Source organism: Podarcis gaigeae (genome assembly GCF_964106915.1).
Source record: "Podarcis gaigeae genome assembly, chromosome: 4".
Classification (NCBI taxonomy): Eukaryota; Metazoa; Chordata; class Lepidosauria; order Squamata; family Lacertidae; genus Podarcis; species Podarcis gaigeae.
The window spans coordinates 90982075-91123921 of NC_139677.1; the positions used below are offsets into that span (position 1 = coordinate 90982075).

Genomic DNA, 141847 nt, shown 5'->3' on the forward strand with positions numbered 1-141847 from the left:
GTACAGGGTCAGATTTAAGGTGCTGCTTTTGACCTTTAAAGCCCTTCACGGCCTAGGACCCTCGTACCTCCGGGACCGCCTCTCCTGGTATGCCCCACGGAGAGCCTCAAGGTCCATAAATAACAACACCCTAGTGGTCCCGGGCCCTAGGGAAGTTAGATTGGCTTCGACCAGAGCCAGGGCCTTTTCAACTCTGGCTCCGGCCTGGTGGAACGCTCTGCCTCATGAGACCAGGGCCCTGCAGGATCTGATTTCTTTCCGCAGGGCCTGTAAGACAGAGTTGTTCCGCCTGGCCTTTGGCTTGGAGCCAGTTTGATTCCCTCCCTCCCCCCCCTCTCTCTCTTTCCCCCCCTTCTTTTCCTTCTCCTCCTGCGATGAGGCTACATTTTAATATTTTAATGTTCCATTATTTTAATTGTTGTGTTTTATTTTTGTTTTTAAGTTTGTAATCATCTTGTTTTTTATTATTGCTTGTAAGCCGCTCTGAGCCCGGCCTTGGCTGGGGAGGGCGGGGTATAAATAAATTATTATTATTATTATTATTATTATTATTACTTGCAAGGAGAAAATTGTCTAAAGAAACCGAGTGCAGCAGATGACTCAGAACTGCCACTTTCCAACCAGCTTTTTAGTTTATGTGCATGGGGGTGGGGGGAGAAGTTTGCCTATCTTGCCTGGAAGACAAAACGGATAAAATAATAATAGATTCAAGTGCAATTTTAAGATGTTTCATCTGGGACAAGATGTGCTAAGAAAAAGAGTCACACCCAAATGAAGCACCCATGGGTGAAATGGGCAGTTGAGTAAATAAGAGACGTGTGGTTTTTGTTGCAACCCAAAGTCAGGAGGAAAACACAGAATAAATTCAGTGCTACAGTCCAACTTTTGGCTCTCTTGATAACGCAGCAACACAAGTCTCATGTACAAGGAAGTAAACCCCACTGAATTCAATAGGGCTTAAGTAGACGGTTAGGATTATGCTGTAAACTGGAGACTTGCCCAAATAATAATAAAAAGTATGTTTTTCAGATCTCTGTGTGAATCATTGAAATTCGCCGTGCTCTTCTACGTGGCTGGGGAAACTCAGCCAGATGGGCGGGGTATAAATAGTAAATTATTATAATTATATATATATAGAGAGAGAGTGTACACCAGTCCATCCCATGTATTCTCTCTGCTGCATCCAAATCCTGTTTGGGGATGGTCACATCATTTCTAAGCAGCAAATTTGTAGGTGTGGGATGAGTTACTCAGGGATACGGCTGCAAGGGTGTGTGACTATCATGAGGGAACCTTGCATTTTTGAATTTGTTGGTGTTAAAGCAAGGGAGGTTTGGCAACTGGCAGCCTCGGGCCCAGACTGCTCCATTTGAAGGTGCTGCTTGCTCCAAGAGAAGATATTACCCTCTCTTTCCTGAAGCGGCTTAGGGCAGGAGGCAGGCAGGCTCCCAAACAGGAGAAAAGGGCTTACAGAAATCAACCCTTCCCCCGATCTCTCTCCCCTCCACCCTCTCGGGTGTTTCAGGCATGGACAAAATGGAAATATATATGTTATATGTGTATGTGGCAGCTGGATTTACTAAACAACAAAAAAGCAACAGGGACGAACTCCTCACCTTTCACTCAGTGGCCTGTTTGTAAAAATGGTTATTAATGAAAGAAAGGAAGTTGAGAAAACAACTGGTAGACAACCCTTCCGGCAATTAAATAATTGACTCCAGGTGTTCCTTGTCATCAGATTAAATTCAGCTGTATTTCCAATCACCCATTAATTACATGCCATCCCCCCTTGAGAACAAGCAAAATAAGTGCTATCTTCCTGTGGTTATTGGAGTCCATCTTGTGACCGACGTTTCATTCCGGTTAAAGGCAAATTTCTACCAATTCGCCAGGCTTCCTGTTCCTTGGCCGAGGTGGCTTCCCGCTGCAACCTGACCCCGTCTCACTTCAATCCCGGCCAACCATGTGCGTCTCTTTGGGCTTGTCAATTCGGAAGAGAAATTCGGCGGGTTCAAAATACCCCAGGTACTCGACGGTCTCTGGGGTCGTGTCTTCATGGTAGTGGCCTCCCTCGCCATGGTGGCTGAAGCAGTGCGTGTGCTCGAGGCGCAAATCAAAGCCCTGGGGAACACAGGGAGAAGTAAAATCAAGCTCAGGGACAAGGCCATGTCGCAGGCCCAGCCCTCCGTTATATGCTTCCTTAGAATGAATTGATGAAAAGAGAATCAGAAAACAAGGCGAAGAACTACCCGGTTGCTGTGCTGTAACAATTCAGATTGCAGACAGAAAGCAATATGCTGGAATGCTCCCCACTGGGGTTGGTTGTGACTCCCAGTAATGTCTGCGTGGTTAGACAAGCCAACATTTCTTGCCCCCCCCCCCCCCCCGCAGAGCACACCCAAGAGAACCCACGCCGTATGCCAACAAAGTGACTTACTGGATCATGGGAAACCAAAACGGGTTGGCAAATTAGTGGAGCCTTCATTTCATAAAACTTGAGCCAGTTGTTCACGTCCTCGTCCGTTTTCAAAGGACAGGCAGAAAATTCTGAGGGCTGTAGGAAAAACACAACTACAGTGGTACCTCGGGTTACATACACTTCAGGTTACAGACTCTGCTAACCCAGAAATAGTACCTCAGGTTAAGAACTTTGCTTCAGGATGAGAACAGAAATTGCGTGGCAGCGGCAGCAGGAGGCCCCATATATATATATATATATATATAATAATATATTATAATAAGGGTAAGAACAGTTTCAGGTTAAGAACGGACCTCCAGAACGAATTAAGTTCTTAATCCAAGGTACCACTGTATATTTGAGGAAAGGAAAAGTGGGGAATGTTGGAGCAAAGGTCAGCCTGGTAATGTCCATCAGAAAAATATCCTACATCTCACCATAGTGGGCAAGACTGGGCCCACCCAGCCTACCTCTCTTTCTAGATGCAAAGTGTTGATGAGGCACTTCAAGACCCCTGGTCTTTCAATAATACTGCTACTAATAATAATTTATTATACCCCACCCATCTGTCTGGGTTTCCCCAGCCACTCCTTGCAGGGTTTTTTTAAAACTTTAAACCAGACTTAAACTGGCCAGTCCTTCAAACAGAGGACAATTTTAAAAAGAAGACTATCTTCTTACAGCTCTTTGAAAATAGGGGGCTATAAAGTAGGACACAGGGCCATCCTGAATAGTAACTATGGTTTGTTTATTGCCAACAAACCACATTCTGAAGCCATTGTTTGTTGTTGGCTTTCAAACCTTGATTCAACAAGCAATTCCAGCACCCTTCCTTAACTGCGGTTGGTTTGGGTGCCTGGGACACTTACCAAGCGGCTGTAAGTTCAAATTGCATACAGCAAACACAAGTTTGCAATTCAGAATATTTTCTACATGCATTTTTTCCTCCTATGCAGAAACCTAGACCTTGTTTATCACGGCAGTTGTACCGCTGTTGTATACTCTCAAAGAACAAGGGAAGAGAACCATTACTTACTTATTACTTACCATAATATGAATTTTTGCTTTTCCTTTCTGGATAACGAACGTACCTCCCATGCCAACTGGCTTGTCACCGTAATATTTTTCTAAGGCTTTCCTCATGCAGGAGATGAAATTCTGCTCCCCAGTTCTTCGATTTGCTTTCACTTCAATGACCTTAATAAAAAGGAGAGAAGCTGTGTTTATATTATGGGCACTAATTGGCACGAAAATGTTTGATTATGCAACTTTCAATTCCTGTTTTGAAAAAAAGCAACACAGCATATTTTAATATACAGCATAGCTCTCAGTAATATTGTAAGAAGGCTTTGTAGCTACATAAAGCTTCTTTCCTAAACAGCAAATGCTGTCACTGCCTTCCCCACAGAAATTCGGTCAGAGCAGTGCTATCATTCGCCTGAAACCTTAGAGAGAACAGTTTCCCTTAACACAACTCCAATGAATTTATGATGGAGGCTATTCACCACAAACCAGGCTTCCAGGTAGGGTCTTTCCTAGAGATGTTGAGGACTGGATCTGGGACAACTAGCAAGTCCTCTCCACCTTCAGCTACATGCAAAGACTGTATGCGTTAAAGTCAATGAGACCATATACCTTGCCAGGAAGGCCTTCACTGGCGTACAAATTGGCCAGCAGCCCAAATTCACAATCCTTATATTTGGAGCTGTACTGTTCCAGCAAGCACCCACCATCCTCCGGATTAATCTTGGCCAAGTAACTCCGATTGACAGCTGGCTTTTTCTCGTTTTTAGCTTGAACGATAGGGATAAGCTAGAGAGAGAGAGAGAAAATTAACTTTCCTGAATGGATGTGCTCTGTTTACCGGGCATTGCGATCAATAAAAAGAACCACCACTGACACTCCAGGTTAAGGTGTCTTTAAATATAGAATGTACTATCCAGAGGAAGGTGGAGGTCCTGAACCGTGCAGTCCTATATGTGTCTAATCAGAAATAATTCATGTAAAGTTCAGGATGGGTGGGGCTGACCTGCTGATAAGCAGGTATAGGGATTTCAGCCTAGGTTCCGCTGAAATTAAGTAGGGTGCAACCAGGATTTGAGTCCGCTTAACGAAGGGAACCTTTCTTCTGAAAGAAGCTCTATGTACCGAGATTATTTAGTGTTTAAACACTGGATTTTGAGCATTCTAAGTTGAAATACTGTACCAACTTACATGGCTCAAGTCCCAAAGGGATAAGACCCTTGGGAGCTTACCTTGTGCCCTCTATTTTAGGGTTGCCATATGCCTGGAATTTCCTGGACATACATGGAATACTGCAGTTGGAAGTAGTGTCTGGGCGGAAATCGGCAAAATTATTCAGGGAAAATCCAGACTCATGGCAGCCCATGTCAGCAGTGTTGTTTTAGCTGATTTCCCTTAAAAATAGCTCAAAAACGTCAACTTTGCGCAAATCTGAAAAATATGACAACCCTACTCTATTTTGATCTTTAATTGTGCCTATTTGCTTTTAAAGCTTGTTGGTTTTATTTATTTAAACAATTTATGTACCGCTTTGCCGCAGGAGTCTCTCAACAGTTTAAAAGGCATTTTAAACAGGTATTTTATACAATTTCACATAGGTTGCTTAGAGATGTGTTTATCCTTTATTAAGCAGCCAACATACGGCTCGTTTAAAGGAATAAAGGAAGGCACGTTTTTAACGTCACATGCAGCCTGGCCTTGACCCAAGGTCACCTGAGCAGGAGCTTGAACCCAGACCTCTCCAGATGAGCCCTCTCAATCATTACACTGGCTCTCTTGAACGAGTCTGGCATACATGTGAAGAGCTAATATTTACCTACCTCAGCGTTGCCTCCGACAACTCGGGACGAAGCCGCTCCGGCTCCGATAAAGAAAGCTCCCGGTAGCTGCATTTCCTTTGCAATTGTGTTCAGGTCATAAACCTAAACAAGAAAGGCGTGTTGGGTTTTTCACTAGAATTGCTGTTCTCCGTTGGATAATCTATGCCTGGGACATGGTTTGAAGGCGCATAACAGAAGGGCCATAAGCTCAGTGGGAGAGCTAAGTCCCACTCAAGAGTAAGCCCACTTGGACATATCTAACAAAGTAATATCTAACAAAGTAAATCCACCAGCACAAGCATCTCTCCTTCCCAATGGAACTTGCCCTCCCCGCCTCCTCTCTCCATGTTCCCTCCCACTCCCCAAATATGCTCTGGAGCAGGGGTCGGCAACAAGGGGCCCATGGGGGTCATGTAAACGGCCCCTGAGTTGCCCCCAAACCAAGCCGTCTGCTCCATGAGTCCCTGCACGCTGTGCTAAACCGGCACAGCGCAGAGCAGGAACTCGCTTCCGTGGCGCCGAAAATTGCATCTGCACAGACACCGACGCCAGAAATTGCATCTGCGCAGACGCGATCCAGCCCATGGAGCGATCTCCATGCGAGTGAACCGGCCCAGACAAGGTAAACCTTGCCAACCCCTGCTTTGGAGAGTTCAGGGAACCCCCAGAACAGATCTGGGGTCATGGGGAGCAGACAGCGAGAGGGGAAGTTCCATTACACAGCTGAAGTCTGCTTTGTTGGGATGCCATGCCCTGAAATTAATGGACCTAAGTTAGTCATTATCCATCAATTTCAATGGATCTTGAGTACAACTCGCATTAGATACAATCCCATGTTTGCAGGCAGATCTGTTATGTGGCCACAACTAGTAACAACTCACCTTCTCTTTTTGGACAAGAGGCAAAAGGTATGGAACGCCGCCCACGTCGGCGATTCTAGGCTTGCCGCAAATACCTGTAAGGCGACCAAAAGAGTTTAGTTTCTTCAGAAAGCGAGGGCCAATGGTGGGGAGTCCAAGAACATCTTGGGGACAATATGCTCCCTATCAGCAATTTAGCGCCATTATGGATCTGCGCTAGCCAGCGGGGGGCAAATAAGAGGGGAGGCTGCTGCCTCTATGTTCTGCTTTTCAGGGAGAGACTCCATCAGGCAAGGCCTCTTTCCATCTGCCTTGTCCCACTCTCCAGTCTCTGCTTCTCAGTTTGTACTGTATTAAGTTGTCACTGTGGTTTGCTGTGTTTTATTGACTGGAGTTTAGAAATTACTTATTGTAACTGTTAAGAGTGGATTTCTGTTTAATTTTGAAATGCTGATATTTAATACTGGTCCCGGGCCCTAAGGAAGTTAGATTAGCTTCAGCCAGAGCCAGGGCCTTTTCAACACTGGCTCCAGCCTGGTGGAACGCTCTGCTCATGAGACCAGGGCCCTGAAGGATCTGATTTCTTTCTGCAGGGCCTGTAAGACAGAGTTGTTCTGCCTGGCCTTTGGCTCGGAGCCAATTTGATTCCCTCCCCCTCTTTCTTTTTCCTTTCTCCTCCTGTGATGAGGCTGCATTTTAATATTTTAATTTTTCAATATTTTAATTGTTGTATTTTAATCTTGTTTTTAAGTTGTATTCATTCAACTTGTTTTTATTATTGCTTGTTAGCCGCCCTGAGCCCGGCCTTGGCTGGGGAGGGCAGGGTAATAATAATAATAATAATAATAATAATAATAATAATAATAATAATAATAATATTCTATATTATTTTAATGAATGTTGAATGTTATTTTATTTGCGTATTGTATACTGTATTACACAGATTGACTTATTTATATGATGATAGCTGCTCTGAGCCCGGCTTTGGCCGGGGAGGGCGGGATACAAATAAAATTTACTTTTATTATTATTTGGCCGGCAACTGCTGGACGTAGTTTAGTAGAGAAAACAGATCACTAGTATAAAATGCAGAGGCTTTCTTCCTCAAGCACAGCCATTAAGGGCTCCATCTTCTCCCAACTTTGAGACAATGATAACCAAAGGAATCTCAAACTTATGACATGTTTGCAGCATTGGACCTGCCTATGTTATATCAACATCCCCACCGCCCCCATTTCAGGCTGTGAGTGTCATTAAGTAGATCAGTGGGGAGCTGGTGGTCTTCAAGGTGTTGTTACACTACAACTCCTATCAGGCCTAGCATGAACACCCAATGTCAGGAATTAAGGGAGTTGTAGACCAGTAATTTTTTAATTTTTTGGGGTGGGGTTGAGGTTCCCTATCCCTGGAAGTATCAGCAGACTCAGAGGAATCCTGGAGGGTTTTGGAAGTGATTTCTTTTTAAAAAAGAAACACCCCCCAAGAAAAGTGGGGACACTCAAAAACATCCCAGTGGGGACCATGGACATAGCTGGGGGGGGGCAGCTGCCCTCCCTAGATCACGTAAAACAATAAAAATACTTAACCGAGGTTCCATCCCCACAACATAAATCCTGTCCACACCCAAGATGGGGACTAGGTATGCTCAACACAATGAGGATTAACTTTTTGAGGAGGGTAAGGAGACAAACGGACGCTGGTGGCGCTGTGGGTAAAACTTCAGTGCCTAGGACTTGCCGATCGTATGGTCGGTGGTTCAAATCCCCGCGGCGGGGTGAGCTCCCGTCTTTCGGTCCCAGCTCCTGCCCACCTAGCAGTTCGAAAGCACACTTAAGTGCAAGTAGATAAATAGGTACCGCATTATAGCGGGAAGGTAAACGGCGTTTCTGTGTGCTGCGCTGGTGCTGGCTTGCCAGAGCAGCTTCGTCACGCTGGCCACGTGACCCGGAAGTGTCTTCGGACAGCGCTGGCCCCCGGCCTCTTAAGTGAGATGGGCGCACAACCCTAGAGTCAGACACGACTGGCCCATAAGGGCAGGGGTACCTTTACCTTACCTTTACCTTTCAGGAGACAAAAGTGGGAGCAGGGGAAGAGGAGGAACGCAATGGAGTATCCTGGAAAAGAACGTGGCTGGCTGTCACCTTGAACAGAAGTCCTCTGTGAAATAGGTATTTCATATATTTCACTAATTACCTTTAACAGGAAATGTGAAGGGTTCTTTAGTCAGATCAGGGCAGTCCACTACAGAAACCTGAACATCTGCAAAGTTTTCTTTAAGTCCATTTTGCAAAACTAGAAGAAGGTAAAGAGTGCATTATTACTGCTGTCTTTAGAAATACTTAGGACAAGCTTTCTGCAATGAAACGAAACAAAAAGCACCAACTTAGTAAGGCAAGGATATCGCATTAAAATGTGCGCCCAACATTCAAACACCTTCTGGGTGGTGCAATAGTAGTGCAAGAAAGAGCTTAGTTATTTGTTGCCTCTTCTCATTAGGCATAGATATGGGACTAGTGGAGAGAGAAAGGTTTTTCTCCCTCCCTAGAACTCTTGGACATCCCAAGAAACTGCATGTTGGAAGAGGCAGAACAGAGAAAAGAAACTACTACTTCATGCAGCTCATTGTTAAACTATGGAACTCGCTTCCACTGGAGACTCCAAAGGTTTCCCCTCCCATTTCGTACGTCACAACATTTCTGTAACATCAAAGAGTCATATCTACTCACCTCCAACAAGTTCTTCCAGACTAGGAACATGAAAAGCAAACATCTCAACATTGGCCATCTTTTTATTTCACGAAGCAAAATCAACAGCTAAGCTGCGGAGAGATCAGAGTACACCCCAGAACAGCTTACAAGGTCTGTTAATGAACACATAAGTTTAGTGATTAAATACAAGCTGTGCGTGTTTGCACAGGCTTTTTACAATATACTTTTTCAGTTACTATTTGGGATACAGGCATCGCTCATGTTATGTGAGGCTGCATCCTGAGTAACTAGAAACCTAGCTGTGCAAATAGTCCATTTTCAAGGCTGCACATTTCCCAAGCTTTCAACATGTCTATTTTTCCCAGCTGCTCTCTGAAATCTTGTTCCCTTTCCATTGTCTCTGACTAAGAGGGTTACGAAACTCAGCAGCCTGACACCACTCCATTAATCATACACCAAATAAAAGAACAACCCATTGCTGGGTTTGCATTTGGCTCCTAAATTAACATTTTCTTCCAACCACTAATTTATACAAACCGCTATCATGTTCTCCCATTTGCAGCTTTGCTCAGGCGCATATCCTATTAAATTCAATGGGATTTACTTCCAGTTAAATGGGATTAGGATTGCAGCCTTAGCCTCACACTGAAAGGATAGGGGCAGTAGGCTAATTTCTGACACACAAAAATGAGAATAGCACCTAGACATTTTGTCTTGTCTCAGATTCTACAAATTAGCATAATTAATGTAATCTAGGGGTTGTGGTTCATGGGATGGAGGGGACAACACCCTCACCTGGATGCCCCAGTCACTCACCCAACGACTGCCTTATGTGGTTTCCCCAGTGTGTTTCTGGGACGAAGGTTGCAGTTATCCATTAACAAGGAAACAGGCAGTGCAACCTTAAGGCTTGCTCAGAACTCCTGGTCCCTCTGAGTTCAGTGCAAACCTGCATAGGTCTACACAGAGATAAGCCTCATTTTCAACAGTTTGCTCAAAGGTCCGTATAGTTAAAGCTATGGTTTTCCCAGTAGTGATGTATGGAAGTGAGAGCTGGACCACAAAGAAGGCTGATCGCCAAAGAATTGATACTTTTGAATTCTGGTGCTGGAGGAGACTCTTGAGAGTCCCATGGACTGCAAGAAGATCAAATCTATCCATTCTGAAGGAAATCAGCCCTGAGTGCTCACTGGAAGGACAGATCCTGAAGCTGAGGCTCCAATACTTTGGCCACCTCATTAGAAGAGAAGACTCCCTGGAAAAGGCCCTGATGTTGGGAAAGATGGAGGGCACAAGGAGAAGGGGACGACAGAGGAGGAGATGGTTGGACAGTGTTCTCGAAGCTACCAGCATGAGTTTGACCAAACTGCGGTCAAACAGGAGTGCCTGGCGTGCTCTGGTCCATGGGATCACGAAGAGTCGGACACGACTAAACGACTAAACAACAACAACAAAGGGAGAATGGGATTTCAACGCCAACCACAACGTTGTAGAGTTGGAAGGGATCCTAAGGGACATCTAGTCCACATTAACAATTAACAAGTTGCTTAAGCCCAGCTCCATGTTGCATGGCTGCAACTCGCTCTAGGCACCTCGGGTGGGCAAGAAGTTTAAAAAATAGCAATGCTAACAATAGTTAGGAAAAAAGCCTGGGTTTGCAGCCTCGCCTTACAAACCCACGCCCAATTGCTCAGGCAGTCTCAATGAGCTTACTTCTGAGCAAAACATGCATTGCATTTCAGCATGCATCCCCCCAACCCGTGCAAACAATTCTTGGCATACACACACACACCCCGCCCCATGGCTGCTTCAACTTACAGGAATGCAAACTTCAACTCCCTGCTCCCGTCTCAAGTTCCTTTTTCTGACTGCCTCTTTCCTAGGGCAGCGTCACCTGCCCCTCGTCCAATCACCTCGCAGCTGGAGCGCCGCACTCAGCCACGCCCATTTCTGCCCGTCGACACTCTCAAGATGGCGGCGCGAGGCTGTTCCTTCCAGCGCATCCTGTCCCTTCCTCCCATCGGCGCCGAAACCTAACTCTCGCGAGATCTGGGGGAAAAAACAGAGTACTTAAGCGGCCCGGCGGCGCTTGCGCGGCCTTGTTGAACCAGCAAAATGGAGGAGGTGGGTTCCTGCAATCGTTCGGCATCGGCTTAGTTGGCGGCCTGTGGGGAGATAGGCCTATTGGGAAAACGTTTAGGGGCGCCTAATGTAGGATGTGGGTAGGATATTGTGGGGTGAGGGGGAACTATAAAAGGTGAAAGGCCTGGGTCCCCCCCCCCGGCCGCTTTTCCGTTGCCTTCAACGGTTGAGATGGGCCTGGGCTAGTCCTGGTTGGTAGACCGGGGAGCCGAGGGCGGGTTAATGCTCGCGAATAGCTTTAGTACATAAATAAAAAGGGTTTGGGAGGCGATCCGTGTTTACTGTTAAATCCTGACTTTTCTCCTAAAGGGCGCAAAGTGGTGATCGTACAGTAGCTTGACGGGGTATAAATGATAAATTATTATTATTTTATATTCACAACAATCCTGCGAGGTGGGCTAGGTGGAGAAATCAGTAACAGGCCCAAAATCATGGGGGTAAACCATTTTGAATGCAAAGGGCTGACCTAGCTGCGGCACCAGGCTGATTTAATCAAACTCATTGGATTGAGCTGGCCTACCTCTTAACATGCCTTGGTAAATATGTGGAGGATTAAAAAGTACTATATTGTTGTGTATAAGTGCCTGACGTGCACTTGAGGCAGCTTAAAAATGATCTATTGATCTATTCCAAACATGCAGATAATGAACATGTTTTACTATCATTTTATGGAGGATGCTATGCAGATTTGTGAAAATCCCACTGGATTTTAGGGTGGATTTATTTTGTCCTCATCAGAGCATGCTGATAAGAGCCTTTGTGATTATACTAGTAAAATGTATGTGCGATGAGATAGTTTATTTTCTAAATGTGTATCATTACGGACACCTTTTCAGTAACATGCTTGGGCTTTTTCACATCTTTGGTAACTCGATCAATTGGAAGCAAAAGATAAATAAGTCTAGATTTTAAAATGTCTTTAAGGGTCTGAAGTCGCCTTAATAATTTAGCAAATAGTTGATGTGCGTACCTGACAGAATTTTTTGCTGAATATTGCTGAAGGCAAAAACTCAATTGTTGAGCAATGCTGAAGACCACCAGCGGCCATGCTTCCCCAGACTTGATACAGATGCCAGCATGCTCAATTGGAGTTTGTTCTGATGAGCACCCAAATTTCTGAATCATGGTTCTTTTATCCTTTTTATATCAAAAAGGGGCCTACACTGAAGATTGTAATTAAGGTTAGCGTCTGATTAAATGGTTTCTGTATTTCAGACACAGCCTGACAAAGATAAAACCTGTTCACTGTCCTTCAGCTTTAATCAATTCTCCCCCCATCTGTGTAATGGCTTTGCTACTTATATCAATGCCTACATTCTTCTTTTAGTGAGACCCCATGATAAATTTTCCTAGCTGGAAAGGCTTTCTCCATAACACCCATATCCCCAATCTTGCCTTTTTGCCCAGTGGGTCTGCAATATGACTGATAGTGACAAGATCTGCAACAGTCAGTAAAACGATAAAATAATTAAAAGATCAGTAGAATGTAAAGTTGACAAAAATGGGAGTAGACTAAAACACTACAAGAAACAGTTTAGGAAGAATCTACCTTGTCCCTGTAGGTTTATTGAATATGAAGGCTGCAACCTTTCCTAAGCACTTGTAGGAAACACAACCTCATGGGCTCTGGAGGTGAGGGGTCACTGCTGTAAATGCACTCTGCTAAAGATTTTCTGTATTAGACTGGTATGCTCTGGTCTAAATAGATTGATTAAAATACCATCAAAGAGTAATCATTTTCTTTCATTGTTTCAACAGGATTAACTGGTTTGCATTCACTGAAGCCCTCAAACAAAATGAAAGGTATGCTGCCAGCAAGTCTTGTTGGTCAATCTCCTGAGAGTCCATCTGGCAATAAAACACAGAATGGCTCTCTAAAGCCCAAGTTGCCCAAACCTAAACTTGACCTCAGAGCCCTCTTTGACTACTTCAGAAGGAAGCAGCATCTGAAGAGGAGAAAGTGGAGGCCAAGCGCCAGGAAGAAGAAAGTAGCAAAGAATAAAACTGCAAAATGCAAGGAGCGAGAAACATGTGAGAGGAGACAGCAGCCAAGAGTCCCAGGAAAGAAACGGAAAAAGAAACTTACTGAGAAAGTGGTTAATTTTCCTTTTGTGGAGAGACTGTACGGAGTGAAACGCATTCCCTTTAGAATGGTGTGTCTGTATGAGGTAAGTAGCAGTTAAATTAGAGCAGAGGTTCCCAAACTTATTTGGCCTACCGTGCCCTTTTCTGGGGGGGGGGGAAATATTTCACGCACCCCTGGAAATTTACCTTTAAGTGAACACACAGAAAGATTCAGTGACAAATTTGCATTCTTTTATGTATGTATATTTACCTCTTGTAACATAGTAAAGAAACATGTTATAAAATAAGACACCTTGAAGCTTGACATTATAAAATTATTAAATTCAACCAGAATAACATTCACATTATACACAGAAATGAAATAAAAATTATGAACAACCTTTAAAATAATCCTAATGAGAAGGATGAACCTAGTACGCTGCTGTCAGTATATTGATGTTTGGATCTACTTTTGTCAGCAGCATTTTTCAATCACTGCAATTAGCTTTTTGCAGTAGATTTCTTTTTTTAGGTAACCTGCGTTTGCGTTTATTTGGAAAATGAAGTTTGGGAACTTGGGGAAATACTGATTTAGAGAAAGCAACTGTATACAATAATGCTTTGGTCTTTTGTACTGCATAGTGTCAATAATTTGCTTCCTGACTAACAAACTTGATTGGGAAAAACTGCTTTGCGGTTGAAAGACAGCCTCATTGGTACACTGCATAATCAAATTTGTGGGCTTTCAGAGTCTTTTGTCCTGGTTTATGTTCATAGAGCAAATTTCTTCTCCCCCAGCAAGCAGCTTTAAATGGATACTTCAGATACATTGAAACGCTGAAATTGGAGAAGCTCATGGAAAAATCTTTGACGCAGTTGAATGCTGTGGACGATCTAGAAAACGAAAGTCTGGAGTCAAGAAAGTACAAATACGTGGATGAGGATGGACCTCTTTCTCCCATTGTGGAGACAAAGTATGTATAATTACGCTTTCTAAAGCTCTGTCACATCTTTGCACTCAGTAGAAACTTCAATGCAAGGGAAGAGTTGAAAATGGGAATCTGCTGATCTATGTCATGCTAAGCCATCTTCCTCAACCCTTGCTTGTATCAGTAGCTGATTGTTCACAGCACTTATATTATACCATAGAAAGTATACTCCTATAGACACACCCAGAAATTAAACTTTGAGAGAAACAGATAAAAACCTATAAATCTCTTGGGAATGTGTCTGACATGTGGCACACTTTCAGAAACATCAGGATTGCTATATTGTAATGTGCTTCCTATTTAACGAATGCATTCCTGCAGATTTGAGAGGAACACACCTTAATTCTTGAGTTTCTCAGTGGACGGGAATAAAATCCTTCCAAGTTCAGACTTACCACAAGATGCAGTCCTGAAATGAAAAGGTTTCAGTAACAGTCTGTAGGGGGGATAATACTGACACCTTGCACTCTGTATAGGGGAGTTGTAAGAATTATAACTAGGAAATGCACAGGAAGCACTTTGAAAGCTAGAAAGCGCTATATGAATTATTCAATGTTTCTCCTATTCTCATATACAAATAACTGGGCAATTGCTGTATTTCAGTGGAGATGACCAAACTGAGAGTTCTGCAGATAAAGAAGAAATGGCTGCCAAGATAGTGGTAAGTCTTTGCTGACTTAAGTCAATCGCTTTAACTCGGTGGTTTTCAACCAGTGGACTGTTGCTCCCTGGGATGCCTTGAATTGTCAGGGGTTCCACAGGCAACTAGCCTCCTTCCCTCTTTCCTCCTCTCCCTGTCTCTGTCTCCCAAAGGCTTTCATAGCTGTTGCAGCAGCCCTGTCTACAGGCTCCCCAGGTGAATGCTGCCTTTGGGGCTGGTTGGGGTGCTGGATGCCAGGAGCTGAAGGAGCATTGGAGTAAGCAATCAAGCAGGCTATGAAGCTCAGCCAGCCCTTGCTGTTGGGTATGGACAGACAAATCCTAGGCCCCTGTGGGGCAGTGTGAGGAGGCACCTCTCTTTGGGGCAGGTGGGACAGTGGCTGACCAGAGGACTCCCAAGGAGAGGGGAGAGGAGGCTGAGGGAACACTCTACAAGGAAGGGAGCTCTGCAGGCAAGGGGTGACAGAACTGGGCTCCTGGACCCCACAGGGGTGCCGCAGAAACAAAAGTAGTTGGTCAAGAGAGCCGTGGACTCAAAAAGGTTGGAAACCTCTGCCTTAACTTGTTGCGATGATCTGCAAAACGCAAAAGCTGCATTTTTCATTCCACTTAATTTGAGAACAATTCAGTGAGATTTCAGACCAATCATTTTGAAGGCTGTACTTGACTCTTGCATGCAGCAACAATACCGCTCATCAGGACGTCCTGATCGTTGACTTTGGTGGTGCTGTGTGATTAAACCCTTTCCCCAACCTGCCTTATTTCTGTAGCTTAGCTGACAACAGCATCTGCGGGAGCTGGAACCCATACTTTGTATAGTGTTTCAAAAGTCTCCCCTTTAAAAATGTTTTGGGACTTTTTCCCCCCTTGGCCTTTCCTGTGATGGGCACATGCTCTTTAAGCATGCCCGCATTTAATAGGGTACAAGGACTGGACATTCCCTCCTGTCTTCTGAACAGAGAGGTACAGAGAGCAGCTTTTTGTAAGCCAGTTGTGGTGAGTGATGTAGGTGCCTCCCCCATTTTATGGTTGTCTTCAGCTCTTGCATGTGGCAGCCGTTTTGTTATGCCATGCTCCAATGGTAGCCATTTTTTAATAATAATTAAAAAACCATGGATGGGTACTCCACACTAGTCCTACTCAGTGTAGACCCATTGAAGTTAATGGACACAACTAACTCAAATTTATTTCAGGAGGCCTGCTCTGAACAGGACTCAATTGAATAAAACCCCATGCACCTAGGATGTATGGTTCTATAATTATGTGTGTCGGGAATTAGCTTTGTAACGAAAAACCTCTGTATATTTGGTTGGTTTGATCTCTATATTCACATGTTTGTGTGTTACATTTACCTTGTCTGTTTCTTTGCCATAGGAAAACAGCTGTTTCATACTAAGTAGTGAAATTCCAAAGAAGACACGCAAGAGGAAGTCAAAGTAAGTGGGCCTATTTACAGAATATAGCAAAGAAAGTAAGGAAGGAAATGAGCAAATAAGCTTCAGTAGTGGATACCTTTAAATTAAAATGTTAAAATAATATGGATTCAGACTTGGGCTTGTTCTCACTAACCATAGCTCAATTAAATTACAATTGGAAGTTGGAGGTTCTGCTCTTGCTGCTGCAATAAGGTGGAGAGTGCATGCACCCAAGTTGTTAGATTTTCCTGCTTTACACTAGAGTAGGAGGGTAGTGGTGGAGTTCTTCTAGACAGGCTATTAGCTGTGGTCATACGTTCCTTTAGCTAAGGGACCCTTTAACAAATGGCTTTTGAGGCAGGTATTTCAGCAGCACTACTGTTCATCCCCTTGTTGACTTGATTCCAACAGGGTTTTTCTTGCAGATCAAAAAAAATTCCTTCCAGTAGCACCTTAAAGACCAACTAAGTCAGTTCTTGGTATGAGCTTTCGTGTGCATGCACACTTCTTCAGATAGTATCTGAAGAAGTGTGCATGCACACGAAAGCTCATACCAAGAACTGACTTAGTTGGTCTTTAAGGTGCTACTGGAAGGAATTTTTTTTGTTTTGACTATGGCAGACCAACACGGCTACCTATCTGTTTCTTGCAGATGTTATGGATAGCTTTTACAGTTGCTAGCTGCCTTGCTGAAAAGGTGGGCAAGGAATCTGTCATGGGGAGCTGGCAAATTGCAGTTCTAGGGGCTTCCATCAGTGTATTGTTAAATATGTTGCCCCATTAACTAGGTGCAAAATCCAGCTTTATTGGACTCTGTAGTGTTAGCAAACATTCTTTTTTAAAGGGAACTTTTGTGAGCTGGGGTATTTTTTATTATGAACCCAGTAGGACTTCAGGAGAGTGCATGGGATTGTGGCCTGAGCCATTTAACAGCTAAATAGCTTCTGTGTAAATCTCCTTACTTGAAAATGGCAATGAAACTATTGTATTACCTTAGTGTGCGTTGCTTCCTTGGGGCTTTCTAAGTGAACCCGTGGCAGTTTTTCTGCACGTTCAGCTCATAACTCTGCAGCCTTCCTAAAAGCAGGAGTTGGGCATCTAATCTAGCAAGATGTGATAACTGGGTACTGATCTTCATAAGCTCTTCCCATCCCCAAAGTGCTTACCTGATCAGCCCCTTTTGATATGCAAAGCATGCACAGCTTATATGCTGCACATGCTCATATCTGAACATTGCTTGACTTGATGAGTTACTAGATCTCAGCACAGTGTAGCAGCGTTTATCATATTCCATATACCTCCAGTCGCTTGTTCTGGAGTAGTACCAACAGTGCCAGCAATCTTTTTATCACCTGAAATGAGCGCTCATGAGGTAGTAGGATCTAAATTTTTGGTGTGATTGTACTATTACTGGTATTTTATTAGTAGTATTATTTTATTAATATATTGCCATGTACATGTAGGTGGCACTTCACAAAGAACAGGTATGACAGAGCCCTGCCCCCGGGAACATACAATCTTAAACAGACAAGGGAATGGAGGGAGGAGGAAAATTAGGCAGGGGGAGAACATGTGAATATTTCATTTCCCTGTACTTTGACTTTGCTGCAATAAGGTGTAGATGTTAAGGAGATGGGACAGCAGCAATTCAAGATAGAACAGAAGAACCAGATTTTTTTTGGGGGGGGGGGTGTCTAAATGGAGAAAGAGGGCAGTTGGATGTTGGTGTTCAAACCATGTGTATATTAACCAAGGACTTGACTCAGTAATCAATAAAGTGGCATTCATAAGTGAGTCTAGATTCTGCACAATAGTTCATGTGATGACTGTTTTTAAGTTCAACTGCTGAGTGATTCAGAAATGAACTAAAACCTAACACACTGACCAGAACTGAGTGCAGAATGAGAGTTGCCTTAAGCACACAACTGGAGTGCATGTACATCTGGCAGTGTCGGGGGGTGGGGGAGATGCTTTTAGTAAAAACTTCAGGGGAAAAAGCTGCCTGAACAAAATTTGATAAAATCAGCACACAGCATCCGAAAGGCATTTGAAGATTCCTGTAACGCTAAGGCCAAAGATCTTAAATTCAGTCTGAAAGCCTGAAGAACCACTGCTAGTCAATGCAGATGGCACTAGATAAAACAACGAACTATTTATGAGGCAGTTGAAGAGAATGCAGCCAAAGCTAAGTGTTTGTGTATGTTTGACATGTGTTCCTCCAGCACTACCAGCCACTGAAGCTACTAATAGCCATGATAAGCAATGGCTCTGAGAACATATGGAAGCAGCATTTGTCCATGTCAGCAAGGAAGATGACTTCACCCACACTGGTTCCTATAGTTTGCAGCTAGCCTTGGATTTGTTCTGCTTCACCAGGTATTCTTTTTCCTTCACCGGTCTTTTCCTTAAAAGAGTGGCAAGAGCTATAGGAAAGCACAACACTAAACTCCTTAACTGGCACAAATACACCAGCCATGGTTGGTACATCTAAAGAACCATCCAAAAATTATGCCTTGGCACAAAATTTTAAATGTGAGCCCTGTATTTGCTGAAGGAGACACCTGTGGCATTGGTGTGTTCTTTGGTAACATCTTTACTATGTTCCATTTCAGTGTTAAATGTCCACATTTTTAAGATTTATGTGGGTCTGTGTTTTTTAAAAGCTTCGTTCACATGCTTTCTTGACACTGGGAATGGGACCTTGCTGCTGACATGAACTGTAAACTTGTGAAATGGCTACTGGAAGCAACATCTAGTGTGGCACAATACGTTCCAGAAGCAGTTTCACCATAAAATACCTACCTTGCTTTTCACTTGGCCTTCATCCCAACTGGAAAAGGGGGTGGGGTGGGATGCTGGTTTGGCTGATCGTAGGTTTGTGCTTGGAGAAATGTGTGTTTGAAAAGGAATTGGGATGTTTGTCTGAATTGGTGATGACCTAGAGCAACCTGAAAATTTTGAGTAGGTAACAATAAGTTTAGACATTTATGCAATGTTTTTTCTACCTTGAGCACTTTGCTTATCAGCACAGCTTCAGGTTTTGCCTACTCTCATAGACAAAAAACCATGGAGTCAAGTGCTAAGAATAAATCCTTTTTTGCAACCCACAGCTGATCTGTATTGGCTGTGTTACTAATAGGAAGGAACATGACTTGTTAGTCCCAGGAATACTGTACTTTTTGCATAGGATAGTTTTTCTGATATCCCATAAAAGCTCTTTATCTCAAAGAGGCCACAGGTAATTAGAGGATACAGTGGGGTGGTAATTCTTGTCAAATAGTGCTTGGTCACTATTTTGAATATTCATAAGAATGTTTGTGAAATAAATCAATTTCTAAGACTATTCCCAATTACTATTTTCAGTGTTCTAGACAGTGATGGTTAGAAAAAAACCCGGCTTGCAAAAGAGGTATGTTAAGATCCATTTATGTTCTGCATTGTGCTGTGTACCAGTTTGGAATATATCAGAGGGTAGAGGAATAAATTGATAAGTGCACTGTATGGTATCTGCATCCAGCAGTCTGTTCCTGATGGCATGTTCAAAAAGCAGTGCAATAATAATTCAGCATATGGCATCGTTGGTTCTCAAGCTACTGTGCTTGCTAAACCTGGTATTTTTGTTGAAACAAATTACATCTGTTATTTGAAGGATTTATAAAGTACACAGTTATTTGATTCTAGTTTATTCTTTGTTCCCTGGGTGGTTCTTCAAAGTTCTCCCATAAGCACATACAAAAGGAATTTTTTGCTTTTGGAATACATTGTCAAAATACTTTTGGACTGATGGCTGAAAGCAGGAATCTGCATGCCTTTGGAGCTATTTTGGGTGGCATTATGGATTTGGTTTTCCTAAATCTGCCCATAGAAATGTGATTACAATCACATAATAATTTCATGTACAAGCTAGGTTCTGATTCTGTATAATTTTGTACCGTTTAGTGCATGGGAAAACACTGGAAAATGTTTTGTATCCTGAACCATCATGAAATGGTCCAATTGAGATGTGATGTCTTATCCATCAAAGCAACAGCTTTGTGCTAAAGGTAATGTGTTTTTCATTAATGTGATGCTAAGAAGTGGTCTGGGGGTTGGTATTTGCCAATTTAATGTGCTCTGCCTTGTTGGGTATACAAAATGTAGGCGCACTTCATTGTGCCTGAAGTAAGCAACAAGGCTATAGAAAACACAGGTTATGCTTCCATCCTTGTAAGACAAATTTCATTGGTGACAATGAGACCTGTAATAAGCTTACTCTGACATCTCTGCTAAATTGTGGGTGGACAATCTTGGCGCTTGGCCTGTTTTCATGTGGCCCTCTTCAAGCAATCAGTTAAGCCAGGAAATAGCCTTCCTCCTCCCCAGCAGGTTGCTGGATGTGGAGGAAGTGAGAGAGAAGGGTTGTCAGAAAGAGAAACCTGGGGTGGTTTTGTCCGTTTGGCTCTGGCTTTAGGCTCTGCCCACTAACAGCAGATGAGTGACAATTCCTGAAGAAACACAGCCATTCACAGAAAGATTGTCCACTTCTGCTGAATGGAGATAGAAGGTAAATAGGCTTGCTTTAGTGACAAAATCCATTCCAGTATTAGCAGGCCACGTTCACAGAATTCAGAGGGGGAAAGTCATTTTGTCCCAAGCAGGACAGTATACTCACCAGCTCCTTACAGGTGAAACTTTACCTTGTGGTTCATATTTTGACTAGAAGAGTTAATTGGTGGTGATCTACCTTGTTTACAGCCACCTTGTTTACATGCTTGAAGGGTTAAAACTTTCATGGCAATATATTGGCCCATAAATGAAGTTCTATACTGATTTATTTTTTAAAAAACCCTCTCTTTTTTAAAGGAATCCAGATAATGAACACCTGTCACCTAAATTGGTAAGAAACTATTATGCCTGAAACATAAACATGGCTAGTGAAGATATATTTCAGATGGATAATGTTCTAATTATTAGTTGCTGCTTGCCTAACCTGCTTCACTGTATAAAGGGAATTATGCAGATATGTTCCATTCCATCTCTTTGGAAGAGACTGAACTTTAAAGGCACTATCTGTGTCAAAGTGATCATACTTTTCATAGCAGAAGCTATGGTAAAGTATTGTTAATGATGATTGGCAATATGTTCAACTGCTCTGAAAAGAGTGAATGATAAACAGCCATTCTGAACAAACAATAGGAACAGCCAGTCCAAATTAAGTACGTAGGTTGCTGGCTGTTGCATTCTTTGCAAAGGAGACTTCCTGGAACTTTGAAAGCCAGGTGACAAGTGGGACCAATGAATGTACTGCTGTGTAGCTGGGTCTCAGTTCTTGCCTGGAAGCAAGGCAAAGCCCTCATTTGCAAACCGTATGGTGAATAGCATGAGGAATCTCCAGGAAGCAGATTCTGCTGAAGCGTCATTGGGATACCCAAACAGCTTTTGCTTGACATGTGCTCTCTTGTGGCTGCAAACTGGCAGCTGGCTCTTTCAGGTAGAAAATTCAAATGGCATGAAGCTCCTCTAGTTTGGAACAGAAGGACGTTGAGGTATGTGACCTTATTTTAGCTTAACATAAGGCCTAGGGCAGGAAGAAGTGCAGGCCTTTGTCTGGCCCTTAAGACTTCCTAGACTGTACACCTCACTAGCCCTTTCTTTGTGCACCCCTGAGTGTTTCTGGCTGGCTGGAGTGTCCTTGAACTCTTGATGTGCTTGCTTGCCTGCCTGCCTGGATGGAGGATAGGGAGGGAATATGTAGAAAGGAGGCTACAGTACAAAGGTAAAATTCACATTGGTTCTGGCATGTGGCCCCCTGACCCTGGGGGAGGAGGGAATATAAATAACAAGTACCATATTTTTTGCTCTATATGATGCACCTAGTTTTTGGAGGAGGAAAATAAGAAAAAAAAATTCTGAATCTCAGAAGCCAGGACAGCAAGAGGAATCGCTGCGCAGTGAAAGCAGCAATGCCTCTTGCTGTTCTGGCTTCTGTGATAGCTGCGCAGCCTGCATTCGCTCCATAAGACGCACACACATTTCCCCTTTTTAGGAGGGAAAAAGTGAGTCTTACAGAGCAAAAAATACGGTACTTTATGGTTTTCCAGTATAGCTCAAGTTGGCATTGCAGCATTGGAATCAAGGTAACAGAATGCACATGCTATTTGATTAAAGCTGTTTATCTCAACAATGCATTAACTAAAACGCAAAGTCCTGGCAAGAAAATAATTTGCTTTGTGTGTGTAAAAAAATAAATGGACAGAAACATTTGACACCTTATCAGCCTAATAGTAATGTATTATTTGTACCCTGTCCATCTGAATGGGTCACCCCAACTACTCTGGGCAGCTTCCAACAGATATTTAAAAATATAAAACACTAAACGTTAATGTTGAGGTCTATCCCGATGCCACCTTGCCGTAGGTTCCTATCGTTGGAAATACCTCACAGAGAAAACTTGTGGTTTCGCTTTACCCACTAAACTGTATGTTAGGTTAGTGGGATAAAACTGCAAGACAGCAAATTCTTGGGTACCTGCAGCTCTCACTGTGTGAAATTGAGCATTAAGAAATGTCTGTCTGTCTGCAGGCATGGACTTGGATGAAAGCATGTGGAAAAACAATCTGCTTGAAAAGGTAATGTTGCTCTTAAGTATTTGATATATTGTATTTGTAACCAACCTCCTGTTCCTTCATATTATATGAAGGATATAATATCCAGGTAGTGCTAACATGCACAATGACCCAAAATGCAGTTCCTGTGTAAATGGGGAGTTGCCTGTATACAAGGCTATAGGGAACTGTAGGTAATGCTTATTTTTAGTCTTCAACATCTTCCATCACTTGTGAAACCATACGTTTCACAATACCACACTTTTAACACAATTTTTAAAAACTCTTTGGGTGCATTACCTGGTCTCTACCAAGGCTGCTAGGAAATATCATTTCTGGTATGCTGTGGACGTGACCATAAAGTAAAGTCCTCCAGATTTTTATTGTTGCTATGGTAGCATCAAATCTGTTGGAAACATCTGGAAAAAGCTAGGAGCATGTGGCCAATAGTTTGAACCACTGCTGCAATTCAAAGTTGGGTTTCCTAGAGCTACTTAATCCTAATCTTGTGCCAACGTTTGTTTTCCAGTGCTTCTAGAAAATCTACAAGCCTGAAACGGAATCTGCAATTTAGGCAAATAAGCTCTGTCTGGTGCTAAAGGTAAATATTATAGGTGCTGTTTGAACTGCTTGTTGCAAGGTCACTTCAAAGAGGGCTGTATGCTGTTGAACAAATGGCTCTTAACGCAATGACCTAATATGGAAATCCTTTGCAGGATGTCAAGGGTACTTTATATGTACTCTGTGGTCTATCCCAGAGGAGATATGTGCTTGAATCCACTTTAGGCTTTGCAGGGCAATTTGGAGGTGGCATTGGTTGAATTTTGGCCTCAAATGGGCCTTTGCATAAAATGTTCGTTTGGGATGAACTCTTTAATCACTGTTACAGATAGGTAGCCGTGTTGGTCTGCCATAGTCAAAACAAAAAAAATTCCTTCCAGTAGCACCTTAAAGACCAACTAAGTTAGTTCTTGGTATGAGCTTTCGTGTGCACACTTCTTCAGATACACACTTCTTTAATCACTGCAATTGGAGGAAGTACACCTCCAATATTAACTATGGGGTGGTTAGAAGGGAATGAAACCACGCTGGTTTTATAATGTATTCACTATTTTTCTACACATTTAGGTACCTTAACAGCTGGATAGAAAATGGAAGAACACGCCGGGGTGCTCTTTTGTCAGACAGCTTTTAAATTACACGAATTGGTGTATTTCTTAAAGCTTCAAAAGTGAAACTTATGGAATTCTAAAATGTCTGCTCAATAAACAAGTCCTTGCTGGAATGGTGTGTTGGTATTCTGTATTAATGAAGCTTGTGCTTATTCGAGTTCGCTCCTGCTCCCTTTTCTTTACAAATGCTGAACTTTTCTCACACTATACAACCCATTTGACCACTCCATGAGATTCTGGGATCACAGTGAGAAGCTGTCTCAGATGATTGGTCTACATGTACAATGCAGGACTGATAAAACTATCTGAACGTGGCCTGCTGTTGGACACAGCAACATAACCACTGAGCTTGGAACTGGCTATCTACCTGGAGTTGCTGGAAGGATCATTTAGTCCAACCTCCCTGCAATGCTGGAATCTCAGCTCAAAGCATCCATGGCAAATGGATGGCCAAGGAAGGAGAATCCACAACCTCAGCTATACCAAGAAGGTGGAGACTGATAGGCTAGCACAACTAAGGCCCGGGGGTTGGATCCGGCCCAATCGCCTTCTAAATCCGGCTCGTGGGCAGTCCAGGAATCTGTTTTTACATGAGTAGAATGTGTCCTTTTATTTGAAATGCATCTCTGGGTTATTTGTGGGGCACAGAAATTTGTTCATATTTCCCCCCCCCCTCCAAAATAGAGTTTGGCCCCCCACAAGGTCTGAGGGACAGTGGACCAGCCCCTTGCTGAAAACGTTTGCTGATCCCTGGGCTAGCATATAAAGCACCCTGCCAAACAAGCCATGTCTGTAGTTAGCCCAGCTGGCCCCCCAAAAGAGCAGAAGCTGCTGAGAGTAATGACATACTCTCTTGAGTCCATACATGTTAAGCCCCACTAAGAACACTTACATGCTGTGGCTCTTAAGACATGCACTTCCAAGTGAACAGTGAATACTTTGCTTAAAGCCCAAAGCAAGTTCAGTAGTGGACCTTCTTAACTCACCTGTTTAGCTCTAGTTACAGATAGGTAGCTGTGTTGGTCTGCCATAGTCAAAACAAAAAAAATTCCTTCCAGTAGCACAGAAGTGGTGTGCATGCACACGAAAGCTCATACCAAGAACTGACTTAGTTGGTCTTTAAGGTGCTACTGGAAGGAATTTTTTTTGTTCTGCTTAGCTCTGGTAAGCTTGTTTCCATTTTGTCTCTAGCCCTTGCTCCAGTACAGCGCTTGACAAGAAACTCCCCTCATGTCATGAAAGGGCAGGTGGTTATTTCTACTGATGGGGCTGGTCCAAAGCACACAAATCTGATTTCCATTTTCAGTACCGTATTTTTCGCTCTATAACACGCACCTGACCATAACACGCACATTGTTTTTAGAGGAGGAAAACAAGGGAAAAAACATTCTGAATGAAACAGTGGATGTATCATTTTTGGGCTTCATGCTGTGGCCACAGACATGTGATCTGATGGTGAATTTGGGGTGACCCAATGCAAAGATCCTGAGAATTCCCGTGGATCCATGCTTTGTAACCACGTTTTTGCACCATTGCAGCCCCAGGCAACAGTGGGTGCGTGATTTTTTTGGTGCAGGCTGTAGCCGTGGACATGCTATGTGATCTGATGGTGAATTTGGGGTGACCCAATGCAAAGATCCTGAGGATCCATGTGGATCTATGTTTTGTAACCACATTTTAAGTGGGGAGCGAAGGAAAAACAAAGAAGGGACATTAGAGGGGTGTGCAGAGAAGCAGCTGGCTAAGAATGCAGGAGAGGGATTTAACGGGTTGGAGAAAAGAAAGGCAAAAGTTTTCCCCCACCCAAGCCAGCCAGCCATCGCGCGCGCTCTCTCTCTCTCCCTCCCTCCCCCCCTCTCTCTCCCTCCCCCTCTCTCTCTCCTCCTCTCTCTCCCTTCCCCCCTCTCTCTCCCTCTCCCCCAGCAGCACCGGAGCTTGCCTGGAGGGGAGGGGCTTTCCCTGCTCTTTGTTCCGTTTCAGCAAACACAGCAACGAAACAGAGGAGGGTGGGCAGTAAGACCCTGAGGCAGAATGCAGGAAAGCAGACGCTTCCTCTTTTCAGTTTTCCCTTCTCCGTGAAGCGCCGCGATTTGATTTTTGCCTGGCGATTTGATTTTTGCCTGATTTTTCGGCTCCAGGGACCACACATTCGCTCTATAACACGCACAGACATTTCCCCTTCCTTTTTAGGAGAAAAAATCTGCGTGTTATAGAGGGAAAAATACGGTAATTCTGGGTTTAGGTGCTGCTTGGGGCTACCCCGTCCCAAGATGCCAGAAGCAGGTCTCTACTTTGTCTTACAGCCTGTCATCAGTGACTGACTGGTGGCAGTTCCAGTGTTAGACGCTTCAGGTTACAGACTCCGCTAACCCAGAAATAGTACCTCGGATTAAGAACTTTGCTTCAGGATGAGAACAGAAATCATGCAGCAGCAGCAGGAGGCCCCCGTTAGCTAAAGTGGTGCTTTAGGTTAACAGACCTCCAGAATGAATTAACTCAAGGTACCACTGTATCCAAAAGGTAGGATGGGAGCTGTTCTTAAAAAGTAGTTGGTGCTTGCATATACCGGTAGTTGCTTTTGGGTTAAAGCCCCATTTCATGTGCTGGTCATTACACACTGAAAGCCCAAAGTGAATTAGAAGATAGTTTAAAGGAACTACCACCTCCCCTTTAGTTACAACTGTGACTCTCATTGTTCTGCTGCCAATGACTTGTAACTTTCTGGTGGTGGTTTAACAAAACCAAATGCACTAAATTAGTGCAATATGTTTTAAGTTTTATAGTCCTCTTTTAAAAGTAAGATAAAGTATTTCCTTTGAACATAGTTTTCCCTTGCTAAAACAAACTCAATACCTAGATGTTAAAATTTTATTATAAATAACAAAGTGATACAAAAGCGGGGGGGGGGGGGATGTGAAGTTTTTTTTAAAAATTCCTTGATTTAAAAAGTCATAATTGTAGAAAATATGGCAATTTACCCTATAGAGCTTTGGCCATATTGGCAAATTATCCGAATTGAATGTAATATATATAAGGCTGGCACATCATATATTTACAAAGGTGACCTTGAGTCGTTTTTTTACTTTGCAGCGAAAAATTAGTCCACCTGAAAGTTCCTTCTGAAGCACATTATTTTTTCGCTGTTTTTCTGGCTCTTAGGTTTTCCAATGTTTTCTGTATTGAGATGGGAGGAAAAGTCAACTGTCAGCTAGGGAGAGTCAGCAAATAAGATGCACATAACCCACTCAATGGGTTTCAAGGATAATCAATGGGCTCTTTTCCCTAATAAATAGCTCTAGAATATTTCTCAACTTTAACTTAAAAGTCATACATATGCTTGCAAAAATCTTAAGATTTCACAGAATAATAATGTAGCAGCAGCTGCTTTTTCATTTTGGTGCATACAGCTTAGGCCCTAAATATCTTCTCCCCTATAGTCCTGCCCATCTGTTAAATTCCATGGGACTCTCTTGACTGCCACATTTTGTACATGTCAACATGGGAATGAGCATTCTTGAGGCAGGTGCCCTGATTGTGGAACTCCCTCTCCCTTTGAATACAGTTGAGTTTTCAGCGTCAACTGAAGACCCTCCCAATTGTTCAGGCCATTGTGAGATCTGCTGACTTTGCTGTTACGATTACAGTGGTGCCCCGCAAGACGAATGCCTCGCAAGACGGAAAACCCGCTAGACGAAAGGGTTTTCCGTTTTGGAGGTGCTTCGCAAAACAAATTTCCTATGGGCTTGCTTCGCAAGACGAAAATGTCTTGCGAGTTCCTGCGGGGTTTTTTTCCTTTCCCCCCGCTTTTCCCCAAGCCGCTAAGCCGCTTATCAGCTGATCCGCTAAGCTGCTTAACAGCTGATCCACTAAGCCGCTAATGGGCTTGCTTCGCAAGACAAAAAAACCGCAAGACGAAGAGACTCGCGGAACGGATTCTTTTCGTCTTGCGAGTTACCACTGTATTTTAAATGCTGTTTGCATTTTCTGCTGTCATGCACTCTGGGATCACTCCTGCAATAAGCAGGTAAGAAATACCTGGAGGCTGAATGGTTTCTCTATTCAGCCTTCAGGACTCCCCAGGCCACACCCAAATGTCCTTTTGCCATGATGGAGGGGAGTGCAGGGTACAATCCTTGTTTGGCAATAATGTTGGCTACTGCACAAAGGCAACCTATTGCTCCACCCACTTCTTGCCCTGCTTACCACCGATATTTCCCTCCTTCCTCCCCAAAGGTTGTCTATGAGAGAATGCATGCCTCAGGTTGAAAAAACCCTGCTTCCAAACCACATGGAGTTTGCAAGCATTTTACCTTTTGAAATGCCTTTGCTCTTTCCCGGTTTTTGGCATAGTTTTCTCGTCGCTCTCTCTCCTGCTTTCTGGTTTTCACTTCAGCTAGATTATTATACAACCTGCCCAAAGGTTTAAAAAAGTGCACATTAGCAGTGGACTGCCCGAAACACTCTCCAGAGGGGAGATTAGACAATAAAATAGTAAGATTCAGTGTTTATTAATAATGAGGCACTTTAATGAATAATGAAGGGCTTTAAGGCAGCTCTTGTTTCAATCTGAAATGGGAGCATGAGGCTTTTCAAGTCTCCAGACCCTCCCATTTTAAATTTCCAAGGCACAGCTTAAAAGGGGAGGTGGTTGGAGATTTGCAAAGCCATGTCTTTGACAGATGGGCAACCTCTCCCACCTGTGACTGACAGCTGAGGATTGTTGCTACGTTGGGAAGTGCAAGAGTCTTCCAACCAACTTGGATGTTTTTCGAATGCACCCCATGTTTTTGTTTTAAGGAGGGGAGGGGGAAATCAATCTATTTCTCAAAGTAAAAGGCAGGTCTTCTTCAAGCAAAAATCAAGTAGCCTGATCAGCTAAACTAGTTCGGTTTCTGCCCAATGTGGCTCCCACAATACCTTGAAGTGCGTTGGTACATCTGTGCTTCTGCTGCCTTCCTGTCCTCTGCGGAACACACTTTAAAGTCTTCTACTTTCTTCAAATGAGCAGCTGCTGCACCTTGGAGTTAATCAGAACACACTAAGTTTAACAAAGTTCATGAGACCACATTCAATAGGCAGTGTTTTTCCCAGAGCAACTATATGTTTTTTATTCACAATGGAATAGGAAATGGACTGCAGCAATGTTTGAATTTTAACCCACACTGAACAAAGTGTGGAAGGCATAACAACAGCATGCCGGATCTGACCAATGGCCCATCTAAATCCAACATCATGTTCTCCTAGCAGCTGATCAAATGCCCATGGGAAGCAGTAACACTCTCCCCAGCAACTGATGAACTGTTCTATAAGGACCCAGGGTGAGCGGTATACTTTGTAAAGCATCTCTGAAGTGGTTGAGTATTTCAAGGGGAAAAGGCCCCTTAATAACAATAACTAAGAGAAGAAAACATATGGGCCTATTCCATTCCTTGCTTGGTATCTCTGTCCCCCTTTCTAAAGCTCTGAATGGCTTGCTAATAAAATTACCAGGAGGCGACAAGTTCTCTCTTGATTTATGAAGATGTACTTCTTTCTCTTGAGATCCCTGAGCTGGAGGCTTTTCAGAACTTCGCTTTCTACTTTTGATCTTCTCTACTCTTTTACAGGATCTCTCAATGAAATCTTTCTTCCGCCTGAAAAACGCTTCCTGCAAGCTCTCGGTGACAGACGTGAACTCTGGCAACAGTGCTGTAGGGGAGGGAAGGTGAAACCTCTACTCATGAAGTTATTTGAGAGACCCTATTTCATTTACCATATATCATGTGGGAGTATGGTTTTTAGTACATATCCACGACAGCTTTTAAACTTTCACAGATCTAATTATTGTATCTCGGCTTATTAAAGAAGAAAATAATTAAACTAAAACATTAAGAGGCCCATTGGTGAGGATAAGCCATGCCTTTCAGACACACACAACAACGAAGGGAAAAACACATGTTTTCTCACCAACCAGTTTCTACAGATGGGAAGAAAATGCAACCAAAGGAGCCAAAAGCATGTAGATTTCTAGACTGGGATATAATCAGTTAATTCAGAATGCACTAAAAACAATGTTTTATTGCCCACAAGAAGGCGAGAACATGTCTAATAAAGGCTTTGCAGAGGACAGCTCTGTGCCTTTCTGGTCTTGGCATGGCCTAGAAGGATGCTCTCCTGAAAAGATGGATAAATCATTAGCTAAGCATCCATCATTCTTTTCCTGACGTAAGCTGATACGCTGCCTCAGCTCTTGTCCTTTTGCTGAAACTACTGCACACCTACCTTCTTGTTTGGAGCTTTGACAAGAATCCTCTTGGGTGCTGCAAGCTGCTAATGGATAGTCAGGCTGAGAGCAAATGGAGTTGTCCACTTCTGAATTTAAAGGTAAAAATTCTCTGCTCTGCTAAGAGAGTAAAATTGGCTGTAATAAGTAACGTGATGATCGTAAACTTTAATGTCACTTCATTACGAGGAATAAAGTACTGCTACAAAAGGAATTGCAAAAATTTAAAAACCAAATCGAAGCATAAATTGTCTTTTAAATTGGAATTCACGGGATTTGAGATACGAATTTGATCTCAAGCAGTGCGATGATTCTTAACACAAAGGACTTCAAGCATGTACAGAACAGCATAAGAAGCCACAAGAAGCCCCAGTTGATGTCGCTTTCCGGTGGCTTGGCTGTAGGAAAAAACTTACTGGGGGAACCTATAAACAACATAAACATTGTGTGTGTACTGGACACTGTATAGCAAAGGCTCAAAGGGTGGAATAGACACACAAGCACAGGAAGGTGCAAAGAGATGGAATTTGTCAAAGCAGCTTAACTCCCACAAACAGCAAAAGTATGGAAGGCTTGAATGCCCCTTCAAAGGATTCTCAAAGAGCCATACTGAATTGGTGGGAATGACTACTCCTCCCCTCGCTCTGTCATTCCAATCTGTTGTTTAATTTTAATGAAGTCCCCCTAAGGAATAGCAGTGCCAGAATCTGTGGCCCAACTTCTCACACTCCCACAGCTGGCCACATACACACAACTGTGCAAAAGTAGTGCATGCTCTAGTTATCTCCCACTTGGACTACTACAATGCGCTCTATGTGGGGCTACCTTTGAAGGTGGCCCAGAAACTACAACTAATCCAGAATGCAGCAGCTAGACTGGTGACTGGGAGCGGCCACCGAGACCATATAACACAGGTCCTGAAAGACCTACATTGGCTCCCAGTATGTTTCGTGTTGGTGCTGAACTTTAAAGCCCTAAATGGCCTCGATCCTATATACCTGAAGAAGCATCTCCATCTCCATTGTTCAGCCCAGACACTGAGATCCAGTGCTGAGGACCTTCTGGCAGTTCCCTCACTGTGAGATGTGAGATCCCAGTAGTGGCGCCTGCCCTGTGGAACGCCCTCCCATCAGATGTCAAGGAAGTAAACAACTACCTGACTTTTAGAAGATATCTGAAGGCAACCCTGTTTAGGGAAGTTTTTAATGTTTAATGCTGTATTGTGTTTTTAATATTTGGTTGGGAGCCAACCAGAGTGGCTGGGGAAACCCAGCCAGATGGGCGGGGTATAAATAAAAATTATTATATTATTACTACTACTACTACTACTACTACTAATAATAATAATAATAAATAAATTTTATTTATATCCCGCCCTCCCCAGCCGAAGCTGGGCTCAGGGCGGCTAACAACAATCAAAATAGTTCAACATTCTAAAAACATTCATTATAAGATTAATTAAAATCAAATTAATGGCAACCATCAAGCAAAATTCTGTGCAGGTTGCCAGAGGAGGGGGTCAGGCTGCGCCCTGACCAAAGGCCTGGTGGAACAGCTCTGTCTTGCAGGCCCTGCGGAAAGATGTCAGGTCCCGCAGAGCCCTAGTCTCTTGTGACAGAGCATTCCACCAGATTGGAGCCGCGGCCGAGAAAGCCCTGGCTCTAGTTGAGGCCAGCCTAACCTCTCTGTGGCCTGGGATCTTTAGGATGTTTTTATTTGCAGACCGTAAATTTCTCTGTGGGACATACCAGGAGAGGCAGTCCCGTAAGTACGAGGGTCCTAGGCCGTATAGGGCTTTAAGGGTTAAAACCAGCACCTTGAACCTGATCCTGTACTCCACCGGAAGCCAGTGCAGCTTGTATAGTACTGGATGAATGTGATCTTGCAGCGAAGACCCCATAAGGAGTCTCGCCGCGGCATTTTGCACCCGCTGGAGTTTCTGGGTCAGTCTCAAGGGCAGCCCCACGTAGAGCAAGTTACAATAATCCAGTCTGGAGGTGACCGTCGCATGGATCACAGTGGCTAGGTCAGGGCAAGAGAGATAAGGAGCCAACTGCTTAGCTTGGCGGAGATGAAAAAATGCCACCTTTGTTATAGCTGTAATCTGCGCCTCCATAGAGAGGGAGGTATCGAAGATTACACCCAAACTCTTAACGGACGGTGCTGGCACTAATTGCACCCCCGCAAGAGATGGGAGTTGCCCCCTCAATCCCATATCGCTCCGTCCCAGCCAGAGGACCTCTGTCTTCGAAGGATTTAACTTCAACCGGCTCCCACGTAACCATCCAGCCACAGCTTCCAGACATCTGGTCAGTGTATCTGGGGCCGAGTCAGGATTGCATCCATCAACAGATAGAGCTGGGTGTCATCGGCATACTGATGGCAACCCAGCCCAAAAATCCGGACAAGCTGGGCGAGGGGGCGCATAAAGATGTTAAAAAGCATCGGGGAGAGAATCGCACCCTGAGGCACTCCACACACCAAGGGGTGGCGCGATGACAATTCCCCCCCAAGCGCCACCCTCTGTCCCCAACCAGAGAGAAACGAGCGCAGCCATTGAAGGACTGTGCCCTGGATCCCCACATCGGCAAGGCGGCGGTCTAGGAGTTCGTGATCGACCATGTCGAAGGCTGCTGACAGATCTAGAAGAATCAGCAGCCCCGACCCGCCTCGATCCAGCTGCCTGCGGAGATCATCTGTTTGGGCGACCAGAGCCGTCTCGGTCCCATGACCAGCGCGGAAGCCGGACTGGAATGGATCGAGAGCCGATGTTTCATCCAGAAACCTACCAAGCTGTTCAGCAACCGCTCTCTCAATCACCTTACCCAGGAATGGAAGATTCGAAACCGGGCGGTAATTGGATAGATCTAAAGGATCTAATGATGTTTTCTTTAAGAGCGGACGCACCACTGCCTCCTTCAGTTCCCCTGGGAATATCCCGGTGCCAAGGGACAAATTGATGATATCACCCAGGGGGGCCCGCACCTCGTCTGGACACGCTCTAATCAGCCAAGACGGGCACGGGTCAAGAGGACAGGTGGTGGGCTTTCCAGCTTGGAGGAGTCTGTCCACATCGGCTGGGGATATCCAGTCAAAGTGGTCCATACTACTACAAAGTGGTTATACTACTATAAAAGGATCTCTGTGCACTCGTCCACGGGTTGTTGCTGGGCTGGTGAGAAACATCCAAAGAAGGAGAGAGGTTAAACTCAAAGAATTTGCTAAACAGGACAAGAACACACCTATGCAATCATGCACACACTTAAAACCCAATAGGCTAAAGACTTCTCTAGCACACTCCCTCTCTCTTCCATCATACATCTTTATTATAAAGCACATTTCTTCCTAAGTTATGCTAGGTGTGTGCTCAGACTGCACATATTTCCACGCCCTTCTTAAAGTTCAGTTTAATAGCTAGGATCTTGTTAAACCTAAATATCTGAAAGACTGTCTCCTTCCCTACAGACCCTCCAGGTTGTTAAGGTCAGCAGAGGTGGCTCTTGGTAGTTCCACCTGGTTCAGAAGTTTGGATGCGGTGGCCAAAAAGAGGAGAGGACTGTCTCTGTGGCAGCTGTGGAATTCCACCCCCACCGAGGTGCTTCTGGCTTCTTTATTATACAGCTTTTGGCAAAGGCAGAAGACACACCTCTTGACCCCGGCTTTCAACATCTGAGACAGGTGGTTCAGGACACATCTCTGAATGTAATATGTTTTAACTGTTTTTAATTCTGAACTTTAAAATGTTGTAACCCACCCTGGAACCTGTTGAGGAAGGGCAGGCAATCGGTTTGTTTATTAATAAAATAAATAAATAAATGCTGCAAATTCAAACCATGCTGTGATTTAAATTTCACGGATTATCCCTTTTTGCAAACTAGTAAAGACAACAATACCCTCACCCACAGAAAATGGGTCTATTGGGGAGGGGGAAGAACCAAAATGTTTACCATGGGACAGCTTATTGCTTCAGAATGATCAACGTAAGACAAGTTTTCGGTTTCCTCCTTTCTGCTCTCTGCTTGTCCAAAGAATTCCAAATCTGATTCTGCAATGCTGATGTCATTGGAGCTTATTAGAGTCAACTCGGGTTCTTCCATAATCCCTTGCCCTGTATGTGATTCCTAGAAATTAAAATGACAGAATGCTATGTTTTGGATGTGCATGATTTAATATAATTTGCACAGACATCACACATACCAGTATTGTTGCACACATACTTGAGATGCCAAGCTACCTTGACATTTAGCTCAATATTCCTTTACACCTGTTGAAAATTCAAAAACCCCAATGGAAGCTTAGGTGCCGCAGATGACATTTCAGAAGGCTCACAGGTAAACCGCAGACCTTGTGCTGGCTCTCTGTGATTTAGGTCAATGCTCTACTTTCATCAATATGCTAAGAAAGGCATGATTTGGACAGTTTCAGACTAAGCCCCAACTTGATACCACATGCTACTTAATAGTTTTAGTTCACTCACCCAGACTGGTACGTTTCTTGACAAAGAGGAACGTGAACTTTCAGCCTGCATGGCAGTCAAATTTGGTTGCTGAAATGCATCTGGCACTCTGCCAGTTTGCTGCACAGAATTTTGCACAGGGCTCACTGAGATCTTAGAGTTCATTTCTGGAGTCAAACTCGGCATCGTCTCTGTTATTAGAGGACTCTGATCTCCCACAGTTTGCAAAGTACACTGAGAGAGATCAATTTCTAAATCCTCATTTATAGCTGCCTTTTCTGTAACTGTATTACACTTGCTGTCGGTTGATGCAGTGGGTAATTCGGCAAAATACAGGATCTCTTCTTTCGTTGACGTGTCTTCTTTCTCCGACTCTGTGATCCCAAGAGCACTATTTCTTTTTCCATTATCCGGAACTAGCTGATAAAATGAGCCTCCATCTTCTGCTAGGCTTGGACTACGGAAATTTTCAATGGAAGAATAAAGGGTGGTGATCTCCTCATTTCCCTGCTCCTCATACTGTGTGCTCTCAGGTGCGATATAGATACTGCTCCCATTAGTTTTACTCATTTCAAGGTTTTGTTCTGACTCCGCGCTGAAGGATCCATACTTATCACCACTCTGTGGAAACTCTCTTAAGGAAGATTGCAGAGGTAGGTGTTCAAACGATTCTTCAACACCTGGAATGGAGAAACAAAAACAAAAATTCTAACCAGGCTCAAAGCAGAACTGAATTTCAAGAAGAGGTGGGGTGATTTTTGTTTCTTTTCTTCGTTAGAAACACAGGATACTAATTGTAGCTTAGTACAATACTGTACATGATTTGCATGCAACAGATTGCAGGTTAAATCCTGGTGTTTCCAAGTAGGGCTGGGAAAGATTCCCGGAACCCCTGAAGAGCAGCTGCCTGTTAGTGTCAACAGTACTGAGCTAGATGGGCATATGGTCTGACTTTGCATAAGCTCAGACTACTTGACTATACAGCCAAATACTGTCTACTCTGGCAGGTAGCGGGTTTCTAGGTTCTCAGGCAGAGGCGTCTTTCACATCACCTATATCTTAACCTTTGACTAGAGATGCCATAGACCAACTTTCTGACTAATTGCTGAATTATAAGATAAATAGGTAAAAGGTAAAGCACCCCTGGACAGTTAAGTTCAGTCAAAGGCGATTGTGGGGTTGCGGTGCTCATCTCACTTTCAGGCAGAGGGAGCCGGGGTTAGTCCACAGACAGCTTTCCGGGTCATGTGGCCAGCATGACTAAACTGCTTCCAGTGCAACGGAACAGCCGTTTACCTTCCTGCCACAGTGGTACCTATTTATCTACTTACACTGGCGTGCTTTCAAACTGCTAGGTTGGCTGGGACAGAGCAACGGGAGCTCACCCCGTTGCGAGATTCGAACTGCCGACCTTCCGATCAGCAAACCCAAGAGGCTCAGTGGTTTAGACCACAGCACCACCCACTGAGTTATAGCACTTCCCTTATAAAGCTCTCTCTAATAATGAGAGAAGACTGTGCAGAAGCTGATTAACCAGACAGAGAGACTGTCTCTAAATGCCAGATGCCATTGTCCTGGAAGCTACAGAACATCAACGGAGTTAACAACTAATCTTATCAAATGCTCATACCAGCATGCTAAGAATGTTTACCATTATTGTGTCTTTGGCACCGGATTTACTGAGAAAATCAATTAAGAGTTTCAGCCAAGTCAAAAGATTTCAAACCCAACTGAACCACTTATCCAAACTTAAAGGATTAATAGAAATAGACCACACTCTACTGAAAGAACCCCAACTTGATGATGGATTCTATTAACCAAGTATGCACACCGTGGGAGTGGTGAGTTGTTTTCTCACAACCGCACATACATATATCGCTTAGCGCTTCCAGCAAATGACTATTTGAAGAATGCTTTGGTTGCTCCAGCCATGTAAAGTAATACCTACTGTATACACAACCGGTATAGTAAAGAGAGAGACATTAGTTCAGTCTATGTTTATGAGTAGGGACGCGGGTGGCACTGTGGGTTAAACCACAGAGCCTAGGACTTGCTGATCATAAGGTTGGCGGTTCGAATCCCCGCAACGGGGTGAGCTCCTGTTGCTCGGTCCCAGCTCCTGCCAACCTAGCAGTTCGAAAGCACGTCAAAGTGCAAATAGATAAATAGGTACCGCTCCGGCAGGAAGGTAAACGGCGTTTCCGTGCGCTGCTCTGCTTTGCCAGAAGTGGTTTAGTCATGCTGGCCACATGACCCAGAAGCTGTCTGCGGACAAACGCCAGCTCCCTCGGCCCATAGAGCGAGATGAGCGCCGCAACCCCAGAGTCGGTCACGACTGGACCTAATGGTAAGGGGTACCTTTACCTTTATGTTTATGAGTATCTCCAGGCTTGGTTATGCACATTGCACTTTAATTTATTGCTTTGTAGGTTTATGAGTTTATATACCCATTCTAGTAAAATTGTCCTTTATATTCATAAGCCAGTTTTTGGTGTTGCTGGTTTGTTGGATTCCATTAACCGGCAACCAGAACAGTTTCTGTCCTGTGAATTACCTTGACTCTGCTCCTTTGCCTCCTTGCCACTCTGTTGCGTTGGTGGAATATCACTGAGTTTTCCTGTACTGAGAAGAGAAAGGTTGTTGCTTCCTTCTTCCAAGCTGGAAACTGTTAATTCGTGGCTCTTCAATAAAGTGGAATTCTGCGGACAGAGAGAGACCAAGTACGTTATGAGAAATTTAAGAATTGAGAGATTCAAATTTTACTTTCAAGTAATATATCTGTTAAATGACAAGCTAACTGATAACATCCACTGTGGAATCTTACATGGCTATGTAGGAATCTGAAGATAATTCACATCCCCACAGAAGAAGCCTATTTGAAGACCTAACCTCTAGGGGTAAGGTGCGCTAAAGCTTGTCACCCACCAGGTAAGGGGGAAAGAAATCTCCTGGACTTGCCCCTACTTCCCCTGAATTTTGTAAGATTACAAACTGCTTCAACACTATAAATACCAGAAATGGTTTTATGTGAGAATAACAGTAATCAGTTCTAAACTGTAATAACCCGCGATGTGTAGGAATAAACACTTTTTTAAATACCTTGCTTAGGTTCTTGCTGTTCTGAGAAAAGGTTGAGAGCGTATCAAAGTCAGGTCTTGGTTCCAAAGGCTTAAAAAGCTCACGGTGGAAATTTGGAAAACTTCTCTCAAGGTCAGTAGTATCGACTGCTAGATCTTAAAAAAACAAAAACGAAAGGTTAAAAGGAAAATTGACTGTTGCCAAAACAGTATGCTTCACATCACACATCAAACACACTGGCGAAGAGGCAGCATGTGCATTTAAAAATAAACGGCTAAGCACTCTTTAATGCTTTCACATCTTCAAAGATGGTCTTCTGGGATAATCTCAACTCAATCCAGCAGTCTCAACATTTAAAAGGTTGTACCAAATGGTCACAATCATTTAAAAATACAGTGGTACCTCTGGTTAAGTACTCAATTCGTTCTGGAGGTCTGTTCTTAACCTGAAGCACTACTTTAGCTAATGGGGCCTCCTGCTGCTGCTGCTGTGCCGCTGGAGCATGATTTCTGTTCTCACCCTGAAGCAAAGTTCTTAACCAGAAGTACTATTTCTGGGTTAGCAGAGTCTGTAACCTGAAGCGCATGTAACCTGAAGCGTATGTAACCTGAGGTACCACGGTATGTATTAATTTATCATACTTTTAAAACGCCCTTAATCCTGTAGGACCCCAAGGCATGGTTATTCTTTTTTCTTTTTTCTTTTTAATAGATATTTATTAAAGTTTTAACAAAATACAACAAAGAAGAAAAAAACACAAAACAGAAAAATACAAAAAACACAAAAAACAGATAAAAATAAAAAGGAGGGGGAAAAATCCATTATTCTTTTGCTAACTTTAAAGCTCATATCCTTATTTTCCTGACCTCCTCACACCTTCCCTTTTTGTATTCCCATTTACATAATCAGATCAGCAAATCCTTACCCTCTTTTATCTATCTTAACTCTATATCTTAACTCTATTTACCTTAACTCTATATCTTAACATGTTACAACTCTATGTTTTCACCCATTATCAATTCACTTATTGTATACTCTTTTTAACTTTGTTGCTAATACCACTTATTTCCAATCCAACATCATTTTAACATTCATTAATTTTATAATGTTTCTGCAGATAGTCTTTAAATTTCTTCCAGTCTTCTTCCCCAAGGCATGGTTATTAAAACTCTTAACACCCCAAACTATACAGCAGGAATGGGGAACCTGTGACCCTTCAGATGATGTTGGGAGTACAAACACTCATCACACCACTGGCTGTCAATCATGCTGGGCGGAGCTGCTGGGAGTTCTAGTCCAACTTTATCTGCAGGACCACAGGTTCCACATTCTGCTATACAGCAAAAACATTTCCATCAGTACACAGCAGCAACAGCCGCAATACTCAACCCTATGCAATCTCTCAAAGGCCTGAATTTAAAAAATGTGTCTTAAGTTGTCAACAAGGAAGACAGCCATACTTCCAGGAGACAGAGTGCCATAACCAACCAGTAAGCCCCTATATCCCATATAGAGGTTATAGTCATTGGCAAGACTTGAAACAGGGCTTTCCCCACAACTCTCAAGGCTCCAAGTCACAAGGTGTAAAGACTAAGGAGAATCAACCAGCACCTCATCCCACCCATTTCTCCCAATAAGGGTGACCAAGGTGGTTTTCTGCGCCAAACCCAGAACTGAAGCCAGGTTGAAATGGGTATAGAGAGATGCATTTTTAGTATAGCTACAAAACTGTTTACCAACAATACAAACTGCAACAAGAATGGGAAATCCAAAAAGGAAGTAGGTGAGGAGGTTATATCAAAAAAGAGGTTCATTGAATCAACATGTTGCAGACTCTACTGGTCTTTGTTCTGTGAAATTCAGATATATCTCCTATTTCTCATGCTATCAAGCTATGGTATAGTATTATGACCTTAGCCGTGCACCTTTGTCCAGCCCTATAAAGAAGAATATGTTGCTTGGACAACACACAAAATTAAGTTTAAAAAAAAATACAAATTCATTCCCCCTGAATACTTCTGAATTTGCTATTTTTCACCTTCTACTAACATTACCATGGGAAGAGATGTTGCTTAAAGATGACCAGCTGAAATCTCTTGTATATTTGTCTATGATCTGTTGAATTTTACGTCGATCCGAGTGCAACATTTCTCCAAACAGATGGGAGCCAGGAGCTTCTGAAGGATCATCCTGTTTACACAGCAGAGAAACTGAAGGACCCAAAGCAGTATTTGCTTTCTCTTTCAAAGGAGAACTGAAATGACCCGGTTGTTTCCTGCCTGAATGCGACTCTGCAAGACATAGCACAACCATGCTCAACTTCATTAAAAATTCTGTGCAAATCAAGAAAATAAATGGTTCGATCCATAATTAAAAGAGCTGTGCAACTTATTCAGACTACTCCACAGCACACTTTCATGTCGGACACAGCCATGTAAAATAAACAGAAAAACCCAGTCTATTGTATTACAGTTTGTAAGAAAATGTACCTGTATTGGCAAGACTTCTATCAGGATTGGAACTGGCAATGCAGCTGGTAGCAGAAAGCGAAGATGAAGCGAAATAGCCACATGCTACCTGTTGTGTAGATGTCTGTGGACTTAATGAAGAAGGGCACCATTCTGTAGAAAGTGTTACCTAAGGCAATAATACATATGAAATATAACGATTATGAGTTCCAGAACCCCAAGTGCTCGGAATTGCAACACATTTTGTTCTGAGCTCAGGTCAAGTGTATAAACCTCCATGTATTCAATTGTCAGTACACATCAGGCTCATCATTGCTCAGTAAAGTCTCTCTGTCTCTCATTCATTCATTCATTCATTCACTCACTCACTCACTCAAATTCCACTCACTCATTCACTCGTTCCATTCACGCATTCATCCAACAGTAACCATACATCACAAATCACCATGCTCTCAATTCAGACTTGTATTGCTTCCCAGAACAGTTTACAAATCATGCACCGCACAGACCAGTTGATCTTTTGGGCGCTCAGATTTGGCTAATTCTCATCACAGAGTCACCGAGTAAGAGGCTCTCAGAGGAAAAGTGAAGCAATGCAAGACACAGTCGTGCTTATTTACTAATGGAAAGTGGTTTGTGTCTTTTTCTAATGTTATACGGTATGAGAGATGTAAACGTCAGGTTTTTAAAATAAGTAATACTATTCAAAATATTATGCCTTGTTTCCCAGATTATTATTTTTTAATAGTCAAAGACAATTAAATGAGAATTTTAACTCCACAAATGAGGGAAGCAGACTGCACAGCTGGTGCTATATTCAGCAGTGCTGCGTTCCATTTAGTATTTTGCCGCCAGAAAACTTTTGCAAAACAAAACTAGATATGAAAGTTAAAGAAAAAGAGCGGAGCTTTTCAGAGCTCCCTAAAGCAAAACCAAGAATGAACAGCTCTCATATCTGAATGCAAGTTTGTAATTAACAGTTCCAATTAATTTTTTTTTTTTGGAAAAAACACAAAGATTAGAGAAAAGGAAGCAAGCTCATTTAAAATAAATGCTGTGTATTACACGTTAAAACCCAGTAGTGACTAACCATACAATCAGGTCTAAATGAAGGATCAGGATACGTAGCTATTATCTTTCCAGTATCATCAGAGCTTGGTAAGCCTCGATCTCTAAGACGGAGTTCGCAGGAGTGGGCTGAACACACAAAAATAAAATAAATCAGAATGAGAAAGAGTAGGAAAACAGCAAGCATTTTTGAATCTGAACAGGTTTTATTCCATAAGCCATTCCCACTTCTTCATTTCTGCCCAGGTTTGCTACCATTTATCAGAGAGTACATGCTCTGCTCCCATTTCATATGTTGCAATCTCACCTGCACACAGAATAGCACGTCCTTCATAGACTTTGTTTGGAAATACCAGCTACTGCTCTGCAGAACAGGAGTGCTCTCAGGGACTTAGAATGATTCATACCAGGACAGAAAGAAAACCTAACTTATTCAGAGCTGAAAATGTTCTAACAACCATTTAATACATTATGGCGTTGTCAGTTTGATTTTAGGGGTGAAAATCAAGGTGCTGCTTTTGATAACAGGCCAATTAATGGCTTCGGCTCAACAAACTGCCATGTTGTTGATCAGAAGTCCCCAAACTTTGGGGGCCTGGGGGCACATTTGGAAAACTAAGAAACGGCTGCCACTGTTGCAACATGGTCTCCTTTATGAGGAAGGGCACGATATAAATTGGTTAAATAAATCAACAGAAACAAAATCAAACCCATTTCACAGACGAACCCCTCTCCTAAAACTGGACTAAACACTTACACATACCAAAACAAATAAAACACAGATAACAAAACAGGCAACTCCATTTCCCCAAAAGAATGCACTCCCCACCCCCCAAAAAATCTAAAAGGTGTTTTTTTAAAAAAAAAAACACACAAACCAAACTTGATTATTTTTTTGACGGGGCAAGCGGACTTAAGAGGCACCAAGAGGGGTGATTGAAGGGCACTGTGTTGCCATCAGGTGTTCTGCTGGAGACCAAAGGAAGCTCTCAGCTATATTACCCATGCACCAAATGGAATCAACTTGTTATGGGAGCTATTGTGCAATGATGTAATGGCCTCCCCTTGGAGCTTAGGTGTTCTTTAGAAGCAGTGCCATGACACATTAGCTTTCCATGGATCTAATATAAAGCAGACACAATATTTGGCTTAAGCTAACATTATCATCATTAGGTTTGATGAGGCAGATTGCAAACCAAAAGGGCCCCCAAGACACCCATGCTTCAAAAAGCAACACTTCTCACCTGAGTCACACAAGCCACCGGTTTCCATCGCTGACTTCTCACGCCATAATTCACTGAACTGGATCTCACTTTCATCAGAACTTGGTTCTTGGCCATCCACCGTAATTCTTAATAAATCTGTTTCTTCATGGAGATCTTCATCTAGACTGATGCTGGACTGCCACTTATGGGCCCTTGAAGCCTGGCAAGTATCTCCAGTAAGAGGTTCTCTGTAACCTGCAAGTGTCAGTTGCCAATTGTTAGAAGTAAAACCAATACTTGGCTGAACTTTTAAAATACCTTATTTCAATTGGAAGATTAAAAAAGGATCCCTTTTGAAAGCAGCTTGATTCAGCTGCTGCGCAGCCCTAACAGATTTTGTAGCGGCAATACCGTATTTTTGTAGGTTCCTTCTGCTCTAAGCACTACTTAATGAGAGGATATTGGATTTGTTCACCAATCATTACCTTGGAATTATGCTCCGCAATTTCTGATAAGTCTAGGAAAGGTCAGAAGCTTTGGGATTTTACAGCAAGAGAGGATGAGCCATAGCATGTAAGAACTTCTGATCAACACCACACTTTTACAATTTACCTGTAGAGGAAAGTCTGCCACTCCGTGGTGTGTCAAGTTCTGGTATAGCGCTAAGTTCATGCTGTTCCAAATCGAGCCCTAGCTTTATTTTTGACAAAGGCGGCTTTGAAAGTCTCCATGTCTGTTCTCTTCCCCAGGTGTCTTGAAATCGCTCTGTAAAGTAAAGGTAAGTTCAGGTGACCTGCAACTGATATAGCAGCTGGAACACTGAGCTACAAACTAAGAGATCCCCAGTTAACATTTCACTTCTACTCAGCCTGAGGCATGTCATTCTCTCAGCAATCCAAGGAAAACAATACTTACCTTTGTTCCATGGCTGGGAAATAAATACTACTACCCTACTAGGTAGGTGCCTGCAGGCATCAGGTTACACCTGGGATTCTGATCCCCATTTTTGAAAACCTGTGTTTCACTTAAGGCATGAAATAGGTCTGAGTAGCAGTCAGGCTTTCCTCTTTTAAAAAATGGGATCAGCCAGTTCATGCTAGAATCCCTGATGAAGAGTTCTGGAGAGCTGTGCAGTATATTTTGTTCCAACAGATCAATTTGAAGGAAGAAGGGAACTCAAAACAGACACAAAAGCAGGTTAACTTGACATAACAAAAGGTGCTTACCGATCTGTTCATTTGGACGAACACTATGAAACAAAATGTCCTTTTCAGCATGACTGCTCATATCAGCGACGTGAACCATTTCTTGGTTGCTGTCTTTTGCTCCTAGTGTTGGCAGCAGATGGAAGTCATCAGTCTCTCGCTGCTCTGTCATATCTCTGCATGTGCTGGACGGTCCTGCCTATAAGTAGAAATTAAGAGTACCTAAACACAAGCATTTTTTCCCCACTGTAAGGCATCACACACATCCAAGAGATGATTAGATATTTAGAGCAATTCTATGGTTGCTTACTTATAAGTTCTACTGTGTTTAATGGGGTTTACTCCCAAGTAAATGCACACCAAATTGCAACCTATACATAGAACTGGAGCAGCCTTATTACTAATCCATCTACCCAGGAGTATGTCTGCCAGAAAGAGGCTAGATCCTTTAACTAAATATTAAAAGTTTTGAATCTGGGATCTCCAAATTGCAAAGGATGCACTCCACCACTGAACTGTGCATGTCGCCTCTTTTCCAGGGACTTTCAGTTATGTTCACAGAGCTGATTCAGAATAAAAAAACTAAGATTAAAAAATGATTGCAAAAATGCTCTTCCATTAATACACTGAAGAAGGGAGGAACATTTTCCTTTAGAACTGTGGAAAGAATAGAGCTAATGGGAAGTGTGTGGGTGAGAGAGAGAAGCAGAAATGTTTTCTGAGGCCTGAAATAGAAGTATTCATAACTTTGAAGGGAAATTGGTATTTTCTCCCAAAGTTATGAGTGAAATACTTTCAAAAGCTGTGCTTTGAAAATATTGCTACAGCCAACTCACATTGCTGCCACAGTAGTTGTTTGAACAAAGGCACTTAAAATTTAATATACCAAAATTATATGGTAAATTATGCTCTTCACATACTTAAAAACAGAAATATTTAGGATACATTTCAGTGCTTCCCAAAATATCACCCCCCTAAAAAACAGAATTCATAATTTCCAGAAATTGTACATCTCTAGACAAGAGTTGACTGAAACGATGGCAACGAAAGTGCAGCTGCTCAAACTTTAGGAAAACAAATCAGAGAAAAGTTCTCATTCTGAATTAAACTGAAGAACAGTCAAAATGTTTTCACGCCATGTATTTAAAGCATACCTTTTTAATAAACTCCTTTAAAGCTTCCTGCTGCTGTTCCATTTGTTGTTTCAGCTGAGTATGTTTTTTCAGGAGCAAGTCCTCTTGTACCTTCTGCCGAGAAAGAAGAGCTTCCCTTTGCTTATCTAGCTGCTCTTGTAGTTCTTTCAAGTGTTCTTGCTGAGCTTGAATGCTCTCAGAGGAAGACATCATTCTGTCCCTTAATTCCACTATATCAGAATAACCGGGAATGGATCCACTTCCATTTTTTAACGCGTAGGATTCCTGGGTCTTTTGACTCTCGCTAGAAACAAAGGAAAGCACAGACGAGAGGGGCTGCAAAGGAGAGAGGTTAGCTTGCTCCAAGGTTGTTCTTGTCCAACTTTCGGGAGGTTTGTGCTGGTACTTTAAGGTTGCTGGCAGGAGAATCTTCTCCGCTAAACGTGCATGAGACGTCAGTTTATCAGACCAGAGTGTTTCTGCAGACACAGAAGAGCTGCCCACAGGGAAATTGAATGGGGAATGCTGTGTTTGAGCCACCGGCTGAGTTGTAACAGAAGTGTCCTGTGACTTAAGCGTTAATGATTCTGGAATGCTGTGAAATTCCAATGACTGTGCTGAAGGTGTCTCCACTGCGCCCGGTTCTTCTGTCTGTTGGTGTGAACTGTAAGCCTGTGTCAACTGAAAAAGCCTTTGGTCATGCCCACTGCCCACATCAAACCGTTGTTCTGTTCCCCCCTGCTCTGATGATGGCACTGCCAACATCCAAGGCGGTTTTGAATGCTCAGCTGACTCTTGTACAGGAGCAGTCCCAAATGGCTGGTCTGCTGCTAGATGAACTCTCTGCAAACCACGATATCCTTGTAATTGTGAAGGCGCGTCAGGGACAGAATCTTGCTGTGTACGTCTGTTAGCAGGACCTAACAAGGACGCAGAAACTGAGCGGTATCTCTGTTTCAGCTTGTTCTGATACTCATGCAGACGCTTCCTGGCTTCTTCGACCGACACTCTGTGCATCCTAAAAGAGACATATATTTATATATTTGAGCAGGTAACACTTTTCAGGAGCAGTACTGCCAAGATAGCATCAAACAGGTAGTCAGGAATCTCGTGTTGACAGAAAAATACCTGTTTTGGATTAGAAGGCGTTGCTGATAGTCGCGAATCATCTGTATATGATCGTCCTCTGTATGATCACCCTCTACAGAACTGCCGGCTGCCTGTAGCTCTATGGCTCTTTCAAGCTAAAGAGAAATTAAATGAAGAAAATATCAAGCACTGTGCAAAAGGCAATCACTTGAATCAGTTCTGTGGGGAACAGTTAGTTTCTGTTTCAAAGCCAACAGCGGTCACAATATGACAGTATTTACTGAGGTGGATCTTCTTTGAGGGTAGCCATATGCTTTACATGTATGGTGTGGATCCACCCTTATAAATACATCCAAACTGGGGGTCATGATTTGTTTTACTCCAAACAAACCACGATCTTAAGCAAAGGCTTATGATTGGCTTACAAATCATAGTCTCTTTGAGCAGAATCAACCATTTCAAGGGAAAACCTGTGGTTTGTTGCTCCTGCTCATGAGGTGGCAGGAGTGATCTTCATTTTCACATGGAAGCATCATCTATGGCTTAGTATGATGCGAACAGCCACAGAATTAGCAAATCCAGCATTATGTCAGGCAAAACAACTTTTCTCCTTCACCTTATGTTGTACTTCCTGCTGCTGGTGTACAAAGGGGACCCTAATATCCACTTGTTCCGTTTGGGATTCTTGATCTTTCATTTCTTGCTCTTTTTTAAATTCCTGTTCCTGGCGCTGCAACTGAGCCTTCAGAAAATCAGCCTCCAGACGTTTCTTCTGCTGTTCAATTTGCTGTAGCAATGCCAACTGCTGTTGCTTTTGGTGCTCTATCTAGTCAAAGGAATAGCAATTCCATATGTCAGTTACAGAAGGAATCCATGGTACACAATGACCCTCCCATTAAATAAATTCTTTGACAGAACAACATTTATCACAAGTATTAATTTGGATAAAATACAGAATCACAAAATAGTTACTCATCAAGAGATTCTTGCAATTAGTAAAAACTACACTGCTTCCCTGTAATTAAACTTTCTATGGAAACAACACTGAGAATAAATAATAACACCCATAATTTTACAATACAGCTTTGAATTGTATGATACTACAGTCATATCATAGTGATCACAGATGTCTAAGAAAAAGAAGAGTGAAACCTAGAAACTAAATTGAAGTTAACTGGATATTTAAGACTGACTTCTATGCATTCCTGGCATTGTGACTGTCACAGGTTTGAAGCCATGCAAGTACAAGCTTACATTAGCAATTACTCTTGGCTGTCAGAAGGAACGAAACGAGAGAACTCTATCAATTGTGTAGGTTTCCATTCCTCTCACCCCACAGAGTAGAGCAGGGATAGGAATCTCAGGAAGGGCGGGGGGGGCAGGCCACACACCCCTCCCCAACCATCCACTTGTGTGTTGTTGCCTTGCTGCAATGTGCCCTTGAACTCTGACAACTGCTTGCCTGGAGGATGGAGGTGTCTGTGTAGAAACTAGGGTACTTTACACAGGTATATTTGCATTCATGGCTCCACCCACTTTTGCCTCTGACCCTGGAAGGCTGCCCAGAAGGGAATGTGGAAACTCAGGCCAAAAAGGTTTCCCATCCCAGGTGTAGAGAATAGTTAAAGCTATTGTGCAGGTCACTGTGGGAAACAGCCGGGTGTTTTTGTGTTTCATACTTTTTCATTATCCTGACGTTTAGCCTTAATTGTTCTTGAAATGAGTTTTCTGACATTCAGTTTCCTGTAATTTGAAATCGAAACACTAGTGACTTAAGTGCCCCATCTTATTGGTGTTAATTTATACTCTGCTCTTCATTATTCACACAACCCCAGAGGGAGGGACAACACTGGCATATCATAATGGAACTGCTGTAGAATGAAAAACAGTTATACCTGGTTTTGTCTTTCTGCTTCCTTTCTGAGTTTAGTTGCTTGTTCTTGTGGGTGATCTAGAACTACATTTCCAGCAACAATACTTTGGTCCAGTATCTGTGGCAGTTCTAGGTAGACACACATAAAACATGAATATGTAGATTAAGGATAGTTACTTATGTTAGACCCTGCATCATTTTATATAATTTATTATTTTAATTTCTATGCCACCCTTCATCTGAGATGAAGGGCAGTTTACAATATAAACACACAAAAACCACAGTATAGCCATAGTTCTTTTGATAACAAATTAAAGTCATCTTATAATTTATGACAGTCATACTGATGCCACCACTGCTGGTCAGCTTCCAAAGAGGTGTTTCAGCTCACAGAAGGGGTTTGTGTCCTCACCCTGTTCCCTATCTAGCTTTTTTTTTTCTGCTGGCAGGAAAAAGTTATTTGAAGGGGTGTAGGAATAATTCTGTGTCCAGGGCAGTTTGTACGCAGGCTGAGATCCTACCTGCCCATGGACTGTCTTGTGCATGCTCTGGTTATCTCCCGCTTGGACTACTGCAATGTGCTCTACGTGGGGCTACCTTTGAAGGTGACTCGGAAACTACAACTAATCCAGAATGCGGCAGCTACACTGGTGACTGGGTGTGGCCGCCGGGACCATATAACACCGGTCCTGAGAGATCTGCATTGGCTCTCAGTACGTTTCCGAGCACAATTCAAAGTGTTGGTGCTGACCTTTAAAGCCCTAAACAGCCTCAGTCCTGTATACCTGAAGGAGCATCTCCACCTCCATTGTTCAGCCCGGACACAGAGATCCAGCACCGAGGGCCTTCAGGTGGTTCCCTCATTGCGAGAAGTGAGAACAAAACAAAATTCCTTCCAGTAGCACCTTAAAGACCAACTAAGTCAGTTCTTGGTATGAGCTTTTGTGTGCATGCACACTTCTTCAGATACACAGTGTATCTGAAGAAGTGTGCATGCACACGAAAGCTCATACCAAGAACTGACTTAGTTGGTCTTTAAGGTGCTACTGGAAGGAATTTTGTTTTGTTTTGACTATGGCAGACCAACATGGCTACCTATCTGTAACTGTTGCGAGAAGTGAGGTTACGGGGAACCAAACAGAGGGCCTTCTCAGTAGTGGCGCCCGCCCTGTGGAACATCCTCCATCAGATGTCAAGGAAATAAGCAGCTATCCTATTTTTAAAAGACATCTGAAGGAAGCCCTGTTTGGGGAAGTTTTTAATATTTAATTTAATGCTGTAGTGTTTTTAACACTCGATTGGGAGCCGCCCAGTGTGGCTGGGGAAACTCAGCCACATGGGGGGGCAGCATTATTATTATTATTATTATTATTATTATTTGCTCCTTTGGCTCACAAATTAGTTTCAAAGTTCTTTGAATCCTGATCATCATCATGGTCAGTTTTAATTCCTAAGTGCAACCCCCCCCCCCAAACATACCCCTGGCTTCAGAGACAGGCTCATTCTTTGGTTCAGGCTCAGATTCGGAGTCGTATAATCTTCTCTCTCTACTAGAAATTGTTCCAGATTCAATTGACTCAATTTCACTTGTAATTTCTGGTTCACTTCCCGTTGTCCAATGGTCTTTTTGGTTCCTGATCTTGTTTAGCAATTTTTTAAGAGCCAATTTTGACTGAGGCTTGGGTGGCTTTTCAACTTCACTACCTAAAACAAACCAACAGTACACACATGAGCAAGAAAACCAAGGAAGCTGTTCTTACCAGAGAGTAACCCATGTAACTCATGGTTTGGTGCGACGTTCAAATGCGGTCAATATGTTAAGGCCTGGCATCCCTGGACAGGACCTGCATAGGCCAGAGTCACTTTCAAGTGACGAATATACAGAGGAGGGCAACCAAGATAATAAAGGGTGTGGAAGCTAAGCCTTTGGAAGGACAGTTGAGGGAAAAGGAGACTGAGAGGGTGATATGATAGCCATCTTTAAATATCTCTGGGCTGTTACATGGAAGATGGAGCAAGCTTGTTTTCTGCTGCTCCAGAGGGTAGGACCCAAACCAATGGATTCAAATGGTAAGAAAAGATGTTCCGACTAGGCATAGGGAAGAACTTTCTGATAGTAATAGCTGTTTGGCAGTGAAAACAGACTGCTTTGCAAGGAGATGTACTCTGCATGATGGGAGGCTTTTAAGCAGAGACTGGATGGGCATCTGTTAGGGATTATTTAGCTGGGATTCCTGCATCGCATGGCGTTGGACTAGATGAGCCTTTGGAGTCCCAGTTCCAAGGTTCTGAATTCTGAACAGATTACAAACTCATGAAACGGGCTGAAGTTTGCCAACCCAGGTCAATCGTTATTTCTTGTTACAAATATGAAATGTTTCAGTACTCTACCCTGCCACATACACTCTTAATCTCTGGCACGTATACCCTTAGACTTTGCAGTGCCACCAAACTGCACATTCCTCCCCAAGGTCACACGGTTAACAGACTATTCTGAAACCACTGAGCAGGATCCAGCTCAACCCACTGAAATTTCTCAAGTTTACTGATTCAAATAGGGCTACTCCAAGTATGACTAGCATTTTGTATCATGCAAACATCATATGCCAGTGTTTGGCAAGATATGCATCAATGTTTATTTCTATCCTTATCATTTGACAACTGCTTTATACCATCTTATATCCAGTAGTGACTATAACTGATAGGCCATACTTGTTTTCTAAGTGAATATTAATTAATAAGAATCAAGTTTTCAAGTTTTCTCTTACTACTTGGCTCACTGTCCTTCACCTCATCCGACAAACTTGGTGGCACCTCAAACACAGAACCTGGCTCCTGGGAAAGTTCCAGCTCATCATCTTGAGATCTACTTGGCAAGGGCTGTGGGTCAAGGTGCAAAATAAGGTCTCCTTTCATTTCTGTGTAAAGAAATTAGACCATATGAAACCAACACACAACATTCTCTACTGAAAATTCCAACTACAGAGGAGGTGAGCAGCAGACATTTAATATATTTTTTTAATCACACAATGCCAAGGAAAGTGAAGCTATGAAGGTATTCAATTACACTAAAGACCAATTCAGAAGAACAACTATTTCTCTTGCCACTAATGACTATCACTTAACATAAATTTATATTGTAGTGAAGCAACATGTAATGAAACTTCAGTCAATAACTAGTTGCAACATGGGCAAAATGGATGCCAGAATTCATTGTAAATATCACATTTGTAACAAAAATGCAAAAGTGTCAACCATCTAAGAATTGAAATGGTTTTTGAGTTTAAACCAGTACTTTACAAACAAAGTACACTACCTATGGTAGGGAAAAATAAATAAGTTACCTGGGATGCTCTGTCCAAAAAAGTCCTGTATTATATATGTGAAAATTAGTTCACTGGGGGCGCAAGCTGCAATATGGCAATTCCAGAGAAGCCCTAAAATAATCCTAGTAACTGAGAATATTCAACTGTAGGCCAAAGATGGAGAATCTGTGACCCTGCAGGTGTTGATGGACTGTCAGCCCTCACCATCAGTTATACAGTAATACCTCTGGTTGCGAACCATCCTCCTTGCGAACGCTTCGGGTTATGAGCTCCATTAACCCAGAAGTAGCTGCTCCTGGTAGCGAACCTTGCCCCGGGATGCGAGCAGAAGTTGTATACGAGGCGTGCACGCAGTGGGAGGCCCCATTCACAAAAGTGCGCCTCAGGATAAGAACGGTTTCCGGTTACGAACAGGCCTCCAGAACGAATTAAGTTCGTAACCAGAGGTACCACTGTACTGGTTGGGACTGAAGGAACTTTGGAATCCAACCTAAACTGGAGGGTCACAGGTTCCCCATTCCTGCTGTAGGCCTAAAGTAGTATTCCCCCAATCTGTGCTGGTGTGGAGTTTTCAATGGAAGATGAGCTTCTGTGCAAGAGCAATGGAACTGGCTAGGGACTACACAGAAGGTTATATCATTGATCTTTCCAAAGCAGTGGTTTTCTAATGTCCTGTTTCTCCTAATCAATTTGTCTAGTGAAGTCCCCCCTGAAATCTACCACGGAAAAACCAATGAACAGCATCGTGTGTATGCCAAAATATGCATTCAGATTATGGGATGCACTGGCCAGGCCTGCTGGGCTTCACCACTGCCCTTTGGAAAATGACTGTGCAATACTAAATATGCTCAACCAATGTAAAACATAACGGTGGGCAAGCTTGTGTCTTTCAGAGAAGACTGCCTGGCATTACTCCAATCTCCAATAAGCTGCAAAGGAATCTCTGGGTTCCCCATAACAGTCCAAAAGTCACTTATAAATACTTACTCCTGTCTCCAGTATACATGTCTTCGAAGGCACACTCCAGCTCTCTCTGCCATTCTTCCCTGATTTCCACACGCTTGTAGGGTGGCTGAAACAACTGAGGTGGCATCTGGGCAACAATCTGTCTTCTGCGTGCAAGGTCCATATTCTGCATATGTTCAAGCTCTTTCATTAGCTTTTCCCTGTCCTTTAACAGCAGAAAAAAATGTCCTATTAATAAGCTGTCACGCAAGCCAAGCCAGTTTATTTGACACAGCAAATATACTTTTAAAGCTATGATGATGATTGCTTAATGTTGGGTACTTTCTGAAGACTCTCAGTTAGCAGGTCATAAAATTAACTTTAGAGGAGCGGCATTTATTCATGTAAATTACACTCTGCTGGACAGACAAGTTTGAATATATGCATGCGCACGCACACAAACAGTAGGCAGGGAAATGGAAGCTATCCATTTCAATAAGTACAAATGATGTTGTTGAGTTTTCTGCTAAATATACCGCTTTAAAAGCAACCTGCAATTCCTTTAAAAAGGGGAACAGTAATCTACTTCACATGATTTATAGATTAAATGCAGACATTTATTAGTCATACTTCATTATCAAACGTCAGCTTCATTTGAAGATATTAAGTGTATAATTTCAGAAGGCATATTTTGTTAATTACCACTTAAAATGAAATATTGTTTCCTTTCTCCACAACATCAGGTGCATTAAAATTCCATTAAATATTATGTGAAGACAAGCCCACATTATTCCCCCTTAGTATCCTAGCTTTCTAGTGCATCTGCTGAATTAATATAGCCACAAGAAATAAATCTCAAATGCCGGAAGCTGAAGTTACAGAGCAGAGAGAACAAGGGTTGGGCTTTTTAATATATCACCTCTTAGTACCCACTAGAAGTCAGGCCTACAGGACAACCCCCAAGTAAGTGAAACACTGGAAACAAGTGCATTGATTTTACCTGCTTTTTACATTAGATTTAAAGCCTTCATTTCTTTAATAGACTTAATTCTATTGTGATTTTCAACATGGTACACTTTTTTATTATTCCACATTGGCTTGGGTGCTGAGTTGGCAGAGAGGGGAACTGCTGAAAACTGAGTAGAGGCACCTTTCAGGAAGGCTTTTATGGAAGAAGCAAGAATGAACTCCTTCTGCAAGCTTCCTTCTACACACTGAACTCAGGATCCGCTCCTTTATATCTTTGTGTAACTACACCAGAATAGGTAGCTACATTCTGTGAAAGTAGGTCATGCTGAAAAGAATTCTAGCTGTATTGAAGTTCAACTCTGAAGTACCTGCACAATGCAGTTAAAAAACAACAGCCCTCTTCTCCCATATATTAGAATGCTTTGCGTTTCATCAATCTTACGCCCACAAATGCCAAACCTTACCTACCCTGAGGCCTGAATTACTTCAGCGTGGCTTTCTAAATGTTCAACTATATTTCATCTTTGACAGTGGAAAGAACATTGCACACTGTGAACTCAGAAAGTGAGGATAAGCACTACGAACGCTTTAAGGGCTTGAACTTTAAACAATCCATTATTTCAACATCTTTCTGGAGAAAGGTTAGGTGATTGTACTTTGAATTCATTAAATATACAGTGCCCAATTTGCTATTATTACTCATCTGATGTTGAGAGAATGTTTCTGCTTTGCTTACTCGTGCAAGACGAACCATCTTCAAGGCATGCTTCCCTCTTAGGCGAGCTTTTTCTTGCTGTTCTCTCCTCTCTCTCTCTTCATTGCTTTGCAATCCTTCCTTCCGTTTGGCTTCCACCTTGGCAAGTAACCGAGCATCTGTCTGGGAGTCAATGAGCAACAAGTTAGGAATAACAAGTTCTATGGTGCCTCAAAAGACTATACCCAGAAGTATAGTTTTGTAGGTAAAAGGTAAAGGTAAAGGGACCCCTGACTATTAGGGTTGTGACTGTGGGGATGTGGCGCTCATCTCGCTTTATTGCCCGAGGGAGCCGGCGTACAGCTTCCGGGTCATGTGGCCAGCATGACTAAGCCGCTTCTGGCAAACCAGAGCAGTGCACAGAAATGCCGTTTACCTTCCTGCCGGAGCGGTACCTATTTATCTACTTGCACTTTGATGTGCTTTCGAACTGCTAGGTTAGCAGGAGCAGGGACCGAGCAATAGGAGCTCACCCCGTCACAGGGATTCGAACCACCGACCTCCTGATCGGCAAGTCCTAGGCTCTGTGGTTTAACTCACAGAGCCACCCGCGTCCCCAGGTAAAAGGTACTGAACCCAAATATATTTGGGACTAACTTCCCCACCCAACTACCCAAGAGTGGCCCTCAAACAATATGTCAAGTCTCTGTGATTTCAACCTCAATTAGACAGTAAACTATAAGGAAATAATGTACTGTTCAGTCTGGCAAGTGATTCAGTGGCATGGCCTAGCAGAGCAGCAACTGTGTGCCCTACTAAGGGCAACAGCTTTGAAGAATGGAAAATAATTCAGTAAATTGTGTGAAGTGTGGCAGGACTGCAGCAGAATATACTGGGGACCTCCAAAGGACCCCGTAAGAGCCTGCTATAAGAGCATGCCGTCCCTGCTTCTGGTTTAATCAAATGAGAATCTGCTGCTAGAGTTAAACACAAAATAGTGGGAAGACGGAAACAATGAGAGGCAGAGAACATGTGAACTTAAGAAGAGCCTGCTGAATCAGGCCAAAGACCCATCTAGTCCAAGACCCTGTTTGTTCAATGGCCAACCAAATGGAAGCAGCACTCCCCCCCCCCAGTTGCATACCATGTTGAAGTGGTGCTTCCTTTTGTGTTCCTGAATTTTCAAATATTCCACTTCATTTAATGAGGGAAGGGGTTGCAGTTCAGCAGTAGAGCATCTGCTTTCATGCAGAAGGTAAGTTCCATTTCCCACAGACATGCATAGTAACAAGGAAAATGGGTGAAACAAGCTTATTTAAGGACTTGCTATTTAGGTTCTATGATACAGCCCAGGCATAGGCAAACTCTGGCCCTCCAGATGTTTGGGACTACAATTCCCATCATCCCTGACCACTGGTCCTGTTAGCTAGGGATGATGGGAAGTGTAGTCCCAAACATCTGGAGGGCCAGAGTTTGCCTATGCCTGATATAGCAGAACATAAACAGCGTGCACAAAAAATGTATTCATTTTCTTTCGTAGATAAGGCAATGCTGCATCAACAGTCTCAAACTTTTACAGGTTTTCAGTAAGAAAAGCTCCAGTTTTAATACTTGTTTTTGCAGGAATGACATACGTTAATTTCAAGTATTCTACTTATGAATTCCATACCCACAAGAAAAAAGTGGCTATAATCCAGAAGGACACTGGGATTCCAACTGTTGAACAACAGAAAGGCAAATATTTGTACTTCCCAATGCTTAATGCTGATTGTCAATTTTCCATAAATTCAGCAAGTGCTTCTGGAATACTGCTACTGCTGTTACACAAAGTATGCCACATGCAAAGTAAAAATCAGTCACCTGGTCTATGTTCATTTCTCTATCTACATATGGTTCACAGAGATGATGGTGAAGATCACAGAGATGATGGTGAGTAATCGAAAAAGTGTCAGTATCACAGACTTTCACTGTAGAAACACTCTTCAACTCAATATTCTGAAAAGTTTGAAGAATAAATTTGTTTTAATAGGATGGCTGTGCTAAACAACCAAGAACATGAACAGTACAAGGTCACCCATTACAAACAATGTAAAACCCATCTAAAGACAGATGTCTCCGAACTCCCACCAAAACTGACCAAAGTGAGAGATTTAGGCATGTCTGTAAGAGGAACTCCACATTTTCCCATATATGAGGCTATAAGATTATATGAATATCTGTGTGTCATTATTCTTATACTAATGTTTGGGGGGGTCCCCCCAAAATTGAAGTGCAATGTAGCTAGAGATCGGCACAATAAATAATAGGAATGTGCATAGCTCTGTAGGAAGGTCAAATAAGAAGACAAATATAGGTGATTCAGGAGTTCTCCCCATCCCAAGTCATTTTTTTTTCCAAAATGATTTTTATTTAGTTTTCCATCCATAACAAAAGAGACAAGACAATAAAGAAAACATGCAACACGTATAATTTCAGGCTCTTAATTTCATGGTCCTTACTCTCCCGACTTCCTCATACCTCCCCTTTCTGCATTCTCATGTCGAATTAGTTAATTAGCAAATCCCTCCCTTTTTTTCAAATTGATTATACAAATTGTTCAGATTCTTCCACTTAACCATTATTGCTGTTAACCCCTATTTTTCTCATTCAACATCAATCTAGCATTCACTGATTTTAGAATATTTCTTTAAATAGTCTTTAAATTTTTTCCAATCTTCTTCCGCCGTTGCTCTTTCCTGGTCTCGAATTCTGCTCGTCATCTCTGCCAAGCCCATGTAGTCCATCACTTTCATCTGCCACTCTTCCACGGTGGGTAAATCTTGTGTCTTCCAGTACTTTGCTATAAGAATTCTTGCTGCTGTTGTAGCATACATAAAAAAGGTTCTATCCTTCTTTACAATCAATTGGCCGACTATGCCCAGGAGAAAGGCCTCTGGTTTCTTAGGGAAAGTGTACCTAAGTACTTTTTTCAGTTCGTTATAGATCAGTTCCCAGAAAGCCTTAATCCTTGGGCACGTCCACCAAAGGTGGAAGAATGTTCCCTCCCTTTCTTTACACTTCCAACATTTGTTCTCGGGCGAATGATAAATTTTTGCAAGCTTGACTGGGGTTATGTACCACCTATAAATCATTTTCATAATATTTTCTCTCAAGGCACTACATGCCGTAAATTTCATCCCGGTGGTCCATAACTTTTCCCAGTCAGCAAACATTATGTCATGGCCAATATCCTGCGCCCATTTAATCATTGCAGATTTAACCATTTCATCTTGTGTATTCCATTTCAACAGCAAGTTATACATTTTTGACAAGTTCTTAGTACTAGGTTCTAGCAATTCAGTTTCTAGTTTTGATTTTTCCACCTGGAAGCCGACTTTCCCTCCCCATCCCAAGTCAAAGCAACATGTCAATAACCCTGGGTCAAATCAGGATCCCAGCAAAGCCTTTGTCACATCTGTTCCATATACCTCTCTATTTTCCTAGGGTTTTCATCCTTCTCTATACTCATGAGCTTTGCAGAAATAAGGCTATTCAAAATGTTGTCTGTGGAGCACTGAAGAGCTCTGGATTGTTTTTGTTACTACAGTGGAACCTTGGGTTGCGGACGTAATCCGTAAGGTAATCCGCAACTTCTAGGCCTCTTAAACTTTTTTTTTAATTAACCTTTTTTTTTTTTGAAAGGAATGCATTAGTCCCTAGGATGAGACTTTTAATCAGCTAGGCTCCAACATCTTTTAAAGTTTCTGAAAAGAATACTCACTTCAAAGGGGGGAGGGGGAGGAGGCGGTAGGCTTGCAATTTTAGCAGCTCTCTCTTTTTCGACATCCAACGCATTCTTCCGTGCATTTGCTCGCCTTGTTTGGAAGGGGGAAAGCAAGAAAGAAGACATTCAAATCAGATTTTGTGCATGGCTAAATCAAACAAAAAGTTAAGACATAATCAATAGTTTTGTTAGTTGGCTATATACTGAATTTCAAGGATAATAAAACTAAGAGGCAGCAGGCTGTTATCCAACTCAGTGACAAGCGTTTTTAAAAAGGGCGAGAACCAGAGAGCAGAATGCAACTGCAGAACACCCTGCACCCCAGAACACCCTGCAGGCTATTTTGACTTGCTTCCCTTTGTTACGTTGTCCTTCCAATTCCCACAAAAAGGAATAGGCTGGTCTATACCACATGTTTTGGGCTACAACCCCCACCAACATGGCCAATAGAAATTATGGAAGTTGTAGTCACAAACATCTGAAGGGCTACAGGTTGGGGAAGGGTAGTCTGTAGACAAGAGCCAGTACAGTGGTGCCTCGCAAGACGAAATTAATCCGTTCCGCGAGTCTCTTTGTCTAGCGGATTTTCCGTCTTGCGAAGCACGGCTATTAGCGGCTTAGCGGCTATTAACGGCTTAGTGGCTATTAGCGGCTTTAAGAAAAAGGAAAAAAACTCGCAAGAACTCGCAAGACGTTTCGTCTTGCAAAGCAAGCCCATAGGGAAATTCGTCTTGCGGAATGACTCAAAAGACAGAAAACTCTTTCGTCTAGCGAGTTTTACGTCTTGCGAGGCATTCGTCTTGCGGGGCACCACTGTAATGGTTATAGAGTGTCAGACTAGAACCTAGGAGACCAGGTTTCAAGTCCTCACTCAGCCATGAAACTCACTGTGTGACCTTGGGCCAGTCACTCACTCTCAGCCTAACCTATCTCACAGGGTTCTTGCAAGGATAAAATGGGGAGGAGGGGACCTACGTACACCAATTGAGCTCTATGACAAAAGGTGGGGAAAATAAATGCAATAAATAAATGCACAGCTGCTGCAGTCCTTAGACCAAAACAGAAATCCAATGCTGTTAGGATGGTAATTCTATGCACAACTGCACGCAAGCAAGTCTCAGTGAATTCAGCAAGTCATAATGCAGAATGAAAACACATACGATTGGGCTATAGGAGTGTCTTTGCACAGCACAAACAATGTATCGCAGGAAGTGGAAGTTAAAAGGAACCATGGAAGGAGACGAAGGGAAGTCCATCAATGATCGTATTTTTTAATGTAATAGAATATGTAATATGTAATTTTCTTTTTCCTATTACTTTTGGGGTTGTTTTTTTCTTGTGTTGAAATCTATCAGAAATGCAAAACAAAACTAAACAAAACCTCCAAAAAACAACTGTAATATTCTTCAGAAAATGCAATTCCTAATACAGTGATACCTCGGGTTAAGTACTTAATTCGTTCCAGAGGTCCGTTCTTAACCTGAAACTGTTCTTAACCTGAAGCACCAATTTAGCTAATGGGGCCTCCTGCTGCCGCCACGCTGCCAGAGCACGATTTCTGTTCTCACCCTGAAGCAAAGTTCTTAACCTGAGGTAGTATTTCTGGGTTAGCGGAGTCTGTAACCTGAAGCGTATGTAACCTGAGGTACCACTGTAATTACTGAGAGGTTCTGCCAAAAGTACAAGTAAGCAGAAAGGCACGTGCTAAAGCAAGGCAACCCCATGCCCTCCCTCCTTAACAATTCAGCCTTCTGCTGCAGCCCCAACTCAAGAGATACCATTGGGCTGTGCAGGGGGCTGGAAAGCTTCAATACATGAACCCAGGTGCAACCCTACATATGCACACATGCAAGAGACTTTGGGACATTAAAGCAGTGAAGGTTCATTTTATGTACAATTTACCTTGCTTGCTCCCTTAGCAACTTCTCTTTTTTATTTTTCTGCTCCTTTAGCGCTTCCTTATGCCTCTTTTCTGCTCTTTGTTTCCTTTCCTTTGCCAGCTTGGCCAGAGCCTCCAAATCCGGTTCCTTTGAAATTAAATGTATATGTTGAACGATTGTCATAGAAACAAATTAACATCAGACTTTTAATTCAAACAGCTTAAAAGTGTATCTAAGACGTCAGGTAAGCTTCCCTTTTGTGCAGATGTCATGACCTGTCTTTGTGCCAACTTTTAATAGAAAATGTTTGCAGGGGCTCAATCTAAGGAATAATTTTGCCATCAAAATGTGCTGTGGAGCTAGTGTTAGCTCTAATGGCTGCCTTTCCACCAGGACTGGGTCTATACTCATTGCTATTGAAGCAGGACCCACCAGAGTAAAGCTACTGTATCAACTTATGAGTAAAATGGATTTTTCTAATTCCATGGAAAGTTTTGGCATTTTACTCTAATACCTTTTCTTTGTCTCTATAGATGGTCCTATGTTAAGTACTTGCTTCACTTTAAGTGGATGTTTAATGATCAAAATGTTGATGGCATTAATATTTTGCACTGATAAAAGGGCAAGGTTTATTCTCAGTATGGGAGCATCTTTGTAAATATCAGCGTTCTACACCATTTCCCAATTAATTCGCTTTCAAAGGTTCCAATGATCATTATAAATTTCAAATCCACTAATTTGTCATTAGCTGCCTCTTCAATATACAAGTTGAACAGTTTCACAGCTCCACTTATCCTAGGATTTAACATACTTCAATTATCAACAGATTAAGTAGTGCCACCCCCCTTGACAAACAAAACTGAAGTCTGCAGCACAGCTGTGTACTACCATTTTACACCTGGCCAACATTTAACCATTTGCCTTATTTTGCTCTATTTGCATGTTTAAATGTGTGACACATAAATTCATAGTCTGAATTTCCATGTCTTCCTTCACATATATAGATGTAAGAAAAAAGTAACACCTGTCAACTTGTTTTATTAGTACACAATAACATATATATTAGTAAAACATACAGCTTTTCTAATTTCAGTTGAGTAGATATTTGCAGAAAGTCTTGGTTGCTATAGTATCACATCCATAATTTACCTACATTTTCTTTTGCTTGTCTATGCCCTTCTCCTATAGCTCTTAAGCTTGACAGATAAAGCTTTTCCAAGGCTCGAATCTTTTCATCTTGTGCTCTTTGCCACTCTGCTTTCAGTTCTTCTGCCAAATGATGCAGCTGCTCATCTCTTCTCTGCTTAACATCTTGCCTTATCTGCAAAGCAATATTCTTCTCCTGCTCTCTAACCTGGAGGAAAAAATATATTTGTTGATGATTTTATATTTTGTAGAGGACTGTAGACTTCTTTTTAAATTGTTATTCTACTTGAATTCTTTGCTCACCTTACTTAATCCCACTTACTTTACTATGCTAGACCATTATCTGCTTCTTGACAAATAGGACACCTATGAAATAAGGGCCAGCAACAAGGAAATAGAACAGGCATAGGCAAACTCGGCCCTCCAGATGTTTTGGGACTACAACTCCTATCATCCCTAGCTAATTTGACCTTGTATAGCTGACACTTCAGCAACACTGTAGTCAAGTTCTCTCTACCCTTTTTTGCTCCTGAGTGGGAAAGTATATGTGGCTGAAGTGCTCTGGTGTCTTGGTGACACAACGGACAGCTCTTCTCTCAACCATGGAACCAGAGGGGGGCAAGAATTGCCATAAAACTGAAGATAGGACCCGCTTCAATCTCTGCAGCTCCCAGGTTGGGGCAAATGCTACAGCTTGTCAGACTCAGAATCAGTCTGCTCCCATGCAGAATGAAAATGTGGAAGGCTGCAGATTCAATTGTCTCATGCAGGGTTTCCCAAGCTTGGGTCTCCAGCTGTTGTTGGACTACAACTCCCATCATCCCCAGCTAGCAGGACCAGTGGTCAAAGATGATGGGACCTGTAGTCTGGAGACCCAAGCTTGGGAAACCCTGGCCTAAAGGAAGGCCATTCCCAACAATGCAAACACACCTGCTGTAGCCTTAATTTCCTTCTCCTTTCATGTTCTTCTTTCAGCAGCTGAGCTTCTTCATTGGGACTAAGTCTAAGTCCCACAGCTTTGGCCACTTTTCTTTTCATCTTTGCAGACGTGTAATGCTCTATTCTGCATTAGCAAAACAAAATACAACAGGAATAAACTTTCACTCTAACTTAGTGAAGATAAAGCACAAAATCAACAAGTGTCTGCAACAGGAACCAAAAAGCTTGTTCTCATGGCAACAATAATTATGTTCAGGTAAGACAACAGCATGGGCAGGAAATGAGACTGAGATTAATCAGCTAACCTTCTGTAGGCATACCAGCCTTCCTCCATCTACCAATCCAAATAACTTTATTGTGGTTAGTGGAGAACACTATCTGGCATTGGCACCACCTGACTATAATTAACAAGAACAATGTGCAAGTTGTAAGAATGGACTAACATTAGTTTTGAGCCATTTCTCTTCAGCCATCAATGAAATTAAATTCTAGTTCTTTTTTTTTTACCCAATACATATTTAGCCCTCTTCAATATGGCATACAATCTTCTAAGCAAATGCTGAACATTTTAGCCGTACATCCTTCTGGAAGCACAACAACCCATTCACTTCATGAATAGCGTATAAAGAAGACTACTTCCACCCTTTCAAATGGAATGCTTTTTAAAGTAATGAAGTGTGCACAAAAATAAAAGGAAGAGAAAGTAAAATGAATGGGGTTTGATTACTTGTCACTGTGCTTTTCAGACACACTGTCATCTTGTTTTCAAATTTCTCACCGCAATCAAAATGCTGTTCTGAAGAACTGAGCTAAAGCTTTCCTGGAGAGCTGAAAATGTAACAAGCAATATGAAAGCACCTCAAGGTCACGCTGCTTTGGGGGCATATTCCCTCCATACTTCAGAACTCGCACAGATACATAATTACTCTGGTGGATAAATGGGCACAGGATTCAGCTTACATTTTTCAAAAGCAAAAGTGTATCGCACAAGCTGCTTCAAAAGAAAAGCACCACTGAGGGTTCATAAGGCCTCCAGTGGGTTGAATTTCATAAAGTTTAACCAACAAGCAAAACCTTAAGATCTTCCTTAATGCATCTTTACCCATGGTATGTTCAAACAAGACTGTCTTGGGAGCCCTCTAACCTTGTGTAAAAAAAAGAATTTTAACTATGTAAAAAAAATGAAAAAGAAAAATGAAAAGCAGACATTTGCATTGAAGTGACAAATATCAATACTACGAGGATTCTCCAGAACTTAAGTCTTCTCTGACTAGAGTGGCTTGAGGCAAAATAGCTTTTTGCTTTACTGCCCTAAGGCTCCAAAATAAATGACAAAAACCCCACGCACTGCCAGTTAACCTGCCCTTACTAACACTTAATCATATTCATGCAAAATTAGCTGTTGCTTATGAAACATTTCAAAACGAAGAGAAACCTGTTTGCTGCCTTAGGGCATGTTGCTATTCTGAGAACAGCAGCCACATCAGAGCCCAGCATTTCCAAAGCCCACCCAATGCTCTGAATGGTAAACAGTCAAAAGTCACTTACACTGTAGAAACTCACAGAGCATCTTCTATAACATGGGAAACAGTTCAAAGAAAACACTGTTGGGAAGGAGGGAGAGCATATTTAAACATGTTCAAAGTGAAGGGAGCTTAGCTTAAGAGAACTAATAATGCAATCCTCAACAAACTTGCTAGAAAGTAAGCCCTGATTAGTTCAGGGTGACATACTTCTAAATAAACAGCATAGGATTGCACAACATGTTTGTGGTGTGGATGCTTATTTTTAACTCAAATTAATTTCCTTGTTGAACAGAAACCAATTCTATATCAGCCCTGGAATCAACATCAAGATATAGTTGGGACACCAGTAAGATTGGATTCAGGAAACCCAGTTTAAAAATCATGCTCAAGGCTAATTCTCAATGTTGCAACAAATGTATGTTATTGATCTAAAACAGGAATGAGGAAAGCCTATGTCTGTCAAAATGTTCTCGTAACCACTGGCCATGGGGCTGATGGGAGTTGCAGTCCAATAGCATCTGAAGGGCCACAGCTGATCCCTAATCCTGATTTGAATTACAGATAGGTAGCCGTGTTGGTCTGCCATAGTCAAAACAAAATAAAAAAATTCCTTCCAGTAGCACCTTAAAGACCAACTAAGTTAGTTCTAGGTATGAGCTTTCGTGTGCATGCACACTTCTTCAGATACACACTTCAGTGTATCTGAAGAAGTGTGTATGCACACGAAAGCTCATACCTAGAATTAACTTAGTTGGTCTTTAAGGTGCTACTGGAAGGAATTTTTTTTATTTTGTCCTGATTTGAAGTATTTTGATCTTGCCTCTTGATCATGATGCTTAGTGAAATCGCTAACAATATAAAATCACAAAAAGCAAGGTAAGAGCAGTTAAAACAATTAACAATTGAAAGAAACAACCAACGATGTCTGAGTAAGGAACAGTGCTCGATTTCATTAAAAGCTTTGGAGAACTATGTTTTCAACCTCTTTCCAAAGGTCATAAGGCATAGCCCCCCCCATGGAAAGAGAAAGGGTATTTCAGAGGCTTGGCACCACAACCCAAAAGGCCCCATTTGTTTCTGACATGTGCATGTGGGAACAGTTTGCCTTGTCTTATTCATGCCGTAATGCAAGAAAGCATGACACACGCCCTACACTACACAACACAATCACAGTTCATGGCACATGTATGCAAGTATTTACAGGCAACTAACACTAGTGTACATACAGCAAATCTGAATTCCTCATGAGCTGCAAATCAGTTATTAGTGATGAATCCTTGTAAGTCTTTAAAATGAAGTGAGGAAAGTCAACATAATAAAGAACCATGTCTGGTTCAGAGGAGAGTTATGGAGCAGTAGAGGTCAAATGTGACTAGTGGATGACTGCAGAATTGGGAGTTTGCAAAACAATAACACCTGCCCTCCCAACCCCAAATTTACATTGGGCATACTGTATAAGAATATACTCCGTTGGTACTATGCTGTTTTTCAGTGATACATTACAGCCGGGTATTTTTTCTCTCTCATTGCTATTAGCCAAGCATCCTTGGAAAAGCTATTCCCTCTCAAACTGGGGTTTTTGTGAGGGCAAAATAGGCAAACAATAGCAAATTAACATTTAGCATCTATATCAAATCTGAAGCATTCTAAAAGCTAATTCACATATATTACGCAATAGTAAAGGTAAAGGGACCCCTGACCATTAGGTCCAGTCGTGACCGACTCTGGGGTTGCGGCGCTCATCTTACTTTATTGGCCGAGGGAGCCGGCGTACAGCTTCCGGGTCATGTGGCCAGCATGACTAAGCCGCTTCTGGCAAACCAGAGCAGCACACGGAAACGCCGTTTACCTTCCCGCCGGAGCCTACCTATTTATCTACTTGCACTTTGACATGCTTTCGGACTGCTAGGTTGGCAGGAGCAGGGACCGAGCAACGGGAGCTCATCCCTGTCACGGGGATTTGAACCGCCGACCTTCTGATCGGCAAGTCCTAGACTCTCTGGTTTAACCCACAGAACCACCCCTATATTACGCAGTAACGCTACACATATTGAAAACTGTTGAAGAAACTGTTCACTTGGAGAAGAGTATACTAAGATTTAACGTGAATTCTTACATGTATCAATAAGTCTTATGGTACCTTAAAAATTAGAAAGTTTATAATATATGCTACTGTTAGAGAAGTAAAGACTCCCAAGGTGCCCTAAAAACAGTACATTAAGTACTAATGCATTTAGAATAGTACGGTTCTTCTTGAGGGGCATTTGATTGAATGGCTTTGTTCAGAAGTACATTCCACAAACCAGTTTATGAAGCTGGAAACCAATTCTGAGCTGGTATATTCCTTCCCACACCCTGCCACATTCCTCTCCCTCACAGAGCTTGTTTTAAAGCAAAATTTCCAGCGGCACACAAGCCAGCATAATGTTGGTTAACTAACCAGGATAATAAGCAGATCATTTGACACAAAACAGGGTTTTAACATAATCACCCATTCCCACCACACTCCCACCCTCTCACTATATATAAGGGTCTGGTGACTTGTTTCAGTGTATCTGAAGATGTGTGCATGCACACGAAAGCTCATACCAATAACTAACTTAGTTGGTCTCTAAGGTGCTACTGGAATTTTTTCCTTTTGTAATAGGGAACTTCAGTTTAAGACCAAGTCAGGATCTCTGCACCAAAACAAATGTACATGGAGAGGGGCAAATTCTTACCTCTGAGTAAGTCCTGCTACTTAAAAATGAAATTGGGCTTCACTGTATTTTCCTGAACGTGCTTTTGAGATCTCCTCTTCTTCGCTCCTGCGCAGATTCCTCCAATAAGCTTCCATAGGTCACAGCCTACTTTGCCAGGTACTTAAAAGTTAGCCACCTAACGTGGCGGACGTGGAGTTGATTACAATGTGCCGATTCATATTGGGCCAAAGAGGGTAGAGGAAGAGCTGAACCGATCCCCCCAGCGGATTCCCAACTGCTCTTTTTATGCTAGCTGGATAATCACTTCATGCATGTGATAAAAAGTGGGCTATGGCTCATGAAAGCTTATTTATTCAATTTATTGTCATTTCTCTACAATATTTATATACTACTTTTCGGGAGGGTCTCACAAAGCGGCTTATGCCTCGATACCTACGTTGGCCTTAACGATGCCCACGAGGTTCTTCATTAAAACGGACTCCTCGAACAGCCTCGCCCCCCTCACAAGAGTTTCCGCCTCTGGTCGCCGCTGCCGACGTCACATCCGCCGGCCCAAACCGCCTTCCCGCCCCGCCCCCCACATGCCTTCTCCGATTGGCCGGTGGATGGAAACCGCCCAAGCCGCGCGGGAAACCGGGCGGGCTCTCGCGACAGGGTGGTGGGACAAAAGAGTTCTGCGCGTGCGCGGCTGGTCCGGAAAAGGCGAGAGGAGAGGCGGTTTCACAGGGCGGACCCGAAAGGGAGACTAGAGCCTCGAAGTGCGCCTGCGCGGAAATTAAAGGCGCGTTCTCCCGGCCTCACCCGTAAAGGGAAGCACGCATGCGCAGCTGTTGGTTTTCCGCGTAGGGGGTGAATACTTTTAATTACACGGATAATGGTTTGGTGTTTTTCCCCCCTCAGTCGTCATGGGTATTGATTGGAGATCAAAAGGAGATCCTCTTTGAATGCATGGTTGTATCGGAAGGGGCGGGGTCGAGGTATTGTCCGCGTTAATGAATGTACACGCATACTTTGCTGCCGCTAAATTAACGTGGGAATTCCAAGAAGCGTGTACTCCTTGGGAATGTGATGCATACCTGACTTCTTGCTTAAGTGGCTTTTTTAAAAAAACTTCATTTGCCTTTGGGAATTGTGTCGTGTAGTTACATGGGCCCTGAGTGCTTGTCACAGAAATCATGCAGGGGGCGTTTTGCCAAAACGGGGGTGCAGATTTAGACTATTGGTTGTTGTTTAGTCATTTAGTCGTGTCCGACTCTTTGTGACTCCATGGACCACAGCACACCAGGCACTCTTGTCTTCCACTGCCTTCTGCAGTTTGGTCAAACTCATGCTGGTAGCTTCGAGAACCCTGTCCAACCATCTCGTCCTCTGTCGTCCCCTTCTCCTTGTGCCCTCCATCTTTCCCAAAGTCTTTTCCAGGGAGTCTTCTCTTCTCATGAGGTGGCCAAAGTATTGGAGCCTCAGCTTCAGGATCTGTCCTTCCAGTGAGCACTCAGGGCTAATTTCCTTAAGAATGGATAGGTTTGATCTTCTTGCAGTCCATGGGCTATTGGTGCCTTGACTTTCTGGCTCCCTAGTTGCTGGGCTACAACTCCCATCACACACCAGCGGAACGTCCTGTCAGCAGATCTTATCAACCATTACTAAACGTCCCCCTCCCTCAAAAACCCTCTCCCGTATAGCTGCTCTACAATGCCCATCTAGCTCAGCACTGTCTATACCAGGAGTAAGGGGCTTCGGGCCTGGGGGCCTAATGCATCCCCCACCCCCACGCCTTTATTTGATCCACAGAGCTTTCCCCACTGCTCACTTCACACCCTGGGTTTTTTTACCTGGAATGTGGTCTTGAAGTCTGATATTGCCTCCTTGTCTGATATTGTCTGATTGTCTGGTATTGGGTGGAGGATAGAGTAGAAACCAGCTTACAGTACAAAGGTAAAGTTTACTTTTGATGCACTGCCTACTTCCGCCTCTGGTCCTACCCACCACGGCCATGGGGCCCTCTAAAAGTTGCCCAGAAAACAATGCGGTCCTTGGGCTGAAAAAGCTTCCTCACAGATAATTAGAAGGTACTTGAAAGTATCAAACAGGCCTAGGATTAGAATAAGAATGTTGTATAGTAATATGGATTTAAACTAATAAGAAAAGAGATGAATATAGTAAATGGAAGGAGTTAATTGCATTAGAAAGAGGATATTGGAGAACTGTCACAAAGGTGTCACAATGAAATTCAGTTAGGAGGGATTTGAGGAAGTCAGATAACAATGAAAGTTAATTTGGATTTTAGAAGTAATAAGTGTTTTTCTTTTTTCTTTTTAGTACAGTGGTACCTCGGGTTAAGTACTTAATTCGTTCCGGAGGTCTGTTCTTAACCTGAAACTGTGTTTAACCTGAAGCACCACTTTAGCTAATGGGGCCTCCTGCTGCCCGAGCACAATTTCTGTTCTCATCCTGAAGCAAAGTACTTAACCCGAGGTAATATTTCTGGGTTAGCGGAGTCTGTAACCTGAAGCGTATGTAACCCGAGGTACCACTGTATTGTAATGTGTTTTGTTTTGTGTCTTTTATATGTTATATTTGTTGTAAATGTGGAAAATTAATTAAAAAATTGAAAAAAGCAAAAGGTTCCTCACCCCTGGTTCATACTGACACTGACAGTGACTCCTCTAAATTTCAGACAGAAGACATTCACAACCCTACCCGGAGATTATGGGGATTGAACCTGGGATCATCTGCATGCAAAGCAAGTGATCTCCCCCTGAGTACTTTCCCTCCTTCATTTGGTTTTCTCCTCTTTTCTCCAGAGTTTGCCTCAGTCTGAGAATGAACAAGCAGAAGAAGGCAGCATATACTGAGCAGACCACAACCCTTGACAAGTTTGGTTCTGATATCATTGCTGAAATTGAGAAGCTCTTTGGGAAGAAGTTCTCGTACATCAAACCACCCAACAATGAATGGCAGCTGCCAGATCCTAACCAGGCTTTTAGCTGCGATCACAAAGAGTTCAGTTCCCTTGCCTCCTTGAAGGATTCCCTGAATGAAGTCAAGAACCAGCTGAGCGACAAGAAATTAGATGAGTGGCATCAGCACACATCCTTCACCAACAAAGCAGGAAAGATCATTGCTCACATCAAGCAAGCCGTAAATGCTGAGTTGTGTACCCAAGCTTGGTGCAAATTCCATGAGATCCTGGGCAGCTTCCCTCTCCTCCCAAGCGATGCTCTTCAAAATGGAGAACTCAACTCTGTCCATCTCTGTGAGGCTCCTGGCGCCTTCATAGCCAGCCTCAACCATTACCTCAAGTCTCACCGCATCCCTTGCGACTGGAATTGGGTAGCTAATACCTTGAACCCGTACCATGAAGCAAACGATACCCTTATGATGATTATGGATGACAGGCTTATCGCAAACACTCTGCCCTGGTGGTATTTTGGCCCTGAGAACACGGGGGATGTGATGACTCTCAAACATCTCACGGGACTGCAGCAGTTCATCAGCAACATGGCCACCGTTCACCTGGTCACATCCGACGGGAGCTTTGATTGCCAAGGAAATCCAGGTGAGCAAGAAGCCCTGGTTTCCTCTTTGCATTACTGCGAAACAGTCACTGCTTTAATGACCCTTGGCCTCGGGGGCTCCTTCGTTCTGAAGATGTTCACTCTGTTTGAACATTGTTCCGTTAGCTTGCTGTATCTGCTGAACTGCTCTTTCGAAGAGGTTCACGTGTTTAAACCAGCCACTAGTAAAGCTGGGAATTCTGAGGTGTATGTGGTCTGCCTTCACTATTTGGGCAGGGAGGCCATTCACTTGCTGTTGTCCAAGATGATGCAGAACTTTGGGAGGGACATGGTCGAGAAGGCCCTTTTCCCCCAGCACTCCATTCCGGAATCTTTCCTTAAAGTCCACGAAGAGTGCTGTTCGTTCTTCCACAGGCACCAAATCGAGACCATTGCTGAGAACCTCCGACTCTTTGAGTGCATGGGCGAGGTGGAGCAGGCGAGGCTGAACGCTTTACGGGATTGTGCCGTCGCGTTCTTCTTGAACCGGTTCCAGATGAAGCCTATTGCCAGAAATAACTGGCTTGTGAAGAAGCCCCGTGCGGGCTGTGGCATGAACTCCAAGTGGTGCGGGCAGAGGAACAAATACTTTTGCACGTACAATGAGAGGAAGATTCTGGAGTCTCTGACATGGGAGGAGAAAGTGGCCAAGGGCTGTCTTAATCAATGGGCTGAAGAACATTCCCTCGGTAACGTCGGGAAAAATTGCATCTTGGAAGGGGCTTCTTGCAGCCTGGAGTGTCGGTTATGGTACATCTTGGAGGGGCGGAGGTTGCCGAGAGTGAAGTGTTCTCCCTTCTGTAATGGTGAGGTCCTGAAGAGCCTCAATGAAGCTCTTGAGAAATCTTTCATTGGCAGGGCAAGCGTTGGCGCCCTCAGAAGCCTGGCACAGCAAGAGTGCCAATCTTGCAATGTTCTTACGGAGTCACTGATATTGTCTGAATTGTCTGAACTTATGGAGGTTCCAAATGAAGGTTGCGTTGGCCATAGAAAGTGCTTGACTGTAGGCTTCCCATTGCTTTGTGATGCCAACAGCCCATCTGGCTTGGAAGTTAAATGCTTGGAGTCTGCATCACTCTCAACGTTTGGCTGTTCGTTGCTTCACGACGGGGAACCAAAATACCAGCAACAGCTCCTGGAGTGCCTTTTGCGTTTGTTCCCAGAGCTTCAGGAAGGGGACGCTTTGCTCCTGCCCATTCTTTCTTGTTTTACGCGCTTCAGTGCTGGCTTAGTTTTCATACTGCACAGTTGTTTCCAGCACATCTCATTTGCTTGCCCAACCTCATCTCATCTCTTAGGGGCCAGCGCTGTACTGCTTTGTGCTGGCTACCAAGGTCTTCCAGATCCGGTTTTCCAATACCTGCAGCAGCTAAAGAAGCTCATGGGTGTACTGCTTGACTCAGACTCCCCGCAGCAAGTCTTGCAGTTTGTGCCTATGGAAAACCTTCTAAAGGGGCAGTTGCTGGAGTTTCTGTGGGACCTAAATACCGCCATTGCAAAGAGACAGCTGCATTTGATTGTCCAAATTGAGCAACAGCAAATGACATGACTTTTAGTTCAAAGCTGCAAGTTGCCTCCACCTTTTTCACCTATCTGCTGGGGGGGGGAAATGCTTCTTTTTAAACCATAGGGAACCCTTTTTTAATATATGGTATTTTGAGACAATAAGTCCTCCTCTGCTGTCCTTTGTACTTTACTATTCTGCTGCTTTATTCTCTGTTTATATACAACTTGTGAGGCCCTGGGGAAATTTTATTATACAGGAGCCACAGCTGTAATGGAAAAAAGAGTCCTTTTCTATGCCTAACTCTGACTTATAAGTTGCCTAACTCTGACTTATAAATCTGCCTAGCTTAGTGCCTCTTCAGAAGTGGCACTGGCTTCCATTAAAGGTGCCTTCAGGTGAATAGGAGCAGTACATAGCTGGGACGTGTATGCTCATTGTGTGGCTGCATGCGCAGAGCGAATCACCTGAGTCTTTCCCAACTGATCGTTGCCCTTTGTGGAGAGCAGCAATAATAATAATGACCCATTTGGCAGAGTTGCTCCATCTGATATCACTTGATAAAGACCTGTACCTGCTTGGCTGGTTCATGCATCTGACTCTGTGGCTGCATATAGACAGGTGCTTCTGTGGAGGTATTAGAAATTAAAGACAACCCTTCCACTAGACTCACCTGGGTTTTGTATATGTGCTTCAAACACTCTTATCCCTTTCTCTCCCCCGCCTTTTAACTGTGAACCTAATTGTGCCTTTTCAGTGCTGTTGAGTGTTTCAGCATATGTGATCTTACGATAAAACATTTACCCACTTCTCCAGTTCTGCAAGGCCTTGCCACTCCCGTCCTGGATTACCCTTCTGCGTTTCTCTAAGAACAGACCCCAGGGTCATAGCAGGGACAGAACTCAGGTGAATGTGCAGGAAGAGCTTCTGTTATGAACATAAAAGCCACAAGATTGAGTCATCAGGAAAGTCCCTGTAGACTCTTGCTGTCAGTCAAACAAAGGCGGGCCTTTGTTCTTCTTCCGCCTCCCCTTTGCAACACAAGATAAATGGAATTCTGGCATTGTTTTGGTTTGGGAACTGCCTGTTTAACGTGGGATAGTGTGAATCTTGGACGCATTTTTCCATTTTTCATGGTTTCAGTTCACCTTTTCCTCATTCGGGCGCAATGAGTGTGTTGTGATGGCTCAGAGCTGCAGGGTTGGATCCTAACCACGCTGTGAGCAGCTGGTCTGGAAGAACATTGGCCAGCAAGGGGCTGTTCATGCAGTGTTAGTATGTGAATAACAAGCAGCTATTGAGTATCTGTCAACCAGCAAGAGCATTCAGCTGGCTGAAACTCCCAGTGCTGTTATGGAAGCTGCGTGCAGCCTTTCCACCTGAGAAGGTGTATCTGCCAAACAAATACCTTAAACTAGCATCCCCTGGGAGGTTCTCCTGTGCAAGCCCTACCAGAGCAGACAAGAGCTGTGTGGCTCTGCTTCACTATGAGGCTAGGCCGTCACTTCCTAGTAAACTGTGCTCCTAATGTGCCTGTGGCCTTGAGCTAATGTCCGTATCCAACCCTGCCATTGTGCAGTGAAGATAGGCCTCCAGCTTGTGCAAGAGGACTTCCCCTTCCTTTTCTCCTCCTTGCAGCCTCCCACATGCCCCCAAAATCTGCTCTAGAGGGTTGGGGGGACCCTCTGGAGCAGATTTTGGGAGTGCCGGTTGCAGGGTGAAGAGGAGGAACGCTCTGCATGAGCAGTGTTGAGTGCATCATGGTTGCAGAGGGAAAGCGAAGATGTGCAGTTTCACCACTGTAAAATGCATCCTCTCCCTGCCAGGTTAACACTTCTTTCCATTTTTTTGCAATAAAGTTTTCAGCCCTCTGCATGTTGCCAAACATCTCTAGTGGTGATTATTGGTCCACAAGTGTCCACAATCTTGTAGCTCAGGCTCCTGAGCTGTGCCCTTCTGACTCTTCCCCCATTTTCCAGAGAGAATTTTCATTCCTTTTCACCTGTAAGTTCAATGTAGTGTATTTTGAGGAAACTGGGTGTTTCCAGATGTGCTTGATAAGCTGGATTTGGTTAAAAAAAATCTCCAGATGTTGTTTTCCCCTTGATTTTTTATTTTTTTAAATTCTTTATTTCTTTTAAGCTGTCAAAAGGATGGTTGACATTGTTTTGAAACAAATGGTTGGCACCTCATGTTGCTACTTTGATTTGGCTACTCTTATTTCTCTTTTGAGCTTTGTAAATTATGAACAGCAAGAAAGTTTGATCTAGAGGAAACTAAGAAAAAGTGATTTTGAAAATACAATTTATCTTTTATTTTCTGTGTTGTGTGTGATTCTTCTTGAAGCGTACACTTTTTTTAAAAAAAACCCTTTTTGTGGCTGTGAAGAAACACCACACACGTTTGGAAATTGCTGAAGAAAAGTAGAACTGATTGGGTTATTGCAAAAAATAATAATAATTGTAATAGGAATTTCAAAATAACTTAAGGTCTTTGTGGGGTTTTACTCGTTATAAACATTGTGCTTCCAGTTAGTTTTAGCCTGTAATGTTAACTCTATCTGAGAATAATGCTTTCTGCTGACCCAGTTAATATTTTTGCTGCGCTCAAACTGGTGTCCACATCAGGCAATACTGATGGACTTCTTAAATTCAGTTATTCGCATTTTCCATTGCAATCTGAGATACATATTTTTTAAATCATCATTAGAATTTGTAGGCATTCGGTGCGAATTTCTCCAAATAGAAACACCTTTGTTTGCAATTTTGACTAATGTCCACATTGGGAGAGGGTCCCTCTTTTTCCTGTGGAGGAAGCTAGGCTGAAAAGAAGTTGTCCCACGTTAAAGGAATGTGCTTGAGGCCTTTGTGGAGATTTGCTTGCCATTTGGATCCTTCCTTTTATCCATTGTGGAACTCAAAGCAGAATGTTGTAGTTCCATTTTGGCTATGTAAGGAATGGCACTCCCGTCCTGAACATCAGAAATAGGGCAAGTGAGACCGGGTTTTAGCCAGCCTGCTGGCAAGGTCTTAAGCCAGGAGACTCCATTCCATTCCCCTGATTTTCTGTTCCCCTTCTCTCTAACAGGGAGCTGGCAACCACCATCCCTGCTAAGTTTGCACTGCCTCCATTGAGCAGTGTGGGTTCCTCCTTATTTTTTTTCTAGTTCTGTAAACTTCTGGAGTCCCCCAAACCTGCCACCTCCCTTTTGTCTGCAGGTGGTGCCATTTCTGCAACCAAAAAATTGACCCCTGGAGAGTCAGGTTCTCTGTTAGGGTATGTGTCTATGTAAGCAGAAGTCCCATTTGAGTCTCTCATTTAAATTGCTTCCTGTCCCCTCTCTCCAGAGCAGGTGGATCTGCACAGCAGCCAAGTATTTTGGAGGAAGTTAAGAGGCTGGGTATAAATAATTATGTTCTCCATCTCTGGAGATTAGCTGGAAAACCTCAGATGCCCCAAGCATATGCACAATTATTTCACACAGACCACACTGTGCATCTGCCACATGCATTTTCAAAAAGAACCCTACTACAATCGACCTGAAAAGCCCAGGATGCCGCACAGCAGCCATAAAAGTGATGCTCCTTCAATTATAACGATATGCATAATTATCTGCAATAAATAGGCCAATTAGCTCTCAATCCACTGTGCCTGCAGCTGCTCAGGAACCTCGCTTGAACTATTGTTCCTGGCAATGCGTCCTGTCGGGACTGACAGGCTTCCAAATTTAGAGGACCTGCTAGACGCAGTTTCGAAACCTATGTCGAGAGCAGATGTTCCCTGCCTAAGACTAATGCAAAATTACCGTATTTTTCGCTCTATAGGATGCACTTTTCCCATCCTAAAAATGCGTGTGTTTCTTATGGAGCATATGCAGCCTCCGTGGCTTCAGTGAAAGCAACACAAAGCCTCTGGAGCGCAGCGGGAGCGCTCCCGCTGCGCTCCGGAGGCTTCAGGCGCCTATCCCTGAAGCCAGGAGAGCAAGTGGGATCAGTGCGCACCGACCCCTCTTGCTCTCCTGGCTTCGCTTCGCTGGAGAGGCGCTGCACAGCTTTCCCTCTCTGCGCAGAGCCCCTTCAGCGAAGCGGGAGGAGAAACAGGCTCCATTTCTCCTGCCGCTTCACTGAAGGGGCGCTGCGCAGAGAGGGAGAGAATGTTTTTTTTCTTGTTCTCCTCTAAAACTAGGTGCGTCTTATGGTTGGGTGCGTCTTATAGAGCGAAAAATACGGTATCTCTCTGACTTGGTGTTCTGTGTTTTAAGGAGATGCCCTGAATCAGTAATGTGTCCCCCACATACAGGACTCAGCACTCGCTATGGCAAGTGTTGCAAAATTTAGATTGGGGTGGCCATCCCCCAGTTGGGGAGCTGGTCGTCCCCACAAGATCTCACTTATTTTGGAAGCAACAGCAAAGAGAAAAAAAAGGTTAAAGTAAACACATCCCTGGAGTTCATGCAGAGCCCTAATAGACAGTGCTATTTTTCTAGAAAAAGGGGTGCTGGAATTCTCCATGAACGCCTCCCTTGTTCTCTTACATAATGGCAATGGCGCCCACCTGAGAGGTGCCGGAACTGAGTTCTGATGGGTTCCAGTTAAAAAAAAAGCCCTGCTAATATCAATGCAAATCATGTCTTCCCTGTGCATCAGATGAGCAGAGAGGGGGTGATAAACCTCAGCTGAACTGCATGGAGGCTTACAAGCCAACCAAAAGTATATCCTCCAATTCCAATAATAACTGTTGTCATTTTTGGGGGGGTTGGAATCAGTCTGTATGATGAGTCCCTTCTAATTCTTGGACTCCTGGATCCAGCAAGGGTTAAAAAATCTAACAGGATTCCATTGCAGAATTAGTCAGGTGAGCTTCTTGGTGAGGAAATGGCCATAGCTGCCATTTGAGGGCCACCATTACTATAACGCGGGTGGCGCTGTGGGTTAAACCACAGAGCCTAGGGCTTGCCGATCAGAAGGTCGGCGGTTCGAATCCCTGCGACGGGGTGAGCTCCCGTTGCTCGGTCCCTGCTCCTGCCAACCTAGCAGTTCGAAAGCACCTCAAAGTGCAAGTAGATAAATAGGTACCGCTCTGGCAGGAAGGTAAATGGCATTTCCGTGCGCTGCTCTGGTGGCTTAGTCATGCTGGCTGTATAAGCCAGAAGCTGTCTATGCACAAACGCCAGCTCCCTCGGCCTCTAGAGCGAGATGAGTGTCGCAACCCCAGAGTCATCCGCAACTGGACCTAATGGTAAGGGGTCCCTTTACCTTTACTATTACTATAACAAAAGAAGTGCTGGTGCCCTCTGGGGCATCCACACCTGACTGATAACTCACCTGGCTGATACTCAGAAGGGCAATAACTTGCTTCTCTGTGACTCTGCTCCATTCAACAGCTGTAATGTCCTTGCCTTTTAATTCCTGAAGGAAGAAATTCCTCCCCCCTTGCCCACAGCCTCGATTCCTTCCTGTTTATTATGGCTTAACTAAATGCACTGGTAACAGAAATAATATTTCATGCTGCATTCATTAATTTGCCTGTTTTACCTCTGAGACAATAAAAATGCCAATAATCATTGACAGTTCTGCCAACATTTGACTGCTTTTAACAAGCTGCTCTCTGATCCTTCAAATTATTTCCCGTAATAGATGGGCTCCCCGCTGTCAGCGCTGATTTCATCGTGAAGTGTATTAGTCTAACCAGTGTAGGCACTCAAAGTAGGTGCCGTTTTGGCAACAGAACAACTGGCAAAACCTTCCGATGCGACCAGATTACGTTTGGACATCATCCTATCGCTGCGAGGCTTGCAGAGCACAAAGTAGTGAGATTGGCATTATCCCTAATTTCTAAAGACTTCCCTGAAGTTGTATAAATACAGTTCTCACCTCAGTTGATGTTGAGCTTTTAACCGGGAAAGGAAGCAGGGAATTTAGAGGGAGAAAGTGAGCCAGGAAGAGGATTTTGGCTGCGTTCAGTCAGCATTTTATTCCAATGCCTGAAAATTTCCACATTTTAATGTGCTCTTTCACATGTCATAAAAGCCACTTCTGGTAATCTAGCAGTATCTAGTGAAAGTTTACATGCTCATTTCACGCACACAATGATTTTCAGTTTTATACATTTCAATAATTATACTATCATCTTAACTCTTCAAAACTTGATTTCCTTCCCCCTCTTTCTGCAGTTCCTTAAATTTATTTTTAATATTTTCTGCATATCCAAATTAACTTAATTTGCTTGTTTATTCATCTACTTTAAATATATACTCTTATAAAACTGCAGGTTATTACAATAATCCTGTCAATGTTCTTAAATGTTTACAATTTGTTTGCAAATATTCCATAAGCCATTTCCATTCTTTTATAAAAAGTTGATTATCTTGATTTCTTATTTTTCCAGTAAGTTTCGCCTTTTCTGCACATCCATTCTTTCTTTGCTGGGACTTCTTTCCATTTTGGGGCAAGTAACATTTTTGCTGCTGTAGTCACATACACGAATAAATTTCTATACAGTTTGGGGAGTTCTTTCCCTATAATTCCCAAAAGGAAAGCTTCTGTTCTGCATTTTTTTAAACAAAAGTTATTTTAAACATCTTTTTCAATTCATTATATATCATTTCCCAGTAAGCCTTAACCTTACTACAAGGTTTAACCTTACTGTAAGGTCACATGTTCATTTCAATGCTGTTTCCGGCTGGGGTCAGGAAGAGAGCCATTTGCAACCAAACCCTGAAACTCAGAAAAGTATAAGTGTTTTGTGTTGTAATTTCACATAACGATATTTGGGGTGGTCTCCTGGCCTAAAGTTCTTTCCCACCATTTAAAAGTTAGCAAAACACTGTGGAATATTGATCCCATAACTCAACAGGTACTATACGTGTAAAAGGAATTCAAGTAGTTAGCCGTGTTGGTCTACGTGAATCTGAAGAAGTGTGCATGCACACGAAAGCTTATACCTAAAACTACTCAGTCGGTCTCTAAGGTGCTACATTATAATTTTTAAATTCTTTCGGAAGGATTCTTTTAAAGACTTTCTTAGATCATATAACTTTTTTGGAGACTTGCTTCTTTCAAGGGAGTTTTTAGAAGAGTCTTTTAAACTATATTTTTAAAGGATTGTTTTAATTTATTGTAAAAGGAATGTTAGCAATTGGGCCAGAAACGCTATCATTACAACCAGTAATAACCACTATAACCTAGTAAAGCCCATTGTGGTACCCTACAAGCCCTTCCAGGGCTGTCCGCTCTCAACAGCTGTGATCCCAAGTGAGGCTCCATAACTGGTTTTCTTAAAAACCCTCCCCAAGGATCACCCCCTCCCCTCATCAGCTGTTGAGCAGAGCGGTCGACCCCAATTTCTAACCTCCCTTTCGCACAGGTGTGAGTGAATTTAGGGTGACAGAGTGGTATATAGGTTATGGTTACCAGACGTCCTCGTTTCCCAGGGACAGTCCCCAGATATGTCCCCGGATTTCATTTAATGTCCCCGGATCTATTTTTTACGTGTTGTAGATTTATTAGTAGGGAATGAATGTTCCGTGATTGGTTCAACGGCACAAAACACATCATATGGGGACTTCCAGCAAGGCAAAATGGTGGGCGGCACGGCAGCAAGCAACTCCTGAAGCCAGCCAGAGCCAACTGCGCTACCAGGCTGGCTCTGGGCTGCTGAGACTACCACTGCTGCTGCCGCTGCCAAGGGGGAACCATGGATGCCCGGCGCGCCAACTGGGGGAACTGCTGACACACACACCCTGTGACCGAAATTGAGCCGGGAGCGAGAGCGCCCGGTCACCCGGCTGACTGCCCAGTGTCGCTACGGGGCCAGGAAAACCCCAGAGCCAATGCAGGGAGAAGGAGGAGAGGAGAAGGAGAAGGAAGAGAGAAAGAGGAAGGAGAAAAAAAGAGGGGATCCCCGATCTTGCCACGCCGCTGCCACTGAGGAGAGGAAGGAGAGCACCGGGAGGGCAAGAACACATGGCCAAGCCCAGGTCCGACCCTACTCCATGGCGGCTAGCGCTCCAAGAGAGCAGGCCAGGGTCCAGAGGAAGGATGTGCGACAGAGGAGACCACAGAAGAGACTTCTTTTTTAAAAAAACAACTTTTTAAATAACTTTTTTCTCTATTCAATAAAAAAGTGTCCCCGGATTCTTTGAAAAAAAATCTGGTAACCTTAATATAGGTACCAGAGTGAGAAAGGAGCATTAGAAATGGGAACAGAAGCACTGCCTGCCATTATAATTAGTAAAACTAACGTAATAAATGCTGTGCTTGGACGCAGTCTTGGCAAGCAGGGATAGAGGGAGGTCCCAAATCGAGGGAAGTTTGTGTGGTGGGAAAATCAGAAGCCGAATGGGGGAAAAAGGTGAGCAGAGATGCGGCTGGATACCTGTAAAGCACTTTAGCCGTCATGGCTTCCTCCCTCCAAAAGAATCTTGGGAACTGTTGTTTGTTACGCAGAGAGTTGTTAGGAGACCGCTGTCTCCCTCACAGAACGACAGTTCTTAGTGTGGTTTAACAAATCTATCTGCCTTCCTAAGGAACTTGCTAAAAGAGCAAACATATTAAATTATTGAAATATTACTTTAAAGACATGTTTGTTTATTTAGCAAACTTTCTGATTGCAAGAAAACCTCAAAAGCATTTTCCCTCTCACTGTGCGCATGACGTCAGGGTAAGTTTGCCTAACCAAAAATGTTCTAGCAGGGGTTTGCAACCATGCAATGAAGATACCTAACTAATATCAATAGGCAGGAAGTTACAGAGAAAAAGCATTGCCACACTGGTGGGGAGAAAACCTGATTTCCTCCAAACGCAATCCAAACCTTGTTTTCACTGAATGTCTTTACCAGTTTAAGGCAACAAATCATGGCTACGTATGTGGCCCGCACCAGGCCAATGATAGTGTTACAGTACTACTTCCAAACAAAACGTGGCATTTCCGCACACAGAAATTGCATATCCGAGTTCAGCGTAATTCAATTTTCTGCCAATTTAAAATGACATAGCAGCCCTCAAAGAATTGCCGTTGGGTGAGGCTGTTGCAGCCTGCCTGTTAGAAATCCCCAGCCCTCCCCTTGCTGGGTGTTCCAACAATACCCCGTGGAAAATAAAATTACTATTAACAATTTAAGTCTGGGGTGTTTCGATAGGTGTGCTGAGGATGCCAAGAATTGCACGCTTCAAACTTCCTAGAGGGCGCCAACAGTCAGGCAAACCACCATTGCACCTTAACAGGCTCGTACGACATGCTTCTTCTGCTTCAACATCAATTCTTAGCCTTGGGGCTCCCTAATATGACGTTCTTTCTCAGCTATCCACAGAAAGAGAGAAGCAAATGTGTGTTAAAGGGAATCTGTCGAAAAGAAGCCCACTGCTTTTGAGCTGTAATAATGTCTGGGGAGACCAGGCTGCTTATTTTCTCAGTTTGTTTTCCATCTCTCTCTCTAAGCCTGAATGTAAAGGAACTCCCTTAAGTCGCTGAGGGGATTTGCGTGGCGTTTTTCATGCCAGCTCCAAAGTTTCCTGAAGACAGGGCCGGCCCACCCATGAGGAAAGGTGAGGCGGGTGCCTTGGGCAGCAGAATCCACTGGGGCAGCAGATCCAGCCTCCAAGGAATGCCTCGCCTGCTGCCGCCAAAGCCGTGTGCTCCTTGGGGGGCCGATTCTGCCCCCTCCTCAGCAGCTCCCCTCCCAATGCCGCCTCTATAGCAGCGTCTCCACGAATAGGAGGTGCTGCTGGTCTCCCCTGTAATAAACGAAAATCTGCCCATATTCCCACAAGAGCCGTTTTAGAGTCCTTGGCAGGTTCTCCCATCGGTTGGAGAAAATAGCAGAGGCCAACCAGAGAATATTGAGAAGCAAAGCAGCTAGTAAGCCTGATATTTATTGAATTGTTGCAACAGGGTGTCCCCTTCACACGCAAGAGAAGGAGGAGGACCCAGAACCCAGGTGTGCCCGCCCTTATGTAGACATTTTAAATTGCCTGCCTTGGAATCCAAGACCACCCCCAGATGCATCATACCTACTGTAGTTCCTGAGCCAGATCACAGGCTCACCCTATTCATACACAGACAAACCCTTAAGACAGGATTTGACTTTGCAGAGAACATTTGGTCAGTTTGGGAGTCAAAATGGTTCCAGGGCTGTTTTCCTGTGCTGCTTCAAACATGTGGTTTATATATTTATGTACGTATTTGCTTGGTACATTTATTATATATTGAAATATACTCCGAGTCTCAAAGTGATTTCATGCTCTTTATTCAGCTCATAGTGGTGGTGAGGAATGAATGTCCCCTCAAAGTATCTGCTTTATATACATTATTTACACAATGCGCTGCACGTGATTGGCTAATTCTGGAATTCTTCTGTAGGCCAATCAGGTTGTGGATTCACTTCTATCTGGAGCTGGATTGGGTGGCTCCTGCCGACCAATCATACTGCTGCATTGTCCTAGGACCAATCAGACTGCTGCATTCTGAATCCTATTGTTCTAGGACCAATCAGACTGCTGCAGTTTGGATCCAATTCAACTCAGTACATAACATATATATAGGACCTTATTTTTTTTATTCCACCCCCCTTAAATGAAATGGTGGGGGCTGCCCTCTGGGGACCCCTGGGTTTTGAGTCCCACTTCAACCATCAGGTAAAGTTGATTTGATCCCCCACTTGTTCCTGAGGTAGAACCTCACTCACCTCTTCTTCCCTGGCAGGGGTGGCACTTTTTTTGTGGTTTGCCTCAGGTGCCAAAATCTATTGGAATGGGAATGTCTACAATACAGGCAGCGACTGTTTTAGGTGCGTACCAATAGGCATATACTGTGCACATGAGCATTGTGCCGAGCCTGGAAGTGGCCAGAAAACGTGACAAAAACAGGTCGGACAGGGGCTGAACAGGGCAGGGAGGCCTTACGTGGGCTCTGCCAATATCTGTAGGGGTCCAGAACGTAACCCCTCTATACAAAACCATTACTGCCTGTATCCTTTCTGTTCTTCCTTTTTTTTTTTGTATTTATTTTATTTATACTTTTCAGGTTTATACATTTCACTGATTTTACAATCATTTCGACATTCCAAAACTTGACTTCGTTCCCCCTCTTTCTGCGGTTCCTTAAATTTATTTTTTAATATTTATTTATTTTTAATATCTTCTGCATATCCCAATTAACTTAATTTGCTTGTTTATTCATCTTTGAATATATACTCTTATGAGACTGCAGGTCATTACAATAATCCTTCCAGGGTTTTTATCTGTTTACAATTTATCTGTAAATATTCAATAAACCATTTTCATTCTTTTATTAAAAAAAAAAGTTTGTTATCTTGATTTCTTATTCTTCCAGTAAGTTTCACCAGTTCTGAATATCCCATAAGTTTTTGTATCCATTCTTCCTTTGCTGGGACGACTTCTTCTTCTTTCCATTTTTGGGCGAGTAACATTCTTGACGCTTTAATTGCTTACATGAAACTTATTAATGTATTCATGTATCCATTCTGTTCTTCCTAATGGAATGGGAGTCATTGTATGAAAGCACATCATGTGGAGGTATTCATGAACAGCAGGACATTTCAGCATAATCTCTTCAGCAATTGCCCTGTGTGCTAAGTATATCCAGTACTGTGGCATTTGTGGGGTGGCTGCTTATCAGTATATTTTCTCAAAACCAAGCTTTGCAACATGAACAGCGAAATCCAAAGCAAAGCTGCTTGGATGTGAATCCCACAGAATTCCATGGGATTTACTCCGAGGTAAGAAAAATCACAGGGGAGAAATCAAAGGTGCAAACCAATACTCTGCCTTCCCTTGAAATTCACATTTTTTCGAATTTTGCCATGCAGTTCTCTGGCAAATCAATGTGTACAAAACTGCATATATTTACGCACATTTTTATAACATGTAGAAGTGCATTATATGAGGGGAAACTCCTTTGCAAAAAAATGTGCAAATCGGGCAAAATTCCGTACAAAAATGTGAAGTTAGGAGGAATCTGCAATAAAATGCTGATGAGTTTTCATGAGGGCTTACCAAAAAAAAGGCAAACTGATGAGGAAATGTGGAGAAACTGAACTTAAGACTCGAAAAATGAAAAATGGAGAGAATCAGAAATTGTCAGATTTGCCTATCTCTACTCTAAAGTAAGCTAGTGTGGGATTGCTGCCTAATTAGATTACTTTCACATCAGTATTCTGTGCTGCTAACACTTTCCCCTCTACACAATGAGAAACTAAGGCGGAAGGGAATATTTTTTTCTGCGCTTAATAAGGTCAGCAGTCTGTGAAAAAACAAAGATGGAAAAATGCATCACTTTTTATGTATAGAATTCCACTTGAGCAGAAACGTGTCATTGTCCCCCACCCTGCATTTGTGTATTTATAGAGTTTACCATTTGGCAAAGAAACAGCATTAAAATGTTTTTATGTGCAAATGTGTTGCAGGGCCCTGTATACTGGTGGAGTTGTGGGTGGCATTGACACAGTGTTGTTGTCATTGTTTAGTCGTTTAGTCGTGTCCGACTCTTCGTGACCCCATGGACCAGAGCACGCCAGGCACTCCTGTCTTCCACTGCCTCCCGCAGTTTGGTCAGACTCATGCTGGTAGCTTCGAGAACACTGTCCAACCATCTCGTCCTCTGTCGTCCCCTTCTCCTTGTGCCCTCAATCTTTCCCAACATCAGGGTCTTTTCCAGGGAGTCTTCTCTTCCCATGAGGTGGCCAAAGTATTGGAGCCTCAGCTTCAGGATCTGTCCTTCCAGTGAGCACTCAGGGCTGATTTCCTTCAGAATGGATAGGTTTGATCTTCTTGCAGTCCATGGGACTCTCAAGAGTCTCCTCCAGCACCAGAATTCAAAAGCATCAATTCTTCAGCGTCAGCCTTCTTTATGGTCCAGCTCTCACTTCCATACATCACTACTGGGAAAACCATTGCTTTAACTACACGGACCTTTGTTGGCAAGGTGATGTCTCTGCTTTTTAAGATGCTGTCAAGGTTTGTCATTGCTTTTCTACCAAGAAGCAAGTGTTTTTTAATTTCGTGACTGCTGTCACCATCTGTAGTGATCATGGAGCCCAAGAAAGTAAAATCTCTCACCGCCTCCATTTCTTCCCCTTCTATTGACACAGTAATGATGTGTTAATGGTGGATTTGTACTAGACCATTCACATATCGTTTCACGATGGTGCTTGCTAGCTGATGGTTCCCCAGTGTTATTGTATTATCTTGCACGATTGGGGTGGTGGAGAATAAACCGGAAAATTAGTGGTAGGAAAATTTACAGAAATTCAGCAGGAAGTTGCAGGGAATGAACCAACTAGAAACGAGGCAGTATGTTCACCCCCAAACCTTGGTGGAAAGTACTGAAAACTGGATCGCCTATAAGCATCCCAATACCATTGCATGTACAAATTATCATGAATGCACAATAAAAAATACATCTCTGGATGGGCCCTGCTTTGTATTGGTTCCCCTTCTTGCACTCTGCTTATTGGAAATCGAAATACACTGAAATCACTGGGGGCAGGAAAATGCCCATTTAAATATCAATAAACACAATGTATTTTCATTTTGTGTCCATTCCATAATCCCAGTGGTGTGTTTCAGAGCATGGATAATATATGCAAGCTAGTTAATTGGACTGAGTTTGCTGCCATGACTTAAGAAAAAAGGGCATTGTGATTTTACATGACATGCAATATTTTTTATTTTTTTAAAAAAAAATATAAACCATTCCTGTAGGAAGTAAGCCCAATTGATTTCAATGGGATTTGCTTCCTAGTAATGATGCTCAGAACTGCAGATTCTTTGCGTAATTGGCTCTCTCCCTAGCCTCCAATTTTAACATGAAACTGAACAGTGATAGGCAACTTGGGTGAGAACTATAATTTAGTGGGGTTTTAGAAAAACATATATTTTAAATAAGATAACGATCAGCTGTCTGTAAACATGGTGTGTTGTGTGTTTCTGTATAGGGTAATTATAAGAAAGACGTTCATAAAATGCAAGTAAATAATGTTTTTGGATAGATTTGTACATGATAATCAAGACAGTCCATCACTAGGGTTATGCCTGACAAACTAATGGATATCAAGGGGTTCACAAAAGAACATTAGTGTTTCTTGATGATGGGATATCTCTCTCTCCTGTCTTTGGAATGTGACACCCATCATAGTTTTGAGGAGGGACAGAAAGCAGTCATATATTATAACTTGCCTGGTGTTGAGGCATCTAATCATAAGCCTGCATTTTTTATCAGAGCTTCTATATTTTATCAAGGCTTGTATTTAAAAATGAGCTTAAAAAGATTTTCAAATGTTTCATGCCAGGCAAAAGACCAGCTGCTTAGAAAAGGCCTTGGCAATGTTTTTCCTCCTAAGACAAGGGGGCCCCCTGATTTATAGCAGAAAAACAATTCTCAAAGCCATAAAAAAGGGGGAATTACAGACAACTGACCTTGCAGACTGAGAAAACACAATTAAGAATGGGTAAATAAGTAAAATAATACCAATGTGCCTCCCAGTAAAATGAGCCAGATCTTCTTTCCAAGGTTGAAAGGCCAAGAGCAGTGAAAAAGGCAACTGGCTTGGCTAGAAGAAAAAAGAGCATTTTTGGGAAATTTTCTAAAGCTGTTTCTTTCTTAAACTGAGAGAGTTAAAAAGGCAATAAATGTTGGGAAGAGCTAATGGGAGAAGCATCTAGCTGGCTGGGAAAGGAGGGGGAAAGGGGGGAGGTGTACACTGAAGAGGTTTATTTTAAAAGCTGTGTTTTTTTTACTGAGTTCCTTTTTACTTTGAGAAGCTTTATTCTTTTAAAAGGCTACCTATGATAAATGAATGAAATATATTAGCTTAAATACATTGGCTTAAATGTAATTATGCAAAGGATTTAAGGAATGCTAGATTCTTATTTCATATGGTTGTAAGAGTTGTATTTATCCTGAAATTAAGTCAGCCACCAGTCTAGCCCCCCTGCTAGACAGAAGACGCCATCCAAGCACTCTTGATATATGGTTGTCAGGCATTTGTTTAGAAACCTTAAATGAAGGAAATCTTTCAATGTTGATGTGAACTCAAGATCCTTGACATCTGTTGAACATAAAAATGTAAGATTAAACATTTGTTTTAGAAGGCAATAGGGCAAGGAGGGCAAGAGGTGAGCTGGTAATTAAGATTCCATGTAAGATATATTATTACTTATTTGTCATATATATAGCTCTTTGTCTCCCTTATAAGGGCAAGGAAGTGGGTGTATCTTTTGTGGGTGTATCTTTTGTGATTGGTTCTAGCAAACAGCCAATAGGAATATTCAACCAGGCTGATTGGACAGAGGCAGCCACAGGAGGAGCAAAGGGGGCTGGATTAAGGGAATATAAGTGCTGGCCAGGATGGCAAGAGGCCAGGCCAGAGCTTGGTAACCATATACCACTGAGCCTCTCATTTATTTGTCTGACAAATAAATTATTATTTTAATTTCTCTATTGCTGCGTTGAATATTTCATTCCAGCTAAGCGTTAACCACAAGCAGGGTGCTACAGTGTCAGTACCCTGCCGTGCCCCTTCTGCTACGGCTGGAACACTCCCCTCTCACTAGTGAGAGGGAGGCGTTCCTGCATATGGCATTGCCACTCGTCTTCCCTGCCCTGGGACAGAGAAGGCAAATGGTGACACCTTGTGGGATGCCCTGTCTGTCATTTGGCAAGGGAGGGGGCATTTCTCGGCCTCAGATGGTGACATGGGACAACACTGGGACAGCCCTCCCTTGCTACTCTCCACCCCTACTCTCACCATGGATATTAGACATTGGTAGCCTTGTCCTCTACAAAATTTAATATCTACACAACTCTCCGCTTTTTCTTTCTCCTCCTCCTTCCTTCCCACTTTTGTTCCAACACCTTGCCTGATGAAGACTTCTTCGGGACTCAAAAGCTTGCAAACTTTCTTTCGTTTCCTTTAATACACACTTCCGAAATTAAATGCAGGGCAGCAGCCGTAATTCATTTCAAGGTTTTAGTTAAAGACAAGGTTCCTCACTCCTCAGCCCTGCATGAAAATCTCAGGATGGAAGTAGTTCAGACATGCTGCAGATTTATTACTTGTAAAGTAATAGAAAATCCTTTTCACATTAGATTCCATCAGTATGTAAGTTCCCCGAGAAAACCAATTATGTAAAACTGATTGCAAGGCATTCTTTGGGCTAGGAAATTAAATCCACTTGGACTTCAGCAGAACTTCCTTGCTGCATATTTCTGATATTTTATCTCTCGTGGAAATGAAATTCAGGGCATGGAAGTACCCCCAGTTACAAAATCAAATCCTGTGTGTCTCTGAAAGGAATTGGGGACGTGTGGTTAGGCGTTTTAGTTATCATCTTGCTCAGACAGGTATAGGCAGCACCTTGGGATGCCGAATTGGAATGTATTTGCACATCCCCACTGCTTTACACAGAACCACCTGGGACCCGTACATCTTAGGTAGTCTAGTACTGCAAAGATATGCTTGTTTACATGGGAATAAATCCTACTGAGAGCAACATGGGTGCAAGTTTGCACAGGGTTGCATCTTAAGCGCAGGGCTTGCATATTTCTTCCCAGATGTGTTGTGTGGCATAGGACACAGTGAGTTGACTGTGCATTGTCCTTAATTATAGCTGAGCTTCCAGATTCCCCTTTTCCTTAGCCTAGGTGAAGTCTTGCTGCAGGCCTGTGCTTAGATCCCTACCAGGAAGCTATAAATAGCCGCCTTAGTCAATTTGTTTCATTATCAACACATGGGAGGAGTTTGAATTAAGGATATGGGAGAAGCCCTGCCATTCCAGATGAAGGACATCTACAGTCAGGTGTCCTGTTTCCTACAATGGCTAACTAGATGCCAATGGGAAGACCACAGGCAAGACATGAGTACCATAGCTCCTGGTTCAGCAAACCATGATGCATGTATATTTCCTGTCTTGGGGGAAAAGCTTAACACTGCATCTTATTCCTTATGGACACTGAAGAGGTGGAACTTGCCTTTCTGTGTGAAGGTGTCAATAACCACACTAATATGACTCTTCTAGCCTTTATTGCTGGTGGTCAGCTGTCACCAAGTGAATACCATTTTCTAGCAGAGAATGCAATTTATAAATGCCCAGACTGATTGACATAGACATTTTTAAGTATGCACCTGAGAATAAAGCCAAACAATGCATTTGCAAACACATGTATCCTGCAGGGTCTGCCTCTCAGAGAGTCATACTGTATAAACTAGCCACAAGAGCCATGTTCTATTGTAGATGTTAATATTTCACAGCATGAAGTAACTAGATACATAAAACAGACGCCTTCTGGAATAAAACATTGCTGTTTTATACCCATGAGTATTGTTCATAACTTTACTTGCCAGAACTTCTTCAAAAACAGGTACAAAACCATCAAAGACACACCCAAAGAATTTCATAAGGTAATGTGCATGTCCAGCATAGGTTCATCTTAGAAATAAAGATAATTCCAAACAAACCTAAAAGCAAAGGTCTCTCTCTCACACTCCTTACTGCCTCCATTTTGCCCGGAGCGGTATTCATTAACATATCTTTACTCCCACAGAGCCTGGGAACAAAACCCCAAAGCCCAACTCCACAAGGTGGTGATTTGCAACTCAATAGTCTCCCGTGTGATTTAAGGTTAAACACCTTGTGACATCTAGCAGAGAACAATAACAGTTCATTATCAACCAGTTAAAGCCCAGAGAACACTTATTATAATGTAATGGAAAAAAACTCCAATGTTAGCAATACACATTTAGCCATACTCCATTTCAGTGTCGATTAAACAATTGCATTTGTTCTCCCTCAACAATGGGTAAAACAGTCATCCTGGCATGTGATTCCCAGCAAATGGCATTCGGAGGCATACTGCTTGCAACGGTGGAAGGAGAGCACACTATGCTGCTGGATGCCTCCAAGCTGCATGTTACCATCAGCAAAGGATGAATTGGCATTAGGAGAATCCAGTTTAAAGAGAGGTTCCGGACCTTGTGAATGCAAAAGCCTGTTTGTAGATGAGATTAGGTGCTTAAAACGTTTCTGGGAAAGTAAATACTTAAAAACACTAGATTTATTGTTAATTGATGTATAGCGGCCATTCGTTTCTCAAACCAGTGCTGCAGTTTTCCTTTCTTGCAGCTGTGATTTTGAACACTTAGGGACATTTACTATGGGCTACCCAGTACAGGAATCTATCTATAGCGGTAGTTGGAGGAGTTGATGGGTCTTTCTTGTTGGAAGAAGAATGACAACCTCCTGCAAGTTAAACCTGTTTTGAAATCCGGAAATCTGCTTCAGGTGGAGGTGGCGGCTCAGGACTTCTTGCAAGCAGTGCCATGGCACAAAGGAAGTGGCTTTTTTGGTGGCTTTTTCTTCGGTTTTTGTTTTTACACCGATGCAAAGAGAGGGCTTGCTAATCCTTTACACTCATCCTGGTGGCAGTTCCCCCCACTGTTCTGCCAGACAATACGGTTTTGATTGCTTTTGCATCCTGCCAGGCTTCCCAACTGTAAAAAATGCATAATCAAAAACGAAAAGACACGTCCAAGACATAAAACCGGAGACGAATGCATTGGGGGAAGTTATATATGTGGATGTCTGTTTGCAGGTAATTAGGGACCAGCGCCTATGAAGGAAATAAAATGAGGGCACTGCATAAAAGCTTTGATTAGCGCGGCAGGATTATAAACGGCTGCTAAAATAACACGGGGATAGAAGGAAAATGGGGGGGGGGAGGGAATAAAACTTAAATTAGGAAAGGCTAAAACCATATGATGCTGCTTGCATGGATTTCCATTTATAGCAAAGGCTCTTGAAAGAGCCTTTTCATCCGGCACAGAAACAAACATGAAATATTTCCCTGTTAACAGCTGCAGTCGATAATAAGAGCACCTGAGCAGGCTCCTTTCTGCCGCTTTGGCCTGTTGCTGTGATGATCATTACGCGCTTTTGACCTCGAGCTAACGAAGCAAGAAAGAGAGGCAGAGCCACAGGGAAATGCCAATGATGGAATTAATAATAAATTAAAACGCGAGAAAGCTGGCACTCCTTTCTTTGTGACCCGCATAGAAAGCTGCAAGAATGCTCTCGTGTGGAGAGATGAGGGAAGGGCCACGTGGCTCAGTGGCAGAGCGTCTGCTTTTTATGCAGAAGGCTCCAGGTTCAAGTCCTGCCAGAGATGTAGCGTGGGGGGTGCCATGACCCAGGGCGCAATTTTGAGAGGGGGAGCAAAAGGCGCCCCTACAGCAGGCTCCTGTTGGGTGTGGGGCCAGGGATGCTATGGATCAGCGTTCCCCAAACTGGAGTCTCCAGCTGTTTTGGGACTACAACTCCCATCATCCCTAGCTAATGGTCAGGAATGATGGGAATTGTAGTCTGGAAGAAAAAAAAAAACCCGGCTGGAGACCCAAGTTTAGAAAACACTGATCTGGCTAGAATGTGTCCTTGAATTCTGATAATGCTTCTTGCCTGCCTGGATGGGAGACTGATAAAGGCACATGTAGAAACTCGCCTACTGTACGAAGGTAAAAAAAATCCCATTCATTACTCCGCCCACTTTGTCCTCTGGCCACGCCCACCACTGGCATGAGGCCCCTGAAAGCTCTCGCAGGTGGGAAATGTGGCTTAAGGGTTGGCTGGTGGCAAAGGTAGCCAGCTCATGTAAGCAGCCCCTCTATCAATCCTGGTATGCCCCGTGGAGGACCTTAAGGTCCACAAATGACAACATTCTGGAGGTCCCAAGTCACAACGTGGTTAGGTTGGTCTCAACTAGGGTCAGGGCCTTTTCAGTACTGGCCCCAACTTGGTGGAACGCTCTGTCACAAGAGACTAGGGCCCTGCGGGACTTGACATCTTTCTGCAAGGCCTGCAAGACAGAGCTGTTCCACCTGGTATTTGGTTTGGACTCAGTCTGACCCTTATGTCCCCCCCCCCCATTATGGTTTTGACTTTTAAAATGAGGCTGCATTTTAAATTGCATTTTAACCTGTATTTTTTTAATTGTTTTTCTTTTTTTCTTCTTCTTATGTTTTTACTGAAATTTTATTGATGTTAGCCACCCTGAGCCTGGCTCTGGCCGGGGAGGGCGGGGTATAAATAAAATTTATTACTACTACTATTATTATTATTTACAGATCATTCATATTTGGTCAAGGCCTGTCCCTAAGAATGGGAAAAAAACTGTTGTGGATGGAGATTTATAATACGCGGAGGCTGAATTATCGCGGCTGAGGGAACGTCAACCTATTGTTCCTTCTGGAGTCAGCAAACATGCTTTCAACATTGTTGTTGTTTAGTCGTTTAGTCGTATCCGACTCTTCGTGACCCCATGGACCAGAGCACGCCAGGCACTTCTGTCTTCCACTGCCTCCTGCAGTTGGTCAAACTCATGTTTGTAGCTTTGAGAACACTGTCTGACCATCTCGTCCTCTGCCGTCCCCTTCTCCTTGTGCCCTCCATCTTTCCCAACATCAGGGTCTTTTCCAGGGAGTCTTCTCTTCTCATGAGGTGGCCAAAGTATTGGAGCCTCAGCTTCAGGATCTGTCCTTCCAGTGAGCACTCAGGGCTGATTTCTTTAAACATAGAAAATAACTAATGAGGGCACACTGTTTTGTTGTAGCTATAATTAATAGTGGAATGGGGCACCTTTTTCTGTCCCACCTGTTCTGCACACTTAAATTGCTGAGTACAATACTAAGGACCATAATGGTCATTAGGCACCAATGACCTGTTTTTCTAGCTGGGCCTACCTATCATTATGCTGAGATTACAATTAGCCTCATGGTGTCCTGTTAGTTTTGCTCTGCTGCTTGCGCTGAATGGCTGTCTCGTTGGGTTAAAAGACAAAGGAATTGACCTTCCAGTTCTGAGATCCTTACTCTCACCAAGTGTCAGAGACTGGCAGGACGCGGATGTATTGGTAGAAGGGGAACTGGAATCTGACTTGGGAGAGAGGGGTCAGTGATTTGTGGGGAACTGAAATCAGCCCTGAGTGCTCACTGGAAGGACAGATCCTGAAGCTGAGGCTCCAGTACTTTGGCCACCTCATGAGAAGAGAAGACTCCCTGGGAAAGACCCTGATGTTGGGAAAGATGGAGGGCACAAGGAGAAGGGGACGACAGAGGATGAGATGGTTGGGCAGTGTTCTCGAAGCTACCAGCATGAGTTTGACCAAGCTGCGGGAGGCAGTGGAAGACAGGAGTGCCTGGCGTGCTCTGGTCCATGGGGTCACGAAGAGTCGGACACGACTGAATGACTAAACAACAAGTACCACCCAGGAGGAAAAAATCAGAGGCAGGGGAAGCTTCAGAGCTAAAGGAAGAGGAGGAAGAGGCAGGTCAGGGAAGTGAAGATCCAGGTTCTTCCCCCCCTCTCAGACCCTCCAAGTGTCCCTATTTTTCACGGACATCCCTAATTTACAGAAGTTGACCCGGTTTCTGATTTGATCTCAGAATGTTCTGATTTACCTTAAAGGTAAAGGGTAAAGGGACCCCTGACCATTAGGTCCAGTTGTGGCTGACTCTGGGGTTGAGGCGCTCATCTTGCTTTATTGGCCGAGGGAGCCGGTGTACAGCTTCCGGGTCATGGGGCCAGCATGACTAAGCCACTTCTGGCGAACCAGAGCAGTGCATGGAAATGCCATTTACCTTCCCGCCGGAGCGGTACCTATTTATCTACTTGCACTTTGATGTGCTTTCGAACTGCTAGGTTGGCAGGAGCTGGGACCGAACAACATGAGCTCACCCCATCATGGGGATTTGAACCGTCAACCTTCTGATTGGCAAGTCCTAGGTTCTGTGGTTTAGCCCACAGCGCCACCCACGTCCCTCCCTGCTTTTCCTTAGGATGTCCCTATTTTCATAGGAGAAATGTTGGAGGGTATTGAGTTATCCGACCTGCCGAGCCATCTGAAGGCAATCCTGTATTGCAAAAGTTTGTTTTTTAAAAAGTTTAATGTTTTATTATGTTTTTGTATATGTTGGAAGCTGCACAGAGTAGCTGGGGCAACCCAGTAAGATGTGTGGCGTATAAACAGTAAAATTATCATGATGGAATGGGACGTCCCTATTTTCACCGGAGAAATGTTGGAGGGTATGCCCTCTTCTGCACCACTGTCTCCCAGAACCAGGAGGGGACTGAAAAGGGACAAGCAGAGGAAGTTTCCAAGCAGACCTAGTCTCTGGCTGCATGTGTGTAGCCAGTTGGGAGAAGGTACATAAACTGGCAGAGGGCAAGTTGTCCCCAGTTACTGCAACTGCTCCGTATAGCGCAGACCTGGGAATAGCTGCCTGGACCCCACAGCAGGTGCTTACCAAAGGAGGTGTGCTGGTCCCGGGGGGTTACCATGCGGCGTGGTCCGAGTCCAGTCCGAGGTCGAGGGTGTGGTATGGGGGCTGCCCATCAAGGCTGAAGCGGGGTCCAAGGCAAGGAGTCAGGTGTGATCAGGAACTCTGGCAGAAGAGCAGGACAGGGTGCAGGCAGGAACAGGTTACCAACAATGTTGCTGCCGCAACCTGGGACTGGGCTGGCTGGCTTTTATCTCCTTTGAGGCATAGGGCGGTCCCGGTCCACAGGTGACTCGCCTCTCCTGGCCTGGAGGCGAGCACTCCTCCTGCGGGAACTTAGTTCCCTCCGCCTCTCTGCCCTGAGCCTCTGCAGCTCAGGAGAGGCTGGAGGGTTACTGGACCCAGAGACAACCTCAGCTTCCTCTAACAGGGCTGAGTGTGGAGCACCTGCAGGCAATGGGTCCTCAATCACCTCCGGAGCCAGAGCAGATTCAGCTGGTGTCTGCTCCTGAGGATCAGGCACAGGTGAGGGCCCTTCAGGTTCAAGCCCCAGCCCCAGCTCAGCTGGTCCTGGAGGCAGGGACTCCTGTGCAGGCTAGGATTCCTCAGGTTCAGCCTCTGAATCTGATTCCCAGGCCATCACAGGAGGGAGGCAAAGCTGCAAAGAGGGCAGCATAGTGCTAAAGCAGCAGTATAGTCAATCCAGTGCTCTGGACAATGTGTTTGCACCGCGCCACCCTCCTCCCTTCCTTGCCTTCCTCTCCTCTTCCACTCCTTCCCCCTGCCAAACAACCAGTCAGATGGGCAGGGTATAAATAGTAATGTTGTTGTTGTTGTTGGACATCCCCATTTTCATCAGAGAAATGTTGGAGGGTATGATACACGTCCAGTTTTAATAATCAAGAAAATAGTTCACAGTCTGCGAAAAGCTATACAGTGGTACCTCCGGTTATAAACTTAATTCGTTCCGGAGGTCCGTTTTTAAGCCGAAACCACTTGTAACATGAGGCGCGCTTTCACTAATGGCGCATCCTGGGGCAAAGTTCTCAACAAGGGGCGTCTAATTCTGGGTTAGCGGACCTCGTAACCCGCAGCGTTCGCAAGAAGGTACGTAACACGAGGTTCCACTGTACGATGTAGAGCCAGCGTCGTGTAGTGGTTAAGAGTGGTGGACTCATAATCTGGTGAACTGGGTTCGATTCCCCGCTCCTCCACATGCAGCTGCTGGGTGGGCCAGTCACACTTCTCTGAAGTCTCTTAGCCCCACTCACCTCACAGAGTGTTTGTTGTGGGGGAGGAAGGGAAAGGAGAATGTTAGCCGCTTTGAGACTCCTTTGGATAGTGATAAAGCGGGATATCAAATCCAAACTCTTCAATGATGTGTTCAAGCTCACCTTCACCCCTTTGAATGCCCACTTCTCGTTCATTCTGCAACCTGCCCCCTAAGTAACGCATTTACCCCCATTGTTGAGCCAAGCTTGGAGAGAGCCACTTGTGTTGAACTTGCCGCGGTGATAAAAGAAGCAGAGGCCGGTCTCGTTTCATTTCCACGGGGGAACAGATCAGTTTACACATCTGAAAATTGCTGCCGAACGCTAGTTTTCCTCCGTGCCTAGAAAATGGCTCGGGGGTTTGTTTCTGTTTTTCTGCAAGAAAGCAGGCCAGTTCGCAGTTGCGAGCTGCAGAGCGACTGGGCCGGCGGAGAACATTGATACTAGCTTTTTAATAGCCCCCTTGCTGCACAGTAAGCAATATCCTGTTCCCACAGTGCAAAGTAGCCTACAGTCATACTTAGCAAGGTCTAAGACACCTTCACGCAAAGCGCTGGCTGGCTAACTTAAATAAACTCTTTGAAATTTAGAATGCTGCCTTTTAAGGTGTTTCAGCCATCTGAGACAGTCTTCCTACCTACCCAGTTCCTTTAAATCTCTTGTTCCTTCCCAGCTCAAGTTGCTTTACAGATGTGAGGGAGGGCAGGACAGTAGTCTGGCTAGGCAGCTAGGAATCAGGGTTGCTGTTTGCCCTTGAAATCAAATCCAAAGCTTAAACCCTCTCTAAAGTCCTCATAAAAATTCATTGGCGTCTTAGTTCAAAGTTCTCCTAATATATACAGTGGTACCTCGGGTTACACATGCTTCAGGTTACATACACTTCAGGTTACAGACTCTGCTAACCCAGAAATAGTGCTTCAGGTTAAGAACTTTGCTTCAGGATAAGAACAGAAATTGGGCTCTGGCGGCGCGGCGGCAGCAGGAGGCCTCATTAGCTAAAGTGGTGCTTCAGGTTAAGAACTGTTAAGTTGTGGGTTGACATAGCCGACGACCAGCGATTTCTCCAAATAGCTCTTTATTTCGTAAGCTGGAATAGAACTGACTGCAAACAGCTCAGCCGGCCTGCTTTTATAGGCAGCCGGCTGTCAACAATGTAACAACAGCCCAGAGTTCCCGCCTAAAATAACTGACGCAGACCTGAGGGAAAACTATCTACAGACCTGAGTGAAAACTATATACAGTATCCCCCTGCTGGCCCAGGGTGAAACTTCACTACATAACACCCCTCCCCACCGAGATAAGGCGTTAGTTACAATTGTAATGGTTTCCTTATATACAGCACTACGCGTAATGGTTCAATTAGGCACAAAAGCATATTGGTTACATTTCCCATACTTAGACCAACAGTGATACATGTCCAACAACATAGTCCTTTAAATAAGTTGGGCGCTTGGAAACTCTGCCAGACCGCCGGGGACTGGTAGCCAAGTCCGGAGAGCCACACAGTTCTTGCTGAGGCTGTGGTGCGACCCTAGGTGGCGTTGGAACCAAATCCCCTGGATCCGCTGCTGTGGGTGAAGCCTCCGCAAGTGGAGTGGTCTGAGTCTGTGGTAAGTCTGGCAGACCCTCTGAAGTGGCTTGGTTCGGCTCCACGCTGGCAGTTTGCGAGGGAGGTGTAGGTGGGGCCTCGCCATCTGTACGTGTCTCTTCTGGAGCTGCAAGCGCAGTTGGGGGCACCTCGGTAGTGTCCAAGTCCCCAACCCTGCGCCTAAGCTGGTCTATGTGCCATCGCCACAAGCGTCCGTCTTCGAGTGCCACCTGGTACGAGCGAGGTCCAGTGACTCCCACTACTGTGGCTGGCACCCAAGGAATGTCCCCCACATAGTTCTGGGCAAAGACCTGGTTTCCTGGGACAAATGACCGTGGCGCGTTGGCACAGCCTGGGGGTTCAGCCACGGCAAAGTCCGGGTGTAGCCGGTCGAGCGGTGACCTGAGGCGGCGGCCCATAAGCAGTTCAGCAGGACTCCTCCCTGTGGCCGCATGAGGGGTGATGTGTTGCACGAACAAGTATTCGGCGACCCGCTCATGCCAGTCTCCCCGGTCCAGGCGCGCCAGTGCCTCTTTTGCCGAGCGCACCATTCTTTCCGCTTGCCCGTTGCTGGATGGATGAAAGGGTGCCGTTAGGGCATGGCGGATGCCCAGTCCCAAAAGATACCGCTCAAACGTGCCTGACGTGAACTGTGGTCCATTGTCAGAGACAAGGACATCAGGACACCCATGCGTTGCAAACAGGCCTCGCAGCACCCGGATGACAGCTTCGGTAGTGGTGGAGGGCATCAGGGCGACCTCCAGCCATTTGGAATAGGCGTCCACCACTACCATAAAGGTCCGGCCATGAAAGGGGCCAGCCAGATCAATGTGCACCCTCGACCAGGGTGTCTTTGGCGTCTCCCAGGTGTGTCCCTTAGCTGCCGGTGGTGCAGGCCTCGACTCTTGGCACGCTTGACAGGCGGACACCCAGGCAGTGATGGCATCGTCCATATTAGGCCACCAGACGTAACACCGAGCCAACGCCTTCATTTTGACAATTCCCGGGTGGCCAACGTGCAGAGCCTCCAGGACGCGCTGACGGAGTCCCTGGGGAATCACAACGCGGTCTCCCCACAGCAGACAGCCGCGATGAGCTGAGAGTTCATGTTGTCTGGTTGCGAAGGGCTGGAACTCCGATGCAAAAGGCCCTTGTGGCCACCCCCTCCACACCCAGTTGAGCACCCGGCTGATGGTGCGATCCTGGGCAGACGCGGAGGCCACAGTGGCAGCTGATACAGGCGCTGCCGGAAGATCCTCAATCAGAAGGAGCAATGAAGCTGGAGCCGGGTCTTCCACAAATGCTGGAAGAGGGCAACGGCTGAGGGCGTCGGCATGGCCCATCGATTTCCCCGGGCGATGGATGAGCCGGTAGTGGTAGGCAGCCAGGAAAACAGTTCATCGCAGCATGCGTGGCGAGAGGACCGGTGGAGTTGGACGATCACCGGCGAGGAGGCTCAGGAGTGGCTTGTGGTCAGTGATGAGGTCAAAAGTCCTGCCATAGAGGTATTCATGGAACCTCTTCACTCCAGCCACAAGTGCCAATGCCTCCTTGTCGAGCTGGCTGTAATTCCTTTCCGTCGGAGATAGTGTCCTGGAAAAGTAGGCGAGTGGTGCTTCTCTTCCATCTGGAAAACGGTGACTAAGGACAGTACCGATGCCAAAAGGTGAGGCGTCGCAGGCAAGGACCAGCGGCCTGGATTCACTGTACTGTACCAGCACACTGTCTGATGAAAGGAGAGCCTTGACCGCGTTGAAGTCCGCCGTCTCCCGATGACCCCAGGCCCAAGGCGTCTTTGTACTAAGGAGTCGGTGAAGAGGCTCAGCCACTGTGGCTTTGAGGGGCAGGAACATGTTATAAAAGTTCAGCAGCCCCAGGAATGCCTGCAACTCCGTCTTGTTCTTTGGGGTGGGGGCCTGCTGGATAGCGCGGATCTTGGATGTGGTCGGGTGAAGGCCGGAGGCATCGATAAGATAGCCCAGGAACTCTACCTGTGGAACGGCGATCTGGCACTTCTCCCTCTTTACCTTGAGCCCGGCCTCTTGGAACCTGGTCAGCACGGCACGGAGGCGCTCGAACAGCTGCTGGTGTGAGTCTGCAGACACCAAGACGTCATCAAAATATGGTACCACGCCCGGAAGCCCTTGCAGGAGACGCTCCATAAGGCTTTGGAAGATGCCAGGAGCCACACTCACCCCAAACTGCAACCGGCGGCAACGGAATGCCCCCTGGTGGGTGACGATCGTCTGGGCTTCAGCAGTGGCATCATCGACTGGCAGTTGTTGATTGGCTTGGGCAAGGTCCAGCTTAGCGAAGACCTTACCCTCACCCAGGGAATGCAGCAGGTGTTGGACAACAGGAACCGGATAAGCGTGCTGCTGAAGTGCCTTGTTGATCGTGCACTTGTAGTCAGCGCAGATTCTCACCGACCCATCTGGCTTGACAGGCGTGGCGATGGGGGTTTCCCACTTGGCGTGGTCAACCGGCTCCAAAACTCCTTGGGCGATCAGTTTGTCCAGTTGTTCGTCCACCTTAGCCTTGAGAGCAAAGGGAACTCGGCGTGGCTTTAGCTTGATGGGGGCGACTTGTGGATCAAGGCTAAAGGAGATGGGCGTACCTGTATATTGCCCCAAGGTGCCGTCAAAAACCTCGGCAAAGTCTTTGACCAGACCCTCAGTCTCTGCGTTAGAGATGCAGTTGATGCCGGTGACTTCCAGGCCGAGGGCATCAAACCAGTCTAGCCCTAGGAGGCTTGGCCGCTGACCTTCGACCACCACCAACCGGAGCAGGCCCGAAAAATCCTTGAAGGCAATCCGGAACCGGCCAACGCCTACCACGGGAATGTCGTTTCCCTGGTAGTCTCTCAGGTGTACGCGGTGAGAGTCAAGTTGCCTTTTGGACACTCTGGGTACCAGTCTTTTGATGGTGCTCCACGACACGATGGACAGGGCAGACCCGGTGTCGATCTCCATGTCACATGGAGCTCCTTCAATGAGCACCGTGACGTTCAGCTTGCGTCGCGTAGGCGAGTCGGTTTGGCCAATCGTGGTTCCAGACGGGCAGCGGCAGTTGGTGAGAGCGAAACAACTTTCCTTGGCAGACTGGAGTGAAGGCTTGGACTTGCGAGTCGATGAAGGGGGGGTGTCAGACGGAGCCGATCGGCAAACCTTAGCGATGTGGCCCCTTCTGGAACACTTCCTACAGATGGCGTCTCTGAATCGACACTTGGCACGGGAATGGTTGCCTCCGCAGCCGGCACATTCCGGTTGGCCCTTGGACTTCTGTTGGAACTTCCTGTGCTCCCGCTTTGTCTGGTGCACGTCATCGCCTTCACTGGAGGATGCCTCATCACTGCTGGCCTCTTCATGATGCACCGGAACTGGCTCCCTAGCAAGACGCTGGCTGCTGGACTTGCGGATCTCCTGGGCGGAGCGTTCAGCAGCTTCTGAGGCCACAGCCTCCTCCATGGCTTTCTGCAGCGTGAGGTCTGGCTTGGCGAGGAGACGCCGTTGCAGATGGATGTCCCGGACCCCGCAGACGATTCGATCCATCAGGGCATCGTCTAAGTCTCGGAACTCACAGTGCATTGCAGCCTGTCGCAGGGCGGTGGTGTAGTTGTTGATTGACTCCCCCTCTGCCTGGTTCCGGTGGTAGAACGCATGGCGGGCAGCAATCTTGGATGGCTTTGGTGCGTAGTGGTTGCGGAGCTTCTCTTGGATCGTGTCCCATGGTGTTGCCTGGACTGCTTCGGGCGCAACCAATGCTCAGGCCGTCTCAAACACCTCAGGCCCACAGAGGCTGAGGAATAGGCCCCGCTTACGATCCTTTGATACTGCTGTCAGCTCGTTGGCTTGGAGGTAGCAGTCGAACCGAGCGAGGTAGGAATCCCATGATTCAGAGGCTGGCGCAAACGGCGGTAGAGGCACAAGTGAAGCCATGATTCCGATGCCGGCGTGAAGGGCGATGGATGGAACACAGTGCTCTAGCCAGAACAGTCAGCTCTGAATTGGTTCTGTCCAGTGATTTCGCTCAGTGATTTCGCTCTGTGATTCAGCTCAGTGATTCAGCTCAGTTCAGAGGCTGGCTGCATCTGGCTGTGCTCTGATGTCCATCGATCCCACCTTCGTCGCCAGTGTTAAGTTGTGGGTTGACATAGCCGACGACCAGCGATTTCTCCAAATAGCTCTTTATTTCGTAAGCTGGAATAGAACTGACTGCAAACAGCTCAGCCGGCCTGCTTTTATAGGCAGCCGGCTGTCAACATTGTAACAACAGCCCAGAGTTCCCGCCTAAAATAACTGACACGGACCTGAGGGAAAACTATCTACAGACCTGAGTGAAAACTATATACAGTATCCCCCTGCTGGCCCAGGGTGAAACTTCACTACATAACAAGAACAGTTTCAGGTTAAGAACGGATCTCCAGAACAAATTAAGTACTTAACCCGAGGTACCACTGTACATTCTTCTAAGCTAGTTTGCCTAATATATAGATTCTCCCCCCAAAGCACTTTTCTCTGATACAATGCATTTTTATAGGTGTGAAGGAAATGGATTGTTTAAAAAAAAGGACCCTGTATTGTGGTTTGTTTGGGGATTATGGATTTAACTTGTTAAATCTTGTTAGTTCAGGGACCCCCTTCCTACTTGTTTTAAAAATGTTTTTCTATAGAACATTTCAGCATGAAAGAGACATATCCTTTGTATCAGGAAAGAGATCCCACAGTCTCTTGTCCTTTAATCTCTGTACAATGCTTATTAAACATGTGGTGCTTTACAAACGAATAATAAGAATACGGTGCAGCCGCTTAAGAGTTTGTTCTAGTACTTGGTACCAAAGAAATGTACCGTATTTTTCCGTGTATAAGACTTGGTTTCCCCCCTAAAAAATAATGTCCAAAATTGAGGGGGGGCGTCTTATACACAGATAGATCTCCCCCCATTTTCTTAAATCGGACTCTCCCAAAATAGGGAGCGTCTTAAACATGGGGCTGACTTATAGACGGAAAAATACGGTACCTCTTTTGCTTTTCTTACTGAGTTGGGGGCTACAGCATTGAAATATTCAAAATTTTCCTGTGGGTGGGGACATAAATCATGAGTCTAAACTCAAATAACTGACCTTGTTTGAAAATAAATAAAATGTGGTATTGCATGCCACATGTTCTCGAAGCTACCAGCATGAGTTTGACCAAACTGCAGGAGGCAGTGGAAGAGAGGAGTGCCTGGCGTGCTCTGGTCCATGGGGTCACGAAGAGCTGGACACGACTAAACGACCAAACAACAACAACAATTGCATGCCACCCCATTCCCTGAGTGGTGCGAGATTCCAGGGGTTCTGGGAGCTTACCTGGCGTTCTGTTTCCTTGGAATGAGTGGTATCTTTAGATATATGGATTTTTCATATGTATATACTGTATAGCCTGAGCCCAAGATGGAGGAGCTCACAGCATTAACACCTGCAGAAGGTCTTGCTTCTCCCATAGCCACAGTGGTGTGCAATTGGTGGACTAGGGGAACTAGGCTAGTCCCCTAATGTTCCCCTGGCACCTCCTTCCGAAAGCCCGGGAAGCTTCCGTCCAGCTTAGGTAGATAACCATGATACTCCGGCAGGTCCAAAAGCCCTCCTGCCACTTTCCCAAAGCCCACCCAGCAATGCTCACACCTGTGATGTCGCCCCGTCAAATCACCCTTGCAAGCTGCCGCCTCTGACCCTAACTGTTCCCCTAGGATTCCAGCAGAAATTAAGCATTTCTCTCCCTCTCAGGCTTCTGCCTGCAGCCTGCTTCTAGCTTCAAGCACACAACTCTGGCTTTCCCTCCTTCTAATTACCAACCAGTTAAGGGAGGGAGGGGCGACCCATTTGCCCTCTGACACAGGGCCACTTCCTTTGTTATCCTAAAGACCCATACTTAGGGCCCTTAACCAAGAAGCTGGTCTGCCTATTCCAACAACTGAAACCTTGCTATAACAACAACAACAACAACAATTTATTTATACCCCACCCATCTGGCTGGGTTTCCCCAGCCACTCTGGGCGGCTCCCAACAGAATGTTAAAACCACAATAAAACATCAAACATTAATAACTTCCCTAAACAGGGCTGCCTTCAGATGACTTCTAAAAGTCAGATAGTTGTTTATTTCCTTGACATCTGGTGGGAGGGTGTTACACAGGGCGGGCGCCACTACCAAGAAGGCCCTCTGCCTGGTTCCCTGTAACCTCACTTCTCGCAGGGAGGGAACTGCCAGAAGGCCCTCGGCGCTGGACCTCAGTGTCCAGGCTGAACGATGGGGGTGGAGATGCTCCTTCAAGTATACTGGGCAGAGGCCATTTAGGGTGCTAAAGGTCAACACCAACAACGTACTGGGAGCCAATATAGGTCATTCAGGACTGGTCTGGATCCAGGAATGAGAAGGGATTCAGGCATACAGCCTAACCCCCTCTTCAGACTCACAACAGTGAGATTAACTTACTGTTGTGCTCCCCTGCCGAGTTTTGCGCAGTGGATGAATACTAAATAGGCAATGAGCACGAAGTCGTCGCAACCGACACTTGTAAACGTCTTGTCTGAACATCTGTCCGCAATCAGATAACCGCAGATGATGTATGGTCCGGGTGAATAGTACTTCCTCTTCTGCTTGGCATAGTGTTGTTAGCGGAAACAGTTCCAAGTACTGTAATTGGGTCTGCATGGATATATTCAAAGCTGCATGTGCCGTGCTCTTTCAAAGGGGACGTGTGGAGAGGCGATGCAAGATTCTGCAACAAGAGAAACAAACTTCCACACCAAACAGGTTCTGGATCCTGGAACCTGGCTGCATCACACAAATTATGCATGTTTGTTATTTTGTATAGTGGGTTTTGATTCAGCTCGTTGATGGCAAGAAGCCATGGGAGGGTGTTGAAATGTTATCTGCCAACCGCTTGGAGCTCTTACTCATAAGCCTTTTTGAAATTTTATCAGCTGTGGTGTATATATATTCTAGGAAATCTCTGAGTTCAAAAGGACTCGAAACTTGCATACAAACAACGTGTGTGAGAAAACAGGTTCTCAGAGTGAGGAATTTAGGAGAAGGAAAACTCTGATCTTAAACCTCTGCCTTATCGGTACAGTGGTACCTCTGGTTACAAATGCTTCAGGTTACAGACTCCGCTAACCCATAAATAGTACCTCAGGTTAAGAACTTTACCTCAGGATGAGAACAGAAATCGCGCGGCGGCGGCAACGCGAGGCCCCATTAGCTAAAGTGGTACCTCAGGTTAAGAACAGTTTCAGGTTAAGAATGGACCTCCAGAACGAATTAAGTTCTTAACCCGAGGTACCACTGTATACTCATTCATGGGAAACGCTTTGGGAATAAACCCTGAGGAAAAACCCACACCCTCTGCCTTGCGGGACATCTTCAGGAAAATAAAAGTCTAAGGAGTAAACCCTACAGAAATGCAGAGTGGAGTCCCTAAGACAGTTGGATGGCGCCTTGTACACCTCCTTCCAGGAACTCCTGCAGCCAAGCTGGTGTCAAATGTCTTGCTCTGCTTTCCTTTGGACAATATCAGCAAGGTGGTCTTGTCATCTGGGCAGCGCAGGACCTCCACACACACTGCCCAGGTTTGCACCCTGGGGAGGTCATTTTGGTGCGGTTTGACTTCACCTCCAGAGGAGCACTCTCAAGGCAGATGTATGCCAACAACATACACTCAAACCTCAGGTTTGCCAAAACCCGGAAGAACTGGAACGGGTTACTTCTGGGTTTCAGGGGTCACACATGCGCAGAAGCACTAAATTGCGCTTTGTGCATGTGCCGAATCGCTGAATCGCAACCCGTACGTGCACAGACACGCCGCTGCGGGTTGCGAACGCTGCGGGCTGCGAACGTGCATCCCACACAGATCACATTCGCAACTTGAGCGTCCACTGTACACACATAGACCAATGTACAGAATACTTTCCTTCAGAAAATGTGCTGCTGAAGCCTCTCCCCCCCCCCCCGGGTGTCTGGTATCAGGGAGATAAAGGATGCAGTACAGTCGTTTTTAAGGCTGTTGGTTTATTACAATTAATGAACTCACTCGCTCTTGATGAACTCCTCATTGAAAGACAGTGAACTCAGTGGGACACCAGTTTAGGATCAGGTGGTTCACAGTGTGTCTATTCAGAGGCAAGACCCATTGTCTCCAATGGGGGTTGTTCCCAGGCAATTGGGTACAGGACTGTGGCAGCCAAGAAAAATCAAACTCTTACATGGGGGAGAATAGGCAACAGTCAGCTCCAGTGCTGAAGACCCAAAATAGAGAAAAGAGGATGAGAGATGTCCTGTGATTTAATCCTCAGCATAAAGTGAGTCCAAACAGAGCCTCTGTGTTTTACAAATACAGGTTGGCTACCCTTCAACCCCCCCCCCCTTTTTTTCCATTTTTATTGACAGTACAATTATATCTGTATAGCTCATTCAAGTTTTCCATGACAACAGCCTGCACTTCACCATATCTAGCCAGTGGTGTTCCAGAAAACAAAAAGTATAAGAATACAAAGAAACTCTCATAGCAACAGCACAACAGTAAGAATTTTAAGGAGGCAAAATTAGGTAACACACAGAGCTGTTCACGTAGGTAATTGTATTAGCATCAACCGAGCGCAACAATAATATCTCCTCCGTAAACACAAATCCCTTGCATGGCTGGTTCCCCCCCCCCCACAGGTTAAATGCCTTGAATTTTGCCGTTCCTGCTGTTGGGTTTCTGAAGAGGCAACACCTACATGAATATATGCAGAGAACATAGAGAGATGCCTTACACAGAGTCAGGCCATGGTCCATCTACCTCCATATTGTCTGGCAGAAACTCTCCAGGGTTGCAGACGGGAGGAGGGATAGAATAACAGAACTGTAGAGTCAGAAGGCGCCCCCAAGATTCATTCTAGTCCAACCCCCTGCAGTGCAGGAATCACAGCTAAAGGCAGCTGGCCATCCAAGCTCTGTTTAAAAAACCTCTAATGAAGGGACATAGGGACGCGGGTGGCGCTGTGTGTTAAACCACAGAGCCTAGGGCTTGCCGATCAGATGGTCGGCGGTTCCAATACCTGCGACGGGGTGAGCTCCCATTGCTCGGTCCCTGCTCCTGCCAACCGAGCAGTTCGAAAGCATGCCAGTGCATGTAGATAAATAGGTACCGCTCCGGCGGGAAGGTAAACGGCGTTTCTGTGCACTGCTCTGGTTCACCAGAAGCGGCTTAGTCATGCCGGCCACATGACCCAGAAGCTGTACGCCAGCTCCCTCAGCCAATAAAGTGAGATGAGCGCCGCAACCCCAGAGTCGGTCACGACTGGACCTAATGGTCAGGGGTCCCTTTACCTTTAATAACTTAAACCTTCAATGGTTTTAAGTTGCATGATACTGCTTTAAATGTATATTACAGTCATACCTCATGTTATGTCCGCTGCATGTTACGTTCTTTCAGGTTGCGCCCCACGGCGACCTGGAAGTACTGGAAAGGGTTACTTCCGGGTTTCGCTGCTTGCGCAAGCGCAGAAGCGCAAAATGACATCACACGCATGCGCAGAAGCGGCGAATTGCAACATGCACAGACGCGCCGCTGCAGGTTGCGCTCTTTTCATGTTGCGAATAGGCCTCCAGAATGGATCCCGTTCGCAACCAGAGGTACCACTGTATTATTATTATTATTATTATTATTATTTATTAATTGAATTTATATACCGCCCTATACCTGGAGTTCTCAGGGCGGTTCACAGAACAAAAGTGCAGATGGGACTCAAAGTGGGCATTGCAAAACAAAATGTACATTTTTAAGAGAGATGGTAGGCTTCTGATGGCAGTGCGCCTTCGGGGGTGAAGTCGAACCACTGCGCTAGCAGCACCAAAGTGACCTCCCCAGGGTGCAAGCCAGGGCAGTGTTCATGGAGGTCCTGGACTGCCCAGAGAACGAGATGCCCCTCACAACCTCGCTGGCGTGGTCCAAAGCACAGCTATGCATTTGGCATGAGTAGCCGGAAGGAGGCATACAAGACGCCATCCCACTGTCTTAGGGACTCCACTGTGGATTTCTTTACCCCTTAGTCTTTTCTTTTCCTGAAGGTATCCACGAGGGAGAAAAGGTATGGCTCAGAGTTTTCATTCTCCTAGATGGGCTACCTTCCCAGGTTGATGAACCCCATCTGCCCCTCATTTCCATCTAAAGCATTTGCAGAAATAATAATAATAATAATAATAATAATAATAATAATAATAATAATAATAATTTATTATTTGCATCCCGCTCCTCTGGCTGGGTTTCCCTAGCCACTCTGGGTGACTTCCAACAAAGATTAAAAATACATTAAAATGTCACACATTAAAAACTATCTGAACATAGTTGTTTATTTCCTTGACATCTGATGGGTGGGCGTTTCACAGGGCAGGTGCCACTACCGAGAAGGCCCTCTACCTGGTTCCCTGAAACTTTGCTATTCGCAGTGAGGGAACCGCCAGAAGGCCCTCGGAGCTGGACCTCAGTGTCCGGGGTAAACAATGGGGGTGGAGACACAGTCATGGTTCCTCCAAAGCATTCTGGGAGTCGTAGTTTGTGAAGGGTTCTGAGAGTTGATAGGAGACCATCTCTACGATCACTCGTAGCTGAGTAAGATTGTCTTCCATGAACACGGTCTTAACGGTGTGTCGGTAAGTGACTGTGGAGGCCAATTCTGGATGTGCATGTCCTTCCACAGTGGGGACAGAGGTTTCCGGGCAGAGATCTACAATGACCTGAGTTCCCTGAGAAGAGGGATGACTGTTAATTTGCTCTGAACATTGTCTGAAACAGACAAAGCAGTAAAGTGAGGAAGGGAGTGCACAAACCCACATCTTGTTCCTGAACCTTGTTGCCAGATTCTTCTAAGGACACCAGACTGAACTGCATTCTTGTGCTTTACCCAGGAAGGTCTTCAGTGGCGACACAGCACTCTTAGAGATACAGCTGCAAAGAAGGTGGAGAAAATCCATCAGGCACTGTCTGGAGAAGCATTACTTGCGGACCTCGTGGGATAACTCTGTGGCCCCCTGAGGGGTCCGTGGCTCTCAGGCTGGGAGTCAATACTCCACAACACCAAATAATGCAAACAACTCAGCAGGCATCCCAGAGAAGCCAGGAGAATTAAGTCTTTAATAGTCTATTTATTGCATCTAGGCAGAGACGGGGAAAATCTAAGTTGACCCCGTGGAGAATGTTCGCTTATTAAAGGCCAGACGCAGCTCTGTTTATGTTTCATAATTGAAGATTGCCCTAGTGCCGCACAGACGTGTTGACACAAAATCTATGCAATCTTCACCTGAATGTTCAATCCGCCACGATAAGAGCGAAAAGTCGTCATAACAGCCTAAGTAAGAGATCTTCTCTCTCTCTCTCTTTCCTGGGCGGCTTCAGCTGCAGTTAAAAGAACTGCCACCCATTTTAAGAACACGGGAAGCTATCTCATACAGAGTCAGAGCACTGGTCAGTCTAACTCAGTCCTGTTGCGTTGTCACGTGCATAAAAACATTGGCCATTTTCTCCAGAATGACCACCCCTAATCTCACTATGAGAAGAAAGAACTAGCAGCTTTCAAAAAGAAGCCAGCCTGTAAATTGTAGGCCTGCTTCCTTGAGAGAGAGGCACAATAAATGTGATAGGACTTGATTTTGAATAGAGATATATATAAGGGACGCGGGTGGCGCTGTGGGCTAAACCACAGAGCCTAGGGCTGCCGATCAGAAGGTCGGTGGTTCGAATCCCCGCGACAGGGTGAGCACCCGTTGCTCAGTCCCTGCTCCTGCCAACCTAGCAGTTCGAAAGCACGTCAAAGTGCAAGTAGATAAATAGGTACCACTCCGGTGGGAAGGTAAACGGTGTTTCTGTGCGCTGCTCTGGTTCGCCAAAAGCTGCTTAGTCATGCTGGCCACATGACCCGGAAGCTGTACGCTGGCTTCCTCGGCCAGTAAAGCGAGATGAGCGCCGCAACCCCAGAGTCGGTCACGACTGGACCTAATGGTCAGGGGTTGCTTTACCTTTTATACCAGTATATAGGTCTGCCGTGTTAACCTCTAGAAACAAGGACTACCTGCTATGTTCTCTTTGGATTTTGATGTAAAAGGAGGGGTTGTGTTGATAGATGATAGATAGATGATAGATAGATAGATAGATAGATAGATAGATAGATAGATAGATAGATAGATGATAGAAGATAGATAGAATAAAAACCTACCTGGCCAACTAAATGATAGAGGGGGATGGTTAGGATACTGAGATAAAGATGTCGGCTGCACAGCCCACTCTTATCACTTGGGCTGTTTTTCCCAAACTTCTGATGGAATATAACAAGGAACTGCTATGAACCACGGTCACGCATGTGAACCTTTAAACAAAAATTTGACATTTTATTGAAAATTTTCAGTGAGAAATAAAAAAAAGAAGAAAAAGAAAACAGATACATTACAAAATATGGGTATATAAGTAATACTGTTATTCCAACTAATAAAAATCAGTAAAACGTTTTAAATTTTATAAATGCATTCCAAATATCATTGTTTTTATCAACAAACAATCTGTGCCGAAAAGCAATCTGTCCATATGTTGCAAGAGCTGTCATATCCTATGCAGTGCTCAAAGGGGGGCGGGCATAGTATTATCTTTCCAATGAATCATAGAATCATAGAGCTGGAAGGTATATCCAAGGGTCATCTAGTCCAACCCCTTCAACACATCTTTTGCCCAATGCGGGGCTCAAATCCATGACCCTGAGCCACTGTCAAACCCCATATAGTTGGTATGGGGTTTAAGATAACATTATCAATTGAAAATTTCAATCCCCTCCCCTGGCAAGTAGTATTTTTTATTTTATTTTATTTTATTTTATTAGAAAACCTTTATTAATTTTCACATAGACAAATATACATAACATATAATACAAAAGACTATACAAATGAATAAAAACAATAAAGTCAGAAAAGTCAGAAAAACAAACATAAACAAATACAATATATTATACTTTTGTTTAGTCGTTTAGTCGTGTCCGACTCTTCGTGACCCCATGGACCAGAGAACGCCAGGCACCTCTGTCCTCCACTGCTTCCCGCAGTTTGGTCAAACTTATGTTCCCAGTAGTGATGTATGGAAGTGAGAGCTGGACCATAAAGAAGGCTGATTGCCAAAAAAATGATACTTTTGAATTATGGTGCTGGAGGAGACTCTTGAGAGTCCCATGGGCTGCAAGAAGATCAAACCTCTCCATTCTTAAGGAAATCAGCCCTGAGTGCTCACTGGAAGGACAGATCCTAAAGCTGAGGCTCCAATACTTTGGCCACCTCATGAGAAGAGAAGACTCCCTGGAAAAGACCCTGATGTTGGGAAAGATGGAGGGCACAAGGAGTAGGGGACAACAGAGGAAGAGATGGTTGGACAGTGTTCTCGAAGCTACCAGCATGAGTTTGACCAAACTGCAGGAGGCAGTGGAAGACAGGAGTGCCTGGCGTGCTCTGGTACATGGGGTCACGAAGAGTTGGACACGACTAAACGACTAAACAACAACAACAGTGGTACCTCGGGTTACAGATGCTTCAGGTTACAGACGCTTCAGGTTACAGACTCCACTAACCCAACAATAGTACCTCGGGTTAAGAACTTTGCTTCAGGATGAGAACAGAAATCACGTGCTGGCAGCGCGAGGCCCCATTAGCTAAAGTGGTACCTCAGGTTAAGAACAGTTTCAGGTTAAGAATGGACCTCCAGAATGAATTAAGTTCTTAACCCGAGATACCACTGTAGAAGCATGCCCATCACATTGACTTTTGGGAAGAATGCTGGGATGTAAATAAAATAAATGTGAGGTACCAGCAAGAGAGAATACTTAAAGGTGACCTCTCTTCCCAGGAAGGTCTAACAAGCTCCCATTCTTCCCAGTTTTTTATTCATGTTGCACCTACTGGACACACCGCTAAGACGGTGTTCATGGAAGACAATCTTACTTGGCTATGAGCGTTCGCCAAAGAAGAAGCAGCAAGCTCGTTTTATTACAGTGAGCATTTTATAAGCAATTTCTGTGGTTTTAACAGCCTTCCCCCCCCCCCCCGCTGGTTTTTACTGCAGCTGTGGGTGGCTCTCCCCCCGCAAAAAAAAACCTCGCTATATTTTTAAATATGTTTATTACTAGTATATTTTTATTTGGATGTGCCATGCTGCTTTGATTGCTTGGGCAAAACGCGGGATATAAATAATTCGAAAGGAACAGAAGTATTTTTAGATCCCGCGTTTGATTTCCTCTGCTCACAGGTTCCTTTTTGAAGTTGGTTCTGTGTTCAAATGTGCGGGGTGGACTTCAAAAAAACAAATAAATCTATTCCTCCGCTTTAACATTTCACGCGAAATGCCTTAATAAAGACCAGTGGGTGAGAGGAGACCAGAGACGGGTCAGGAATCTAAAAAAATCAAATCAAATCCCTGCGTGTTTCTTCTTCTTCTTCACCATCATACCCCTCTGCCTAACACACCGCGATCGATCGCCTGCAAGTTTAAATCTTGGTGGGGAGCGCAAACGCGCTTTCCGCCGGAGCCTTTCCAGTAAAAGAGACTTGGCGATCGTGCGCTTGGAGCAACAAGGAAACCAGGAGGAGGCGAAGCTTGCCAGACCAGAGCAAGGCGGCAGCTCAACGAAGCGCTGGACTCGCTTGGCCAGGGGGCGCAGGCGGCGCTCGCTCGGCAGAGGGCGTCCCGGTTGCGGCTTCGAGCGGAGCCGGGAGGAGCCTCGTGCCTTGCGCGGCTGGGCCGGGGAGGAGCTGCGCCACCGCCGCCGCCGCTTGTGCCACGTCCATCGGGCTGAGCCGAGCCGGGAAGCGGCTGGAGCGCCCGCACGTGCGCGCCGGTGGTGAGTCCAGGCGGGGTAGCGGGGCGGCCAAGTTGCAGGAGCGCGGCGATCTCCGTTCTTCTCTCCTCCTCCAAAAATTTAAAAAGGAGCCAAAGACCCGCAGCCCCGATCGCTGCCTGCCCGGGACTTTCTTTCCCAGCTGTAGATTCCGCAGGCGGCGTAAGTCGTGGGGGGGGGGGGGGAGGAGCGCGTGTGCATGCTGGTTACTCACGAGTAGGAGCCGCCCCGAGCCCGGCAGCGCACTTTGCGCCCTGCGTAAAAACAACCCGATTGCAAGCCTCCCCAAAGCCTTTGCGCCGAAGGAGGGCCAAGTCCGGGCCCCGGGAGGAGGGTGGGGGGAGGAAAGCGCTGCCTGGGTTTGTAGCCCGAGACTACGTGGCGCGCTTACTTGAGAGTAGAAGGTCGTCTGAACTCGTGCATAGGGCGGGCGCGTAGGATTTCACCCCGGTGTTTACTCGGCGGAGACTTCCGCGGTGCCGGCGAAGAAAAGCGTGCGTTAGGTAGGATTGAAGCTCCTTTTTTTGGAGGGGGGAGCCAAGGGGCGCAGGAAAAGTGGCGCGAGGTTTCAAAACGCGTGGAAATCGGGGGGCAGAGAAAGAGTTTTGTGTGTTTGGACGGGATGAGGCCTCTTTCGAGTTGCAAGGAAGGCGAGAGGCGGGAGTCCCGTTGGAAACTTTGCAAAGCAAAGGGAAGAGGCGTGTTTAAAGCTGGGAGGGGAGGTGGGTGGAGGGGAGGAGAGGGTTAAAAGGGGGTCGCGGATCAAGTTGCTGCCCTGATCGCGACCCGGAGACTAGTCCTTCCCTCCACCCCACCCCCCTTTAAGTCAATTTCCAGGCGCGCAGCTGCTCGGCTTTGTAAGCGCCCTAGTAAGCGGATCTCCAAGAGACTAGTTGCTGTGTGGATCGAAATGGGGAGTCGTGCAGGCTGCAACTTCCTGCGCAACTTGGCCAGGATTTCCCCAGCTCCGATTGAGGGAGAGAGGAGGCTCCGTACACGTAACGCCGCTTTGCTGCTGATCCAAGAAGGCGCCGTCCCTCTCTCCTTTTTACCCCCGCCAGCGTGTTTTGGACTTTGCGCTGTTGCATGTCTGGGGCGATTTTCCCGGTCCCTTTTAAAGTAGGTCTTGGCTGCGTTTTGGGGGAGCGGAGATCAGGACTGCACCTTGCTTAGGCAGGGGCGTCTCATGGATGTTTTCCTCGGATGTAAGCCCAGCTATGTTCAGCGACATATGTTACGCCTAGTCGCGTTGCAAATCCTAAGCACCTTTAAGATTTAGTGCAGTTTTGGGGAGCAGAACTTGAAACAAGAGACTTGATGAATATAGCAGCGCTGCATGAGACTCTGGGAACTGTAGTTCTTTTAAAATCAAATTTAGCCTGGCCCTAAGAAATATGAGTAAAGGGGAAGAAGTCGTAGCGCAACAGCCCAATAAGTTGAGGTTAGTGGGACACCAAAGGCTGCTTTATCATTTTCGCTCCAGTAGCTGTGAAGCTGGCGACTACTTTTGATCTTTGGACACAGTGACATTCATCAGGCACACATTTCTTCGGTTAATATTATGCTCAAGGTGTATGATTTTCTTTATTGCATTTATATCCTGCCCTTTCTTCCGAGGAGGTCAAGGGAATGCACGTGGTTCCTACCGTTTTATCCAAGCAACAGCCCTGTGAGGTAGGCTATGCTGGGAAAGAGCGACTGGTCTGAACCCTCGCAGTGAGCTTTGTGGTTTAGGATGCGATCCTATAGCAAAATCCACTGGGATGAGTGGGTTTGGGATTGAGCCAGGAAGTTCCTGGCACAGCTGGGCTTTATCTTCCCCCATCCCAGCTCAGCTTAAGCCAGCTCTGAAAAAGGGGGCGTTCAGGGATGTGAGGTGGTGGCAGGAACAGAGAGGGATCTTAGGCAGGATCCCAGGCCACTTTATCTTGGTCACATGACCTGGCAACCCCGGCTACCTTTGAAGGTGACTCAGAAACTACAAGTAATCCAGAATACGGCTGCCAGACTGGTGACTGGGTGTGGCTGCTGGGACAATATAATGCCAGTCCTGAAAGACCTATGCTGCCTGCTGGTACATTTCTGAGCACAATTCAAAGCCTTTAAAGCCCTAAATGGCCTCAGTCCAGTATACCTGAAGGAATGTCGCCACCCCCATTGTTTGGGCTGGATACTGAGGTCCAGCTCCGAAGGCCTTCTCTGGTGGTTCTCTCACTGTGAGAAGTGAGGTTGCAGGGAATGAGGCAGAGAGCCTTCTCGGTAGTGGCGCCCACCCTGTGAAATGCCCTCCCATCAGATGTCAAGGAAATAAACAATTATCTGACTTTTAGAAGACATCTGGAGGCAGCCCTGTTTAGGGAAGTTTTTAATGTTTGATGTTTAGTTGTGTTTTTATATTATGTTAGAAGCCGCCCAGAGTGGCTGGGGCAACTCAGTCAGATGTAGTAATAGTAATAATATAATAATAAGAATTTTAAACCGGCAAAAAGGGCAGTGTCACTCAAAAACTATTTTAAAGGCTTGTTTTGCCAGGCTCTGCCACCCTAAAGCAACCCCGCTGCTGAACAGAGTTTGGATCTGCCAGCTTAACTTTCACCAACTTGATTTACATCAACTTATTGTGCGAAAGGTATTGTTCCTGTGGTGTGGATTTGAATCCGGGCATTGCCACCCTTTTTCTGCCCATGGGCACATTTGCACACCGGAGAATCTGTTGTGGATGCACCCCACTTCTCTTGCACACCTAGACATGTGCTGCAACCTGTTCTATTGCCTATGCAGTAATGTAATGCTGCTTTCAAAACTTTCCTGGTCAACTGGTGGGGTAAGAGCGGGGGTACCAGGAGGGCATTAGGGATGGCCTTAGTGGGCACATAGGTGCTATGTTGGCAATAATAATAATAATAATTTATTATTTGTACCCCGCCCATCTGGCTGGGTTTCCCCAGCCACTCTTGGCGGCTTCCAACAAAGATTAAAAATACATTAAAGTGTCACACATTAAACACTTCCCTGAACAGGGCTGCCTTCAGATGTCTTCTAAATGTCAGGTAGTTGTTTATATCTTTAACATCTGATGGGAGGGTGTTCCACAGGGTGGGTGCCTATACTGAGAAGGCCCTCTGCCTGGTTCCCTGTAACCTCACTTCTCTCAGGGAGGGAACCGCCAGAAGGCCCTCAGAGCTGGACCTCAGTGTCCGGGTAGAACGATGGGGGTGAAGACGCTCCATCAGGCATACTGGGCCGAGGCCATATAGGGCTTTAAAGGTCAACACCTACACTTTGAATTGTGCTCGGAAACATACTGGGAGCCAGTGTAGAGAAGGCAACCCCTTCTCTGAGCATTGCCCCATTCTGGTTTGAAGGAGGGGAGCCTGCAGCAGGAAAAGAGAAGGGAATTTGTGCATTCCCATTGACCTAAGAGTTATTTTTAACCTCCCGCCTGTGTTTTTGTACCAACGTTGTGTTTTTCACTTGGGGAACCTGTATTGCATTGTCCTCGGGACTGGTTTCGTTTGGGGAGGTGGCAGCACGCCCCCCATCCCTCTTCGCACACCCATGATGGAGGTTCCACCTGCTTCCTCTCCCTATAGGCCAGGTGTGAGAAACCTTTGGCCTTTCAGGTGCTGCTGAACTACAACTCCCATCAGCCTCAGCTAAGCTTGACCAACCAAACAGTCAGGGATGGAGAGCGTATCACTTCCTTTTGCAACCGTGCTTTAAGCTTCCAATAAAACAAATGCAAGCTTCAAAGGGGGGGGGGGGGGAATCAGACCTGGAAGGCCGAACGTTCTCCATCCTTTGCTGAAAGTGTTGTGGTGGGACATTGCTTCTCCAGGTCCCTGTTTTTCAGGCTGTGTGTGGGAAAGGTGTGGGAGGCAGGCAAAGAGAATGTAAACCTGGCACCGAATACTTTACAAAGCTTTAAGTACAGGCAGGGCTCTGAGCTGGCAGCAGGAAGGAAGATGATGAGTAGGGGCGTTTCAGAGATCTGGGAATGATTGGCCAAGGAGCCAATCTTTTCAACATCTGAAGGGCAGAAGGCAGAGCAGACTATTGCTTCCTGTTGTTCCAGAGGGCAGGGCCAGGATCAGACGGCTAGAAAGTCGTGTTTTTCAAGGTGAATTTGGGTTCCTGAAATTCGTTCTGATTGTGCAGATAAAATACAACAGATACAGTGGTACCTCGGGTTACATACGCTTCGGGTTACATATGCTTCAGGTTACACACTCTGCTAACCCAGAAATAGTGCTTCGGGTTAAGAACTTTGCTTCAAGATAAGAACAGAAATCATGCTGCGCAGCGGGAGGCCCCATTAGCTAAAGTGGTGCTTCAGGTTAAGAACAGTTTCAGGTTAAGTACAGACCTTCGGAACGAATTAAGTACTTAACCTGAGGTACCACTGTAGAATTCTACAGGCTGTGTTGCTCTAGCCTGTGGAAACAGTCCGGGTCCAAGGATCTCCAGGCATACACCTCCAGTGGTGGAGACATCAGCCGCTATACTGGGCATCCTTTCTTGGTCGCAAGCAGCCGACAGCCAGGTGCAAAGGGCGCCTGTCACCGGGGGAATTACAATCGCTGCTCCAGATGTTTTGAACTTGCCGTGGCTGGTGCTGATGGGAACCGTAGTCCCAAAACATCTGGAGGGTGCCACATTGACGATGTTCTAGAGCTGATGATGTAGCCGTGCTGCCTTTAAGACCAGTGTGAGTCTAAGGTTCTTGGCTCCCTTGCCCTGATTTTATTGGACGCTGGGCAGCTTGACAACAGCACGTTAACCATGATCCAGGATTTAATCAAACCCTCTTTTCTCACTTCCTTTTTTAATTTCAGTAATTCGGCTAGCACCCCGTGGGGCTCCGCATTAGGGAATGTGGGGAAAACAGTAGCCTCGGATTCTTGGCTGCCATCACTAACACAGATTAAAAACCCCACAATTTGCTAATGAGAATGTGTGTGGGGGGGGGAGTGGGCAAGTCTAAAAGGCAGGCAGGTACTCCCTCCCAAAGACATTTACCTGGCTGCTGAATCCAGCACCCGTAGACATTTGGCAACCCAGGCAGTTGCACAGTTGGCCATGTGGTTGGTTTCACTCTTCAGATATTGCGTATAAGGGGAACTCTGTTGCTTCTATACCTTTATTGAAGCATTGTGATCCAAAGGAGCTAATTATGGCCTGGAAGTGGAAGAGAATTTCACATACAGTGGTACTTTGGTTTACAACCGTTTTGGATTACAACCATTTCAAACCCTGAAGTGTGTGTCCCTTTTTTTGGATTACAGTGGTACCTCAGGTTAAGTACTTAATTCGTTCTGGAGGTCTGTACTTAATCTGAAACTGTTCTTAACCTGAAGCACCACTTTAGCTAATGGGGCCTCCCGCTGCTGCTGGAGCATGATTTCTGTTCTCATCCTGAAGCAAAGTTCTTAACCTGAGGTACTATTTCTGGGTTAGTGGAGTCTGTAACCTGAAGCGTATGTAACCTGAGGTACCACTGTACAACCCATTTGGGGGGGGGGGGATTACGACCAATTCTTTTTGGAGGCCCCGTTGGCGAAAGCGCGCCTTGGGTCACAACCAGTTTTGGTTTACAACCGGACCTCCGGAACCGATTATGGTTGTAAACCAAGGTATCGCTGTAATTGCATTTTGAACATTGCAACGGAGTCAGATCATTGGCCCATTGCGCTCAGTGCTTCAGGGGTTTCCAGACTTTTTAGGCACCACCCCCTTTGTTCCCTACTCTCCCCTCTCCCCCCAAAGACAGAGAAAATGTGTACGTGCTCCCTTTGCTTTTTCAAGAGCTCTGAGTATAAGATCCTGTAGAATTAACCTGAGCCTTGGAAAGCACATAGAGTTGTAAAAGGAAATGGGAAAGAGGGTCACTCTTCCAACTTCCTGTTTCAGCACTTTGTAATTTTCAAGGGAGAAAAAAATGTAGGCACCTCATGGCCAAGGGGGCAGTGAGTTCTTCCAGCTGTTTTGGACTACACCTCTCATCAGGTCCACCCAGCATGGGGATTGTAGTCTAAAAAAGCAACCGGAGAGCCCCAGATTGGTGAAGATGTTGGAGAACTTCTAGATGTTGGAGAATATTGGTGGCAAAGCATTTTTCTTGCAAGCAGAAGGACCCAGGCTCATTCCTTAGCCTCTTCAGCTGTGGCTGGGAATGTCCCTCTGTCTGAAACCCAGAAGAGTCACTGCCAGTCAGTGTTGACAGTACTGAGCCAGATGGACTAAAGGTCCAACTCTTTCTAAGATAGCATCCTGTGTTCCAGACCCGTTGCTTAAGATGAGGTTGCTAATCTAGCAAGCGTGCGTAGATCTGCTCTTTAGCTGTTTGGTGGTACAGTTGCCGGCGTCCGAAAATAGTTCTTAAGTGCTTTGAAGAGATTAAGCGGGGCGTACTTGGGAAAGAAAAAGAGAGCTCCATTGTTAGGCTTTAAGAATTAAATGTCCTAAACCGCCAGAATTGTTGTAATTGAAAAGGAAAAGGGGGGGGGGATCAGAAGGCTCATATTAACACAGCCTACTAAAGAATGTCGGGAGATTATTAAAAGGAGAACCCTAATAATTGGCAAGATAATCCGCTCTGAATGTGAGCAGTACAGCTTTGCTTAAGTTTCTAGGCACAGTTTGAAGGGGGCACAGATATGAATTGTTTATTGAGCCAAGTTTAATTTACAACTTTCCCTCCTTTTAAAAAATATTCCGAGTTTGACAGCTATCTGCACAAATGAAAAAAGAGCCCATCTTTTTTCTTTTTGTAAATCGCACACTTCCTTAATATTAACAGATCTTACCTACCTGCCCCAATAATACTTCAGTTGTGCAAAACCCCATTTCAAAACATCCGGACTGTTGGGTGAACACGAGACCTTGTAGCTTTTAATGTCTGAAGGAGTGATATTGTCAGTAGCGCCAATTCCATCTGTTGTTGGATGCTTCCTTTGAACTGGAGGTTGATACTATACGGGAGATTAAGTGTCTCTTGAACTCATAAACTTGAAAGATGTGGCTCAGTGCTTTAGATCTGAAAAGGAAATATGATTTGGTCCACTTGGGTTACATAGTGGTTTAGGATTTGACTTACACAACTTGCAGCCCATCAAGTTGAATGCAGCAGCTGTTTAGCGTTGACTGCCAGGTGTATGACAACACATGCACAGCCTGTGTAATAATAATAATAATAATAATAATAATAATAATAATAATAATAATAATATACATTATTTATATGCTTCTCATCTGACTGGGTTGCCCCAGCCACTCTGGGCTGCTCCCAACAAATTATAAAACCACAGTAAAATATCAACCATTATAAACCTCCTGATACAGATGTCTACAGAAGGTCCTAATAATCGTTTATCTCCTTCGCCCAGAGGGCGTTCCACAGGGTGGGTGCCACTACCGAGAAGGCCCTCTGCCCGGTTCCCTGTAACCTCACTTCTCGCAGCGATGGAGCCGCCAGAAGGTTCCCGTAGGCTGGATGCAGTGTTGAAAATTAGCCTGGCGCCTTTTGCACCTGGCTGTAGGCAACTTGCAACAGTCAAGATCCAAGGATCTTGGTACGCATGAACCTCCAGATGATGGAGATGTTGGGCGCCAGGTTGGAACTAATCCCACATCCTGTGGAATTCTGCCTGCAATGTTTTATCAGAATGAATTTCAGGAACCCACATTTTTTTTTTCCTGTACTAGAAACAGGGAGTAGCTCTAACCAGCCTAGCCTTGTGCTTCTGTTGCCTGTGTTACTGAAGCATCAGAGAGGGAAGGCGTAAGTGGAATGTGCCTGATCTACCCTTCCAGTCACTTAGTCGGGTGCTGCTTGTGTGTGCTTGGAAATGCAAGGACTGTTATTGTGGTGGGATGAGCAAAACAAGATGTGGGCTAAGCAATGTAATTACTTTTCCAAACACTCAAGGCCCCGGTTAGCTTGCTGGCGGGAACATACCTAGAAGTGTTTGTCATGCGCCAGGATCTGAGACGGCGAAATGGGATCTTCTTGCCCCTAGATGAAAGAGGCATGCAAATGAGGTGTTGTGCTCAGGTGGACACAATGAAGTGCAGTCTCCCCTTTGCTGTAGGCATCCCAGATAAGGACAATACCTGTGCTTCTGCAGTTGCCGTATTGGAGTTGCTGAGCTCATTCTTCTGGGCTCTGTATCTACAACAGGGCGGCAGGCGTTGCAGCAAAGAAGTGTGTTCAGGATTAGAAGCTCAGGTGTAGGCGCCAAATGGCTCCTGAAACCAGGGTTGCAGTCGCCAAAACAGAATGACTAGTTGCCGTTTTGGGGCCAGACGGCTCGGAAGTCATATTTTTCAATATGACGTTTTAGTTCCTGAAATTTGTTCTGATTGTGCCAGTAAGATATCACGGGTAGAATTCTGCAGGATGTGCTGCTAGTGTGTGAAAATGGCCCAGATCCAAGCATCCCCAGGCAGGCAACTCCAGGCGGTAGAGATGTCAGGATTGCCTTGCACACCACCATTTGGTAGCCAAGCTCAAAACCCAAAGTCTTGTTCCGATGCATTTTGGCTTCCCTGCTGATGATACAGTGGTACCTCTGGTTAAGTACTTAATTCATTTCGGAGGTCTGTTTTTAACCTGAAACTGTTCTTAACCTGAAGCGCCACTTTAGCTAATGGGGTCTCCTGCTGCCGCCGCACCGCCGGAGCACGATTTCTATTCTTATCCTGAAGCAAAGTTCTTAATCTGAGGTAATATTTCTGGGTTAGCGAAGTCTGTAACCTGAAATGTCTGTAACCTGAAGCGTCTGTAACCCGAGGTACCACTGTATTGCTGATGCCTTTGCTCCTTTCGCATCGTTCTGCGAGACCAGGTGGGAGGGGAGTTGGTTACAGCAGGAAGGGGAGACACCCTGTCTTCTTCACCAGCCAGACCCATCTCTGCCTCTTGGCCTCCCTCCTCTTCTGCTTCTTTTTCTACCTCTGATTCTGCACTTCCCTCTGCCACAGCCTCTTCCTGCTCACTAAACCCTGTTACCTCTTCAGCTCCTGACACCTCCACTCTCCAGCCTTCTCCCTCTGACTGCTCATCATCACCCCACCACCACTTCCCAGGATCTGAACCTTCTTCCTTGGAGGTTTCCCAGCTGGTTCCTCCCAACATAACTCTGTGTCCAGCCAGTCTTGAGACAGTCCTATCAGCAAACTCAGGTGGTGAGTGCCATTAAAACATGGGAACCATTTTCCAGGCTGAGGGCTGCATTCCCTTGTGGGCAACCTTCTAGAGGCCACTCCTATCTGGGATGGTTGTCCTCTTCCACCGAGCGCGCAGCTTTGGGAGGGATGCACACGGAGCGGTGAGGGAGGAATGAGACACCCGCCTAGCCAGCCAGATCAGCCGAATCAACCCTGGTGATCAATGGGGTGACAGATGTCGCAGCCAGATCGCCCTCACATTACCTCACATGAGATCATTACCCCACTCTTACTTACCATCCCAGGCCGCCCATCTGAGGCCACATTGTTCTTTCTTTTATCAGATCAAAAGGATCAGACAACAGCAAAGGTTGCTAGGTTTATTTAGGGTGTAGTGAGATTAAGGGCCACTAAGGGACGCGGGTGGCGCTGTGGGTTAAACTACAGAGCCTAGGACTTGCCGATCAGAAGGTTGGCGGTTCAAATCCCCGTGACGGGGTTAGCTCCCATTGCTCGGTCCCTGCTCCTGCCAACCTAGCAGTTTGAAAGCACACCAGTGCAAGTAGATAAATATGTACCGCTCCAGCGGGAAGGTAAACGGGGTTTCCATGCGCTGCTCTGGTTCGCCAGAGGCAGCTTAGTCATGCTGGCCACATGACCCGGAAGCTGTACGCCGGCTCCCTCGGCCAATAAAGCGAGATGAGCGCTGCAACACCAGAGTCGGTCATCACGACTGGACCTAATGGTCAGGGGTCCCTTTACCTTTACTTTATCTGAATGACAACTTTGGTCATTTGATTGCCCTTTTTACCCGCTGCTGTCTTTTTTATTTGTATATATTTTATTTGTATATATTGCTTGTTTTGTGTTGCTATGGCCGTTGGCTAATGCGAATAACGTTTCTCTATCTATCTTCTAGAGGCTACATGTCAAAGGCGGGCATGGCCAGAGGCCGTAGTAGGCAGGACAACAGGTGGGCCTCTTAGCTTTGTGCATCAGTTGAATCCCTGACTAAGGACAGTGGAACCCCTGCACAAGGACTTTTGCTTGTGCAATGGGGGCTTCCCCCCATCCTCCCCCTGCACACCCCCCCCCCAAATTAGTTCTGGAGAGGATGGTGGAGAAAAGCAGAGATCCAAACTTGAACAGTATTATCAAAGCATCAGTGACAGGGGCGAGTCTTCTGGGTCAAGGAAAGAGATGTCTCTATGAGATATCCGAAGTGGCTGGTGGATACTGCTTCACTTTAGAACATAAGTAGAGTTCTGTGCCAGTGGCCCACATTCTCCAGAATCCTGTTCTCACAGTGGCCAGGCAGGATCTTGGCGAAAGCAGGGCACACTCTCTGTTCAGATTTCTTGGCCTGTAGCCACTGATAGACAAATCAAGCACAAGCCTCATGGCTTCCTCAAAAAACAAAACATCGAGACCAATGACCGTCGCTACCGTAGCAAATTAGATAAGTTAATTAAGACCAACTTGGCCCAGTTCTTCAGCACGGCTGTGTTTCAGCCATCTGCAGCTCGCCCGCATCTCTGTAGCCATCTGGTTAACACATTTTGTTAATCCTTAACTCCTCTCCCCTGCCTTCTGTTTAGCGTGGATTGTAAACTCTCTGAGTGGGGACTGTCCAGCATGCGGTGCCTAGCAGTTTCTGGGTAAAAGCGTCTGGCAATCCCCCCTCCCATGGGTCTCCCTATTTGTTTAGATTCAGTCATTCCTCTCCGTGCAAGAACATTTCCCTCGGCACGTCACGGAGCTCCTCGCGTGCTGTTCTGGGATGCCATGCCAAAACCAATTGTGCCGAGAGCTGTTGCGGTTGCCTGCAGCGCTGAGGGCTTCCAGACTGGCTTGAGCTTATGAGTTATTTTGGAAATAAATTAGCCTCTCGATGGCTGTCATCATGCCTATAGCAAGAAGTGATCGCAGGAGAGCCATCAGAATCTACGGGCAGAGGAAAGGGGACAAATGGCAAGTTTCCAGGCATTATATACTTTGGAAAGTCGTGGCTTCTCCCCTAGGAATGCTGGGAACTGTAGTTTAAGGGTGCCAAGAGTTGTCAGGGAGACCACCAACTGCATCTTGTGGCAGTGAGTGCCGTAGGTCCCCTATCCGTAATGTGAAAGTCATCCATTAAGTCCCGAGTCCATTGTTGACCAGCTTCAATGAGTGAACCAATTTTTTACGGTTAGAGAACCGTAAATTGCCATTGTTAATCTTATAGATCTTTGCCATATCTCCTTTCAGACACATTTCCCCCCCAACCCCCTTAAAAGCTCACAGATGCTTTACAGTCTTTCCCTTAGGGAAGGCGCTCCAATCTTTCTATCATTTTAGTTGCCCTTAGAACAACACCAGGAAGCTTCCTTATGCATTTTCAGACCATCGGCCCATCAAACTCCGTTCTGCACTGAGCCAAAGTCTGCAGTTCCTCTCTGCCCCCCACTTGTGCTAACAAACTTCATAGAACCAGCTGCATGGAATTATCAAATAAATCCTTAATCTGCAGGCTTAAAAAGTTTCTTTCTAAACGGATAAGATTATCAGAGACTGGCAGGGAGGAGGGATAAATTCTGTGGCAGGTTTAAGCAAAGTACACGGGGACTGTGTGTGCGGGTGCGTTTTGCAAAAAAGCTTTAAGGGAAATGCTTTAACATTTGTGGTGAGATCCCAAGCAACAAGGCTGGAAAACATTGCAGCCGGAGACCTTGAATAGCCACTACCTGTTCGTGTAAGTAGCTCTGGGATCTGTGGGCCAATGGTCTAACTTAAACTTAGGCAGAGCTGGTGCACATATTTTGTGCGCGTACAGACATACATCCTCTTCTTGGTAAGCCTACTGTGGATTTTTGCATATACCGAAGATTCATGCCTTGCAGGGGGTCAGACTAGATGACTCAAGGTATTCCTTCCAACTCTACAATTCTATGAAATCAGAAGTGCCCCTTCAGCTTTTGTGCTGCCCTGGCCTCAAGGAGGAAATTGGAAGTTTCCACTTCCTGCCGTTTAGGGTTTGGATGAAACTCTAAGTCGTGTCTAGTCTTAATTATGGTTTGTTAGAACCACCTGCTGCCTGGGGTATTGCCTCCTCTTCTGGGTGCTGCTGTTTCATAAAAATATTGATGCACTGGAACATGTCCAGGAGAGTTTGACATAGTTGGTGATGAATTGGGAGATGGGAGTTCCATGAGGAGCACTGGGGATGTTTAGTTTGGTGAAGAGGTCAGAAGATAGTGTTTCTCATATATGTGAAAGCCTGGCTCAGAAGGTGGAGCAAGTCTTGTTTTCTGTCACGGGTAGGAACAGGGCCGGATTTAGGTTTGATGAGGCCCTATGCTACTGAAGATAATGGGGCCCTTTATATCTCCAGCTGTCCTTTGTCAACAACAAATTGTCACTGTTTTGTGCGTGGAATATATGGTAATTTATGGACCTAATAGGTATCTAAAGCCATTTGCACATAACAAAATATGTATTTTCTCAAAGTAATTTGTTTTTTATCTTATATTTTGGAAATGTACATCCAGATTTTTTCCCCTTTAAATTTTTTTGGGGCCCCCAAAAGAGTGAGGCCCTAAGCTATAGCTTGTTTCGCTTACACAGTGGTACCTCGGGTTAAGCACTTAATTCGTTCCGGAGGTCCGTTCTTAACCTGAAACTGTTCTTAACCTGAGGTGCCACTTTAGGTAATGGGGCCTTCCGGTGCTGCCGCACTGCCGGAGCACGATTTCTGTTCGCATCCTGAAGCAAAGTTCTTAACCTGAGGTACTATTTCTGGGTTAGCAGAGTGTGTAACCTGAAGCGTATGTAACCTGAAGTGTCTGTAACCGGAGGTACCACTGTACATAAATCCAGCACTGGGTAGGAACCAAACCAGCAAGTTCAAATGACAAGAACTCTCTGATTGCATGAGTTGCTCAATAAGAGTGTACTGCCTCTGAAAGCAGCAGACTATTCTTGTTTAGATTTTTTTAAAGCAGATTCTGGATGGCTGTCAGCAGGCACCAGGAATATTTTGCACCTGTCTTTCAACTAGAATGGTACCTCTACTTATGAGCACGTATCCTTCGGTTACGTATCCTTCGGGATACGCATGTGGCAAACCCGGAAGTATTTTTCCGGGTTTCGCCGCATGCGCAGAACAGGCACCTCCGGTTGCAAAAACCTCGGGATCCGACTGGAGCTCCGGAACGGATCCTGTCTGCAACCGGAGGTACCACTGTACTTGTGACCAAGTGAATACAGTGGTGCCCCGCAAGACGGAAAACTCGCTAGACGAAAGAGTTTTCCATTTTGGAGGTGCTTCGCAAAACGAATTTCCTATGGGCTTGCTTTGCAAGACGAAAATGTCTTGCGAGTTCCTGCGGGGTTCCCCCCCCTTTTTCTAAGCCGCTTATCCGATAAGACGCTAATAGTGCTAATCCGCTCATCCGTCAATGGGCTTGCTTTACAAGACGAAAAAACCGCTAGACGAAGAGACTCGCAGAACGGATTCTTTTCGTCTTGCGAGGCACCACTGTATGTTGCTCCAGACATCACCACCATTTGGTGGCGCATGCCTAGGGATCATTGGATCTGGACTGTTTTCACACACTAATACCCCCATCATGTAGAAATCTATCAGTTCTGTTTTACCTGCCCAATCGGGATGAATTTCTGGAACCAAAATGCTTTTTCTGTGCATGCTCAGCCGGAGCAGTCACCATTAAGAAAAAGAGGTCGGAATAGGCCAATCTATATGTGGACTGTCCCTGGGTCAAGTGACTTTTCTTCTTTAAGTTCTCAAAGCTCTTAACCTAGCTCAAGGTTATCATCTGAACCAGCCAGATGTTTCACTGAGAATCAATCACAGTCGTTCCATCATTTGAAAAAACAAAACTTTCAAGCCAACTAGCCCCAAAATGGCAACTAGACCAGGAGTAGGCAACCTAAGGCCCATGGGCCACAAGCCGCCCACGTGAGTTATTTAACCGGCCCACGACTCACTTCCTCGGTGCCAGAAATCGCATCTGCGCAGACGCTGGAAATCGCGGCCGTGCGTGCGAAATCCGGCCCACAGAGGGTTCTCCCAGGCGAGGTAAACCTTGCCGACCCTGAACTAGACATTCCGTTTTGGCAACTATAACCTTGGTTGAAGAAGCCATTTGGCACCTAGCTCCTATATCTTGAGTTTCTAATACTGGCTGTCAGTCAGGGATTCTACAACATGGATTTCCTACGTGATCAGGGAATCCAGCATCATAAGTCTGTAGTCAATTGAATGCAAAGTGAAAGCCTCTGAACTCTTTGTGCACTGAGGAGACAGCCAGACACAGGCAGAGACCTCGGATGATATAGGTAGTCAGTAGCTTTTGGTTTAAGTGTTAGACATATTTAAAGAATATATTGTCTCGTGATATTACGGAATTGAATAAATCAGCCGTTTTGAGTCACAAGTAAATAAAATATGTAGCTTGTATTCACCCGAGATGTCTCGTAGCAAACCTACTTGACTCTTAAATGTCTAATTTCTTCATTTGCAGTACAAATTTGATGTACTGCGTTTTTTCCTTCTGAGAAAATGGCTATAGAGAGCCCAGCCCCTCACCATATCTCCCACGACAGTATAACTTCCCTGAGAACATTGGATACAAATTCAATAAATAATAATATTAATAACGAAAGCTTGAAATGTGGACTATTATTTCACCATTGTGGGGAGGGCTGTGACCAGCTGACCGGTGCGCCTGATCATAGAATTGTAGCGTTGCAAGGGACCCCAAGGGCCATCTAGTCCAAACCCCCACAATATAGGAATCTCCTGTCCAAAATGGGACTCAAACCCACAACCCGGAGATGAAAAGTCTCCTGCTCTCTTGACTGAGCTATCCAGCCACAGCACAATCAGTATGCATGGGTTGCCTCTAAGGACATGACATGCAAGTTTGAAAAAAAGTTGCGTGAGCTTGAGAAGGTCCCTTATACCCCTGGTCCAACCTAGCTCAGTTTGAGGGCATCTCTCCATGGATATTGACAGAGGACTTCCCCACTTCTCCCATCTGAGCTCCTTTCAACTCATGGTATGAGTGATACGAACCTCAGACCTCTTGCATGCAAACCAGATGTTTTACCACTAAGCTACATTCACCTCCTTGCCCGAGATCCTTCTGAAATATCTTGAATGCCTCTTGAGCTTTTCTTTCAGCGTGGATTAAATTGTTTCCCCGCTCAGTTTTCTTATAAAATTCCATTTTCTGCCCGCTAATTGTATTTTCACCCCCTCACTCCCCACCTTGGTTTCATGTTAAGTTGTCCCCCTTTCCCCAAGTGCTGCCTGTTAGCCAGCCTTGCTCAATTTTTTTTGAAACGGCTAATCTCACGGTTTCTGCAGCTCCCGCCCAGCGTAGACTCTCCCCATCTTAATTTTGTTTAGACTTCGATTTTAGACTTCGATTTCTTGCCTTTCATCTCCTTTATATATATATATTTCGACCCTCCCCCCCACTTTCAACTTTCATCCTCTCCCAGGGAAGGTGCTTGTACCTCTTTGCTTTTAGTGAAACTCATTTGCATTCTTGAGACTCATTGTTTATGGCAGAAGACTAGTAATTTCCGAATAAAGCGTTCCCTTTTCTCTCTCTCCCGACACCTCGCGCCCTCCAAAGGCTTTGCTCAAATTTTCCTCTGTTTGCACAAAGAAATCGCAAAGAATAAAGAGCGGTACTAGATTTTATTTATCTTATTTTCAAAAGGGTACGGAGAAGGAGAAGCGGTCTTCCGCCTCAATCAATGTGCTGGGAGCTTTGTCACTGGGAAAGTAGGAATGCAATAACTCTCAGTCTGCCTTCTCCCCAAATGATTTGATAGGGGTGGGAGCAATGCAGGAATATTTCCCCCCCAGTTTTGGCTTCCGTGTTTTCATCCTGAGTTTGGGGTTGGAGAGTGGTGAAAGTTTTGGTTTGGAGAGTGGTAAAATTTGGGATAATTGATGTAACCACATCTTTCCCTATTTTGAAGTCAATACAGTGGTACCTCAGGTTACATACGCTTCAGGTTACAGACTCCGCTAACACAGAAATAGTACCTCAGGTTAAGAACTTTGCTTCAGGATGAAAACAGAAATCGTGCTCCGGTGGTGCGGTGGCAGCGGTAGGCCCCATTAGCTAAAGTGGTGCTTCAGGTTAAGAACAGTTTCAACTTAAGTATGGACCTCCGGAACGAATTAAGTACTTCACCCGAGGTACCACTGTAGTTGTTGACTTTGGCCTCATATTTCACATGTTTGCAATGTGTGTATGGAAAAAGTGGAGTTATTACTATATTGTTGTTGTCGTTTAGTCGTGTCCGACTCTTTATGACCCCATGGACCAGAGAACGCCAGGCACTCCTGTCTTTCACGGCCTCCTGCAGTTTGGTCAAACTCATGCTGGTAGCTTCGAGAACACTGTCCAACCATCTCATCCTCTGTCGTCCCCTTCTCCTTGTGCCCTTGTGTCTTTAGGATCTGTCCTTCCAGTGAGCACTCAGGACTGATTTCCTTCAGAATGGATAGGTTTGATCTTCTTGCAGTCCATGGGACTCTCAAGAGTCTCCTCCAGCACCAGAATTCAAAAGCATCCATTCCTCGGCGATCAGCCTTCTTTATGGTCCAGCTCTCACTTCCATACATCACTACTGGGAAAACCATAGCTTTAACTATACGGACCTTGGTCGGCAAGGTGATGTCTCAGCTGCTCTCTGACAAAGGGATTGGGCTGGTATATAGTAATATAATACAGTGGTACCTCGGGTTACATACGTTTCAGGTTACAGACGCTTAAGGTTACAGACTCTGCTAACCCAGAAGTATTACCTCAGGTGAAGAACTTTGCTTCAGGATGAGAACAGAAACCGTGCTCCGGCGGCGCAGCAGCAGCAGCAGGAGGCCCCATTAGCTAAAGTGGTGCTTCAGGTTAAGAACAGTTTCAGGTTACGTACGGACCTCCGGAACGAATTAAGTACTTAACCTGAGGTACCACTGTATATTACTATATACCAGCCCAATCTCTTTGTCAGAGAGCGGCTGCGTGCTTCTCAGCCCTTTCCAGTTCCTCCTCACCAGGGGAATTTAGAGGAGCAGAATGCAATTACCGGTGTTGAATTGTAGGCAATCGTTGATCAATAGGTATTTCCCTTATAATCAGTCAGATTCTCTTGTTTGCCTTAGTCTTGTGTGGCTCAGTCAGCAACTGGCTCCGGTGCAGGGCAATCAAATTGCAATCTTGCTAACTCCACTGTCTGTGCCACTCGCTGTCCGTGCTGTTGGGTTATCAAGTATTTTGGAGAAAGAAGTGCTAACTTTAACATCTTCAAGTGCCTAAGGTGAGAAAAGATGTGTTTTGCTGGGCTGATTCATACCCTAGTTGCTCGTTGGCAAGCGTGATGCAGAGGTGCATGTTTCTGAATGTGCGGCAGTTGTGCTTCTGGCATTAGGGATTTTTGGCGCATGGCCATGAGCCTGCTTGAGAGGCACACTTCCTCTTACAGTCATAACTCGGGTTACAGATGCTTAAGGTTGCGTTTTTTCGAGTTACGGACCGCCGAAACATGGAAGTACCAGAATGGGTTACTTCTGGGTTTTGTCGGTCGCACATGCACGAAAGCACTAAATTGTGCTTTGCGCACGCGCAGAAGCACTGAATCGCAATCCACGTGTGCGCAGATGCGCTGCTGGGGGTTGCGGACGTTCATCCTGCATGGATCACGTTCACAACCCAAGCATTCACTGTAGTTGGATATTTTCTGGTGTGGAATGTACCTGTATGAATAAAGTGGACATTCCTGCTTCTCTAAAAGTACAGAATCATACGTGTGGCAGAGTGGCCATGTTTGCACAGCACAATAAACCAGGGTTGCTGGCTAACCATGGTTTTCTGGTTATGAGCAAACGTACAGGCAGTGTTAGAAACTGGGATAGAAAAGCTAGGAGCCAAATGGCTCATGAGACCTAGGTTGTGGGCACCAAAACAGAATATTTAGTTGCCAGTTTTGGGGGGAAGTTGGCAAAAGACTTTTTATTTATTATTTTGATAAGCATGAACTAATACACAATTAACATATGTGACAAATTGTTCATATCACATTTTAAACTGAATTTGTTAATACATGTTTAATTCGGTGTTTGCAATAAAAAAAAAATGGTACCATACAGTCATACTTCATGTTACGTTCTTTCAGGATACGTCCCACGGCGACCCGGAAGTACCGGAAAGGGTTACTTCTGGGTTTTGCCGCTTGCACATGTGCAGAAGCGCAAAATGATGTCATGCGCATGCACAGAGGTGGCAAATCGCAACCCGTGTGTGCGCAGATGCACCGCTGTGGGTTGCGTTCTTTTCATGTTGCGAATGGGCTTCTGGAACGGATCCTGTTCACAACCAGAGGTACCACTGTACTTCAGTTTTCAAAATACTTTTACTCTTTATTCTTAAACTCCTTAACGTATTGTCTATCCTTAACATATACTTTGAGGCTTCAGAGCACATACATTTCAGTAATCCTTGAGTGTCAACTAGGTGCAAAAAAGGGCACCCTGACTTTCGGAGGTACTCGCAAATGGAGAATCTTCAGGCGTGAAATGTGCCTGGCACCCAGAAAATTTCGAATCCTGCCTACTGGTGGGCCCTGCTTGGCTCTTCCTGTAGCACAAGTGGAATAAACGGACAGTGGATAGCTCACTGAGTGGAGCATGAGACTCTTAATCCCAGGGTTGTGGGTTTGAACCCCACATTGGGCAAAAAGATTCCTGCATTGCAGGGGGTTGGACTAGATGACCCTGGTGGTCTCTTCCAACTCTACAGTTCTGTGATTCTATGCAGGAAGCCACAATTAAGGTTGGTTTCCTTTGATGTCTGAGCTAGGATAGTTGTTTGTTGCTCCCTTTAAAAAAAACAGGATTGCTACCCAGCCTTATACCATGCTAGTTCACAACAAATGATGATAAACCCTAGTTTATTGTGGTCCGTGAACATGGCGGTGTCTCTCCATGAAATGGATACCAGTTGCAAATACAATATTAGACAAACTTGCTAGCCGCCGATTAAAAAAAAAATTGAGTTGTGCTCGCTTCGGCAGCACATATACTAAAATTGGAACGATACAGAGAAGATTAGCATGGCCCTGCGAAAAAAAAATTGAGTAATTAATGTTTCTCAGGTGATTACCCCTTTGCTGTTGTCCCTGGATTTTTGCACCTATTTCAAGAAAAGCATTCTACATTTAAACCACACTAACAGTGTAGGGAGGCAAAATAAAATTAACATGGGGGAGCTTCTTTTGAAAGCTTCATTTACAGATTACAAGCTGAATTAATACGCCAAATTAGATCACTCATTAGGGCATGGGAACATTTTCCAATATAAATGGAAAATTATCCAATGCAAATTGCCCTAATTTGCAGAGAAGATTTTCAATTTGATTTTCAATTTTGATTTGAAAACCCATATCATTTCCTGCCACCCTAGAAACTTGCACAGGTTATTTCAAGGGTCAGCAAACTCACTGTGCCTCGGGCTGGTGTTTCCAGCGCCGATCGCGCGGAGGGTGGGTAGCACGTGCCCATACGTGTACGCACACGCTATTTCTGGCGCACTTCTGGGTTGGCAGAGCACCGGAAATAGCTTGTGTGCATGTGCACAGGCCTCCTCCGACTCCAATGGGCAACGGAAATAACGCGCATGCACACAATGCTTGTGCATGCACACAAGCTATTTCCGGTGCTCCTCCAACCTGGAAGTGGGCAGCTGCGCAGTGCAGCGCTGGTAAGAGCGGGTGGCGGCAGCAGGCGGCGGGGGTTGCAGCAGGCCGGATAAACAAGTCCCTCGGGCCTTATCCTGCCCATGGGCCTTAGTTTGGGGACCCCACATTCTAAGAAATGTGGACTATGGCATCTTTCTAGCAAGAGAATCCCAGGCAGCCAGTGATCTGCGGAAGCTGTGAAATTGATGCTTAGGAAATGGAAATATTTCTCTTTCAGCTATCATACCTAAGGTCACAGCCACCCCATATTTTTAAAACTCAGTTATGCCACTTTTAACAGTCACGGGGTGGGATTCGCCTAGCCACCCCCATCATTGTAAATTCAGTGCAAGGACTTCTGCTTGTGCAAGGACTTCCCCGTTCTCCTTTGCATGTGGCCCTTGCACCCCTGAAATTGGCTTGGCGGGGTCGGGGGAACCCCCAGAACAGAATGTGGGGGAAGGGGAGGGGACTCAAGCACAAGAACACTCCCTGCTCCTGAAGTTTGCAGCAACTTGTAACAGAACCTTAAAGTCGGCTGGGGTTGGCAACCTGTGTAGCAGCTTCAGGAAAGGTGTTACATGTGTGTGAATGGAAAATAAAAAAATTCCTTCCAGTAGCACCTTAGAGACCAACTAAGTTTGTTATTGGTATGAGCTTTCGTGGTATCCGAAGAAGTGTGCACACGAAAGCTCATACCAATAACAAACTTAGTTGGTCTCTAAGGTGCTACTGAAGGTGGTCTCTAAGGTGCTGGAGGAGAATCTTGAGAGTCCCATGGACTGCAAGAAGAACAAACCTCTCCATTCTTAAGGAAATCAGCCCTGAGTGCTCACTGGAAGGACAGATCATGAAGATGAGGCTCCAATACTTTGGCCACGTCATGAGAAGAGAAGACTCCCTGGAAAAGACCCTGATGCTGGGAAAGATGGAGGGCACAAGGAGAAGGGGACGACAGAGGAGGAGATGGTTGGACAGTGTTCTCAAAGCTACAAACATGAGTTTGACCAAACTGTGGGAGGCAGTGGAAGACAGAAGTGCCTGGCGTGCTCTGGTCCATGGGGTCACGGAGTGTCGGACACGACTAAACAACACACAAGGTGCTACTGGAAGGATTTTTTTTATTTTGTTTCGACTAGGCAGACCAACACGGTTATCTACCTGTGTGTGAATGGATCAAAGAACCATAGAATTGTAGAACTGGAAGGGGACCAGAGGGTCATCTAGTCCAACCCTCGGCAATCTTTTTGCCCAGCGTGGGTTTGGAACCCACGACCCTAAGATTGAGAGCCCTGTGCTCAACCAACTGAGCTATTCTGCAGTAAGTAGCCCAGCTGTGGCATTCTGCCCTGGTTGCCGTTCCCAAACCAAATCAACAAGGGCAGCTTCACACAGAGATCATTTGCGTTGAATGATCTGTGGCTTTTCGTGTAAGAACACTAGATTGAGAGAAAGACTTTCTCTGGGAGAAAAAGTGGCCTTTGCTCCTGCCGGGCACAAGCTTGAGCGGTCAAGTGATAACTTGCGCAATGGGTTTCAGATCATTTGGAGACTCCGTTCAGCTGTTATCGACCTTCCCTTCAGCCCAAACTCTATGAGTTTAGTGCAGAAATAAAGGAGGGGAGACGGTGTTGTCTGCTGTATTACGATGACACAGCTGGGTGAATCGCTTGAAGATGAAACTCTCAAAGTTTGACCAGTGCTTGCTACCGAGAGAACATTGTTTCTTCAGCTGCAATGAGCCTTGAAATACCAATTGCCTAGTAAAATGAAATAAAGAGGTAGAATTCGTATCGTATACAAAATAAGAAACACTTCAACACGGGCTCCTTTTTAAATAAGATTTGTGAAGAGGATTTGCCTCTTGATCAAACATTTATATAGAGTGTTCATTAACTGCTTCTTATTGAAAGAATGCGGGGTGGGATACGAAAGCACGAATAAAAAGTAATACCGCTCTCCTCCGCAGCGTATTAATGTAATTTAAAACCTGCAAATAACTTTTAACAAAGTGAAAGAAGACAAAAGCAAATTAAAAATGAAAAAAAAAAAACCCTTAAAGCAGGCATGCCCAAGTCTGTTATGGGGGCCTAATCCGGCCCTCTGGCTGGTTTTATCCAGTCCCTGTGGCAGTTTATTTATTGGGGTTAATTCCCCAAAAGAGCTCAAGAGGTTCAATCCTAAAAAAAGCTCAACCTTGGTCGGCCCTCATGTATGTTCACTTCATCAAATCTGGCCCTCTTTGGGAAAAGTTTGGGACTTAAAAGTGAAAAATCGGGCAAACAACTAAGGGCAGTATTCAACTAATTTATTGCATTAGTAGGGCGAGTACTAACACTAGTGCAAGAGGATTTCCCTCTTCCAAAGAATCATGGGAACTGTAGTTTCCCCCTCATGGAGCTACAGTTCCCAGCACCCTTTACAAACTGCAGTTCCCAGGATTCTTTTCAGGAAAGCTAAACACTTTAAATGCGTGGGTGCACATGCGGCTGTGGGTTGCTAATCTGGAGCAACAGGTATAAGACAGCTGTTTCCTTCATTCTGGTAAGGCCAGCTCTAACAGTGGGTCGAATGAGGCGCCTCAGGCGGCGAATGCAGGAGGGGAGAAGCACAGGTGAGGGGTTGGTGTGTATGTGTCACATAGCTTGCCCCGTGCCCCACAAGCAGAGGATGTGGTCTTGTCGCCAGTGTTGAAGTAAGGTCCAGCTGTCCGTCCGGTTTGCTCCAGATAGTTGGGCGTCATATCTTTCGCCTCAGGCAGAAAAATGCCTTGGACCAGCCCTGTTCCGTTTAGCTGAAGCTGTCCTTTTGGGAAGGGATCAGAGCTCTGTGGGGCAAAGCACACGGTTTGCATGTGGAATGGGTTGTGTTGTTGTTTAGTCGTTTAGTCGTGTCCGACTCTTCGTGACCCCATGGACCAGAGCACGCCAGGCACTCCTGTCTTCCACCGCCTCCTGCAGCTTAGTCAAACTCATGTTGGTAGCTTTGAGAACACTGTCCAATCTTCTCGTCCTCTGTCGTCCCCTTCTCCTTGTGCCCTCCATCTTTCCTAGCATCAGGGTCTTTTCCAGGGAGTCTTCTCTTCTCATGACGTGGCCAAAGTATTGGAGCCTTATCTTTAGGATCTGTCCTTCCAGTGAGCACTCAGGACTGATTTCCTTCAGAATGGATAGGTTTGATCTTCTTGCAGTCCATGGGACTCTCAAGAGTCTCCTCCAGCACCATAAAAGTATCAATTCTTCAGCGATCAGCCTTCTTTCTGGTCCAGCTCTCACTTCCATACATCACTACTGGGGAAACCATAGCTTTAACTATACGGACCTTTGTTGGCAAGGTGATGTCTCTGCTTTTTAAGATGCTGTCAAGGTTTGTCATTGCTTTTCTCCCAAGAAGCAGGCGTCTTTTAATTCCGTGGCTGCTGTCACCATCTGCAGTGATCATGGAGCCCAAGAAAGTAAAATCTCTCACTGCCTCCATTTCTTCCCCTTCTATTGACACAGTAATGATGTGTTAATGGCAGATTTATACCAGACCATCCACAAATCATTTAACTTTGGTGCTTGCTAGTTGATGGTTCCCCAGTGTTATTGCATTATCTTGCATGATTGGGATGGTGAAGAATAAACCGGAAAATTAGTGGTAGGAAAATTTACAGACACTCAGCAGGAAGTTGCAGGGAAATGAACCAACTGGAAGCAAAGCAGTATGTTCACCCACTAAAACCATAGCTTTTACTATACGGACCTTTGTTGGCAAGGTGATGTCTCTACTTTTTAAAAATACCCATTCCCCAGAAGGAAAAGCTGACGGTGCTCAGAAGCCTTGCCCCCAAACAGGCAACGCATCTATTACACCACACTTGAAAACAGATGAAACAGACAAAAAGCAAGCAGCAATCTCTTAAAACAGGCAACCCTCCAAAAAATAAAAAATGCAGTTGTAGAAAAATTAGAGGGGCAGACAGAACCGGAGGGCGCCATGGCGTTTTGTTTTGCAAGTAGGATTTATGGACCCCCCTCCCCGATGCTGGTGGCTGTTTTTTTGCTGAAAAGCACCTTAATTTAGAACGCTGGCTCCCTGCGTCGGAAAGCCTCATCAGTATACACTGGGCAACTGAAATCGCCACAGGAGCCTGGGATAAGCCTGTCCTCCTTTAACTCCAGAACAGTGCCCATGATTAATATTTATACAGAATGCTTTCATGTTTCCACAGCAAAATTGTCTTTCTATCAAAGGAAGTGGAGACTTTTCCCTGTTGAATCTGGGGTGTGTGTTGGGGGGGGGCAGGGGGTGGAGAAGGGATGAGATCCTTTTTCATATATATCAAAAAAGGTTTTCTGTATCTGAGACAGACATCAAGCCAGGGAGGGGGAAAACACACACATACCAGGCTTTTCTCTAATTTGGTGTTTCATTTTGTGAAATTGCCTATGCGGAGAAAAATAAAGCATTTACATGTATATGTATATGAACCAATGTTCACCAGCTCTTGGATGGATGCCAGCACTCCCCGGGCCCCAAGAATGCTCTACGCTGAATGAGTAATAATCTACTGTTGTCAGTCCTGATTTATGGAGGGCTAGGCGAGAGCAAGTGTTTGCTGTCTCAAGTCGTCCCGCGCTCGGCGCGTCATCTCTGCAGTGCTGGCTTTCAAAAGTAGGAACTGGAAAAGACCCGAATATGCTTCTGTAGAGCCAAGAGGTAATTACAGGGAACTGATTTCACATGTGCACGTAATGCAACAAGGTGTAGCTGTGCATGCAATTGCCGCTTGCTTGGAACAGCCTTGTGCCTTTTATTTGTGTTATTTCGCGTGCTTTGTGGGTACGGATTTTTTTTAGCAGGGGAGAGAGGCAGCCGTCAGGCTGGCGGGATCTTACCTGAGCCAGCTTTGGAAAAGACATGTGCTCAGCATCAAAGAACCTGGAGCCCAGGAATTCCTTTTGAGGACCAGAACTGAACTCGCAGTCCTTTCTACACAAAAACTTCCTCGCCAGAGCTTTCTCCATCTTGGCTGAATAATTGGAGGAAGTGCTATTGTTCTCGTTGCGAAGCAGTTTGGAATCAGGTCCTTGCCAGCCTACTTCAAATCGCCCAGAGTTCCTAACCTACCTTCTGTTTTAAAATGTGTTCTGAAAGCCGTGAGTCATAGCCTGTGATAGTCATGATATTAAAAATCTGCCCGTAGTAGCTATTTTCACACATTCAGGATATCAATTGCGGATAATTATTGAGTAATAAGCTGACAGGTGTCATGACTCGCCCTTAGAAATAAGTTCTGTTTGGAATTTTAATTATGTTTCCTTTGTTTATAATATCTCTTTTTGTGTGTGTGTTCAGCCCCCAAAAGTCCCCCTGTTGTCTTTCAGTTATAAACATAGATAAACACATACACACATACACACACGGCATTATAATAGAGCCATTTAATACACACTCAGAAGGAAAACAGAAATTTGATTCAGATCAAATGCCTGGCAGAATAGTAAACCTGCCCGGAAACCATCAAGGATGAAGTTAGCTGGAGCTTGCGAGGAAGGGAGTTGGACCATCTTGGGTCCCACAACAGAACAGGCCCTGTTCTGAGTCCCAGCCCACTGTGCCTCTGAAGGCAACAATAAAAGTCTCAAATGCAGAATGCAGTGGGTTGTTGTTGTTTAGTTGTTTAGTCGTGTCCGACTCTTCGTGACCCCATGGACCAGAGCACTCCAGGCACTCCTGTCTTCCACTGCCTCCCGCAGTTTGGTCAAACCCATGTTGGTAGCTTCAAGAACACGGTCCAACCATCTTGTCCTCTGCCGTCCCCTTCTCCTTGTGCCCTCCATCTTTCCCAACATCAGGGTCTTCTCCAGGGAGTCTTCTCTTCTCATGAGGTGGCCAATGTACTGGAGCCTCAGCTTCAGGATCTGTCCTTCCAGTGAGCACTCAGGGCTGATTTCCTTAAGAATGGATAGGTTTGATCTTCTTGAGTTCCATGGGACTCTCAAGAGTCTCCTCCAGCACCATAATTCAAAAGCATCAATTCTTCGGCGATCAGCCTTCTTTATGGTCCAGCTCTCACTTCCATACATCCCTACTGGGAAAACTGCAGTGGCTAGGAAAGCTCATATGAAGGAGAAGTGGTCCTTTAAATATCCTGGTGCTAAGCCATTTAGGGATTTGTGGATAGTAACTAGTTCTTGGAAACGAACTGAAAGCCAGTGGTGTGTTGAACAAAACTGGATCAATACACTTCAGCCACTGCTGTTTTCAAGAAAAAACAGGTGCAGGAACCCACCGTGAAGTTGTTGCAGTAAGTCTGCAGGCGACTTGGGGCAGACCTTGAACAGATGTCGGTTTGACAACAGCCACATTCACTGCCTAGCTGGTTTAGGAGTCGCCCCTGGTTCTGGTGAAGGCCAAATCAATGCGCCCCAGCTCTCTCATTTTCTTAGATTTGGGCGGATGGCTAGGGCAGCTCAGAATGGCCATTGCGCAAGTGCGCACACATGCAACAGCAGAGGCCTTGCTGGAAAGCTTCAAGCCCACCTCCACTACACGGGAGATGGGTGGAAGAAAAGGAAATATGAATTGGCCCCGTCCTGTAGCTTGGAAAGGAGCAGCCAGGAGCGAAGTGGAGTCCTTGATCTTGAAAAAGTGTAGACTCGCACACACTGCCTGTTTTGACTTGGAGTGTTCGTTTTGGGCTTCTCAGAAGTACGTAAAGGCAAGAAGCGGACGGGGGAAGCACCTGCCTGCAATGGCACACACCTGCGAGGTGCCGCGACTGCGTTCTGGTGCGCTGCAGCTGAAAAAAGGCACTGCCGGCAGCAACGCCTCAACAGAGCCCTGCGACTGAGCGCATGCTGTATAATCTAAACTGGATGTGACCTGGAAATGATGAAAGTCTTAAGTGTTAGCTGCAGGATAATTTTGATCAGGTGAAATATTGGCACACTGACTTTTGCTTGCTTTTCTACTTCAGTAGAGGAACCAGTTGTAGCCAACTAAATAATAATAATAATAATAATAATATATTATTATTATTATTTATACCCTGCCCATTTTGCTAGGCTTCCCCAGCCACTCTGGGCGGCTTCCAACAAATATTAAAATACAGTAATGCATCAAACATTAAAAGCTTCCCTAAAACAAGGCTGCCTTCAGATGTATTCTAAAAGTCTGGTAGTTGTTCTCTTTGACATCTGGTGGGAGGGTGTTCCACAGGGTGGGTGCCACTACCGAGAAGGCCCTCTGCCTGGTTCCCTGTAACTTGGCGTCTCACAGTGAGGGAACCACCAGAAGGCCCTCAGCGCTGGACCTCAGTGTCCAGGCAGAATGATGGGGGTGGAGACGCTCCCTCAGATATACTGGACCGAGGCCGTGTCCAGCGTGTTGTTGGAGAGAGATCACAAATGATGGGTGGAATGTTGTTGTTGTTACACTCCACCCCGCTTTTCCAAATACATTTGCTGTGCAAGAACCTATTGATTTGGATTTTTTTTTATTTTTTAGAAAGCATATTTGTACTCTCACCTGGGTGATGATTGCAGCCATTTCAGATAACTGCACTATCCGAAAGCAGCTTGTGTTTTAGCACGTTGCCACAGAGAGCCAAATCAGAAACGTGTACTGTTCTGGCATGCATCTGCGTGCGTGATGCGGAAGACCTATTGCATTTTAAAAAAGGAGGAGAAAGGCAGCCTCATTTCCATGCCTGAAGCCAATTGGATGGAGCTGTTCTGATGCCTCTTCCCTTTCAAGCACAGGATTCCGCCTGGAAATTCCAATCCTGGCAACAGATTCCCTCAGCAACCAACTATCCGTAGCTCAGTCTTTTTTGCACCAGAGAACCACATCCGTTAAGAGTCTCTTCATTCAAATTCAGGATAAATCAGTCGCGCAGGCCTCATGTTCGCTGTAGGTCAGTCTATATCTGCCTTTAAATATATCCTTGTATTTGGCAAGGTTTGAGCTGTTCCCTGTGCCAGGTAGCTCGAGCCCTTGACACAAGCACCCGAGGAACTAAAAATATTATTTCCCTTCACCTCGATATATAACCGGTTTGCAAGGCAAGGTTGAGGGAGAGTTCTATATCTGGCGCAGCGGTTGAAGCCGCAAAGCTTTTGGAAGACACACTAGCCCAAGGAAGATGTTTCCTCTCAGCCTTGGCTTAGCCTTTGAAGCGCTGGGGATTTATAGCAGAGAAGAAGTGCTTAATAAATGCACCCTTGTTTTTCCTTTTAACGAGGATTGTGCCAGAATAGAAACAAGAAAAATCGCCGCAGGCCGTGAAGTGATTCAAGTGTGACGCTGTGAGAAAGCAGAACAGAAATCCTTAGGTCAGCTGTGGGAAACTTTGCCCCTCCAGATATTGCTGAACTACAACTCCCATCATGCCTGGCAAGCATAGCCAATGGCCAGGGATGATGGGAATTGTAGTTCAGCAACAAAGGTCTCCCGTGCCTTCCTTAAAGGTTAAGAGGCCTGGAGAATGTATTGTTGCATTCCAGGAATGATGTGGAACCAACGATGTGCTCCTCTGAAGCTGCATTAGTGCAGGGTTTGCCAAACTTGTTTCTCCAGCTGCTTTTGGACTACAAGTCCCATCATCCCTAGCTAGCAGGACCAGGGATGATGGGAATTGTAGTCCAAAAACACTTTTAATGACCTTAACATACACATGTAAGATATGCCTTAGGTTAGGAGTAGCCGACAGGGTTCCTTCCAGAGGCTCCGGGCTAGAACTCCCACCACCCTCTACCAGTGGGAGTTGTAGTCCGAAACGCCTGGCGGACAGCCAGGTTGGCAAAAGCTGGCTCAATATCTGTGAGCCGAGGAGCCGTTGCTGCACAGCCAGTGGGAGGTAATTTTCTTTCATTGGTACAGCGACAGGGCGGACGGAAGAATGAGCTGCGGGATTTTGTTCCAAGCCTCCTGTTGTTCTTATTAAAGGGCAATTATGTCTCTGCCTTACCTGTCTGTACCAGGCAGAGTCCTGCTGCTTGCTTATTTTTTCTTCTTCTGAGAAAAAGGAATGAATTTTAGCAAAGGGGATTCGATTTCAGTTTTTGGTTTAGTTTTTTTTTTTGTTCTGTACTGTCTTTATGTGTAGGATTAAGAGAGACTGGCAGGGATTTGATTGGCCACCTCCCCCTTTTTCTCTCTCCCGGTGCCCTCCCAAATCTGTTCTGGGCTGGAGGATCCCCCAGTCCTCTGGAGCAGATTTGTGGGGCAGGGGGCAAGGGGAGAAGAGAGTAAGAAAGAAAATCTTGTTGCACAGGTGGAGGTCTGTACACCTGTTGACGTGGTTGGAAACACTCCAGCCTAATGTCTGCATTAGATTTCCCCCTCCCCACTCCCACCCCCAGCCAGTTTCAAAGCATTGACATGTCTCCAGTGCTGTATGTGTAGAGTTTCACTTGCATGGCGGGTCTCCCTCTCCTCTCCCTGCAGGCCCCCAAAATCTACTTTGCAGGGTCCCCATACCCTCTGGATTTTGAGGGGTTTGCCGGGGGGGGCTGCAAGGGAGAGGAGGGGGCAGTTCTGATGCTCTAGCAGAACAGCACTGGGTACTACCCACTTCTGCCCATATAATAATAGTGACAATAACAGTAGTATTTATACCCCGCCCATCTGGCTGGGTTTCCCCAGCCACTCTGGGCGGCTTTCAGCACGTATAATAAAATGTCAAACGCAGAGACCCAGCTCTCTTTCTTGGGTCGATGATGCTTAGAGCCAAGCTACACATGATGTGTCTGAAGCAGGCATAGGCAGACTCCGGCCCTCCAGATGTTTGGGACTACAATTCCCATCATCCCTAGCTAACAGGACCAGTGGTCAGGGATGATGGGAATTGTGGTCCCAAAGATCTGGAGGGCCGGAGTTTGCCTATGCCTGATCTAAAGCAAGGCTTCCCAGACTTGGACCTCCAGCTGCTTTTGGACTACAACTTCCATCATTCCCTAGCTAGCAGGGCCAGGGATGATGGGACTTGTAGCCCAAAAACAGCTGGAGGTCCAAGTTTGGGAAACCCTGATCTAAGGTGTGATATATATGCAACCTGCTCTGTCTGTCTGTCTAATAATGTTTGGAACTGGTAATTAACAGAATCCAAGCAGGTGTGGAAGGGGAAATTTAAGCCCCTGGCCTCCACACCTGCTCCGATCCCATTTATTATCAGCATCCTTACCAGCCGATGCAATAATAGGCATTTATAAAAACGAAACAAAAAACACCTATTTCCAGCCTTTGAAGTTGCATTACTCTCCTGCTGATAAATTGGCTGCTTAATTTCCTTTAGAACCAAACAAACACTTTTATTAGGTCCTTTCCACACAGGCTCAAGGCAGGGGAGAAAGATGAGCGTCACCTCTTCCTCCTTAATAAAGCTAAACCCCAACATCTCCCCTGCCAATCTGACAAGCTGGAAGAGACTAATCAAACAAGCTTTCCTTCCAGTCGGGAAGCTCCCTGCGGGCAGCTGCCTAGGCATCGCTTGGCAATTAGGGCTGAATTCCTCCGTCTGCTCACAGAGGAAACTCATATCCAGGTGAATCTAACCGTTCTTCTTGTTCAGTTCTGCTCTCACCGGCCTGTTACGTGTGGAGCAGGAATCAGGTGGCCTGCATTTCAGCTCCAGTCTCCAAAAGTCCTCCTCCATAGATGGCGCTGAGCTGTCTTTGGCGAGAGTGCATGGGAAATAAACCTTGAATTAATAAGGATGAGATTCTCCTCCATCGTGTACAGTGTTTGAAATTAGACAGGCGTGTTTTGCAACCAGCGCAGGTCCAGTTGCGACTGTGGAGATCTCTGGGTGTTACGTATCTCCACCTGGCTGGTCCCTCCAGCTTTCTTAAGCAGGTAAGCAGAATAACTTATTCATTGCATTTATCTCTCACCTTTTTCTCCAGGGAATCCATGGTTCACCCCCCCTCAGTTAATCCTTGCAACGGCCCTGTGAGGTAGGTTAAGAGCAGGCATAGGCAACCTCGGCCCTCCAGATGTTTTGGGACTACAACTCCCATGATCCCTAGCTAACAGGACCAGTGGTCAGGGATGATGGGAATTGTAGTCTCAAAAATATCTGGAGGGCCGAGGCTGTGACTGGCTCCAGGGTCAGCCAGGGAGCTTCCTGACTGAGTGGAGATTCGAACCCCGATCTCCCAGGTCTATACCATAAATTAAGTAGGTAAATAAATCCGGGGAAAGCAAAATGTCAAAGAGAAGGAG

The 141847-nt window shown here is 44.9% G+C and overlaps 5 protein-coding genes and 1 long non-coding RNA gene across 30 annotated transcripts in view; 4 read left to right on the plus strand and 2 right to left on the minus strand.

The window, feature by feature from the left end:
- Positions 1-1734: 1734 nt before the first annotated feature.
- On the minus strand, positions 1735-10764 carry LOC310843648 (ester hydrolase C11orf54 homolog). Of its 2 annotated transcripts, XM_083737283.1 has the most exons (9): positions 10688-10764; positions 8888-8979; positions 8355-8453; positions 6183-6256; positions 5302-5403; positions 4094-4270; positions 3506-3655; positions 2438-2554; positions 1735-2121 (listed from the first exon to the last, which is right to left on the minus strand). In XM_083737283.1, the coding sequence occupies exons 2-9, from the start codon at positions 8943-8945 to the stop codon at positions 1948-1950; spliced, it is 951 nt and encodes a 316-aa protein (XP_083593409.1). In that variant the 5' UTR covers positions 8946-8979; positions 10688-10764; the 3' UTR covers positions 1735-1947. The 2 variants fall into 2 exon arrangements, with proteins under 2 accessions (XP_083593409.1, XP_083593408.1); XM_083737282.1 differs by lacking the exon at positions 10688-10764 and having other exon boundaries at positions 8888-9095.
- Positions 10765-10866: 102 nt separating this feature from the next.
- On the plus strand, positions 10867-24008 carry TAF1D (TATA-box binding protein associated factor, RNA polymerase I subunit D). Of its 4 annotated transcripts, XM_083737433.1 has the most exons (14): positions 10867-10993; positions 12770-13179; positions 13874-14049; positions 14668-14725; positions 16099-16160; positions 18362-18515; positions 19503-19548; positions 20079-20507; positions 20551-20818; positions 20874-21015; positions 21597-21961; positions 22190-22747; positions 23253-23324; positions 23852-24008. In XM_083737433.1, the coding sequence occupies exons 2-6, from the start codon at positions 12808-12810 to the stop codon at positions 18375-18377; spliced, it is 684 nt and encodes a 227-aa protein (XP_083593559.1). In that variant the 5' UTR covers positions 10867-10993; positions 12770-12807; the 3' UTR covers positions 18378-18515; positions 19503-19548; positions 20079-20507; positions 20551-20818; positions 20874-21015; positions 21597-21961; positions 22190-22747; positions 23253-23324; positions 23852-24008. The 4 variants fall into 4 exon arrangements, with proteins under 4 accessions (XP_083593559.1, XP_083593556.1, XP_083593558.1 ...); XM_083737430.1 differs by lacking the exon at positions 20551-20818 and having other exon boundaries at positions 20079-20182; positions 20982-21015; XM_083737432.1 differs by lacking the exon at positions 20551-20818 and having other exon boundaries at positions 20079-20182; positions 20982-21015; positions 21597-21664; positions 22701-22747.
- On the plus strand, positions 16788-18355 carry LOC310843904. The gene is made up of 3 exons (XR_014563764.1): positions 16788-17164; positions 17212-17754; positions 17940-18355. It is a non-coding gene; the product is annotated as an uncharacterized lncRNA (long non-coding RNA).
- Positions 24009-26749: 2741 nt separating the features above from the next.
- Positions 26750-66186, minus strand: CEP295 (centrosomal protein 295). Of its 17 annotated transcripts, none has more exons than XM_083735839.1 (30): positions 66059-66143; positions 65641-65766; positions 61386-61518; positions 60463-60663; positions 59332-59456; positions 57427-57520; positions 55527-55661; positions 53709-53849; positions 52046-52229; positions 50501-50650; positions 49212-49436; positions 47755-47861; positions 46527-46685; positions 45899-46014; positions 44792-45788; positions 43659-43836; positions 43045-43197; positions 42472-42687; positions 41250-41356; positions 40181-40328; positions 39746-39982; positions 37713-37846; positions 37168-37312; positions 34635-35293; positions 34105-34278; positions 30157-30277; positions 29383-29583; positions 28813-28912; positions 28206-28305; positions 26750-27103 (listed from the first exon to the last, which is right to left on the minus strand). In XM_083735839.1, exons 3-30 carry the CDS (start codon positions 61491-61493, stop codon positions 26993-26995), a joined length of 5526 nt encoding a protein of 1841 aa, XP_083591965.1. In that variant the 5' UTR covers positions 61494-61518; positions 65641-65766; positions 66059-66143; the 3' UTR covers positions 26750-26992. The 17 variants fall into 17 exon arrangements, with proteins under 17 accessions (XP_083591965.1, XP_083591961.1, XP_083591967.1 ...); XM_083735835.1 differs by having other exon boundaries at positions 46476-46685; XM_083735841.1 differs by lacking the exon at positions 65641-65766 and having other exon boundaries at positions 30157-30274; positions 66059-66186.
- A 132-nt stretch (positions 66187-66318) lies between these two features.
- On the plus strand, positions 66319-72092 carry CMTR2 (cap methyltransferase 2). Of its 2 annotated transcripts, none has more exons than XM_083736532.1 (2): positions 66319-66471; positions 68427-72092. In XM_083736532.1, the coding sequence occupies exon 2, from the start codon at positions 68446-68448 to the stop codon at positions 70726-70728; it is 2283 nt and encodes a 760-aa protein (XP_083592658.1). In that variant the 5' UTR covers positions 66319-66471; positions 68427-68445; the 3' UTR covers positions 70729-72092. The 2 variants fall into 2 exon arrangements, with proteins under 2 accessions (XP_083592658.1, XP_083592657.1); XM_083736531.1 differs by lacking the exon at positions 66319-66471 and adding an exon at positions 67176-67691.
- Positions 72093-110612: 38520 nt separating this feature from the next.
- Positions 110613-141847, plus strand: part of SMCO4 (single-pass membrane protein with coiled-coil domains 4) — a 49092-nt gene continuing 17857 nt past the window's right edge. The window contains exon 1 of one of the 4 annotated variants that reach the window (XM_083737604.1): positions 110613-110716. The gene's annotated coding sequence lies outside the window, so the exon portion shown is untranslated. Of the gene's footprint in view, positions 110717-110739; positions 110876-138393; positions 138540-141847 lie in introns of those variants that run through there. The other 3 variants (XM_083737603.1, XM_083737602.1, XM_083737605.1) reach the window with 3 other exon arrangements.

What these genes read in the sequence shown, in the direction of transcription:
- CMTR2 (XM_083736532.1), top strand. Translation starts at nt 68,446, where the DNA reads ATGAACAAGCAGAAGAAGGCAGCATATACTGAGCAGACCACAACCCTT.
- TAF1D (XM_083737433.1), top strand. Translation starts at nt 12,808, where the DNA reads ATGAAAGGTATGCTGCCAGCAAGTCTTGTTGGTCAATCTCCTGAGAGT. An exon ending in GAATGGTGTGTCTGTATGAG is followed by an intron (nt 13,180 to 13,873) that starts GTAAGTAGCAGT and finishes CTTCTCCCCCAG; the next exon opens with CAAGCAGCTTTAAATGGATA. An exon ending in AAATGGCTGCCAAGATAGTG is followed by an intron (nt 14,726 to 16,098) that starts GTAAGTCTTTGC and finishes TCTTTGCCATAG; the next exon opens with GAAAACAGCTGTTTCATACT.
- CEP295 (XM_083735826.1), bottom strand. Translation starts at nt 61,493, where the DNA reads ATGAAAAGAAAAGTGGCCAAAGCTGTGGGACTTAGACTTAGTCCCAAT. An exon ending in AGCAGGAAGTACAACATAAG is followed by an intron (nt 46,015 to 46,475) that starts GTGAAGGAGAAA and finishes ATTTCTCTTTAG; the next exon opens with CTTGAAAGAGCCATAGAGCT. An exon ending in ATGTACCAACGCACTTCAAG is followed by an intron (nt 28,306 to 28,812) that starts GTATTGTGGGAG and finishes ACCTTTGGGCAG; the next exon opens with GTTGTATAATAATCTAGCTG.
- LOC310843648 (XM_083737283.1), bottom strand. Translation starts at nt 8,945, where the DNA reads ATGGCCAATGTTGAGATGTTTGCTTTTCATGTTCCTAGTCTGGAAGAA. An exon ending in CTTCACATTTCCTGTTAAAG is followed by an intron (nt 6,257 to 8,354) that starts GTAATTAGTGAA and finishes GTCGCCTTACAG; the next exon opens with GTATTTGCGGCAAGCCTAGA. An exon ending in TTGTCGGAGGCAACGCTGAG is followed by an intron (nt 4,271 to 5,301) that starts GTAGGTAAATAT and finishes CTCTCTCTCTAG; the next exon opens with CTTATCCCTATCGTTCAAGC.